We start from the raw sequence: 144,179 nt of genomic DNA, 5'->3' as shown, positions 1-144,179 counted from the left end.
ACTCAGATGGCCATACAAGACAAGGCCATCATGACACATAATGACCCCATTATACTAAATCTTCAAGAAGAATTGGCACAAGCTTAGCTCGTGTTAGAACGTCTTGAACAAGAAACAATTTCCTGTTGGAAATAATACTGAGAGGGGGGATGAATCAGTATTATAAAATTCGTTTAATAAATCTTCTTTATTTGTTCTTTGAATTATTTTTGCATGTCAGTACCATAAAATAATGAACATGAACAAAAGAAACAGATAGTCACACCAAAGAACACAAGATGTAAGGTGGAAACCCAATGTGGGAGAAAACCACCTGCTGCAATATGTCTCTATCTTCTTTCAAATTAGAAACTCCTTTTACAATGGTTTTGTACTGGTGCAATCCTTTACTAGTACGCAGGCTGCAACCTGCAGAGAGCTACAACTCTCTCTCGTTTTCCAGTCTCTCCTGGAAGGGAGCTACAACCCCCTACTTCTTTTCATACAAGGACCACTTTTCATAAATTTTCAAACTGGATCCATAAGCACCAATTGATCATCAAGTGTAAGAGAATTACCCAATCAACTGTAGTAACCAGATCAACAATAATAGGACCAAGCCCAGAACACAACAGTGATAAACAAAGATTTTAAGAGAAGGAAGCACCCTGCTCAACTGCTAGCCTGAGTCTGGACTCACCCTGCTCAACTGCTAGCCTGAGTCCCGGACTCACCCTGCTCAACTGCTGGCCTGAGTCCCTGGACGCACTCTGCTCAACTGCTAGCCTGCGTCCCGGACGCACCCTGCTCAACTGCTAACCTGCGTCCCTCACACTGAGTCTATTGAACTGCCTGCGTCCCGGCGCACCTGAACCCTTCTGCGCCTGCGTCCCGACACACCTGAAACCCTTCGCTCCTGCGTCCCAGACGCACCTGAACCCTTACTGCACCTGCGTCCCTCTGGGCATAGATGATTTCAAGACTTCAGAAGTAACCCAGACAATCAGATCGACAGATCTGAACATGCGCCAAGAGATCTCGGTCCATTAATAGATTCGCCTTGATTAGATCTAGACCAGATCTCACCCCATAAGATATTCAACCAAAGACATGCTCATACCAAATGACCTCCTTTGCTTTATATAGGCAAGCTCCTCCTCAAATCAAGGAACAATACCACGAGCTGACACCTTAAAAACACAATACCGTCGGCTAGATACCAGGAGTAAATCACAAGAAACCCCCACGTGTGCTTTTCTCTGCCTTAAAAAGTGTGCACTGGGTGGACACACCTTTTGAACGGCTGGACTGCGTCCCTGGACGCGGTCTATGCATGGATTACCTGCGGGTACGCACTTTCTGAAAGGTGTACCTGCGTCCTTCTTAAAATTTTCAATAAAATAAGAGTTGATCATCAATCTTTGCTGCTGACATGAAGAACAACGATCTACCACCTGAATGGGTTGACATCAAGGACAACGCTTGAACCATAATGCCAACAATCTCCCCCTTTGGACTTGATGGCAACCTCATAATCTTCAGCTTCATTCTCCCCCTTTGACATCAAGGGCAAAGGGTATGCTCCCCCTAAGATCATGCTCCTCCTGAATATGAACCAGATCTGCAGCGACGAACCATAATCTACCATGAAAGAGATAGAGACATATTGCAGCAATTTCCAAGATCTCCTTCTGACCATCCTCCATAATGCCAACAATGCATTATGTGCTCCCCCTGAGCTTGTATCACCAATAAGAAGAGGTTCAACAATAAGATGATGCATCAACAACCCCCAGCTTTTGCCTGAGGTATTCAAAGGTGTTCCTGGGCAATGGTTTGGTGAAAATATCAGCAACTTGTTCCTTAGAAGGAACATACTCCAATTTGACCTTCTGTTCAAGTACTTGTTCCCGGAGAAAATGGTACTTGATTGGTATGTGCTTGGTTTTTGAATGCATAACAGGATTCTTTGAGATGCTGATTGCACTTGTGTTGTCACATAAGATAGGGATTGGTGGTGTACAAGTGATTTGAAAATCTTGCGATGTCTGCATCATCCAAAGGAGTTGGGTGCAACAAGATGCAACAGCAACATATTCCGCTTCAGCTGTAGACAAGGCAATTGAACTCTGTTTCTTGCTGAACCAAGATACCAGTCTGGAACCCATAAAGAACGCACCACCACTTGTGCTTTTCCTGTCATCCACGCTTCCGGCCCAATCTGCATCTGTATAAGCATGAAGTGTAAGATCTGTATCTCTAGGATACCATAAGCCATAATTTTGAGTCCCTTGAAGATATTTGAAAATTCTCTTCACTGCCTGAAGATGAGTCTCTTTCGGATTTGCTTGAAATCTTCCAACTATTCCAACTGCATGCATGATATCTGGTCGGGTACCTGTCAAATAAAGTAAACTTCCAATCATAGATCTGTAGGTTGGTTGATGTACTGCTGCAGATTCATCATTTGCACTGAGGCTACGTCCTGTGACCATGGGTGTACATACCGGTTTTGCATCTTCCATGCCATATTTCTTCAAAATCTGTTTGAGATACTTGGTTTGAGATAAAAAGATTCCTTCTTCCTTTTGTTGGATTTGCAAACCAAGGAAATATGTCAGTTCTCCTAGTAAGGACATTTCAAATTCTTTCTGCATGACCGAGGCAAAGCTTTGACTCATAGCTTCTTCATTGCTGCCAAAAATAATGTCATCTACATACACAACAAGAATTAGCAATTTTTCATTTTCAACTTTTATATAAAGATTGCTATCTGCTGAACCTTTTGAGAACCCTTGTTGATGAAGATATTTGTCCAAGCGGTAGTACCAAGCCCTTGGAGCTTGTTTGAGACCATAGAGGGCCTTTCTCAATCTGCATACGAGGCTTGGATCATTTCCAAGAACAAACCCATCTGGCTGTTCAATGTAAACTTCTTCTTCCAAGTCTCCATTCAGAAAGGCTGATTTCACGTCCATTTGAAATACTTTGAAGTTTTGAAAACTTGAGAGAGCAAGGAACATTCGGATGGCCTCAAGTCTTGCAACAGGAGCAAAAGTTTCTTCAAAGTCTATTCCTTCTTGCTGTGCGTACCCTTTACAAACAAGTCTAGCTTTGTTTCTAATTACTTCTCCATTTTCATTCAATTTGTTTTTGAAGACCCATTTTGTCCCGATAACATTCTTATCTTTTGGTCTCGGAACCAGCTCCCAAGTGTTGTTCTTTTTGATCTGCTCAAGTTCTTCATCCATTGCTTTCACCCAACATTCATCTTTGCGTGCTTCCTTCACATTTTGTGGTTCAGTCGAGGAGAGTAATGCCAAATAGCTTGAGGCTTCTGCAACTGTTCTTCTAGTTTGTACACCTGCTTCTTTCTGTCCCATAATCTGAGATTCTGGATGGTTTTTCTGAACATATCTGGATGGGGTCTTTTCTTCTATTCTTGTTTGCTCCTTTGGTTCTTCTTGAGGTTCTTCTTGAGGTTCTTCTTGAGGTTCTTCTTCTTCATCATTCTGTCTTTGAGGGTAGCCTTCATCTTCTTCGATATCTTCCCGATGTACTTGCCTAGGAATGTATCCCTTCTCATCAACCACCACATCAATGCTGCCAACAATTCTGCCAAGTCTTTTATTTTAGCACTTGTATGCTTTGCTATGTGGAGAGTAACCAAGAAAAATGCCTTCATCTGCTCTAGGTTCAAGTTTGCCAAGCTGCTCATCAGTATTCTTGATATAGAATTTGCTCCCAAAGATTTTGAAGTGCTTTACCGAAGGAGTTTTACCACTCCAGAGCTCATGAGGAGTTTGAGTGCTGTTTACCCGGACATTTGTTTTGTTGAGAATAATAACCGCAGCATGTGCAGCTTCACCCCAGAAAGTTGCGGGAGTTCCTGATTCATCAAGCATAGCACGAGCCATTTGTTGGATTGTTCTGTTCATTCTTTCCACAACTCCATTTTGCTAGGGAGTTCTTGCTGTAGAGAATTCTCTTCTTATCCCATGTTCTTCACAGAAATCGAAAAATTCATTTGAAGTAAATTCCCCACCTCTGTCGGATCTGAGGCACTTAATTTTGTGACCTGATTCATTTTCAACCAAAGCTTTGAAGGATTTGAATTTTTCGAATGCTTCATCTTTGTGCTTCATAAGTCCTAACCAAACAAACCTGGAGAAATCGTCAATGAATAATATCAAGTATTCTTCTCCTCGAGGTGTCCTTTTTCTGAAAGGACCGCATGTATCTGTATGTACTAGCTCAAGAGGCATGCTAGCTAATCCCTCTTTCTCTGGAAAGTTAGTTCTGGTTTGTTTTCCAAACTGACATGATTTGCATATGGTGTTGTCAGGAATTTTGATATCTAGAAGATTGCGAACTGCCTGATATTTGCATGCTTTCCTTATTTGTGAGAAGCTTAGATGTCCCAACCTTCGATGCCATAACCAGTGCTCTTCATCATTGCTCAGATAGCATTGTTGTTGTCCTTCTTCAAATATGTACAGATTATTTGGAGTTCTTTTACCTTTGAGCACTGTTTTACCTGAATCAAGATCACTAACAAGACATCCATTTGATCTGAATATAACCTCGGTTCTTTGATCAGACATCTGGCTGACACTTAGTAGATTATGCTTCAATCCATCAACATACAAAACATTTCCAGCCTTGACATTTTCTTTTAAAGGAGCAATACCTTTTCCTTTTATAGTTGCAGGAGTATCATTTCCAAAAGAGACTTTCTTTCCCTTTTCTAAAGTAGAATAAGACTCAAGTTTTTCTTTATCACCTGTCATATGCTTCGAAACATCCACTGTCAATATACCATAGATTTTCCTGTCCCTCTGCATAGAATGCTATCCCACATCTTTCTGTTTGAGGTTCCTTTATTCTCCATGTTTTGGTGCTTGAGGCTTGTTCCTTTTTCCGCTCTTGTTCCTTTCTCTCCTGAAACCTGCTCCTGCATTCAGAGTCTTCATGACCAAAATTATTGCAAATGGAACATTCTACTTCATTTTCAAGAGCCGAAAAGTTGTTATAGGTCCTTTTTGTAATCCCTGTCATGCTTCTTTGTTTTTGAGCTTCCCTAGTCATGATTGTTTTATATGCAACACATTGAGCTGCTTTGTGACCAAAATTATGGCAAGAAAAGCATTGTCCATTGAACAAGCTTCTGCGGTTATTGAATCTACCTGCCAACTAATTGTAATTTCTATTTTCATATATTCTTGAACCAAACTGAGAAGAATTTACCTGTGGCTGGTTGTAGCTTTTGTTCACCCTTAAGATGGATTGCCCTTGATAGTTTCTGTTTGTATTTCATCCCTGCTTCACCTGATTATCTTCATTGTTCTTCTGCTCATTTCTTCTTGCCGCATCAAGATAACTTTTTGAGGTGGATGCTTGAGAGGTTTCTCCATTATAACCCAAACCTGTCTTGTTTAGAGGAGACCGCTGCACATTGATAATCTCATCCAAAGTTTCAGATCCTTTGACAAACTTAAGATTAATAGCTTTTGTTTTCTCAATTTCTTTTCTGAGACCAATAATTTCACCTTCTAGTTTTTCAAGATGTTTTTCCTTTTCATCAATTTGAAATTGTAGAGTATCAATGATCACATTCTTTTCTTCTATACATTTCTTGAGTCTAGTAATTTCATCATAGAGGTTATTCACATCTACAACATCCTCATAATCATCATCTTCAAATGCCATTAACAACTTATATTTATTACCTTGTTCATCTTCATCACTGTTTGATAAACCATCACTGTCTTCATGGGTGTAGTAGCTTTTCTTATTTGTACTTTGTTTCTTGTTCCATCTAGCAGGTTCCTTACCTTTATCCTTATAGGGACATTTTGCAGCATAATGACCTACTCTTCCACAAGCAAAGCATTTGAAAGGTAGCTTACCTCTGAACCTTCCAGAACCCCTTTGAAGATTTCTGACAAAATTTGACTCTTCTTCCTCTTCTTCTGGAACATGGCTTGCTTCATAGTAATCTTCTTTTCTTGATGCCTTGAAAGCAGCTTCCCTTCTGTCTGATGGACCTCCCTTTCTCATTTCATAAGCAGTTAGAATTCCATGTAGCTGAGACATAGTGAGAATTCTGAGATTTTCCTTTTCTTCTATTGTAGATACTTTAGATTCAAACTTGGGGGATAATGATCTTAGAATCTTTTCAACTACTATAGCCTCTTTTATTTCTTCACCCAAATTTTTCATACAATTAACAATCTCATCTACCCGAAGAAAATAATTAGCCACACTTTCATCATTATACATCTTGAGAGTCTCATACTGAATCCTGAGAGTTTGAAGTTTAGCTCGCTTTACCTGTTCATCTCCTTCATAGCTCGTGACCATTTTGTCCCATATCTCTTTTGCTGATTTGAAGTGCATTACCTTCATGAATTCCGTTTGAGATATACTTCCTAATAGAGTACTGACTGCTTTTTCATTTGTTTCATATTTCTTCTTCTCAGCTGGATCTGTAGGAGTAGCTGAAGGAAAAGCGTAGCCTGTTTCTACAATGTCCCAAACCTCTGTACCAAGAGATTGAAGATATGCAGTAACTCTTACCTTCCAATAGTTGAAGTTTGTCCCATCAAAAACCGGTGGCCTGATTGATGCTTCTCTCTCGTAGTTGCTCATGATGAATGATCTACCTTCAAGCGATCAAGCTTCTCTGAATGACCTGCTCTGATACCAATTGTTGGAAATAATACTGAGAGGGGGGGTGAATCAGTATTATAAAATTCGTTTAATAAATCTTCTTTATTTGTTCTTTGAATTATTTTTGCATGTCAGTACCATAAAATAATGAACATGAACAAAAGAAACAGATAGTCACACCAAAGAACACAAGATGTAAGGTGGAAACCCAATGTGGGAGAAAACCCCCTGCTGCAATATGTCTCTATCTTCTTTCAAATTAGAAACTCCTTTTACAATGGTTTTGTACTGGTGCAGTCCTTTACCAGTACGCAGGCTGCAACCTGCAGAGAGCTTCAACTCTCTCTCGTTTTCCAGTCTCTCCTGGAAGGGAGCTACAACCCCCTACTTCTTTTCATACAAGGACCATTTTTCATAAATTTTCAAACTGGATCCATAAGCATCAATTGATCATCAAGTGTAAGAGAATTACCCAATCAACTGTAGTAACCAGATCAACAATAATAGGACCAAACCCAGAACACAACAGTGATAAACAAAGATTTTAAGAGAAGGAAGCACCCTGCTCAACTGCTAGCCTGAGTCCGGACTCACCCTGCTCAACTGCTAGCCTGAGTCCCGGACTCACCCTGCTCAACTGCTGGCCTGAGTCCCCGGACGCACCCTGCTCAACTGCTAGCCTGCGTCCCGGACGCACCCTGCTCAACTGCTAACCTGCGTCCCTCGCACTGAGTCTATTGAACTGCCTGCGTCCCAGCGCACCTGAACCCTTCTGCGCTTGCGTCCCGGCGCACCTGAAACCCTTCGCTCCTGCGTCCCGGACGCACCTGGACCCTTACTGCACCTGCTTCCCTCTGGGCATAGATGATTTCAAGACTTCAGAAGTAACCCAGACAATCAGATCCACAGATCTGAACATGCGCCAAGAGATCTCGGTCCATTAATAGATTCGCCTTGATTAGATCTAGACCAGATCTCACCCCATAAGATATTCAACCAAAGACATGCTCATACCAAATGACCTCCTTTGCTTTATATAGGCAAGCTCCTCCTCAAATCAAGGAACAATACCACGAGCCGACACCTTAAAAACACAATACCGTCGGCTAGATACCAGGAGTAAATCACAAGAAACCCCCACGTGTTCTTTTCTCTGCCTTAAAAAGTGTGCACTGGGTGGACGCACCTTTTGAACGGCTGGACTGCGTCCCTGGACGCGGTCTATGCATGGATTACCTACGGGTATGCACTTTCTAAAAGGTGTACCTGCTTCCTTCTTAAAATTTTCAATAAAATAAGAGCTGATCATCAATCTTTGCTGCTGACATGAAGAACAACGATCTACCACCTGAATGGGTTGACATCAAGGACAACACTTGAACCATAATGCCAATATTTCCCAGCAAGAGCTACAGAGACAGCTTCAGGAAATCAATGCAACTGAGAGTAACACTTTCAACATATGCAAAAAGGCAGAAGAGAAAATAGAGAAAATCAAGCTCAAAGTAGATAGGGTCATAGGTCAGATAGAAACCATCTACTCACTATATACCGATGTCTTGGCATGCAGGTCTTCCACCACCAATTATGTATTATTTTTGTTAGAACGATAACTGTTGCTGAAAATTAAAGCCATTAGAGCTGGAAAACCAATTGAATTAAGAACAATCGAAGATTTTATAAACTGCTGCAAACAACATGGTGTAGAGGTTCAAAGGCTTCTTTGTGAGTTTTACCTGCACCATTTTGTATTAGAGAATGAGGTGGAAAGAAACCCTAACCCTTTTGTGGGAGATGTTCAATTGTAGGCCTTTATCTTGTTTGCAATTAAAGCTCATAACGAATTCCAAAGAAAAGAACATGGATTGGATCTTTGGGTAAGAAGTGAACCCATGCACCCTTTACAAATGCTTGCCAACCATAAGAGTCTGATGACAAAGGATGTGGTGATTAAAATTTTGGGGCCTATTCATAAGGATATTGTACATAACAGAGTATCAAATTTCCTCTCCATTTAAGAAATCTCTGTGGCTGGATGCAAGTTTAGGTGGACAGTCTCAACTAGCTGTGTGCAGGATAGGGAGCCATTTAATTACAGAAATTTTAAAGAAGCTGCGGCCCATTTTGTCACCTATAGCAGTCTTATTTTGAGAGAAGGACCTTATTGGTTAGGATGTCGGTTTCATAGCCCCATCAAATGGTATCTTCCTAAAGGCTATCAGGTTATCTATGAATTTCCTGAAGGAAGGGAAGGGCCCGTATTTGCACTCCTGGCTCAACATCATGGTTTTAGACCAATTTTTGATGCTCCCTCTCCACCATACTCTTTAACTGCACTACATAAGAACTACTTACATTTCATGAGGACATGAAATAGGGTAAGCAAGGGAGTATGTTGAGTTACGAAATGGCTATGTGTTTACTCCTAATTTCATCATATTTTTCCTCTTTTCTAATCTTTTTCATATATTAATACACTAACATATTGGTGGATTATGATAAGAAACAAATGAACTATTCACAGTTAAGATTTAGCTATCATAACTAACTTTTACTCCTCTTTATGCAGAAAAATGACGAAAGGAACAATTGTTGTTAACTAACAATGGAACAACATAAACAAACAAACGAAGGATGGAACGCATTGGTTGCCGATAGGGCGGAGGACAATATAGAGGATCAGCACGAAATAGGAATGGTGTCTGAAGATAGCAATCATTTGCGAATCCCTCAGGATCGAGAGATCCTCGGGGATCACATTTATCTTTTGCCTCTTTCTAACTATAAAAGAAAATGGTTGTAGGAAGAAAGGGGATCAATCTCTATTATTTCAAATTGTAATTTTAAGTTACAGACTTGTGCTGCTGTAGAATGCGACCATATTATAATGCTACTTAAGTTCGATGACTAATATATAATTGTAGTTTTTGTTCATTAGTATTCTCTGATGTAGCTCAACAGTGTTCGTTGGCGGTTAAGACCTCGACCTCTAGTTGATTAAATTGCTTCCTTGTGTTATATATTTCTCATTCTCACAAGTTTGATTGGTTTGATATTTTTACTGTTTTCTGTGAGTTCATCTTATTCGCTAATTACCACATTCCTATATTTAAGTAGTACATTTCCTTCACATGTTTCACAGCACTGTCATTTGATTCGATTTATGCTTATTATAGATTCAATTATTTAGATAGTGAATCGTATTAATTTAATCAACTATAAGAGTTTGGTTATCGCTATTGAACTCTCCGATTCAAATCATTTCTGTTTGGATTACTTTATAGAGATTGAGTATGATTTAGATTGAATCAGCTAAGAAGAGATGAGTTATTGCTACTATGCTCTCGGCTGATGCTATTGTTAATTGAATTGCAGGTGTGAGATTTAATTACAATTCCAGTAGAGGATTGAGTCTCGAATATTAGATGTCATATTTCCTTTAATGATTTCAATTTGAGTTTATTAGATGCATCTATTTACTCTTGTATAAAAGGACTATACTTCCTTTTAAGAAACATTACTCTCTGGATTTATAGCATCAAATATTGTGTACACTCATGGAATAAAAGGACTTTCCTGGGTTGATGATTAATGTGGAGTAATTACGAGTTTTAAAAGACACAAATTATCAGCCAACATTGGTGCAGACTCGTACCAATACATAGGCTTCTACCTGTAGAAGGTTACAACCTTCTATCGTTCTCCAGCTTCTACTCGAAGGGAGCTACAATCGCCTAGCTCTTGTACTAGCCAATATGTTTACTAGTACATAGGCTCCAGCCTATGGAAAACTCCACTCTTCCACCAAGGACAATGTTTCATGAATTTTTAGACTAGATACTCCTGGATCACAACACCATAATCGAAAGGCCATGTTTCATCAAAATTTCACACAGGACCCATCAAAAAGTTTAGACTTAAACTGAATCAACCAATATTCAGTTAATCTAAACAATCAGATCGCTGACAACAAAACACTGTGCTGAACCTAGAACCTTGCATCATCATTCATAACTAGCTATAACCTCAAAAAATCATGCATTATAGTGTATACGCTACTTGGTTGAACACAAACTGTGTGTATACGCTACTTCCATTAATTAAACCTATGTATACCTTCAAAATTACTACAAACATAAACTTTTGAATCATGTCTGTACCAACTATCAATATACTGAATACCTATTGTCAACTTACAGAGCTTTACATAGGCAGGGACAAAGATCACTTCTTCTCACTTATACAATCAATCAATCAATTTCCAGCCTCCCTATGCATTTAGTTTTACATTCATATCTAAGAACACTTCAGTGACAGACAACAGTAAGACAACAGAATTTGATCTGATAGATCAATCAAATCTAAAAAAGAAGCTTTCCTTGTTTATATGCTACTTGAAAGAAACGAACCTACGTGTATACGGTCTTTGGCCAGGATGAACCTACGTATAGATCTATAAATATTGATTCAGAACATTGCTGCAATTCCATACTTTAGACAAACCCAGATCATCATAGATAACGAACAGAACAAGTGCAAAACATCAGATCTAGTCTCAACCAATATCATATCATTCAAGAATAAGTCATTTCAAGTCTCATGATTCCTTATCCAATATTGAACTCAAGGTGCACATGAATATTTCAGTTCTAGTCCCAAACATAACCTTGTAACATAAAATAAACATCGGATAGAAGTATTCCTTAGAATGTTATTGCTTGCATTCTTGCCCCAATGATCTTCTCTTCCTTATATACTCTTAGGAATTTCCCAATACCTTGGACCAAACCACTTAGGACCAATACCTTGGACCAAATACCTAGGGTCAGTACCTTGGGCCAAATACCTTTGATGAATACCTTGGGTCAAAGTACCTTGGACCAAATACCTCTGACCAAAAACTTGGTTTTCCAACATGTAGCCGCTTTTCCTCCTGTGAAAGTGTGTGTATACGTTATGCGTTGTTTTTGTTTTGTTAACCCACATCTATGCTTGTTGGATAAAGTGAACCGGTGTATACCTCTCTTTCATTAATCTTTGGAGTCTAATATGTAATCCTTTGATGTTAACCTGTTGTACTGTCGATATTATAACATGCGAGCTTTGATCTAGTGTCCATATAATAACATGCAAGCTTTGATCTTATGGGAAGTTATCCTTTTTAGGAGAAGGAGAGTAGATTGTAAGTTGAATAGGATGACCATCTCATGCTTGAGATATAATTTTTATGTATTTTCATTTTTTCTATAATGCAATATTGATTGCACTTCTCTTAGGCTATTTGCATTCATAGCACATGTTGTTCATGTTTTTTTGATATCGGTTTATCAATGGTATTCATGTTAACATGGTATTGAAAGAAGGATTTTGGACGTTTATATGTTGGTTTCATATGTTTAGGAGATTTGTGAAAAAATTAGTTGTGCATCCAATATATTTCTCAAAGTGTTTAGTCCAAGATATTTCTAGAAGTCATTAGTCCAATAAGTCTCTACAATTGTTAGACCTAGATAATTCTAAAAAAATGTTGATGTATTGTAAAATCTATTTAATTGTGGGAAGGAAACCTATGCCCCATGAGTTCTAAAATGTTTTTATTCATGTATATAATTTTTATCTTTAACATGGTATTAAATTAGGTGTAATATTATTCATAGAGTGTAGAGAAGATAAGGAGTTTGAGATATTTTAATATTATAACTAGGCTTTTCTGATTTTTTTAGCGAGGCCCCTACTACTAAGTATTAAGAAAACCACTAATATTCTCGTGATTAGTTTTTATCTATTTGTAAAGCTACCAAATCCATCATAAAGGAAAGTTATAACTAACTTTATTGGTTTGTTGTCCCATACTAAAGGAAGTAAACAATGGTATAGAGAATTTATGTTTTCTCCCTAAAGCAAGTTGATCACATTGATCTATGTTGGAGTAGGTTAAGGTTGTTGATTTGGTAAATGGTATATGAAGAGTTGTAAAATAATTTGGGGTGTGTAGTTGAAATAATATTAGGGAGATAGAAAAATAAAAATTCTCTTGATGCTATGAGATTTTTTAATGGCTTCCACAAGTAATCTAGGCCCTAGACACATGGATCAATTTGTATTGGCAAGACATATGATATTTTTTCTATGACAGAAAATACATTCCAATGGGTATTAGAACACTTATAAGGAATGGAATATGGCTCCAAAGAGCCATATCAGATAACTGTGTAGGACATTTTTAATGCCCACATAAATCAACTTCCAAGGATGAAACAAAATGAAAGAAATGCCATGTTTCCGATTGAAAGTTAAATAGATGACTCAATGTTTTTTAAGATAATGGGAGTAGCTAGTGAGAAATAAGCATATAATATTATGGAGTTAGCATATCATAGTAATAATAAAGTCAAGAGTTTGAAGCTTCAAACCCTGATGAGAGAGTTTGAAACATTGAAGATGAAGGAGGAAAATAATATTGGTTGTTTCATTACCATAGTGATGGGAGTTGTGAAATTGATCATTACTAATGGATAGATGAAAAAATAAAAACGAATTATGGAAAAAAATTTATGGAATATTCGTAAGAAGTTTCATATGGTTGTAATTGTTATAGAGGATTCCAAACATATTTTGAAAATGAAAGCATAAGAATTGATGGGATCTATTTGTTCCATGAATTAAGAATTAGCATGGAAGAGGAGTCCTTAGATCATGCCTTCAAGACTAAACATCCATTGGTTGAGGAAAAGGAAAATTAAGTAGAGGAAGAGGTGAAATACTTAGGTGTAATAATCAAGAAAATGGAAGAACAATACTAGAATAGTTAGGCTCGTTGAATGCTCAAAAACGTAATAGAAAAGATTTAGATAACTTGTGTGATACTTTCAACATTGATGGTAGAAAAGAATAATTAAGCATAGGAAGATGTGAAATAGTTAGGTTTAATCATCAAGAAAAACGAAGAACTACACCAGAATAGTGAGGTCCACTGAACACTCCAAAAAGTAATAAGTAATATTTAGATAACTCGTGTGATACTTTCAGGTAAATATATCGTACACATAAATATAATTATTAATGACCTTGGGATTTCATCTACCAAGACACCTCTTGTACTTCCCATATCTCTTGACATTAACTTGAATCTTTTTTCCTTTTTTCTCATGTGAATAAGTCGAGTCTACATAGCCTAAAAGGATTATGCTTCCAATATTCCTACGCTTTATCTGAAGGGGTGTATACAAGTCCATGAAGATAGATAAAATAAAAAAGTTCATGGAAACCAATGGTTATATATGCTCTCTTAAATGATGGTTTAAGGAAGACGAAAAACAAAATGAGGTATAAGATCTTGAATTTTTCTATTGATGGCGATTTAAGGATGACCACCAACTATACAACTAGGCTTGAAGTATTTCTTGGAAAGTTTTAATGTGGCTAGAACTTGAATAACATTGAAAAGTTTAAGTGCTCCCTAATGATGGTTTACAAATGAACACAAACTAATTATATTGATCTTAGAATTTTAATTATTCTACAAGTGATAGTTTAAGGCAAACCACCAACCAAATCACTCTCATGAACGAATATCAATCTACCTACAACTATGAATCTGGCATTGGTTTATTCTAGTTGTAGGCTCTAGCAACTAGCTTTGGTTCAAGCTATGGATTAAGCTTTCCTGATATGTCTTTGAGGCTAGTAGCTAATCATGAACCGCTTCCTCCATGCCTATTATATATTAGGTGAGAAGATGAATATATCTACATTTCAAGATCCTCCAATACTCAAGAAGGTATTTTGAGGCATGAACTTTATATCTTATTGGATATTGAGGACCATTGCCAAGAAGTGACCCATCGAATGTTACTATTTTGTCTTCTAGGAATCTTATGCTTGGAACCTCTCTTAGAATTATGAGTATGCTTTCCAGAATTATCTCAAGGGTGAAAATCAATACACTAATATTTCAGATGGAAAGCATGATCACAATGTTGGTATTTGACAATTTGACTTAGTGGTTATGGCAGAGAAGAAATATGTGGAGCAAGTAGAGATGAAGTGTCCTAAATGAATCTAGCACTGTGAAAATAGATTGGTTTGGAATATTCTAGAATGTAAAAGGACATATCCTTTTCATACTCAAGGCTATTTTTATGCCTATTATTAATACCTTCTTCCCAAGCTTTGATGACAGGCTTGTGAAGTGCAAGTTCAAGTCATATTTCTCCTAAAGTGGCCTCAATGATTTGACCAATTGTTAACTTCTAGTAAGAGTATTTCTCAAACTCAAAAAAAAAGAATTGTTTTAAATAATATCCAATATAATGATATCTTTTGTGGTAGCTCATTTCAATGAAGATGTGATTCAGGTTGAAGAAATTTGATCTTGTCATATGCATCTCTTAAACAAATTCAAAATCAGTGATGATGGCTTTGTTTATCTTGATTGTACAATCAACAATAGAGACTATTAGAGTGTTAGTAACTATAATAATCCATTAATTTTGGACATTTTATTAGCAATTAAGGATTGGAAAATGAAAGATGAATGGTATCAACTTCAACCGAAAATGCATCTGTAAACATTTAAACGTAGCTCCTAATGCTAGATAGCTCCAATAAAATACGTCATAGTGGTTTCTTGATCAGAGGCCTAATAAAAATTCCTTTGGTTATTTTAACATTAGAGGAGGTATTAGATTATCAAAGATAAAGTTGCATTGTATTGTATTTTTTATACTTAAGGATTAATAACATTTAGTGACTTGCACCTTTAAGTCTATTACATAGTTTTATGTAAAAACAATTTAGAGATAAAAATGAAATTTTTTTATACTTATTAAAGGAAAACCATTTTTTAATATGAGTGAACACAACGATGCAGAAAATATTTGTAACTGTTAGAATTAGGATTATTTGAGAATAACTTAAGAAAATATGACACACATACACACACAATCACTATGGATTATGTTCTCTTATTCTTCACATGATGAATAAACTATCGTCTTCTATTGCTTAATAGTAGCAAATCTTCTTGACTCATGAATCTATGTGGAACTTCATATATTTTAGCTTGGAGATTAATGAAAGAGTTTTAAATATTATTGAGAGAACAAAAAAGAAATGTGAATGATTCCTAAAATACGATTCAAGGTATTTCTAAGTTCCAAAACCCCTTCTCTAAGCACATGGAAGTGGAGATAACACAATGAAAATATGTCTTGAGACTACAAAGTTCATTTGAATTTTAAGTCAAGAGGTATGCCCTTAGTAGCAGTAGACCGTGTACATCACTCTTGAAGGGGTTGGTATAGACAAGCTAACTTATCATTAGAGGAAATTTTAGCGTAAATGTTCCACTGAAATTTTCATATAATTTCTATGTCATAATATGTAAACTAATAAAATTATTTTAAATTTAAAAAGAGGTGCACGCAAACATTTTGGAGGGAAAATAAGAAAAATATTTTCTTTTAATTGTATTTTTGGCTTAGTTCCATATAGGTTTACTCATATTCAATTGTATATACTTACTGGATTAGGAATTAAATTCCACATCAAATGACTTACTGGATTAGGAATTAAATTACACATCAAATGAGTACTCGTTATGCATACTTTTGAGAAGACCCACATTGATGAAAAATGAAGATACATTAAAGGAGCGTGTTGAAACAATTTTTTTAATGTCTCTTTGGTTTTTATTAATGTGAGTATTCTAAGAAGTATGGATAATGGGTATTCATTGGATGTGGAATTTAATTCCACATCCAACGAGTGTATACACTTGAAAGTTGAGTAAACCTATAAGGCGATAGGCTAAAAATACAATTGAAAAAAATAGTTTTCTTCTTTTCACTCCAAAATTCATAACTCTTTTTTTTTTTTTTTAATATTAAGTTATTGTTTTTCCTTATGAGGCCACTCTTAGGCTAACATTTTCTCTAATGTAACATGCCCTAGTCAATTTTTCCTTCCTAGACCTAGACTATTCTTATGTGCTTCATATTAATATATGGAGATTCAGTTTCATCTTGGATCAACCATCTAAGGAGTTACATGATGAAGTGCTTCACATTAGTAGGTATAGGTCAAGTTTCATGTTGGATAAACAATCCATAGGAATACATGATACATCAACACTCATCAAAATCCAAAAAGATATGAAATATGTCATACTGCTGGAAAAACGTAAGGCAACCATCGATGATCATAACTACCTTGGAGTGAAATTACCATACTATATGGAGATAACAATAATGCCTATAATTACTTAAATTTTCATTACGACCCTTTTCGTAACGCCTATCTGCCTCAAAACGTGGTGAAATCATGGTGGTTTCTCTTTATATCCTATTGATGATGTTGTCCTTTGAAGAAAAATATGTTCTACTTGTAGAGGAGCACCCAAGTCAAGGATTTTTTGAATAAAAAATAGAGACATGCCTGGAGGTTTCTAGGATTAGACATGGATAAATTCGTTGAACTTCAACAACCCTAGAACTAAATTCCATGTTGGCAAACATTAAGGCACAAGAAACAAAATATTTTGGCTCAAATAAAAAGATACCATAAATAGTATTTTGGTTGTCCCTAGGAAAATTTTCAAAATCTTCCCAATATATCAAAAGTTAGGCTTTTCAATTCCAATATCATATTCATCATCTAAAGCCTTACATCCTTGACCTTTTAACACCATCCTCCAACGAAGGGGCATACATGCCTTGAAATGGACATAGTCCCTTGTTGAAATCCTCATTTATTTTTCTATTCACCCTATTCCACTCTCATTCACTTCTTTATTATTGAGCCGATATTATTAAGTAAAATGCGTTTATTCTCTCCCATCATCTCTCATATTTTCTTTGTTTTATCTAGTAGTAGTGATGGAAGCATCATCTAGTGGGATGGCCCGAAATTAATCTAAAATTGGCAGAGAGATGAATAAAATTTAACAGATATAAAGGATCAATTGGGTGATGGCATGAAAATAACTACATACAGAACTAGGAATTTAAATGGCTTAGTCATGAGCATCTAATTGAAAAACACAATAATTTTTTATTGATATTGCAATAGGATTTGTGTCGAACGATATTTGACCCCGAGATATATGGTTCAACAAATGCTTATGTTAGTCCATATACATAGACAATAAAATACTTTACATAGTAGGTGCGTAGTATAGTAATAGATATAGTGGTGTCACTCCTAGTGTTGAAGGGTTAAAGAATAAATGCTCAAGAGAATAAAAAGAAGGAGACATAGATTTGACATATTGTAGAGACACCACAAACAATATGAGTGGAGGATATGAATGCCAAAAATCCAATTAATATGAAGGAATTTCCAAACTACCAATTAGTAAGTAAAGATAGAAACTTTCCTCACTTTTTAGGACCCTCTACCTTATTTTTTTGTTGTGGTTAGAAGCATAGGTTAATAAATGCATTTCCATGAAATTCCATTCAATTATTATAATAATTGATAACTTTGGACACAACAGAGCAAGCTATTAAATGTGCAGTGAGTAGGGGCATTAAGTAACCAAGCATTACGAGAAAAAGGAGGTAAATGAAATGATGTATCCAATATGACAAACAGAGATATAGGCTCATAACCATAGAGCACCCTGGTGAAATGATGAGATGCTCTGATACCACTATTGAAAACACACAAAATAATAGACTAAATTCAATAATCTATGTGATACTTTTAATTAAACATATGATACATATAAATACAATTATTAATGACCCTAGGTTTTCATCTACTAAGAGGTCTCGTAGACTTCCCATAATATTGGCGTTCTCTTAAGTCTTTTCACCTTCGTCTTACGTGAATAATCCAAGCTAACATAACCCAAGATGATTATGCTTATAACAATGATAGTTAAGTGAAGCTAGACACTATTTGAATCAAAGAGGGAGAGGTAGAATATGGATGGACAAGTCTAAGGTACATTTTCACTATTGCAAAAAATATGGACAGTATGAAAGTGATTGCAGAAAGGGGTAGTGATATCTAAATAAATGTAGAGATAGTTTTTCCAAAACTAAAGAAGGGACATATAAATCAATGTTCATGTCATTTCATATAACCAAAGAAGATCAAAAATAGAATATTTTTTTAGGATAGTGGATACAACAATCACATGACTAGTAATAAGAAGCTGTTTCGTAGTCTTGATAGCTCTATTCAACCTAAAATTAATTTAGTAGATGATCATCATTTGTAGGTTATATCAAAAGCTATTATTTCTATCCTGAATAAGAATTATTATAAGAAATATATTATTGATGTATATTATGTATCAAATCTTAATCATCATATATTAAGTATTAGATAGATGAGTCAACATGGTTCTGATATTAGATTCAAAGACTCGACATATACAATATCAGATTACCTAGTATAGGATTTAATGTAAACACGAAAATCACCAAGAATTAAATGTTAACATTGAATATGGAAAGTATAAATATGTCACTTTATATGCACAAAATGTTTCAAGCATAGATTAGACTAGCTTGTAGAATTTTAGGTATATATGCTTCCACGAGTCTTAATATCCTGAAAAAATAGTTGATCGTTGAAGGATTTCCCATATTGAATGAGAAAAACATCACTTGCGAAAATTGCATTCTTATTAAGAATAAAATGTATCATTTTCTAAAAGCCTCCTATAGAACTAAGGAGCATCTACAACGTGTCCACACAGATCTTTGTGGATCCTTGCGAACTCAATCCATTGGTGGAATATTTTACTTTCTAGCATTTATTTAAGATTTTAGAAGAAACATTTCGGTATATTTTCTCAATAATAAATAAAAAACATTCATAAATTTCAAAAAATATAAATATGCAGTATAAATACAAAGTGAAAAATATGGGAAAGTGCTAAGGTCAGATGGGGGATGAGAGTACGACTCAAATAAGTTTGTAAAATTTTGTAGACAGAAAGGAATTAAAATGAAGTAAATCACTAGATATACTGCACAATGGAATGAGGTGTCTAAAAATAAGAATAATACCATTATGAAAATGAAATGGAATATTCTAAAAGATAGAAATATTTCAAATGATTTTTGGGTTGAGGATGTTGCTTGTTCAGTCCATGTATTGTATATAAATACAACAGATAGTGTCAAAGTTAAAGTATCTCAAGAAAAATGGAGTGACACAAAGTGTAGTGTCCCTGAGTATACATTTTTTTTGTATTTCATATGTAGACATCCCAGAAGAGCTACGAAGGAAAGTTGAATAGAAGAGTGAAAAATCAATTTTCATTACAAATAATGAATAATCCAAAGACTACGGATTGTATATTCCAATCATAGTAACTTTGTGATGAGAAAATATGTGAAATTCTTGGAGGACAAATCTTATAGTTACTAAGAGAACATTGCAATAGATAGTAGAAATCAATCTCTACCAATAGTAGAAGGCAAATTTAGGACAACATATCACTCCACTCAGACATAAAAGGTTACAAGTGAAACAATAAGAAGATAGATCTCGTGACAGGGAAGAGTTAGTATATTAAATGAGAAATTTGAGAAAAAATTCTTATAGCAATGAGTAAGAATATTCAATGATAAATGATAGAACAAGGAGTTTAAGGGAAATATATGAGTTGTGTGATGACATGCATTAGCTAGGACATTTGATTTTAGAGCTTGGTCTGTTGAAGTACTTTTTAGGAATTGAAATCAATCAATATTCTTAAGGCATCTACATTTCAACAAAATCATGCTACAAATCTCTTTAAGAGGTTTAGGATTGGAAAACATAAACCAACAAAGATGCCTATTGGAAGAGAAAAAAATTGAGCAAGCAAGATGATGGATTGTTAGTCTATTCAAAATTGTATAAAACCCTTATAGGTAACCCCACGTACCTTAATGTACATAGGCCTAATGTTATTTATGTAGTTAGTTTTATTTTCGAATTTATGGAGTCTCCAAAGGAACTCCACTTGAAACTTGGAAAACAAATCTTGAGGTATGTTTTAGGTACAACTGAATTTGATTGTAGTACATAATTTTTGAAGAAAACAAAAAAGATACAAAAATAATGTTTTTTCTAGTAGTATTGATGGGAAGAAAAGCACATCAAGATTTATTACATATTTGGTGAAAAATTTGTTCTCATGGGTTTCTAAAAAACATATAATTTTCTCAATATGTTGTGCACAAGTAGAATATGTAGCAACTACCACAAGATCATGGTACAATATGGAAAATAAGGCCTTTGAATGAACTTGTACATGTGTAAGGGGTGACAAACTCTATTTTCTCCCCCTAATGATGAGCCTCATTTGAAGGTTGGAAACATTGGGACTCAAAGCAATTATGAAATTGCATTGTTAGAGAACTAAGTGTTTCATAGGAAAAGAAACCACATTGACACTCACTATCATTTCATTCACAATTGTTAGCAATGGAGAAATATCTCTTCAACTTCATGGATCTAGAGATCAGATAGCATTTATCATCACAAAATCATTGAGAATGATTCCTTTTGATTTTTAGTTAAAACACATATGCATTGTGTAATAATTGATGGGGAATATTAAACTCTATTTTTCCATATTCGAGTAAGTTGAACCGACTTTCCTTCTCCAAGGTCATTTCTCTACAATTTTGACTCACTCCTTAACACAATATATTATTTTCTGACGCCTTCCTCCATGGGGATTGGAAAGTTAACACATTCGCGAATCAAAACTAGTCACAAAAAGGGGTTTGACAACATCCCCACAACAAGGTACTCCGGTTTTCATAACAATTCTTTATTCATTATAAATACTACAACTTAACACTCTGAACCATATATAATATTCTTCACTGCTTTGGAAATAAAATATCAAAGTGTCATTAAAAACCACACAATCATTGGGCCTCCATGTGTAAACTTCCATTGTAAATTAACTCACCAGTGCTAGCAGAAACTATAAGGTATAGTATGGTTTGATTAACAATCAATTTCACCACACAACATACACACACTACAAAAACTAGTACAAACCACCCACACATAGCACAACTTACGGTCTTCACAGAGTTGATAGTTTTAAACGGATTTGACACATACATAAACAACTATAGCACAGGGTCTAATTTTGGATTGATATATGACAACTCATAAATTCTCACAACTCACATACCACATTACCATATATCAGCTCTGATTACATACATCCTTAGAATCAAAATCAAACATTATAAAAACTTCAAAAACCACTATGAAAACCATGTGAAGCTACAATTTCATAGGCATAGGGGTGAATATCTTCAACTCTAGAATATATTTGAACAAAGAATAAATCTCGTTCATAAGTTGTACAATCGCCACAATCTTTGACACCTCAACATTTGACATAAAATCATAAAACCATGACATTTATTAATCCATTTGACACATACATAAACAACTATGGCATAGGGTCTAATTTTGGACATATATATGACAAATCAGAAATTCTCACAACTCACATACCACATTACCATATACCATTTGTGATTACACACATCCTTAGAATCAAAATCAAACATTATAAAAAGTTCAACAACCACTAGGAAAACCATTTGAAGCTACAAATTTGTAGGCATAGGGGTGAATATGTTAAACTCATATTTTAACAAAGAAAAAATATCGTTCCTAAGCCATAAAATGGACACAATTGTTGACACATACATATTTGACATAAAAGCATGCAGCCATGACATTTATTAACACATCAATATTCTCACTATAAATTGACTCAATAAGTGTAGCCCTAAGCAAATAAAATTATCATTTTAGACAGAGAAATAAAAAAGTACAAAGGAATTTAAACAAGCTTCTCATTAATCAGATTCAACATACACTAAAATGACTAGATATACCATACGGGCATGTGCAACCCACACCCCTCAACATCTTCCTCCTCTCCTAGTGTCGGAGCTTATCATCTCTTCTCCTCTATCTCTTCTACCTCTCATGCACACTACCCCTTTTCTCAAATACTCTTCGTCTTCAAAGAGAAAGGTACATGGGATAACTGTTTGAAATGATACTAAGAGGGGGGGTGAATCAGTATTATTAAATCAATTATTTTTCATTTCACAATCAAATTTGTATATGCTACTTTAGCTATGGGAAACTGTGTATATACGCTACCATGTCTAAAGAAACCAGCGTATATCAGAAAACTTAAGATTCATTAATTTTTGATCTTTAATCAGTGCATCAGGACTTCATTAATCATAAGAATAGTAAACAGGAGCAGTAAAATAGGACAGATCATCACACACATGGACACAAGATATAAGGTGGAAAGCCAATGTGGGTGAAAACCACCCGTTGTAATTCGTCTTTATCTTCTTTTAATTAGAAACTTGTTTTTACAATGATTCTATATTGGAGCAGTCTTATACCAGTACGTAGGCTACTACTTGCAGAAGGATACAACCTTCTCTCGTTCTACAACTTCTTTTGGAAGGGACCTACATCCCCCTTAGCTCTTGTACTAGTTGAGGTACTAGTACGTATGCGCTGACCTACAGAAGGCTACAACCTTATCTTTTCTTTCAGGGACCACATTTCATAATTTTTCAGACTGGATCCATGAATAACATCAATTAAACATCAAGTATATCTACATCAACCAATCTCCTTTGCACCAAACAAAACTGATTCTAAATAGTAATAGTAACCAGACAATAATTCTAAACCCAGAATACTACAACAATAAACAAATTTCAAGAGACGTACGCTACTTTAATGTGTACATTCTGTGTGGATACGGTTCTGAATTAAGGCCAACTAGCGTATACGCTATTCTGCACTACAGAACTAGCGCGTATACGTGTCTTTTCTTCATTGAACCTGTGTACAGAACTAGAAAAGATAATTTGTCCTTTTCACTTATTCAGACATAAGTTATACCCAGATTATCAGATTTATAGATCAAGTCATGCACCAAAATAACAAATCAAAATCACACAAAGATACTATTATTCAAGCCTTAAGATCTTGATCCATCAATAGTACTTGTCCTTCTTCTTGCACTGAGGTTCCTTCTTGATTCAGATCCAGCTATGCACCCTAACCCAATGTCCAATATTCCAGATCTAGTTCTTCATGAGATATTCAATGCTTAAGTCAATGCCATTGTCTAATGATCTCCTTACCCTTTTATAGTCTTAGGCCTTCCACAATACCATGGTCCAAAACCATAAAGAATCAATACCTTAGACCAAATACCTAGGTTCAACACTTTAGATGAGATACCATGGTCCAAAACCATAGGTCCAAACACCAAGGACTAAATACCATGGACCAAAAATAATTTTTCCCACACGTACGCGCTTTTTCATCCATGAAAGTGCGCGCATACGCATACGCGAATTTTGGTCAACAATCCCCCGTGTATACACGACTTCGTCAAAGGGAACCTGCGTATAACTGTTTTTCTTTCATTCTGAGAGCCTGAACAGGGATCTGTCATCTGAGTGAGTTTCCATCAAGGACAACACCTATGTCATAGTGCCAAACTTATGTCATAATGCCAATAATCTCCCCCTTTCGACTTGATTGCAACCCCAAATCACTCAAATTCTCTCTCCTCCTTTGACATCAAGGGCAAAGGGTTATGCTCCCCCTGAGTTCATGGTGAAAGCTCTGCTCTACTTTGTTGTCCATGCTCCTCCTGACTGTAGGCGAGGTCTACTAGAAGATACATAACTTTATACATCATAAATGACCTTTCTACCACGAAAGACTCATACATACATCCATCTCCCAACCAAGTGGGGATACACCAAAAGTTTACACAAGATAAATAAGAACATTATAATATCCATCCGAGGCATAGTGGGGAAATCAAAGTAGGTTGTTACATGACCTTGATAAGAAAAGAAATACATTGACATAGAGATGAGATATCTACAACTAGACTATGATAGTTATCAAAAACTATCATCAACAACATCTATCAATCATCATTTAGACCAACAACCATGTTCTCCTTCTCCACCTGTTCCCCCTAAAATCAAAACACTACAAACATGAAAAAAAAATCTTCTAGGATAATGCCAAAAATGCATTGTTACAAGAATATGTATGCTCCCCCTTAACCTGTGCTAGATGGTCTTTGTCAGACCCATATTAGCCTCCTTTCATCTTGAGCCTAGCCCACTGTTTGTCTTCAAAACAACATATACATGATTGTATCCACATAAACCGGCATATGTACATAGATTCTCCTCATTAAACTCACGTACAACCAATTTTCTCTGAAACGGACAAGTTTCAAGAGCACGATGATGCATCAACTACTCCCACCTTCTATTTGAGGTATTCAAATGTCTCCCTATTCCTTGGAGGGAACATACTCCAATTTGACCTTTTTTTCAAGCACTTGTTCACGGAGAATATGATATTTGATAGGTATGTGCTTGGTCTTTGAATGCATGACTAGGTTTTTTGAAATACTAATTGCACTTGTATTATCACATAAAATGAAGGTAGGTGGAGTACAAGTGATTTGAAAATCTTGCAAAATTTGCATCATCAAAAGGAGTTGTGTGCAACAAGATACAACAACCACATATTCCGCTTCAGCTCTAGATAAAGCAATTGAACTTTGTTTCTTGCTGAACCAAGATACTACTCTCGAACCCATAAAGAATGCACCACCACTAGTGCTTTTTCAGTCATCCATGCTTCCTGCCCAATCTGCATCTGTATATGCATGAAGTGTGAGATTTGTATCTCTAGGATACCATAAGCCATAGTTTTGTGTCCCTTAAAGATATTTGAAAATTCTTTTAACTACCTGAAGGTGCACACTTCTTTTAGATTTTCTTGGAATCTTCCAACTATTCCCACTGCAAGCATGATGTCCGGTCGGGCACGAGTCAGGTAGAGTAGACTACCAATCATGGATCTATAGGTTGGTTGATGAACTGCTACTGAATCATTTGCGCTGAGGTTGCATCATGTTACCCTAGGGGTACATACTGGTTTTGAATCTTCCATGCCATATTCCTTCAAGATCTACTTGAGGTACTTTGTTTGTGATAGAAATATACCATCTTTATTCTGTTGGACTCATAAACCAAGAAAATATGTTAGCTCACCAAGCAAGCACATTTCAAATTCTTTCTACATCACCAAAGCAAAGTTTTGACTCATGGCTTCTTCATTGCTACCAAAGATGATATCATCAACATACACGACAAGTATTAGCAATTTATCATTATCAATTTTTACATATAGATTGCTATCTGCTGATCCTTTTGAAAAACCTTGTTGATGGAGGTATTTGTCCAGACAATAATACCAAGCCCTTGGAGCCTGTTTAAGGCCATAGAGTGCCTTCTTAAGTGTGCATACAAGTTTTGGATCATTTCCAAGGATGAATCCATCTGGTTGCTCAATATACATTTCTTCTTCCAAGTCTCCATTTAAAAAGGAAGATTTCACGTCCATTCGAAAAACTTTGAGCTTCTGAAATCTAGAAAGAGAAAGGAACATTCTTATGGCTTCAATTCTAGCAGCCGGTGCAAAAGATTCTTCAAAGTCTATACCTTCTTGTTGAGCATACCCTTTGCAAACAAGTCTAGCCTTGCTTCTAATAACATCTCCATTTTCATTCAGCTGTTTTTTGAATATCCATTTTGTCCCTATGACATTCTTATCATTTGGTCTAGGAACCAACTCCCAAGTGTTATTCTTTTCAATCTGCTCAAGTTCTTCATTCATGGCCTTGACCCATCATTCATCTTTGCGTGCTTCTCTTACATTTTGTGCTTCAGTAGAGCACAGAAATGCAAGATAGCTTGAAGCTTCTGAAATAGTTCTTCTTGTTTGTACATCCGCCTCTTTCTACCCCAAAATTTGAGTTTTTGGATGATTCTTCTGAACGTACGTAGATGGAGTCTTTCCTTCTATCCTTATCTATTCTCTGGTGCCTCATGGGTTTCTTCTTCATCATAAGTCTGATTTGATGTTGAAGGATAATCCTCATCATCTTCGAAATCTTTGGATTTTACCTCCCTAGGAATGTTTCCTTCTTCATCAATCACCATCAATACTTTCAACAATTTTTCCAAGTCTTTTATTGTAACACTTATATCCTTTGTTGCGGGGAGAATAACCAAGGAGAATGCCTTCATCTAATATAGGTTCAAACTTGCCAAAGTTTTCATCAGTCCTTTTGATGTAACATTTGCTTCCAAAAATTTTGAAGTATTTAACCATGGGAGTCTTACCATACCAAAGTTAATGAGGAGTTTGAGTGTTGTTCACCCAGAGGTTTGTCTTGTTGAGAATAGTAACTGCAGCAAATGCAGCTTCACCCCAGAAGGTTGCGGGAGTTCTAGACTCATCAAGCATAGCATGAGCCATATTTTGAACCATTTTGTTCATCCTTTCAACTACTCCATTTTACTGAGGAGTCCTTGCAGTAGAGAATTCCCTTCTTATTCCATTTTCTTCACTAAAATTAAAAAATTCATCTGAGGTAAATTCCCCTCCTCAATCGGACCTAAGGCATTTGATTCTACGATCTGATTTGTTTTCAACCAAGGTTTTGAATGCTTTGAATTTTTCAAAAGCTTCATCTTTACGCTTCAGAAGTCCTGTCCAACACATCCTGAAAAGCCGTCAATGAACAATATGAAGTATTCTTCTCCTCGAGGTGACCTTTTCCTAGTTGGACCACATACATTAGTATGGACAACTTCAAGTGGCCTACTAGCTAATCCTTTCTTCTCAGGGAAATTAGTTCTGGTTTGCTTACCAAAGTGACATGATTTGCATATTATATTTTCTGGAATTCTGATGTCACGGAGATCACGAACCGCCTAATATTTGTATGCTTTCCTTATCTGAGAGAAGCTTAGATGCCCCAATCTTCTGTGCCATAGCTAGTGTTCATCATTCTTGCTTAGATAGCATTGTTGTTTTCCTCCCTTGTGTATGTATAAATTATTTGGAGTTCTTATGCCTTTGATCATTGTTTCTCTTGTACCAAGCTCACAAACAATACATTCATTTGATCAAAATATTACCTCATTTCCTTGATCACACATTTGACTGAAACTCAATAGATTATGCTTTAGGCCATCAACATACATAACATTTCTAGGTTTTACTTTTTCTTTCAAAAGAATAGAACCTTTACCTTTTATGAATGTAGGGGTTTCATTTCCGAATGAGACCTTCTTTTCCTTTTCTAAGGCATTATATGACTGAAGCTTTTGTTTATCACCTGTCATATGTTTCAAGCATCCATTGTCGATGTACCACTAAATTTCTTGTCCTTCTACATATGAGGATATACCACATCTTTCTGGTTGCGGTTCTTTCTTTCTCCATATTTTGGGACTCAATGTAGCTTTCTCCTTCTGAGTTGTTTACCAAAACCTACTCCTGCATTCAAAATCTTCATGACCGAAGTTGTTACAAATAGAACACTCTATTTCATTTTCAAGAGCAGAAAAGTTATTATAGGTCCTTTTCATGATTCTGGTCACACTCCCTTGATTTTGTGCTTCTCTAGTCATGATGGTCTTGAAGGCAACACATTGAGCTACTTTGTGTCCAAAGTTATGACAAGAGAAATGTTGTCCATTGAAGAAATTCCTACGATTATCAAACCTTCCATGCAGGTGATTGTAGTTTCCATAGCCATTCATTCTTAAGGAAAATTGAGAATGATTTACGTGTGGCTGTTTGTAGCTTCTGTTCATCCTTGAAGTAGATTTCCCTCGATTTACTTGGTGATCATTGTTCATATTTGAAGTAAATTGTCCTTGATTTTCCTCGCGATCTGCATTGTTCCTTTGTTGTCGATTGTCAACCTATTCACTTCTCCTTTCTGCTTCAATATAACTTTTGGAGGTAGATTGCTTCTATGCTTGAGATGCTTCTTCAGTATAACCAAGACCTGTATTCATTAGAGGAGAATGCTGCACTTTCATAATCTCATCTAAAGTTTTAGATCCTTTAGCAAATCTAAGATTAAAAGCTTTTGTTTTCTAAATATCTTTTCTAAGTCCCACAATTTCACATTCTAACTTTTCATTGTGTTTTTCCCTTTCAGCAAGTTGGAATATGAGAGTATCTAAAATCATATTCTTTTCTTCTAAACAAATTTTAAGTTTAGAACTTCTTCATAAATACCAACTTCATCTATACCATCCAAGAAATCATCAGCTTAAAAAGCCATCAAAAGTCTATAATCATTACCTTGTTCATCTTCATCACTATTTGAAAATCCATCATTGTCTTCATGTGTATAATAGTGCTTATTACATACATTATATTTTCTATTCCATTTAACTGGTTCCTTACCTTTGTCAAGATTATCCATATGAGGACATTTGGCTACATAGTGACCGCCTCTTCCACAAGAAAAGCATTTAAAAGGTAGCTTACCTCTAAATCTTCTAGAACCCTGTTGAAGGTTCTTGACAAAGTTTGATTCTTCCTCTCCTTCTGACATATGTCCTGACTCATTGTATTCTCATTTTCCCGAGGCTTTGAATGCAGATTCTCTCATGTTTGATGGTCCCCGTTTTCTCTTTTCGAAAGCAGTTAGGATTCCATGCAGCTGTGACATGGTAATGCTTTGAAGATTTTGCTTTTCTTCTATGGCTGAAACTTTTGATTCAAACATAGAAGACAAAGATCTTAGAACCTTTTCAACCAAAGTAGCTTCTTTTATCTCTTCACCCAAGATTTTAATACAATTAACAATATCATTTGTATGTAAGAAATAATTAGCCACACTTTCATCATTGTGCATTATGAGATTTTCATATTGGATTCTGAGAGTTTGTAGTTTTGCACGTTTTACCTGATCATCTCCTTCATAGCTCAGAACAATATTGTCCCATATTTCTTCTGAGGTTTTGAGCTACATAACCTTGATGATTTCTAATTGAGATAAAATCCCTAATAAATTGTTGATAGCCTTTGCATTTGTTTCATACTACTTCTTACCAACCATATCTTTAGGAGTTGTTGATGGAAATGTGTATCCTATTTCCATGATATCCCAAACTTCTATACCAAGAGATTGAAGATAGGTTGTGATTCTTACCTTCCAATAGATGAATTTGTTTCCATCAAAGATTGGTGGCTTGATAGATGCCTCCTTTTCGTAGTTCCTCATGATGATAGATCTTCCTTCAAGCGATCAAGACTCTTCTGAAGGACCTGCTCTGATACCAATTGTTGGAAATAATACTGAGAGGGGGGGTGAATCAATATTATTAAATCAATTATTTTTCACTTCACAATAAGATTTTTATACGCTACTTCAGTTATGGGATACTGCGTATATACGGTACCATGTCTAAAGGAACCAACTTATATTAGAAAACTTAAGATTCATTAATTTTTTATCTTTAATCAGTGCATTGAGACTTCATTAATCATAAGAATAGTAAACAGGAGGAGTAAAACAGAACAGCACATCACACACATGGACACAAGATATAAGGTGGAAACCCAATGTGGGTGAAAACCACCTGCTACAATTCTTCTCTATCTTATTTTATTTAGAAACTTCTTTTTACAATGATTTTGTACTGGTGCAGTCTTAGACTAGTACGCAGGATGCTACCTGTAGAAGGCTACAACCTTCTCTCATTCTCCAGCTTCTTCTGGAAGGGAGCTAGATACCCCTTAGCTCTTGTAGTAGCTGAGGTACTAGTACGTAGGTGCTGACCTACAGAAGGCTACAACCTTCTCCTTTCTTTCAGGGAAAACATTTCATAAATTTTCAGACTGGATCCATGAATAACATCAATCAAACATCAAGTATATCTACATCAACCAATCTCCTTTGCACCAAACAAAACTGATTCAAATAGTCACTTCTCTGAATGTTGTACCCAGAAACAGTAACATTAACCAGACACCAATTCCGAACCCAGAATATTGCAGCAATAAACAGAAGTAGCTAAAACATATTTCAAGACACATACGCTACTTCAATGTGTGCATCCTATGTGCATACGCTTCTGAATTAAGTCCAACCAGTGTATACGCTATTCTGCATTATAGAACCACCGTGTATACATGCCTTTTCTTCGTTGAACCTGTGTACAAATCTATAAAACATAATTTATCCTTTTCACTTATTCAAACATCATTTATACCCAGATTATCAGATTTATAGATTAAGTCATGCCCCAAAATAACAGATCAAAATCACACAAAGATACTACTATTCAAGCCTTAAGATCTTGATCCATCAACATTACTTATCCTTCTTCTTGCGCTCAGGTTCCTCCCTTATTCAGATCCAGCTATGAACCCTAGCCCAATGACCAGTATTCCAGATCTAGTTCTTCATGAGATATTCAATGCTTAAGTCAATGCCTTTGTCTAATGATCTCCTTCCCCTTTTATAGTCTTAGGCCTTACACAATACCATGGTCGAAACCCATAAAGAATCAATACCTTGGACCAAATACTTGGGTTCAACACTTCAAACAAGATACCATGGTCCAAAATAAGAGGTCCAAATACCAAGGACTAAATACCATGGACCAAAAATAAGTTTTCACACACGTACCCACTTTTTCGTCCATGAAAGTGCGTGCATAGGTATATGTGAATTTTGGTCGGCAATCTCCCGTGTATACGAGACTTCGTCAAAGGGAACCTGTATACCTCCTTTTCTTTCATTCGGAGAGCCTGAATAGGGATCTGTCATCTGAGTGAATTGCTATCAAGGAAAACACCTTTGTCATAGTGCCAAACCTGTGTCATAATGCCAACAACCAAGAGTCACAAGTGATGATTCATTTCCTCTTCTAACAAAATAAGGGAAACTAGAATTACATTTACATTAGGAAATATTTCCCCCAACCTATTCTATAGTGAACTCAAATCCTAATGTAAATATTTACAAAACATTTAAAAATCCTCCTAGCATCATCATCTGACAATCTAATCACATTGACAAGGTTTAGCCAAACCTTCATCGGAATTTGTGCTCCATCTATGCACCTAAATCAAAATGAATGTGAAACAAAACTATAATCAAGAACAAAATATAATACGAGATACTTATAATTTGTCTCTTTGCTTTCATTATTATTTAATGATTTTTATTCATTTTCACAATTCAAAATATTTTATATGGTTAATGTAGAGACAAATAAAGATAAGATGTACAACGATGAGGTGCAAAGTTATAATTATGAAGATAATGTCATGGTAGGTACTTAGAACTTGTCTTCTTTCTTTTTTTATTATTATTGAAATTTTAATTCTTGTTACTACCATAAAATTGTATATGTTTATCATAGGAAAAAATAAAAATAACAAACTTGACAATCAAAATATATATTTTTTAAAATGAGACGGTTATAGGACTACCTAGTCAAAAAAAATTTATATAGTTTTTATCATAATTTTGACCAAGTAGAGAACGTCTCTGCAGATTTGATCCCGCTACTTCTAGAAACACAATATACACCTCTACTTCTTGTTCTCAACTCCTTCGAGGAAGATCAAACTAATGTTAAAAGTGTTTGTGTATGTATTTCTTTTTAAAGGTTACATTACTAATGTTTTTTTTCATTACCAATTTTGTATTGGATATATATTATATTACATAATATTATCATACGTATTATTGCTATTTAAATGAAGGTTTAATATGTTTTGCTCCAGGATTTACAAATATGATAAAAGAGACTATTTTTTAGTCTATAAATATTGGAAATAACATTGAAGGTAAGTGTATTGTTTTAGTAATTTTTGTACCATGAATAAGTTGATTTGACTAGATTATTTATTATTATATTGCAGCTCAAATAACTAAAAGGAAGTTACTTATTTTTGAATTCAAGGACATTTTTTTATCATGGCATCGATGATGAAGCAACAAATAAAGGACATGTTGTGAAAATAGGAACTGATGAATATTACACAATAGAGAAAAAGTTATTTTGGATTCACCCACATGAAAAGAAAACGTTGAAATTTGTTTGAAAAATAAATCTCTTCTAATTTGGAAGAAAACTTTGAAACAAAATAAAACAAGAGTTCTAAAAACGCTTGTTTTAGAAATATTACAAGATCAACTTGTGTTTATGTGGGTTTCTTCACAATGTAAACCACAAAAGGGGCATAAGGCCATTGGAAATCCAACAATAGGTACCGAAACTAAATCATTGGAAAAAGTGTAGGAAACACATACCCAATATGATGCAACCAATACTATTATAGTGGATTGTTCACTTGAGATAGTGAAAGAAAATTGCAAAAAAAAATGCTATTTTTTCTCCTCCCCTCCATCCATTGGAAGAAATCAAGAGGATAATTAGTTGATTGATGACATATGGAGAATATTGAAAAAGCTCAACAACACAACAGATGTATGAGCTACTTTGAAGGATGTTCAATCACATGTAATAGATGTATGAGCTACTTTGAAGGATGTTCAATCACATGTAATAGTATTGTAATATTACTAGTGCCTATTTAATGTTATTATATGTATGACATCATGGATTATCACATTATTTTTTAGCCCTTTTAAATTTAATTTGACTTGTATTTCACAATAATAATAAAATAATTCTTGATTGGTTTTGTCATTAATGGAATAAAATAACTTTATTCTCTTTACTTTTGGTGAGATATTGTGTTGATAACAATTTATTATTCACTTCTGGTTTAAGCTATCATCATACCTCTCAGAAAATTGTAACACGAAGACTGGTTTAGTAAATTATTATAAAAATTTTATATTCCATATATGTTGAAAAAATATATTAGGATGTATGTAGCACCAATAATGGGAATATAATATGTACTATAAGAACCAAAAGAAAATAAAGTAGAGACTCTAGAAATTAACATATAATTTTTTAGCTTTGAACCTTAAAATTTTTATTATATTGCAGGTGGATATTGATATATAATTAGTTTGTTTACTTGCAACGATTGTAATTATATTTTTGATTACCATAAATTAATTGTAAAATTCCCTTTTTATATAAATGGAAATAATTCATAATAAATACTTACATCATTTTTGAATTGTTAGGTTTTTATGTCCTTAACCAATGGAGTGTTGAGGTCAAGATATGTTAATATCATACATATGCTTGCAATGGAGATGTAGATAGAAATTACTATAAGTCAAAAGATGATGTTAATATTTTAAATGGAAGGGGTTTCCTTCCAATAATAAACTAAAGATGAAAAAAATATACATATTTAAAGAGAAACAATTTTTTAGTTTTATGATATGTCTTACTATTTAATGCCTTTTTAGTGAGTGTCAAAATGTTTCTTAAAAATTTATGATGTTGCAATATTTCTAATCAATCTCACTAGAAACTACATCCTACAAGTACTTCAAAAATCAAATATTGATGTACACGACGTTAAAATTCACATTGGATATGTTTCATTGCCATTTGCAAACAATATTAGAGGCAAGGATAATAGTACAATTTTATGAGAAAAGGTTGACTGATGCGTGGTTCCAATATGGAGATAATTATAAAAAATCAAATGTATGGTTAATACATATAAAAAAGTATACTTATCAATTAATTGGATATCAATCAAACTACATCTTGGTAAAATCCTATACAACATAATAGAAATATACTTGGCCTATGCAGGGTTTATTCACCTTTCTTAAGGTCCTTCATCGTATGAGAGAGAAGCGTAAATACATTTAAATTTTCAATAAAACATGTACTTCACAATAATGGATGGAAATAATTTCCTTTATAAATTTGTTCACAACTACATTCCAATTTTTCAATACAACTTGGGAATGGTCTTTGTTGAATCAATTTGTATGATTTTATATTTTTTGAAATATATGGGAATTTTCAATTATATATATATTTACTATTATTTATAACTCCTTTTGCAATGGCTTTGTTGTATTCATTTTTTTCTAATCTATGTGTATGTTTGTGTTCTTAAATTAATTATTTTCCATTGAAATCATGTTACATGAACCATTGAGGCGTGTTTTATTTTTATTGACTTCTATTTACTTATGTGCATGAATACTCATATATAAATTTTAAACATAAGTTTTGAAATAGAGCTCATTGAAAACAAAGGTGCAATTCTTCATAAATAAATTATAATAATTTATTTGATAAATGTTATGTCCACTCTTCACTATTAAGGATACTGGGAAATATGTCAAAGGTGAATGATTTGAAATTTTTGTGGTATAGGATATGTGATTTCTCAATCCATAATTTTCATAAATTTATATACTTAAATCAATTAATGGTTGTAATTGTAATCATACCATATTAGAAATCAGGCACAAAGTCACTTGTTAAGTTTTTACCTATAAAATTCATTCATATGTGTGCATTAATGTGATATGCAATTTTTGAGATAAAAAAATAGTGTGAATAATTTTGCATTTCTTAAAAAACCATAAATAATTGTATTTATTTCTAATTGGATTATCAAGGATTCATTAGACACTATCATAGATAAATTAGATCTCTCAACTTTTTGAACTATAAGACATATGATTTCAGTATTTAATGATACTTTTTTATAAATTTGTATTTTAAATAAACATAAATGATATCAAATGAGACAAAATTATATTATTTACTGTTGCTTAGTTATTTCCATTAATATGAGTGTATAAATGTGATATATAATAGACATATAATATGAGGGATTTCTTCCAAAAATAAATCTAATAATTTCTTGGTAATAAGTATTAAGTTTACTATTTAAGCTAAGGGCTCATGGGTCGTAGGTGGATACTTCAAACTCTTTAAATTTTAAGGCACTCAATTTTTAGTCCATAACTATTTTTATATATTGTTAAGTCAATTGTTTGTGTATGTAACCATCTCATCTCATCTCATATAAATTAATAAGGAATCCATTTATTGAACTTTATTTTCTTATCACGTAGTTTAATATGAGTGTATAAATTTCATGTTGTATTTTTTTGAAATAAAATTCTCCTTAAAATGAAGATATCTTTTTAATAAACCATGGAAGAGTTAATTAACAATATGTTAAGTGGACCATATACATTCATTAAAGAGATGTGTCATAAATGGTTGCATTTAAAGTTTTTACATCACAAGACATTTATTTTCCCATCAATCTAACACTTTGTCATTTTCAATTATTAAATAATTTACTTGTAATTTAAAAGATATCATAGAATCCAATGGGACTTGAAGCTATTTATTGTATTTTATTTGTTTATATGCATTGATACAAGTTTATAAATGTGATGACCTACTAGGCATATGCTCCACAATTGGTAGCCTTAAGATGCTAAGTGTACAATACAAGTATTAACAAAGAGACTTTAACCCTTCCTCTGTCTCCTTGATTCATTAAAATTCCATCATATCAGTATAAATAAAAAAGGAAGGGTTGGTTTTCAAAGTTTGGCACTATAGGGAATACCTAAGCATAATTAAGGAAACACATGAGTATGTCGACCCTATATTTCTTGAAACCCATGTGTTCATTTACCTTCAATGCAACTTGATGTGGGGGAACGTTGAAGGTGAGAACATGAACTCCTAAATGTTGGCTATACGACCAAAGTCCCACATTCACTAGAAGTGGGGAGGATCATGGGTAAATAAGGATGGACAAATATCTCCATTGGTATGAGGCCTTTTCGGGGTAAGTCCAAAAGCAAATCCATGAGGGCTTAGGCCCAAAGTGGACAATATCATACCATTGTGGAGATATGTGGTGTCCAGAGTCCTTACAATTGGTATCAAACCCATGCCCCGAAGTTAGCCAAGTGGATGAATCCTCGGAATGCCGAACGAAGGTGGTGGGCCACGGTAATATCACGATGGGATCCGTGGAAGATCTCGGTTAGACAAGCGGTGTGCTTCAGATTCTTCAAGGATGTGTCCTGGTCCCAACATGGTGAAGAGGAGTTGACCTGGGATAGAGCAAGCTCTCGAGGCAGGTGGTGCTTCCATGTAAGGCGTTTGCTTCCAACGCATTGGAGCGAAGAATCCTGGTTGGTAGAGAGTGGACAGATGGATAATCATTTGAGGGGAGTCTCGATGGTCCTTTGTTTGAGGGGAGGATTGTTGGGTATACGACCAAATTCCCACATTGACTAGAAGTGGGGAGGATCATGGGTATATAAGGATGGACAAATATATCCATTGGTATGAGGCCTTTTGGGGGTAAGTCCAAAAGCAAATCCATGAGGGCTTAGGCCCAAAGTGGACAATATCATAGCATTGTGGAGATATGTGCTGTCCAGAGTCCTTACACTAAAAGTCGATACAAGATAATTGTGAATTGGTGCTACACTTTTGCAATGTTAGTGCGACCCTTCTACCTCATGCGTGACCCATGGCGTGACCTTTCTATCTCAATAGCGACCCTTCTGTCTCAGTGTAACCCTTCTGTCTTAGGCATGACCCATCTATTTTGTGTCACAACCTTTCAATTTTTCGGTGCTATCATATTCTCGAGCTAATTGCAATGATAAGAATCTCACTCAACATCCCCTCAATGTTCATTTACAAGACTGAAACTATGGATGGTCTCCTCTCCCACGGATCCTTGATCACTATGCTTAGATTTCCATTGTGACGTTCTCTAAAGAATAAACAAATTAACTTCCATGCAATCCAATCATTTGAACCCTGAATCAATTAGTGAATCTCTCAGTGAATCAACCAATGATATTTAGCCTCTATAGATCTCCAAGACTCTAATTCTCTCCCTCGTTCAAAATTTGGTTGCAATTCCAATATTACTCAAGAGAACATATGTCAAGGTTCCAAAACCCTTGCAAGCCACCTTCAACCAGAGGTTGTTTTTTTTATTTCATTTATAGTCGACTTCATCCCACTTTGACAGTGATCTCCTAAGGAAAAGACTTCAATGTTAACATGATATTCAATGTTCACTTATATGTATATGAGATTTCATCAATATTATTCAACACAAAAATCCTCTCATAAACAAATCCACAGTTCAACGCATTCAGTAAGATTCAATATCATTTCACATACATTTGATGTATTAAGTGGGTTTGCCAACATTGTACTGGAATCACATGTTTATGTAGTCATGAACCACCAGAGATATACAACCATAATAATTCAGACATTTAAAAATTCATAATCTAGAGGAGAACATATATTTACTTCACATTGACAGAGATATTCAAATTTCCTACGCACATAAAAATGCATTTCATTAACTAGTTTTAAATATATACAAATACTTCGTCTGATTTCCAATATGGGCATGCAACCTTGGCGTTTATCTCCACATTCCGTACTCACCTCTTCTCTACATACCCCCTTAGGGTTACAATTATAGGAACAATTACATAGTTATGGATCATCCTTGTTCCTAGTTTTTCTCCATAGATCTCTCAACTAGTTCCTAAAATCTCTTAATGATCCCCTGATGACTTCAACAATAGTTCTATCTCTAAATTCTTCCTTTATGAGCAGATTATACCAAATCTCTCAATCCGCTTTTACCTCAACTAATTTCCTATTCTTGGATCTCCTAATCTGTAAGATCTTTATGAGATCTTCACAAGTCTAACAGCTCTCATATTCTCACATAATTGAGAATATTTACATTTAAAACCTCACACACATATTTTTCACTCAAATTATTAAAAACATACAAAATTTCCTACTAAGCAATCAAATTCATTATCAAACGTCAGATCCCCTAAGTCTACAAAATATACAATGTTTTTCTTGAGTAGGATGCTCCTACATCAGACTCTGATAGTGGAAACAAATTCATAGACTCTTGCCTATGAGGTCTATCATTTTCTTGTAGTAATGTGACAATGATAAGTCTTAATGAATTTATACCTCCAAGATCCCAAGCATTAATTTGTAATTGTCCAAATGCTTTGCATTATTGTTGTTGCTATATGTCTGCTATCTTTTGGTTCATTTTCATTTCTTCAATCAATTTCAAATTCTGATTGATCACCCCTTATGCTATCAGTTGTCTCCATCTGGACTGTCTCATCATCAATTTCCATACTTCTTCAATCACAGAATAATTTTTTTCTTTCTCATCGAATCCTTTTGTCTCAACAACTTGCCTGAAATCTTTTCTCTCCTGTAACATTGCAGATTAATTTTTAATCTCTTGGCTACCCTTTTTAGCTTTTTCTTCCATCCATATATCCTTAATTACTTTGAGAAAATATTCCTCTACAGTTTCCATTTGCTACTTCTTATCTTCAAGGTTACTTCCAAGAAGTAAAATTCTTATCATCTTTCTGACTGCATACTCATTCCCCTGTTCTTCTCTGTTAGCTAGTACACTAGAAAGTTGGAAACTAACACATATCTCTATCCCAATAAAATCTTGAGACACTCATTCATTTTTTACCACAGTCCCACTCTCATACTCTTGTTCTTTCAGTAAATACTCCAACAACTCAATTTCTCTTTGACACCTGACAATTACTTCATCATGATGTTGTTTATAGTCTTCAATAGGTTCTTCTTCCTCCTTAATGTCTTTTAGTCATCATTCCTTGTCATTATGTCTTATGAATGTCTTCTTTTTATCCCGAGACAAATCTTCCTCACCTCATTCTTCAACACAATTTGCGTTACTTTGTTTCTATAAGCCCTCTTCAAGAGCTATCCTTGCCCCGTCTTCTACCTTAGCATTCTCTTGCATTTTTTCCTCATTAATAACATTAGTTAAATTCCTTGGCTTACCTCTATGAGACAATGCTCTTTCATTCTTCATCATAATAATATTCTGATCTTCCATCTAGATGAAAACTTGAAATGATTTTCTTCTCCCATTAAGTAACTCATCAATGAAATCCTTCTGTTACAACCATTCAAAGCCTTCCTCATCTAAGAGTTTTTGTTCATCATATTTTACTTCAATATCTTCATCCATCATGAAGACATCTTGAAAAGTTTTCTTATCTCCTACAATACTTGCAATCAAACACAAATTATCAGTTTTAAAAACATAAGACATTTCAGTCTCACTTGATGCTTCAGCCACCAAGTCTTCTTACTACTCTAAATCCTTCATACGATTCAGATGATCCTTTTTATATTTCTTCTTTGTATCTCCATTACTTTCAAAAAGAAATGGGTTATGTTCTAGTTCACATACCAAAAATTCCTCCTCGTACTCGTTTACTATGAGTAACTCTTCCTTTAGTTGAGCATTCAAAGTATGCTCCCACATCACTTGGAAACTATGCCATTTGAATTTTATTTTCATAATCCAACGTTACCTTTGGTATTCCTTATTCTTCTATAACATATCCATGAATAACTCAGTATAGAATTTTATCTCAACTTTCTCTCTAGCAATGTCTTCTTGGCTCTTCCTCATGCCATTTTCCTTGGCATATTTCCTTCTGTTGTGGCTTATCCCCGAACATCTGCAATGAATACCAATAGTCACCCTCTCCTCCTCTATGAACTCCATCTATTCACACGTGGACCACATTCAATCCCCTTTTCAGGAAGCCTTCATTCTTGCCATCCAACAATGCAAGCTTTCTCTCTGTGCTTGACCTCTTGATATTTTTTCGTTCTCTATCTTGGAACCATGTGCTGAGCAAATCTCTCACTCCTCTTTTCTTTTGCAACTTAAATCCACTTTTCTTGATAACACTCTTCTCCTCTCTATCCAACCTTCAGCTAGAACGTTTAGTTTCTTCACCAATTTCCTTCAGAGTATCCACTTACTATGTCTTCAAGAAAAAAATTAATTCTTCCTTTTACAGCTCCTCTCAGTTGTCCTTGTCGCTAACGCCCTTTTTTCCTGCAACCTGAAATCTACAAACACAATCCTCAAAACCAAAGTTAAAAATAAAAATATACCATATCACCTTCAAGATCTTTGCATTATCTTGTTCCACCATTCATATACACTTTGAATGGACTATTTCTTGTTCATTTTCCTTTGTAAATTCTCCTTAAGAGTATCAATTACTTACCAATATTCTACCACACTTTATCTCTGTGTGCCTGCTTCTTGTCAGATTTAAAATATGATCCTTTCTTCCTGTGTAATATCTTTAACAAATACACATAAATCACACTAACTTTGTTTTCTTATTTTTTTTTGTCATTCTTTACTAATATCCTCTTTATATAAGCATAATTCTATCTACATATACAACTTCAAGAGCATAACTCTATTCTATTTTTCCCCAAAGAGCTTTAACATTCTCTAATACTAAAATGATGACCTACCAAACTTATGCTCCACGATTAGTTGTCTTAAGATGCTAAGGCTACACAACAAGTATTAACAAAGAGACTTTAACCCTTCCTATCTCTCCTTGATTCATTAAACTTCCCTCTAATCAGTATACATAAACAAGGAAGGGTTGGTTTTCAAAATTTTCTTCTAAATGGAATACCTAAGTGTGATTAAGGAAACACATGAGTATGTCAACCCTCTATTACTAGAAACCCATGTTCTCATTTACATTCAGTGCAACTTGATGTGGGGGAATGTTGAAGGTGAGAACATGAACTCCTAAAAATTGATCAAAGACAATTCTGAAATGGTGCTACACTTCTACAATGCTAGTGCGACCATTCTACCTCATGCACAACGAATGGTGTGACCTTTCTATCTCAGGCATAACCCTTCTGTCTCAGGTGCGACCCATCTATTTTCTGGCACAACTTTACAGTTTTTCGGTGCTATCATATTCCCCGGCTAATTTTAATTACAAGTATCTTGTTAAAAATCCCCTCGAGGTTCGTTTACATGACTGAAATTGTGGATGGTCTCCTCTCCCATGGATCCTTGATCACGCTACTCACATTTCCACTATGGTGTTTTCTAAAGAACATAACATATTAACTTCCATGCAACTGATCATTTCAACCCTGAATCAACTAGTGACTCTATGAATGAATGGATCAACGATCTTTGACCTCCGTAGATCTCCAAGACTCTAATTCTCTCAATCATTCAAAATTTGGCTGCAATTCTAGTATTACTCGAAAGAATATGTTAAGGTTCCAAAACTCCTATAACCCACCTTCAACCTAAGGTCATTTTTCTATTTCATTTAGAGTCTACTTCATCCAATTTTGACATCGATTTCCTAAGGAAGAGACATCAAGGTCAACACAATCTTGAATGTTCACTTGTATGTAGATGTGGTTTCATCAATATTTCTCAACACAATAATCCTCTCAGAAATAAATCCATAGTTCAACGAATTCAATAGGATTCAATATATTTTCACATACATGTGATGTATTAAGTGGGTTTCCAAATATTCTACCAAAATCACATGTTTCTATAGTCGCGAACCACTAGAGATATATAACCATAACAATTCAATCATTTAAAACATTCATAATCTAGGGAACAAAGATATTTACTTCACATTGACAAAGATGTTCAAAGTTCCAATGCCAACAAAAATGAATTTCATTAACGAGTTTCAAATATATACAATACTTGGCCTGATTTCAAATATGGGAACACAACCCTGGCCTTTCTCTCCACATTCCATACTCACCTCTTCTCTACATGCCTCGTTAGGCTTACAATTATAGGAACAATAACATTGTTATGGATCATTCAAGTTTATAGTTCTTCTCCATAGATCTCTCAACTAGTTCCTAAAATATCTTAATGATCCCTTGAGGATCTGAACAACAATTCTACATCTAAATTCTGCCTTTATGAGTAGATTATACCAAATCTCTCAATCCACTTTTAACTCAAATAATTTCCTATTCTCGAATCACCTAATCCCCAGGATCTTTATGAGGTCTTCACAATTCTAAGATATTTCATATTCTCACATAGTTGACAATATTTACATTTAAAACCTCACACACATATTTATCACTCAAATTATTAAAAATATACAAAATTTCCTATTAATAAATCAAATTCATTATCAAGCATCAGATCCCGTAAGTCAACCAAATATATAATGCTTCTATTGAGCAGGATGCTCCTCCATAAAAATTTCATGTATTTTTAAAATGTAGCTCTTAGTGTAAGTAAATATATATTTTTACAAAACAAATTATAAGTAATTAGTAATGATTTCAAGTGGTCTATATAAATCCATTTATCAACTTATGTTCTCCTATCATGATGTTTAATATAAGTGTATAAATGTGACAATATTTCTTTTGAAATAAAACTCCATGTAAAATGAAATGATTTTCCTAAAAAAAAAGCAATAATTAATCGATAGTTAATGTTAAGTATATTGTTCAAGTTCATTCAAGATATCTGTCATCAATAAATGTATTTGAACTTTTTGTAACATTCGACATTTTATTTTTCCATCCTTATTAACGTTTTTTAAATTTCAATTAGTAAATAATTAGTTATAATTGGAATAATCTAATAGATGCCAACAAGGCATATAGCACATAATAAATTTTATTTACTTATATGCATTGATACATGTTTATAAATGTAATATATTTTTGAAATAAAGCTCTTAATGTAAGTAAAGATACATTTTTTACGATTCGGTTTTGCCAAGAGATGGCCATCGCTGAGTTTTTCTCCTGCACTGGAACCGAAACAATTGACACCGTCGTCGCTGGAGAAGGGGTTGCAGGGCGGGCAGCCACTGTCCCCCACCGGATCGGCTTCAAGAGCGTGGATCTGAAGCATTCTGACCTCTTCCAAGATGCCGGTACGAGCTTCGTTATGCGGCCCAACGCTTGGAAAACCCTTCACGCTCTCGGTAGAGCAGATACATTACGTCCAAATTATCTATTGCTTGACGGGCCAAATGAATCAAAGGCGGAGCTGAAGGAGAAGAACGTGAAGACGTACGAGGACAGAGATCCGCACATTTTTGGGTTCAGAACTCAACTCGGAGGTGGAAAACAGTCAGGGACTGGTTGGATCGCTCATCCAAACACGGTTCCTATATTCTCGTCTTCTGCATGCAAAGATGGGGGACTGCATGCGCCAGATCTGCTCCATCAAACAATTGCATGGCCCAAAATCTGCAGATCTGGGACGGATCTACTCGATCTGAGCAAGAATCAAGAAAACCCAGAACCCAGGCAGCAGACCGGTGGGAAAGTGCTTCGATTAAGCAGCGGGTTCGCAGACGGCAACATGGAAATGGAAGAACGACCCAATAAGGGGTCAGATCTGAAATATTGCGTTCAACCAGAGCATATGGCAATCAGCAGTGCCATTGGTTCAGGCAGATTAGGACCTCAGCCAAAATGCAGACATCAGGTAACAAAACTTCGATTTCAGATTTTTATTAAAACCCATCAGAGGAAATCCCTTCTAGTTTGGGTACATGTAGAAAGCACTACTTTGCAGCTAAAACAACAAATTTGGGCTTTGACCGGATATCCTGGTCAGATCCAACACTTAGTCAGCGGAAGACGGTCCCTCCAGGATGACAGAACATTGGGAAGTTATGAGGTTAGTTCAGGAGAAACCATTGCTCTGAACCTCAGGCTGAGAGGAGGGGCCATACCTCAGGGACAGCCAAGTAGCTCAGGAGGAGACAAGGTGAAAAAGGCAGCACCTCAGCATCAACCCAAGGGAGGATCCTCCTACAAAAACATTCTTCAAGGCAACAGAGAAGCAGGGCCCTCCCCTGATCAAGGTGGATATACACCCAAGCCATACATAGTAGATCAGTTAGGGCAAACCCCAACCCGTAATTTTGGATTCCACAGGGCTTGACGATTATGTTAAGTCATATGAAACGTAGGCCTTAATATGCCGTTTCAACAGTTTCTGGCCAAAACCAATGGATCTATTTCATTGGATTTTCACCATTTGGACCATGGAATGTGATATACTTTTATGCTCCAAAGGGTTTTTCATAATCAGATTTTCATCCAGGGAAGTCAGAGACAAAATCATCAGTGATGGGCCTTGGTTCTGGGGAACTTCGGTGCTGTTCAAGACTCCATGGTTTCCAGATTTTGATCCAAACAAAATGACTGTATCCAAAGTACCAGTTTGGGTTCGCCTATATAACCTTCCCCTTCACTTTTGGAGTGAACGAGTATTGGAAGGAATTGGGAACAACATAGGGAAGTACATCAAAATAGATCTCGAGAGAATTGATGAAAGGGTTTTCACTTTCACGCGCATATGTGTGCAAGTTGATCTAAGCAAAGGGTTGCCAGGCAACATAAGGCTGATCTACAAACAAAAAAATTGGATGCAAGCACTAGACTATGAAAATACAGCCTTCAGATATAGGCTCTGCAGACAAACAAGACATCTGCAAAGCACATGTCCAGAAGCCAAGAAAGTAAACAGTAGAAGAAAGAAGAAAGGGAAGCAGAGGAAAGGATGGCAATTCCCCCCTCCTAACTTAGAGGATGAAGAATCAGAAGCAGAAGAGGAAGATACTACCACAGAGAACACAAAGGTATCTCAAGAAATGGAGACACAGAAGGAATCCACCCCAGACAACAAGGCTTCACAGTTTCACCCAAATCTGCTAGAGAGGACAAACGAGGATCAGAACATGGGAGGGTTCAAATGGCATCACGAATCAGATACTTCAGATTCAGACAAGGAAATAGGTTCAAAGAAAGCAGAAACACAGTTAGTCCTAGCCTCGATCGAGCCCACTCAAGGAGAGTGGCGCAAGATCGAAAAGAAAAAGGGTAGGAAAACTTGAAGCGTGAATTTTACTCACAACTGAAAGCAGTCTTTTCTTCCCTCCTCCTTTCTTCTCTCTCTCCCTTTCTTCTTCTCTTTGCACGTTAATTTTGTAACGTTGTGTGGGGCGCGAAAGCACCCGAGCCCAATGGGAAGCTTATGGAATGCTTCATTGCATCTGCAATTGTTACTTTTCCTTTTTTAAATAAAAGGTTACAGATTTTTATCCGGAAAAAAAGATACATGTTTTACAAAAAATTAAATTAGAAAACTCAATTGGTGATGAGTTCTAAGTGGTTTATTCTATTTTAAATTGCTAACTTTTTCTAAGTATGCATTTTTTAATCAATTACCTATATATACAATCATGTCATATAAGAAAAGAAGAATCAAGAAGCCACTGATTGATTTTTCACAAGTACAAAATGGCTAATTAGCTACTAAGAAAAGTACTAAATTTTGGATATAAACGACCTTTTTTTAGTTGGTGACCAATAGTAGGTAATTTATAGTATCTTATAATGTGACTGACTTTTAGTGATTTTTGGCTTAGTCATTAATTGGTTGTCTCAATTTTATCATCTACTAATATATTTATTCATACATTTGGCCATTAATTTAGTAGTTAATTTAGTCATTGATTTAGTTATTAATTGCCAGAATTAATGACCAAATATACAACAAATATATTACTATATGATCATCCTAGAAAACTAATTAATGACCAAATAAATATGACCAAAATGTTGGTCGTATTATAAGATACTATAAAATATCTACTAATATTCATATATGTGAAAAATTTAGTCATCGCTTGAAACCAATTAATGACTAAAGCAATATGACTACATTTTGGTTGTGTTATAAGATACTATAAATTAGCGACTAATAGTCTTATATATGCAAAACTTAGTTGGCATTTGTAATCACAAGTTTATCATTTTCACTAGTCATTTATCTTTTCTTGGTAGTTTCATATTCATTATATAAAAAACTAATTTAGTAGTTTATATTCATTTTATTTACTTCCATTAATAGTCATTATAAACTATTAATTTAGTAATTTTGGATTGATTTTATGTGTTCATTGTTAATAAAAATAAATTAATTAATATGAATTTGCAACTAAATTCCAAAAATGTCATACAAATTTATATACGTTAATTACAATACTAAAGAATATCATGCACAACTGTAAATAATTTTAACCACAAAATTTATCTTATATGAAATTTCAAGTATTACAATATTAGTTTCCAACATAATATTGGTTGGCCTACAATTTACACATGACATATTGTTTCATCACTTCAAAACATTATCATTGTCTTGCCAAGGCATTGCAAGTGAATTCACAAACTTCGAAGACTCAACCATCAAGCTCTATGTGCGTGTCTTATACAGGATATTGGCTCTAAGAGTAACTTTAGACAGGTTCTCTTCTCTCTCTCCTCTTCATTTGTCACTCCAGTGTTATTTTTCTTCTCTTTCTTCAATTCCCGCTTCTTACCATCAATTCTTAGTTCATTTTCTAAAAACAAAATAAAATACAATGTAGAGTATAGGACATTAAAGACGATGAATATTATAACATAAACTGAAGTAGTCTATAAAGGATTTATATGACATACACCTTAACATCAGCAATGTCAAAGACATTTTTCCCCGTAGAAGCAAGAAACTCGAAGAAGTTTTCTTCAGTTGGGCGATAATGGTCACTATGTGGCTAGATGACCTAGATAAACATAGAAAATAAAATTCCATCATAAAAAAAAAACGCCTTAGTATATTAGTATTCAACCTTCGAGGAAATCTTAGGGACAATCTTTTCAACTAAGTTACATGCTAAAAAGATCAAGTTGTACGTAGCTTATGAAAACAAATAATCTGAGGTGTGATGTCTAATCCTTGTCATTCTATTAGCAATAACATTGTATTCTCTAACACATGAACTTGGACAAGTATATAAACAACATGTACTCATTAAATAACAATATGAAATTAAAATTTTCTAATAGTCATCAAAATATTTTAACACAAAACAACTAAAATGATTTAAATCAGTTAAGTTTAATGCTAATTTCATCTTCAAGCTCTGGTTGTTTTTTAAATAGATGTGATACCAAGTATTTTCAATTTCATAGTTAAAAGACAAAGCAAATTCAAAAGAAACATTCAAAATACGATCAAACAATAAAGAGAGGATATGGAATGTACATTGCATTTATAAACAAAATTGTTTACTTGTCCACTGGTGTCTTCTCTGGAATTCCTAAAAAAAATTCTTGCCCAAAATAAAAATGAGGTGGAATAATCACAAGATTAGAAACCATAGGAATCCCTACCAGAAACTAGAACAAGTTTTCTTTAGTTGGGAACTAGTGGCCACCATGTGTCTGGATGACCTGTAAAAAGAAGGAAAATAAAACGTCACCATAGAAAAAAACACCTTAGGAACATAGTCTTCAACCTTCAAGAAAAACTTTGAAATAATAACGCAAACTAAGTTACCTATTCTAAAGGCCAACTGGTTTATTAGCATACCATATTTCCAGCTCTCCATTTTTTATTTCATAAAACCAACCAATAGTTAATCCAAAATTCAAATAATTTTCATTATAGAAGATTAAGGAAGTTTCTACAAGAAACGCCTTAAGAAGCACCTTCCCCATTCTCCAATCAAGAGGAAAATTCAATGCCTAGTAAAGATGAAGATCACGTTTCTATCTACTCTCACGAATTATGTATATTTACATATACAAAAAATAGTGTGAGAGAAAAGTGTGTAGAAAAAATATCTATAAAGCTGAAAACATATGACAGCGATGACATAATGACAAAAAGGAACGAAAATTAAGAAACTTGATTTATTTTCTTAAGGCAAAATTCACATAGAAATCAAAAACAAATCTCAATATTTACACAAGAAATTTCCACCCTTATTACCATTTTGTTAATACTAGTGATCCTAAACATCGTCAACTTGTTGTTACTAAAAGGTTTTGCCATTTTAAATTGTACCCTAAAGAGGATGATAAAGGGAGAAATGCACATCATTTCATACTAACGAATTTGAAACAAGAAAACAAATAATGTTGATCTTTCTATGTTCATGAAACATTGTTTCAATATTAACAACCATCTTTACAAAGCAAAGATGCATTAACTAAAATCCCAAGGAATGCATTTGTTCTTTAACTGCATCACAATTTTCTACTATAAAAGTTTACCAATTAATCCTAATGTCACTCAAAATTTTCAAATAACCATTTACGAAACAAATTGTCTCATTTATACTTTACAAGATGAAGTTTGAAAAGTAAAAATTTATTTTGATTTAGAGTTGGTGAGACTCAGAGATTGACCATAATTTTGTATTTATTATGCACCCATGCTCTCATCATGGATTATGAGTTTCATGCCAACCACTTTGATAGATCTATATTGCAATCACCATGACCTGGGACTTTTCCATGTTCACAATGGGGAGGGTGAATGGTAAAACCCCATTGGTTAACCTATACATACCCTAAGGAGAATATACATCCTACCCATTTAGGTATTGGCTCAATGAGCGTGTAAACATCAATAACATGGAAGAGAAAATGTGGACAAAGGTTGTAAGAAATCCATGTATTAATAAGAATCTTATACTTAAAGTGGGATCATAATTGAATAGAAGTTACCTAGATTTCAAGAAGTCAACTTTTAGTTCTAATTAAACGAGAACCCCAATGAAACATCCTTCACTTCCAAAAAAAATGTTTACCAAATCACATTAATAATATATATATTTCCTCACATAACTATAATAGTGAAAAACCTAAGGATAAGAAAGATGAAACTCTTCATGTAAAGTAATTCCTAAATGTTGTTAGGTGGCTCTTAATTAATGTTCTTTTCCACACCAATGTCTCCTGACATCCTCATAGCATTCTTTGTCTCAAAGAAAAGGTATATAACATATCCCTATACATCAACACCATATGAATAAATTTTATGTTGAACAAGCTAACTACCATCTTAAGTAATTTGATTGAAAATATTCAATCCTATGTCAACTATGTAGAAACCATATAACAATCTGTAGTTTTAGTATTATACTGCAATTGGCCAAACAAACAAATAGAAAATCATCGAAAAATGGAAAACCATTATGACCCAATCCATTAAACTTCAACAAATATAAAGAATAAATAACATGAACATTTTGATAAAGCATCGAATTTTGATCCTACATATTCTATTGAGATGTTCTTCCATTTACTGATGTCTTATGCTAAAATGGAAAACTCAGAAAATAAGATGGCAATTATAATAGCACCCAAGATACAATTTTCATCTCCCTTATAACTCTGGAAAAATTAATGCATGGGAACAAAGGGAAAACTGTTAGAAAACCTAAATGGAAAATAATGAAAAAATGGTCCACCACTATCCCAATCCATCAAACTCCAAGATATATAAAGAATAAATAATTTGTTCATTTTCACAAAGCCTCAAAGTTTGATCATACATATTGTATTTAAGTGTGCTTCCATTTATTGAAGGTCTTAAGTGAAAATGGAAAACTAAAAAAATAAAATTCCAGTTTTAATAGAACCTGAGATACAATTCCATATCCCTTTTATTATACTTTATAGGTTTGAAACAATCAATGTGTTGGGTACCTATAATACTAGTTATTACCCCATTACTATTGTAGTTTCATCCCTTATTAATGTTGGTGTGCCCATATTGTGCCCATATTTTTATTACTGTGCCCCATAGAATCCCTCTATTGTTCTTTTTGTGGCTTTATATTATTATTGTTAGGTCGGCTCGGTTATATTGTGACTCCTTAGACTCCTATATATAGAAATGAGGTTTTGTCATTTGAATCATCAAAGAATTGTTCATTTATGTAATGTAAAGGAGGTTTCCCTCTAGAAAAGGCTGAATTCTAAGGTGTTGATCTATTTTTTCTATCTTTTCTTGATTTGGTTTCATAACATTTGGTATCAGAGCTTTGGATTCTAGGGTTTTGCTGCTCCAAACAGGTCATCGTGGAATTTTCGCTATAACTTTTTTTTCTGCGACATTTCAGAAGCTAAAAACAAAACCCATTTGAGAAGACATGGCGCTGAAGCTCGAGTCCGAATTTCAGACATTTTTGCACTATATGTGCGGAGATATGATCTGAGGAATTTGGTCTTTTTGCAGACTCCTAAATTACATTCCAAACAGGTGACCTGGGGAAAATCATTGTAAATTTCTCTCTAAGGATCGGATTGAAATTTTGTCAGAATTTATAGAAAGAGGGAGAACTATAGTTTCTTGTGTACATTTTTCAAAGAAAAAGGTTGAAACAGTGACTCGTGGCACATCGTACAAGTTTGCTCTACTGAACTAGTCTATAATCAGGTCATTGTTGGATATTTCACCTAACTCTTCCTTGAAGAATCCAATTTCGATCAGACTGGTGGCATTGAAAGGAGGACACAGAGGGCTACTGCAAGTCACAATTTCATAACTGAATGATTTGAATGTAAAAAAATACATCAGAGGCAATATCGAGCTCCTACAAAGTGAAAAAAGGTGTGTAGCTTGTTTTAAATTTTTTCTTAAGATTGGTTTGAAATTTATTTTGAAGGACTTCAAAGGGCATAGCAGAGCATTATTATTGGTAGCTAATTCCCCGAGGAAAGAAAATGAAAACACGTAGTAAGGAACCTGAAATCTCTAGCATGACTCATGAAGAAGAGGAAGAAATGCAACACGATATATCAAAATTACAAGACCGAGTGAAACAACTGTCACTTGCACAAAAAGGAACAAAATCTAAGATGGATGGTTAAAGAAATATGTAGAAGCGAAGATGGATGGTTTAAAGAAAGGCATAGAAGCTAAGATGGACTTCCAAAGAAAGGCGTAGAAGCTAAGATGATTGACATGGAAGCTTTAATGCATGATTTGAAGATAGATTTGAAGACAAACATGGAAGATTTGAAGATAGGCATGGAAGGTTTGAAGACAGCAAAGTTTCTACAAGAAATGATTACTAATGGTGAAAGGGTAGTAAATGAAACTCATGATGAGAACAAAATAAATGTTGATCATGATTTCATAGACTCTAATGTTGGATCGAAGAACCACCATATTCCAAAAATTGATATGAGGAAGTTTGATGGCAAGGATCCCGCAACATGGATATTACAGATGGAGCAATTTTTCGATCTCAATAATGTGCAAAACACACAAAAGATATGTATTGCAACTTTATATTTGGAACCAAATCAGTTTGTATGGTATCAATGGCTTTGCTCTTGTAAAGAATTTATCACTTGGGCGATTTTTACGGAATAATTCATAGCACATTATGAGGATACAAAAAGCAACACTTTTTTTAGCCAATTAATAAGTCTCAAACAAAAGGGTTCAATAATGGGGCACATTGAGGAGTTCCAAAAATTGAACATAAGGGTAAAAAATATTCCAGAGGAGCATAGGATTGATGTGTTCATAGGGTCTTTAAAGGATAATATCCAAAATGATGTTTGCATTTGGGAACCTAATTCATTAGAGAAGGCATTCAGGTTAGCAAGAAAAATGGAAAGCAAAATTATGGCAACCAGGAAGCATACCACTCACAACTATAAAGATAAAAGTGTTGTTTCTCCTAGTCTTCCACAACCTATAAGGTTGACACCACAAAAATTGGAAGAAAAAAGGGCAAAATGGCTTTGTTACAGTTGTGATAGCAAATACACTAAAGGTCATAAGTGTGCTAAGAAGAAATTATTCTACATAGATTGTGAAGAGGAAGAAGAAAAGGAGAAAGAAGGGTCAAAAGAAGAGGATATACTCCAAGAACAAAGCCTAGATAAAGAAGAAATGAATTCAAGCATATCTTGTAATGCATTGGTGGGAATTAACACTCCTCAAACCATCAAGATAGAAGGACAAATCAAGAAGAAAAAGGTAATAGTGTTGATTGGTTCAGGAAATACCCACAATTTTATTCATTGTAAGGTAGAAAAAGAACTCAATTGCTTGTTATATCCAGCACCAGAGTGTCAAGTGATGGTTGCAAATGGAAAAACAATAAATTTCTCTGGAAGGTGCCATAATATCAAGCTATCCATGGGAGAATATGTATTGAATAGCCCAATGCTTTCCATTTCAATGGCAGGTGCTGACATTGTACTAGGAGCCAATGGCTACAATCCTTGGGTACAATAGCTTTTAATTTTTAAGAACTTTTCATGAAATTTTTTGTGGAAGGAAAGGAATTTGTATTAAGGTGTATTGTAGGGAAACCATGAAAGATAATCAGCTCTAACGATATGACAAAGCTTCTAAAAAAGGAACAAAGAGGTGTAATTGCATAATTATGTTCACTATAAGTTTCCACATTGGAATCATCTATATCTACAAATCTCCAAAAAGTATTGGACAATCATTCCAAGGTATTTGAGACTCCCAAAGGTCTCCCACCTATGCGTGATAATGAGCATGCTATTCATCTGATTCCAGGAAGTGTTCCTCCAAACATCAGGCCATACAGATATCCCTATGCCCAAAATAGTGAAATTGAACGTATGGTTGCAGAAATGCTAGAGGCTGGTATAATTCAACTGAGTCAAAGATTTTTCTCTGCTCCAGTAGTATTGGTGCACAAGAAGGATGGATCATGGCGCATGTGCTGAGATTATAGGGATCTCAACAAGCTCACTATTAAAGATAAGTTTCCCATTCCTGGCATTGATGAATTACTGGATGAATTGCATGGATCAATTTACTTCACCAAGTTGGATCTTCGTTATCATCAAATCATAATGAAGACTGACGACATCTAGAAAACAACATTTAGAACTTTTGAGGGTCACTATGAATTTTTGGTCATGCATTTTGGCCTTACCGATGCACCTTCAACATTTCAAGGATTGATGAATTCCATTTTCAAACCATTCCTTAGAAAATTTGTGTTAGTATTTTTTGATGATATACTAATGTACAACAAGTCTTGGAAGGATCATGTTGAACATGTTGACAGGGTGCTACAACTGTTAGAGGAGAAACAATTATATGCAAAGAGATTCAAATGTTTCTTTTGTGTACAAGAGGTGGAATATCTGGGTCATATTGTATCTCATGAAGGAGTTAAGGTAGACCCTAGAAAAATTAAAGCCATTAAGGAATGGAAAATCCCTACATCCATAAAGCATCTACGACGATTTCTCAGGTTGACAGGGTATTATCGCAAGTTTGTTAAGAATTATGGGAGAATAGCAGCACCTATAACAACATTATTGAAAAAGATGCATTTTCATGGACTCCAGAAGCAACAAAGGTCTTCAATCTTCTTAAAGAGGCAATGCACCAAGCACCGGTCTTAGCTACACCGAACATAACAAAAACCTTTACTGTGGAATGTAATGTTTCAGGAAATGGAATTGGTGTTGTTCTAATGCAAGATGAAAGATGCATTGCTTTTGAAAGTCGACTAATCAAAGGAAAGTTTTTACACAAAGCTATTTATGAGAAGGAAATGTTGACAATACTCCATGCACTTAATAAATGGTGGCCCTACCTAATGGGAAGACACTTCAAGGTAAAAACAGATCATGATAGCCTTAAATACTTTTTAGAACAAAGATTATGCTCTGAAGAGCAACAAAAGTGGGTCACAAAGATGTTGGGTTATGACTTTGAAATCATCTACAAAAAAGGGAAGGAAAATGTGGTGGCAGATGCACTCTCAAGGAAGGATGAGGATGTGGAAGAATTGTTTTGTGCCATTTCTATTATCCAAATAGATTGGATAAATGAAGCAAGGGAGGAGTGGAAGAATGATGACGAAGTTTGGGCACTTATTCGAAAGTTACAACATGATTCCAGTACGTTTGATACATTTAGCTGGAAAAATGATTCGTTATGGTACAAAGATCGCTTATACCTCTGTAAGAATTCCCAGGTAAAACAAAAGATTCTTATGGAATTTCACACTTCTGCTTTAGGAGGGCACTCAGGACTTTTAAAAGCTTACCACAAGGTTAAGGAGGATTTTTTTTTGGATTGACTTAAATCATATATTCAAAAGTTTGTGGCGGAATGTTTGGTTTGCCAGTCAAATAAAATTGAAACAATTAAGACACCGGGTCTATTACAGCCTTTATCCATTCCAAGCTAATGTTGGGAGGAGGTTCCAATGGATTTTATCACAGGTTTACCTAGGTCTGAGGGAAAGATTGCCATCATTGTGGTAGTTGATAGACTTACCAAGTATGCAACTTTTGTGCATTATCACATCCATTTAAAGCTAGTACAATTTCTATTGCATTTATGGAAACAGTTCAAAAGCTACATGGAAACCCAAAGATTATTGTAAGTGACAGAGATCCCATTTTCATTGGAAATTTTTTGAATGAATTATTTTCTTGTCGTGGTACAAAGTTAGCTCATAGCTCATCTTATCATCCTCAATCTGATGGGCAAATTGAGATAGTAAACAAATGTTTGGAAGGATATCTTCGCTGCTTTGTATCTGATAAACACACACAATGGGTCAAATGGTTGCCTCTAGCGGAATGGTGGTATAACACTTCCTTCCATACAGCAACAAAAATGACCCCATTTATGGCACTTTATGGATATCAGCCATGATCCATCACATCATATTTAAGACAAAATTCTAATGTTCAAGCAGTAGAACATCACATCAAAAATCAACAACAAGTCCTCCAAATCTTAAAGGATAACCTAGTGTTGGCACATAATAGAATGAAACAATAGGCAGATCAACATCGTAGTGAAATAAGTTTTGATGTACGTGATTGGGTATTCCTACTGCTACAACCATATAATCAAATGTCTCTCAAGCAATCTAAGAAGGATAATAAATTATCACCAAAGTATTACGGTCTGTACAAGGTGTTACAAAAGATTGGTACTATGACATACAAATTGGAGCTACCTACAGCTTCTCGATTGCACCTAATTTTACATGTTTCATGTTTAAAGAAGGTTATAGGTGACAATCTCCAAGTTCAAGCAATATTTCCAAAACTTGACGAGGAAGGAAAAATTATATTGGAACCAGAAGCAGTCACAGAAACAAGAACTCAACAGCTACGAAATCGATCAATTTTAGAGTATCTTTTCAAGTGGAAGAACTTATCCGTTGAAGATTCCACATGGGAGGATGAAAATTTTATACAAAGGCATCCAGAACTACTCAAGCGTTGAGGAAAACACTTTTTTGAAGGAGAGGGGCATGTTGGGTCCCTATAATACTAGTGATTACCCCATTACTATTGTAGTTGTATCCCTTATTAATATTGTTGTGCCCCTATTGTACCCATATTGTTATTACTGTGCCCCATAGAATCCCTCTATTGTTATTTTTGTGGCTTTATATTATTATTGTTAGGTCGGCTGGGCTATATAGTGACTCCTTAGACTCCTATATATAGAAAGGGGGTTTTTTCATTTGAATCATCGAAGAATTTTTCATTTATGTAATGTAAAGGAGGTTGCCCCCTCGAAGAGGCTGAATTCTAAGGCATTGATCTATCTTTTCTTGAGTTGGCTTCATAACATAATTAATGGAAAATAAAGTGGTAAGGAAGATGTGAGGTAAATTAGTAACTAAAGAAATTTTCTATGGTGAACCCAAGGATAAAATCAAGGGAGGAAAGTAAAATGATGTCAACTTTCAAATTCTAATTGGGAGAAAGGGGGAAATCTCTAATTTCTAAAGAGAATAATACACTGCATACAAAATCCTACGACTTGTGGACAACTTGGCTATTTTGCATGGTGTTTCAGGGATAGGGGCGAGGGAAAGGGTTTCATGGGTAGAAACTAATCCAAAATTTCAATGGGCCAACCAAAAATACTTAAAAATAAAATAAAATTTTAAAGTAATATAAAATTTAAAAACAAAGGTTCGAGAACATAATGCTATAATATAAGTCAAAAAAGGTAACTACCATGGATAATAGATCTAATGTAACTCAATAAAAGTAACAAGTCTTAGATAATATATGTTCAATATCATGTCTACATAGATATTATAACTCTCCCAAAAGAAAGAGTTGATATAGGATACAAAATCCCACCGAACATGGGAGTCAAAAATTGTGAAGAAAATTAGCCCTCATTACAAAAATGTACTACATAGTATTTAGGCATGCAATGCATAGATAACCTTTGTCCAAGTTTCAACGTAGAAAAACTTGGTGAACATTTGTATTTTAGTATTGGAACCAAATGGGCACTAGTTTCGATAATGGCTATTCAGATGTCCTCAAATCATCCCAATATATCTCCCAAAACTCCTTGTTTTTGGAAAGAGCCATCTAGACGATCTGGGATATGTCCCCAAAGCCATCATAAGACGTCTCGTAAACATCCCATTTTCCGACAAGAAACATTTGGACAGTGTGGGAGAGGATCACACATCCTTAGAGATGTGTCATTCAAAATAGGGACTTTCCCCTTGGAATCCTGAATTGGGGGAGAATCCAGAGGATGCATCCCAAAAGTAGGGACAAATCCCCCTATGCAATGTTGACCTCAGTGCATAATCAAAATGATACACTATAAAGGGATCTAAGAGAGTGACACACTAACATATGAACTCATAAGTGTAGAAATTGACCTGTATATCCACAAGTAGAATGTACGTAAGGAAATTATGAAATCATTCCATGCATGCATGGAAGATAACATTTATCATATCTAATTAAATTTTAATACTAGCATCTCTACAATTGGAGGGTATAAATGAAGGAAACAATGGAAAATAAAAATTATAATTGGATATATCTATTCTACTTCCTAAAAAATGCAAGAAGATTGTGGATTACAAATTTACCACCATGATTACATAAGAAATCCTCACAGGTTTCAGGGGACCCATACCCATAGGCTTTAGAGCAATAATGAAATGTTTCAAAATTCCCATTAATGTCTTTGAGAGCATAAAAAACATTCTAGTTTTTGTATTCTTAGATTCACACCACTCTTTTGGGTACTTCTTGCACACTACCAAGCTTAGGGATAGTTTGGACACTACTTAAGTGCATATCCCTACATGTGACAACACTTTTCGGCATTTAAATGCTACCTACAATTATTGTCACTAAACCCTGTAAGTAAATTTATTAATTTCCTAATGATAATCACAAAAATAGGTCAATGGGAATGAAGAATATTGTAGTCAATATGACTACAATGTAGGAGTGCAAGTGAATATCCTATAAAAAAAGCTAAAAGTAACATATAGATAAAGAAATTAGTGGTAATGTTATTGCAACACATAGATAAGAGATCGTGGTATAATACAAAATACTGAATGGACTACTAAAAAGGAACAAGTGAGAAAGATGGTAAGGTCTTGCAATGGAGCTATATATTTCAGGGGTTCATGAGTCTAATTACTGATGGCAAGGAAGGTGAATTAGGTATAGGTGCACTGTCAAAGTCCCCTAGGGCAATCAGTGGAACCAATCATATGATCCTAGGGAGTTGTATGAGCAAGGGGTACTCCTAGAATCTATGGTCAAAAGGAAGAACCATTGAATAGGTCTTTGGCCAGTCCTATGGGATTGCGATATAGCTAGATAGGTCGAGAGCACCTTGCTCTAGAACTATATGGAGTTTGTCCCTCTGCTACTCTAGGAACCTGTGAAAATGATGTATTGTTCAACATCATTAAACTAGTCCCAATGGTATTTGTCGATCTCCCCAATAGGAAGGTTGAGAAGAGACGCAATATCTCACACTTTTAATGTCAAGATAATTTTGAATGTCTACTTGTTCTATGTACCTCGAACATTATAATGTTTTTTCACGTCACACCTCCACCTCTGCTACCCATAGAGGTGCCTTCTGAAGCCACAAATGTGCATTATTTTTTAACATTTTTGGATGTCTCAAATCATAGTTTTTTTTTTGAAATTATTCCTTTTAAATTAATTTTTTTTTTAGCATGTTTCCTTGTATTATAGTCCTTTTTTCGTAATGCTTCAGGTCTAGGCAACGCTCCACTATCTGTTTTCCCATTTCCTAATCTCATTTTAGAAATATGTTGCTTGTCGTTTACACTCATGTATGCGTGGAAAAAATACTTTCCGTTGAGAAAGTAATCCAATGCCTCATTCATGGAACATTGTGTTAGGAATATTTCTCACTAAAAAATCATATTGATTATTTGTAGACTCATTTGCAAGGTGCTACAAATATTTTTCTTATGAATGGAATTAGGTCCTCCATGCTGCATTAGACCTATTCACTGCTTAGAAGTATTATGGATTCATGAAGTCACATAGTATCACCTGATGCCATGATATAAATGAGTGAAATAATCACTTTTTAGGTAATCATGCCACTCTTCTTTATGGAATATTAATAATTTAATGGTATTGCTATCTGCATTTTGTATTGCTTGATACCACATGTCGTCTTCCTTTGTTGGTGAAAAATCTAGCCTCCAAAGATGCTATTGTTGTTGAAGATGCCATATGGAGGATAATACTTTTTCCTTCTTAAACCTAGTGAAATCTAATTCCAGTTTCAATCTTAGAAACCTTTACAACTTACCTTCATTTTTCTTCAACTTCGATTGTTAACATCAAATAACTTGTAACTACCACTAGCCTTGGACTTACCTTTACTTTGTTCTTTTAACCCTTCATCATTACTAACTTGTCCAAAGATATTAATACTCTAATACTCTATGTATCTCTCAGGGGTAGTGCATGGTAAATCTCCTAGGGGTAGTGAATGGTGAACCTCCCTTTGATTGTCCCAATTAATTCCCATTCACTTGTCTTTATCAATTCCATAGCAATGTGTCAATTCTATAACAACGTGTGAATTATCTGGAAATGCATGGATCCACAAAATTTTTATTGCAGTGGAAACTTATTCATTACTCTTACTAATATTATTAACTAAACAACAAGAAATGCAGATCAGAAAATAATATTTTGATACTAATTACATGTGCCCAAGGATGTTAACATTCTATGGGATCAACACCTCCAACAAGGATTCTCACATTCTCTTGTTCATCTTCTGACTCATCCTGTTGGAATTGGGCTTCAATTACCATTCATTTTCATTGTGATTCATCAACGTCATTCTAGGTCCAACATTCCTCATGCTTCTCCTTTCCCAATTCAAATGGATTCCCCTCTAGGATGTTTTTGGGGTTGCTCTAATATAATAGCTGATGTAGTTTTTTTGACTATACACTACACAAATATAGAACTGGCTCCAAATGGGTGCAGATCCTCTGGCTGCTACAGGGACACATCTGCAAAACTGATGAAGACACCTTCAATCTACACATGTGTACATTTACACACCCTATTCTAGCCAACAGGTAAGTCCAATAATACTTTTGAAAATCTAAAAAAGTGTTACTAGCAAAATAAGAAAAAAATTCTGGCACATAACATTATAATTGGAGGAATGAAGAGAGATTGAACACCTAATTCTAGCATATAAGAAATTAAGATGAACACACAAACTATTAAATCATAAACACAATCTTTTTATTTATTAGCTCCTCCTCTAATCTTTAGTGCAACACAATTTAAAACCATGGTTTCCAGCTAATAATTAATGCCACATGCATGCTAAGGCTCCTCTCGGAACATTCTCTCTCTATCTCGGTTATATAGAGGAAAGCTTGTCCCCTTATACACATATTACAATCATTATATCCTAAATTTATTGAAATAAATACATCTAAACCCCCAAAGACCAACGATGCGAGTACTTTTGGGTGTTAGAAACCCACTACACAGTGTATACTAAGAAATGAAAATAAAATTTTACTCTTTTAGGACATTTCCATGTATAACAAATCACATATAAAACAATCAGAAAGAATATAGAAACAAGGATGAAGCCAATCCTAAGCAGTTTGATATTTGAGTATTAGGGAGGTTTTGTTGTAGGGAGACAATCACGGATAGTCTGTTTCTAGTACAAGAATCCAACCATTATATCAAAGTGAAGAAGGAAAGTGACATGTTATTGAAAATCTATGTGGCTAGGGCATATGACATAGAAGTGGGATTTTCTAAGGGCGAATTTGCTAAAATTTGATTTATGTTCAAAGTGGGTGAACTGGGTGCTCGAGTAATTATCAACTACATGTTTTATTGTTCTCATAGATGTTGGGAATAATGATTCCTATTAGACCAAAACCCAAAGGTGTTAGTCAACGATCGCATCGCCACAGATAAGGATCCATGAGAGGTGGTTATTCCATGTCATGAAACACACGAGGAGAGTTGGTTGATCCAATTTCAAACAATATACCCCCCAGCATGAGTGGAGTGTGTTTCAAACTCGTGACCTACTCTCTGATACCACTTGTTGGGAATCACGATTATCATTAAACGAAAACCCATAGGTGTTAGTCAATGATCACATCGGCAGAGATAAGGATCCACTAGAGCTAGTTATTCCATGTCACGAAACACATGGGGAGTGTTGGTTTATCCAATGTCCAACAATAAATGGTGAACCTTCAAAATATTTGAAACAATCAAGAAGTCTAAACCATGATTTTCCATTATCCTTCTTTATTTATAATCTTGATACAAGCCCTGGGAAAGGTCTTATCACAAAAGTAAGGGAACTAGGGAGAGCTAAGTCTTTAAGGTTTCCTAAAAAGTAAAGCCCATGTCTCAGATAAATTTATGGATATACACTGCTACCAAGAGAAGATAAATTTTTGGGGTGCAAGAAACGTATTAAGAATTTTGTGGATTTTCAAAGATGCATCTGGTCAAAAGCTAAAGCCTTAGAAAGTAAAAGGTTTTTAGGATCATAGCCAGACAAAGAATTCAAATAAATATTGGAAAAATTATAGATTTAAAGAAAAATGATTTACCAACAATATATCTTGGTTTTCCCCTCTTTCACAAATTGTAGAACAAGGTAATGTGCAGAAATTTTGGATAAACTTAGGCACATTTTCGATCCATAGGCAAACAAAAGTCTATCTATGGAAAATATATTGATTCTTATCCAATCGGTACTTCCAATGATTTTAGTGTTTTAAAGATCAGTTTTAAATTAACACTTCCAAACTCTAAGGGAGGTCCCAAAGTTTCCTGCAAAAATTCAACATGTTTTCTAACTCTTGTAAAAAATATTTATTTGGTGCCCTTACTATTAAAATTCTAACATGGAATGTCTATCACATAGGCACTGAATTGAATATATCCATAGAGGCAAGGTTCATTTAGAAAAGCTCGATATTGTAGTTATTCATGAAATAAAACTACTAGAACTTAGAATGGATATTGTGAAAATTTATGTGTGCAGATAGGAAACATGAATACACAAAAATTGGGTAGCAAATCGAGAAGAATATCAATATGGATGAGTCCTAGTTGTAACATAGAGGTTCTTTCCAAGGAAGTGTTGGGATCACACCCCGTAGGTTTCTATAGAGCATGGGATCTTAGATTCTATGTGACAAATGTGTTGGAAATAATACTGAGAGGGGGGGTGAATCAGTATTATCTAGCAATTTACCAAATCTTCCTTATTTGATCTTTTGAAATATTCTTGCATATCAGTACCATAAAACAATGAGCATGAATAAAGAAAATAGACAGTCACACCAAAGAACACAAGATGTAAGGTGGAAACCCAATGCGGGAGAAAAACCACCTGCTGCAATATGTCTCTATCTTCTTTCAAGAAATTCTTTTTACAATGATTTTGTACTGGTGCAGTCCTTTACCAGCACGCAGGCTGCAACCTGCAAAGAGCTACAACTCTTTCTCGTTTTCCAGTTTCTCCTGGAAGGGAGCTACAACCCCCTACTTCCTTTCATGAAGAATCAAATGATCAACAAGTATACAACAGATACAGTCTACTACAGATATCAGATCAGTAATTACATAAACAACCCAGAACACCTTATGAACAGAAATATACAGTCAACAGATCATCTTAAGACAGGGACGCATATTTTCTTTCTGTGGCCTGCAACTGGACGCAGTATACCTTATGCTGTTCTGCGTGCAGACGCGCTGTTCCTTTTTGCTTTTCTGCGACCGACGCTCCCAAAAACACTATCGCGCTGCGTCTTTCGCTTCAGAGACGCACCCAATGCCACAGTCGCGCCGCGTCCTTTGCCTCAGAGATGCACCTGAGTCTTTACTGTACTGCGTCCCGGCGCACTTTCCCTTCACTGAATCTGCGTCCCTTCAGATATAGAAGATAAGAGGACTTTAGAACCAACCCAAACACTCAGATCCACAGATCTGATCATGCGCCATATAGATCGTAGTCCATTAGAAGATTTGCCCTTATAGATTTGGACTAGATCACACCAAGAGATGTTCCACCAAGATGATGCTCAATCCAAATGAACTCCTTTGCTTTATATAGGCAAGCTTCTCCCCAAAGCGTGGAACAATACCACGAGCCGACACCATAGAAACACAAAACCGTCGGCTAGATACCACACAAGAAACCCCCACGTGCTTTTCTCTGCCTTGAAATGTGTGCACTAAGCGGACGCACCTCCTGAACGGCTGGCCTGCGTCCCTGGACGCGGGTTCTGTATGGTATACCTGCGGGGACGCACTTGCTGAACATATTTCCTGCGTCCTTCTTGATTTACCACCTGAATGAGTTTGCCATCAAGGACAACACCTGAATCATAATGCCAACAAACTCCCCCTTTGGACTTGATGGCAACCACATAATCTTCAGCTTCATCATTCTCCCCCTTTGACATCAAGGGCAAAGGGTATGCTCCCCCTATGCTCATGCTTCTCCAGATCTGTAACCAGAAATCCATCATGAAGGAGACAGAGACATATTGCAGCTATTTCCAAGATCTCCTTCTCCATAATGCCAACAATGCATTATGTGCTCCCCCTGAGCCTATACCATCAATAGGAAGATGATCAACAGTGAGATGATGCATCAACAACCCCCAGCTTTTGCCTGAGGTATTCAAAAGTGTCCCTGGGCAATGGTTTGGTGAAAATAGCAGCAACTTGTTCCTTAGAAGGAACATACTCCAACTTGACCTTCTGTTCAAGTACTTGTTCCCGGAGAAAATGGTACTTGATTGGTATGTGCTTGGTTTTTGAATGCATAACCGGATTCTTTGAGATGCTGATTGCACTTGTGTTGTCACATAAGATAGGAATAGGAGGTGTACAAATGATTTGATAATCCTGCAAAGTCTGCATCATCCAAAGAAGTTGGGCGCAACAAGATGCAGCAGCAACATATTCCGCTTCAGCTGTAGACAAGGCAATTGAACTCTGTTTCTTGCTGAACCAAGATACCAGTCTGGGACCCATAAAGAATGCACCACCACTTGTGCTTTTCCTGTCATCCACGCTTCCGGCCCAATCTGCATCTGTATAAGCATGAAGAGTGAGATCTGTATCTCTAGGATACCATAGGCCATAATTTTGAGTCCCTTGAAGATATTTGAAGATTCTCTTCACTGCTTGAAGATGAGTCTCCTTTGGATTTGCCTGAAACCTTCCAACTATTCCAACTGCATGCATGATGTCTGGTCGGGTACCTGTCAAATATAGTAGACTTCCAATCATAGATCTGTAGGTTGGTTGATGTACTGCTGCAGATTCGTCATTTGCACTGAGACTACATCCTGTGACCATGGGTGTACATACTGGTTTTGCATCTTCCATGCCATATTTCTTCAAAATCTGCTTGAGATACTTGGTTTGAGATAAAAGGATTCCTCCTTTCTTTTGTTGGATTTGCAAACCAAGGAAGTATGTCAGTTCTCCTAGCAAGGACATCTCAAATTCTTTCTGCATGACCGAGGCAAAGCTTTGACTCATAGCTTCTTCATTACTGCCAAAAATAATGTCATCTACATACACAACAAGTATTAGTAATTTGTCATTTTCAACTTTTATATAAAGATTGCTATCTGCTGAACCTTTTGAAAAACCTTGTTGATGAAGATATTTGTCCAACCGGTAGTACCAAGCCCTTGGAGCTTGTTTGAGACCATAGAGAGCCTTTTTTAATCGGCATACAAGATTTGGATCGTTTCCAAGAATGAAACCATCTGGCTGTTCAATGTACACTTCTTCATCCAAGTCTCCATTCAGAAAGGCTGATTTCACATCCATTTGAAATACTTTGAAGTTCTGACAACTTGAGAGAGCAAGAAACATTCGGATGGCCTCAAGTCTTGCAACAGGAGCAAAAGTTTCTTCAAAGTCTATTCCTTCTTGTTGTGCATACCCTTTACAAACAAGTCTGGCTTTGTTTCTAATTACTTCTCCATTTTCATTCAATTTATTTTTGAAAACCCATTTTGTTCCGATAACATTCTTATCCTTTGGTCTAGGAACCAGCTCCCAAGTGTTGTTCTTTTCGATTTGCTCAAGTTCTTCATCCATTGCTTTCACCCAACATTCATCTTTGCATGCCTCTTTCACATTTTGTGGTTCAGTAGAGGAGAGTAATGCTAAATAACTTGAAGCTTCTGCAACTGTTCTTCTAGTTTGTATACCTGCTTCTTTTTGTCCCATGATCTGAGATTCTGGATGGTTCTTTTGAACATATCTGGATGGAGCCTTTTCTTCTATTCTTGTTCTTTCTTCTGCTTCTTCGTGAGGTCCTTCTTGAGATTGTTCTTGCGGTTCTTCTTCTTCATCATTCTGTCTTTGAGGGTAGCTTTCATCTTCTTCAATGTCTTCACGATGTATTTGCCTAGGAATGTATCCCTTCTCATCAACCACTACATCAATGATGTCAACAATTCTGCCAAGTCTTTTATTGTAGCATTTGTATGCTTTGCTATGTGGAGAGTAGCCAAGAAGAATTCCTTCATCTGCTCTAGGATCAAGTTTGCCAAGCTGCTCCTCAGTATTCTTGATATAGCATTTGCTCCCAAAGATTTTGAAGTGCTTTACCAAAGGAGTTTTACCACTCCAGAGCTCATGAGGAGTTTGAGTGCTGTTCACTCGGACATTTGTCTTGTTGAGAATAATAACTGCCGCATGTGCAGCTTCACCCCAGAAGGTTGCAGGAGTTCCTGATTCATCAAGCATAGCACGAGCCATTTGCTGGATTGTTCTGTTCATTCTTTCCACTACTCCATTTTGCTGAGGAGTTCTAGCTGTAGAAAATTCTCTCCTTATCCCATGTTCATCACAGAAATCGAAAAATTCATTTGAAGTAAATTCTCCACCTCTGTCGGATCTGAGGCACTTAATCTTGTGACCTGATTCATTTTCAACCAAAGCTTTGAAGGATTTGAATTTTTCGAAAGCTTCATCTTTGTGCTTCATAAGTCCTAACCAAACAAACCTGGAGAAATCGTCAATAAATAATGTCAAGTATTCCTCTCCTCTAGGTGTTCTTTTTCTGAATGGTCCACATACATCTGTGTGTACTAGCTCAAGAGGCATGCTGGCTGATCCTTCTTTCTCTGGAAAGTTAGTTCTGGTCTGTTTTCCAAACTGACATGATCTACATATGGTGTTGTCAGGAATTTTGATATCTGGAAGATCGCGAACTGCCTGATATTTGCAAGCTTTCCTTATTTGTGAGAAGCTTAGATGTCCCAACCTTCGATGCCATAACCAGTGCTCTTCATCCTTGCTTAGATAGCATTGTTGTTGTCCTTCATCAAATATGTATAGATTATTTGGAGTTCTTTTACCTTTGAGAACTGTTTTACCTGTATCAAGATCACGAACAAGACACCCATTTGATCTGAATATAACCTCGGTTCTTTGATCACACATCTGGCTTACACTTAGAAGATTATGCTTTAGTCCATCAACAAACAAAACATTTCCAGCCTTAACATCTTCTTTTAAAGGAGCAATACCTTTTCCTTTTATAGTTGCAGGAGTATCATTTCCAAAAGAGACTTTCTTTCCCTTTTCTAAATTAGAATAAGATTCAAGTTTTTCTTTATCACCTGTCATATGCTTTGAACATCCACTGTCAATGTACCATAGATTTTCTTGTTCTTCTGCATAGAATGCTATCCCACATCTTTCTGTTTGAGGTTCCTTTATTTTCCATGTTTTGGTGCCTGAGGTTTGTTCCCTTTTTTGTTCTTGTACCTTTCTTTCCGGAAACCTGCTTCTGCATTCAAAATCTTCATGTCCAAAATTATTGCAAATAGAGCATTCAACTTCATTTTCAAGGGCTGAAAAATTGTTATAGGTCCTTTTTGTAATCCCTGTCATACTTCTTTGCTTTTGAGCTTCCCTAGTCATGATTGTTTTATACGCAACACATTGAGCTGCTTTGTGACCAAAGTTATGGCAAGAAAAGCATTGTCCATTGAAGAAGTTTCTGTGATTATTGAATCTACCAGCCAACTGATTGTAATTTCTAGTTTCATCTATTCTTGAACCAAATTGGGAAGATTTTACCTGTGGCTGGTTGTGGCTTTTGTTCACCCTTAAGCTGGATTGCCCCTGATAGTTTCTGTTTGACGTTTGTCCCTGCTTTACCTGATGATCTTCCTTGTGCTCTTGTTCATTTCTTCTTGCTGCATCAAGATAACTTTTTGAAGTGGATGCTTGAGAAGTTTCTCCATTATAGCCCAGACCTGTCTTATTTAGTGGAGACCGCTGCACACTGATAATCTCATTCAACGTTTCAGATCCTTTGACAAACTTGAGATTAATAGTTTTTGTTTTCTCAATTTCTTTTCTAAGACCAACAATTTCACCTTCTAATTTTTCAAGATGTTTTTCCTTTTCATCAATCTGAAATTGTAGAGTATCAATAATCATGTTCTTTTCTTCTATACATCTCTTGAGTCTAGTAATTTCATCATAAAGGTTATCCACATCTACAGCATCCTCATAATCATCATCTTCAAATGCCATTAACAATCTATATTTGTTACCTTGTTCATCTTCATCACTGTTTGATAAGCCATCACTATCTTCATGGGTGTAGTAGCTTTTCTTATTTGCACTTTGTTTCTTGTTCCATCTAACTGGTTCCTTTCCTTTATCCTTATAAGAGCATTTTGCAGCATAATGACCTACTCTTCCACAAGCAAAACATTTGAAAGGTAGCTTACCTCTGAACCTTCCAGAACCTCTTTGAAGATTTCTGACAAAATTTGATTCTTCTTCCTCTTCTTCTGGAACATGACTTGCTTCATAGTGATCTTCTTTGCCTGATGCTTTAAAAGCAGCTTCCCTTCTGTCTGATGGACCTCCCTTTCTCATTTCATAAGCAGTTAGAATTCCATGCAGCTGAGACATAGTGAGAACACGGAGATTTTCCTTTTCTTCTACTGCAGATACTTTAGATTCAAACTTGGGGGATAAAGATCTTAGAATCTTTTGAACTACTATAGTCTCTTTTATTTCTTCACCCAAATTTTTCATACAATTAACAATCTCATCTACCCGAAGAAAATAATTAGCCACACTTTCATCATTATACATCTTGAGAGTCTCATATTGAATCCTGAGAGTTTGAAGTTTAGCTTCTTTTACCTGTTCATCTCCTTCATAGCTAGTGATCATTTTGTCCCATATCTCTTTTGCTGATTTGAAGTGCATGACCTTCATGAACTCTGTTTGAGATATACTTCCTAATAGAGTACTGACTGCTTTTGCATTTGTTTCATACTGCTTTTTCTCAGCTGGATCTGTAGGAGTAGCTGAAGGAAAGGAATAGCCTGATTCTACAATGTTCCAAACTTCTGTACCAAGAGATTGAAGATATGCAGTAACTCTTACCTTCCAATAATTGAAGTTTGTCCCATCGAAGACGGGTGGCCTGATTGATGCTTCTCTCTCGTAGTTGCTCATGATGAACGATCTACCTTCAAGCGATCAAGCTTTTCTGAAGGACCTGCTCTGATACCAATTGTTGGAAATAATACTGAGAGGGGGGGTGAATCAGTATTATCTAGCAATTTACCAAATCTTCCTTATTTGATCTTTTGAAATATTCTTGCATATCAGTACCATAAAACAATGAGCATGAATAAAGAAAATAGACAGTCACACCAAAGAACACAAGATGTAAGGTGGAAACCCAATGCGGGAGAAAAACCACCTGCTGCAATATGTCTCTATCTTCTTTCAAGAAATTCTTTTTACAATGATTTTGTACTGGTGCAGTCCTTTACCAGCACGCAGGCTGCAACTTGCAAAGAGCTACAACTCTTTCTCGTTTTCCAGTTTCTCCTGGAAGGGAGCTACAACCCCCTACTTCTTTTCATGAAGAATCAAATGATCAACAAGTATACAACAGATACAGTCTACTACAGATATCAGATCAGTAATTACATAAACAACCCAGAACACCTTATGAACAGAAATATACAGTCAACAGATCATCTTAAGACAGGGACGCATATTTTCTTTCTGTGGCCTGCGACTGGACGCAGTATACCTTATGATGTTCTGCGTGCAGACGCACTGTTCCTTTTTGCTTTTCTGCGACCGACGCTCCCAAAAACACTATCGCGCTGCGTCTTTCGCTTCAGAGACGCACCCAATGCCACAGTCGCGCCGCGTCCTTTGCCTCAGAGACGCACCTGAGTCTTTACTGTACTGCGTCCCGGCGCACTTTCCCTTCACTGAATCTGCGTCCCTTCAGATATAGAAGATAAGAGGACTTTAGAACCAACCCAAACACTCAGATCCACAGATCTGATCATGCGCCATATAGATCATAGTCCATTAGAAGATTTGCCCTTATAGATTTGGACTAGATCACACCAAGAGATGTTCCACCAAGATGATGCTCAATCCAAATGAACTCCTTTGCTTTATATAGGCAAGCTTCTCCCCAAAGCGTGGAACAATACCACGAGCCGACACCATAGAAACACAAAACCGTCGGCTAGATACCACACAAGAAACCCCCACGTGCTTTTCTCTGCCTTGAAATGTGTGCACTAAGCGGACGCACCTCCTGAACGGCTGGCCTGCGTCCCTGGACGCGGGTTCTGTATGGTATACCTGCGGGGACGCACTTGCTGAACATATTTCCTGCGTCCTTCTTGATTTACCACCTGAATGAGTTTGCCATCAAGGACAACACCTGAATCATAATGCCAACAAAATGTGTACGAACCTAATTTGGTGCTTCTAGGAGCAAAGTGATAGAATCTTCTTGTAATGGAAAGGGAAATCTCCCAAACCTGCCATGGACCTTCACATGAACTTTATTAGGGGTTCTCATCAAAAAACGAGGGTTGACAAGAAAAAATAACTCACTACTAGTAGATTCCATTAAATACTAATTCCTTGGTAGATGTGGAACCAAAGAATGTTAATTATACTGAGAATAAAAGAAGAAAAGGGTAAGGTTTTGTGTTGGAAAAATTGAATATATTACAGATAAGTTAAGATTGGCATGATTAGAGATTTGAAGTTAAATATTTTAATCTAAAGAAAACATTATCAACTCAAGGTAGACCAAAAAATATCGCTTTCAAGTTTGTGAGTATGTAGTTCACCCAACCTGATTTGGAAAATAAAAATGTGGGAATGGTGGGATGAGGAAATAATAATAGTGTTCGTGGGATCAAAAATGTTTTTCTACATAAAATCCATCAAAATATGAAAAGAAGGGAATAAGCAGACTTTCAGAAATATCTACAACAAAAAATATAACTTGAGGTTGAGAAGAATAAAATCCATGACAAAATAGAAGAAAATGAGGTTTGGTAGATTAAAAAAATGTTCTAAAGTAAAATTAGAAAATTTATGTCAAAAGAAGGAAGATTTCTAGAGGCAAAAATCAAGAATTTTTTTGTCTCAATGACCGAGAGAGAAAGACAAAGTTCTTCACAATGCCACCCAATGTAGAAGAACCCATAATAAAATCTCCCAAATTATCAAGGAAAATAATAGTGTGATTAAAGGACAAATATGTAAGGACACATGTTTTTTAAGAATTTTTTAATGGAACCTAGTGACATAGCCCCCAAAAGAAATGAGCTATGTGAAAACATATCCCAAATCTTATAAGCATAGAGGTCAACAAAAATCTTAGCGAACTCATCACCGAAGAAGAGTATAAGAAGTGATGTTTTCATTACAAAAAAACAACAAAGCAAGCCTTAATGGATTTTGAGCTAACTCTTATAAAAAATTTAGCACATTATAAAATCAAATTTGTTTAGGTGCAAAGGAAGAATTAACAAAATTTGGGTGACTTCTCAAAGCTTTAAGCTCTACTTTTGTTACACTTTGTTATGAAACTAGCACACAAAAATATAGAAAAGATAGATCAACGACTTCAAAATCTACCTCTTCGAGGCATAAACCTCCTTCACATTTCACCAATCAAAAAGTCTTGGATGATACAAATGACAATGCCTCCTTTATATATATATATATATATATATATATATATATATATATATATATATATATATAGATATGAATATGAGTCTAAGGGGTCCCAATACAATCAAATCCTACATAACAATAATAATGTAGGGGCACAACCACTAACAATAGTGGGATTCTATGGGGCATAATAATAATAACATGGGCACTATATGGGCACAATAATACAGTAAGGGGAGTTGAACTAATAACAATAAGGGGTTACACTAGCAGTATAATGACCTAACATTCCCCTCTCCTTCAAAAAGTGTTTTCCTCAATGCTTGAGTAGTTTTGGATGATTTTGTAAAACCTTCTGATCCTCTGATGTGGAATCTTTAGCAGGTAAGTTCTTCCACTTGATGAGATACTTTGAAGTTGATCGATTTCATAGTTGTTGGGTTCTTTTTTCTGTGACTACTTTAGGTTCGAATATGATTCTTCCTTCCTTGTCCAATTCTAAAAATATTGTTTGAACTAGGAGCTTGTCACTCATAACCTTCCTTAAGCATGAAACATGGAAAATTGGGGGCACTCGGGAAGATGTAGGAAGCTCCAATTTGTATCCCATAGTACCAATATTTTTTAGCACCTTACAAGTACCATAGTAATTTGGGGATAATTTATTATCCTTCTTAGATTTCTTGAGGGACATTTGTTTGTATGGTTGTAGTCATTGAAATACCCAGTCACCTATGACAAAACTTCTTTCCCTATGATGTTGATTTTCCTGTTGTTTCATTCTATTATGTGCCAAAGTGAGGTTATCCTTTAATATTTTGAGAACATGTTGTTGATGTTCAATGTGATCTTCCACTCCTTGAACCTTAGAATTTTATTTTAAATATGATGTGATCGATGGTGGATGATATCCATAAAGTGCAATAAATGGGGTCATTTTTGTGGCAGTATGGAAGGAAGTGTTATACCACCATTTAGCCAGAGGCAACCACTTCACCCATTGTGTATGTTTATAAGATACAAATAAATGAAGGTATCCTTCAAAACATTTTCTCACTATCTCAGTTTTCCCATTAGATTGAGGATGATAAGATGAGCTATGAGGTAACTGAGTACCCAAATATTCCACCTCTTGTACTCCAAGGAAAAATTTGGAGCTTTTTGCATATAATTGTTTCTTGTCCAATAGGTTGAGCACCATGTCAACATTTTGAACATGATCCTTCCAAGAATTGTTGTATATTAGTATATCATCAAAAAATACTAAGACAAATTTTCTAAGGAAGGGTTTGAAAGTATAATTCATCAAACCTTGAAATGTAGAAGATACATTAGTAAGGTCAAGAGGCAAGACCAAAAATTCATAATCACCCTCATGAGTTCTAAATGTTGTTTTTGGAATGTCTTCCGTGTTCATTCTGATTTGATGATATCCTGAATGAAGATCCAACTTCGTGAAGTAAATTGCTCCATGTAATCCATCCAATAATGATCAATGACAAGAATGGGGAATTTATCTTTAATAGTAAGCTTGTTGAGATCCCAATAATCTGGAAACATGCACCGTCATCCATCCTTCTTGTGTACCAATACCACTGGAGTAGAGAAAGAACTTTGACTAGGTTGAATTATATCAACCTCTAGCATTTTTGCAACCACATGTTCAATTTAACTCTTTTAGGCTTATAGATATATGTAAGGCCTGATGTTTGGGGAAAAACTTCCTTGAATTAAACGAATAGCCTGATCCTGATCATGAATATGTTGGAGGTCTTTGGTAGTCTCAAATACCTTCGAAAAATTGTCCAAAACATTTTGGAGATCTGGAGAAATAAATGATTTCGATGTGGGAACCTCTAGTGAAGATAATTGTGCAGTTATGCCCCATTTTTATTTCTTTATAATTTTTTTCATGTTGTTAGAGATAATTATCTTTCTTGGTTCCCCTTTGATACCACTTAATTAAACTTCCTTTCCTTGCCAAAAAAAATTCAAGAAAAGATTATGAAAATTAAAAGCTATCGCACCCAAAGATGGTAGCCATTGGACTCCTAGTACAACATCTACACCACCCATTTTAATGGAAAGAATTAGACTATTCAAGGCATATTCTCCCATGGATAGCTTGGTATTATAGCACTTTCTAGAGTATTTTATGGTTACTCTACTTGCAACCATTACTTGACACTCTGGTGTTGGATATATGAAGAAATTCAATTCCTTGGCTATGTTATAATGAATAAAATTATGGGTACGACCTGAATCAATGAACACTATTACATTTTTCTTCTTGATATGCCCTTCTATATTGAGAGTTTGAGGAGTGGTAATTCTGGTAAATGCATTACAAGGTATTGTCAGGTTCATTTCTTCTTTCTTTGGGATTGGTTTCTCATGTATATCCTCTTATTTTGACATTTCTTCTTCCTTTTCTTGCTCATCTTCCCCATCTATGTAAATAATTTCTTCTCAGCACACTTATGACCTTTATTTTATTTCTTTCACAGTTGTAACAAATCCCTTTTTGTCTCTTTTCTTCCAATTGTCAGGGTGTCAACCTTGTAGGTGGTGAAAGACTAGGAAAAAAACACCTCTATCTTTATATTTGTGAGTGGTAGGCTCCCTTTTTGCCGTAGTTTATCTTTCCATTTTTCTTTCCAACCCGAATGCCTTGTCCAATGAATTAGGTTCCCAAAGGAAAACCTCATGTTGGATTTTATCCTTTAAGCTTCCTACGAACTCATCAATCCTATGCTCCTCTGGAATATCTTTTACCCTTATATTCAATTTTTGGAAGTCCTCAACGTGCTCCATCATTGAATCATTTTGTTTAATATTTATCAATTAGCTAAAAAAGGTGTTTCTCTTTATATCCTCATAATGTGCTATCATTTCTTCCGTGAAAATTGACCAAGTGACAAGTGTTTTATGAGAACAAAGCCCTTTATACCATAAAAATAGATTCAGTTCTAAATATAAAGATGAAAGATGTACCTTTTTTAACAGTTGCACATCATGTAGATCAAAATATTTCTCCATCCATAGTATCCATGTTATGGGATCCTTGCCTTCAAACTTCATCATATCAATCTTTGGAATCTGGTGGGTCTTCAATCCAATGTTAGATTCTATGAAATCGTGATTAACATTTATTTTTTTTCTCATCATGAGTTTCTTCTACTACCTATTCATCATTAGGAGGCCTTTCTTGTAGCATCTTTGTCCCACATTCCTTCAAACCTTCCATGTATTTATTCAAATCTTCCCTGCATTTCTTCAAATATCCTTCCATACCATCGATACTAGCTTCCATGGCACATATAAAACTATTTATATTAGCTTCAATCACATTTTTTAAATCATCAATTCAAGTCATTATTTTTCTTGCTTTTAGGAGCTTGATATTTAAACGACTGTAACTCTATAATTTTAGATTTGCAAATTCTAATTTTTTTCATTATGGTAGCACTCTGTGTCCTCTTTCTAACCCCACCACTCTAATCAATATTTGATTCCTCACTAAAGAGTTATACCAAATCTCCTGCGATGACATGATTATAGACTAGTTCAGTAGAGCAAATTTGTACGACCTGCCATGTGTCATTGTTTTGACCTTCATACCTATTTGGAATATAATTTAAGAGTTTGGAACAACCCTAAATATCTTAGATCGTATCTCTAAAAATATAGTGAGACAAAATCTTAAATTCGTGCCCAAGCATCATCAAGAGTTGGGCTCAAATGTGTTTTAATTTCATAGTCTAAACCTTTGTAGAAAAAAACTATAGCGAAAATACCATGATGACCTATTTGAGAGGGAATTTTAGAGCTTTCAAAAACTCTAACTTCCTCAAACCATATCTATGAAAATATAACGAAAAAATATATGAAATTCGGACACAATGTTCAAAATAATTTTGGTTCAATTTTATTTTTTTAGCTTCGGAAACTTTGTAGAGAAAAGGTATATTGAACATGCCACAATGAGCTGTTTGGAGTAGCAATACCCTAGAATCCAAAGCTTTGATACCAAATGTTATGAAACTAGCTCACAAAAAGATAGAAAAATAGACGAACGACTTCAAAATCATCCTCTTCGATGGGGCAACCTCCTTGACATTACACAAATGAACAATTCTTAGATGATACAAATGACAAGACCTCCTTTCTATATATATGAGTCTAAGGGGTTCGAATACAATCAGAGCCTACATAACAATAATATTGTAGGGGCACAACCACTAACAATAGTGGGCTTCTATGGTGCATAATAATAACAACATGGGGACTATATGGGCACAATAATATAATAAGGGGGTTTCACTAATAACAATAAGGGGTTACGCTAGTAGTATAGGGACCTAACATATTTATACATGGCAAAGAATTCATATGAATCTTTCTTCATGGTCTTGTTGTAATTTCTCATCTTATTCTCTACTTTCTTTGCATTGAGCAAAAATCTTTATAGAACTTGACAGACAAAAAAAAAAAATTACATTTAAATTTATCCAGAATCAAGAATACTTCCAAGGGTAAATGTTCAACATATGGGATTAGGATTCTAGAGTGCACGTGTCTCGCTATGGTTGGGTAGCTATAAAAATTGATAGAAAAGTTAAAAAGTGCCATTTCTGTTTCCCTTTCTATTAAGAATCTCAGTATCTCTAGGGAAGGAAAATGATCTTTGGAGTTCCATAAAGTCTATTGGGTTGGATTTCAAATATGTTGTTGAATTTGACTTACATTTGGAGGATTATAGAAGAATACACCTCAAGTACTTCTAGGAACTTGTGTACATGGTAAGTTTCTTTTTGTTTTTTTAGTAAAAAGGATTTGTATTTCTCAGTTAGGATTCTTAAATCTAGATTATATGCTGACTTGAAAAAACATGGAAAAGAATTCCATAGGCCCCTCTAAGTTTTAACATATATCAGGTTAGTATATGGAAGTAATATTTAGTGTTCCATCTCTAGAAGCTGAAACATATAAGGTTTCCATTATGAGGTTTTCCTATTCAATTCAAATCAATAAGGAACCCCAAAGATGTCCTATGTATTATATATGGTTGCTAGCTTAAATTTGAAAATATATACTACAAATATGACATAAAAATGGATTCAAAAAAATACACAACCTGTAATTCTTGGTCTATGCACAATATTCTCCTATGATAATCGTCTACCCTGTAGTGACCTACTACAAGGAGATAAGTATCTCCCTTTTCTGCAAAGAACCAACTCTTTGTCCCAGGTGCAAGAAGTGCAATAGTTTTAGAACTTGACAGAAAAATAAAATACATTTAAAATTATCCAAAATCAAGAATACTTTCAAAGCTAAATTGTCAACATAGGATATGAGGATTCTAGTGTGATTGTGTCTCCTTATGATTGGGTAGCTATGATTTTTATGCACCTAACTGAAAAAATAGAAGAAGAGATAGATCAATGCCTTCAAAATTATTGTCTTCGAGGGGAAACCTCGTTTAAATTACACAAACGAAAAATTCTTGGATGATACAAATGAAAAAGCCTCCTTTCTATATATAGGATTCTAATGACACACAATATAATAAAAGCCAATACAACAATAATAATTTCAAGGCACAACAATCATAATAATGGGCTTCTATGGGGCACAATAATAACAATACGGGGACAATAGGGGCACAACAATAACAATAAGGGATACAATGACAATAGTGATGGGGGGATCATGAGTATTATAGGGAGCTAACATACACCTTTCCTTTATAAAAGTATTTTCCTCAATGCTTGAGTAGTTCTGGATGCTTCTCTATAATATTCTCACCCTCCGATGTGCAATCTTCAGTGTGTAAGTTCTTCCACTTGATGAGATACTCCAAAATTGATCGATTTTGTAGCTGTAAAGTTCTTCTTTATGTGACTGCTTCAGGTTCCAATATGCCTTTTCCTTCCTCGTCGAGTTTTGGAAATATTGTTTGAACTAGAATGCTAGGTGCACTAGTGAAGCTACAAGAAGCTCCAATTTGTATGCCATAGTACTAAGGTTTTGCAACACCTTGTATGAATTGTAATACTTTGATGATGATTTATTCACCTTCTTATCTTTCTTGAGGGACATTTGTCTATATGGTTGTAGCCATAGCAATACCCAGTCACCTAAATCAGAAATTCTTTCACTATGATGTTGATATGCCTATTATTTCATTCTATTCTCTGCCAAAGTGAGGTTATCCTTTAAGAGTTGGAGAACTTGTTGTTGATGCTTGATGTGGTCTTCCACTGCTTGAACCTTAGAATTTACTCTTAAATATGATGTGATGGGCGATGGATGATATCCTTAAAGTTCCATAAATGGGGTTGTTTTTGTTGTAGTATGGAAGTAAGTACTATACCACCATCCAGCTAGAGGTAACCATTTGTCCCATAGTGTCTGTTTATTTGATACAAAGCAATGAATATATCCTTCCAAACATTTGTTTATTATCTCAATTTTCCCATTAGATTGAGGATGATAAGATGAGTTACGAGCTAACTGAGTACCAAGACAAGAAAATATTTTTTACGAGAAATTTCCAGTGAGAATGGGATATTTGTCGCTTACAATAATCTTTGGGTTTCCATGTAGCTTTTGAATTGTTTCCATAAATGCAGTAGAAACTATACTTTCTTTAAATGGATGTGATAATTCACAAAAGATTGCATACTTGGTAAGACTGTCAACTACCACCATGATTAAACTCTTTCCTTCGGACATGGGTAAACCTGTGATAAAATCCATTGAAACCTCCTCCCAATGTTGGGTTCGAATGGATAAAGGTTGTAATAAACATGAAGTCTTAATTGTTTCAACTTTATTTTGTTGGCAAACCAAAGATTCTGCAACAAACTTTTGAATATCTGATTTAAAACCATCCCAAAAAATTCCTTCCTAACGCTGTGGTAAGTTTTTAAAAATCTCGAGTTCCCTTATAAGAGAGAGGTGTGTAGTTCCATCAGAAATTTTATTTAACTTGGGAATTATTACAAAGGTATAAGAGATATTTGACCATAACGAATCATTTTTCGACCTAAATTTATCAGATGTATTGGGTTCTTGTTGTATCTTTTGAATAAGTGCCCACACTTCTTCGTCATTCTTCCATTCATCCATTCCTTTGTTTATCTAATCTAGATGGATAATAGAAATGGCACAAAGAAATGCTTCCACGTCCTCATCCTTTCTTGTGAGTGCATCTACCACAACATTTTTCTTTTCTTTTCTGTAGATGATTTCAAATTCATAACCGAACATGTTTGTGACCCATTCTTGCTACCCTTCTGAGGATAATATTTTTTCTATAAGTTACTTAAGACTGTCATTATCCGATTCTACATTGAAGTGCCTTCCCATTAGGTAGCCTCCCCATTTCTAAAGTACATGTAGTATTGCTAACATTTCCTTCTCATAAATAGATTTTTGTAAATACTTTCATTTGATTGGAAAACTTTCGAAAGAAATGTGTCTTTCTTCTTTCATTAAAACAACAATAGTTCAATTTCTTGAGGCATCACATTACACAATAAAGGTTTTTGTGAAGTCTGGTGTAGCTAAGACCAGTGCTTGTAAAATTGCCACTTTATTATGTTCAAAGGATTTTGTTTCTTCTGCAGTCCATGAAAATATATCTTTCTTCAATAATGTTGATACATGTGCAACTATTCTCCCATTATTCTTAACAAACTTGTGATAATACCCTATCAGACCTAAGAAATCATCATAGATGCTTTATGGATGTGAGGATTTTCCTTTCCTTAATGGCTTTAACTTTTCTAGGGTCAACTTTAACAACTTCATGAGATACAATATGACCCATATATTCCACCTCTTGTACTCCAAAGAAACATTTCGAGCTTTTTACATCTAATTGTTTGTCCTCCAATAGTTTGAGAACCATGTCAACATGTTGAACATGATCATTCCAAGACTTGTTTTAGATTTTTATATCCTCAAAAAATAATAACACAAATTCTCTCAGGGTTTGTAAATGGAATTCATCAAACCATGGAATGTAGAAGGTGGATTGGTAAGGCCAAAAGGAATGACAAAAAATTCATAATGACCCTCATGAGTTCTAAATGATGTTCTTACAATGTCTTCCATCTTCATTGTTATTTGATGATATCTAGAATGAAGATCCAACTTGGTCAAGTAAATTGATGCATGCAATTCATCAATTAACTCATCAATAACAAGAATGGGAAATCTATCTTTAATATCTTATTAAGATCCCTATAATTTGCACACATGAGCCATGACCCATCCTTCTTGTGCACCAATACTACTGGAGCAGAGAAAGAACTTTGACTAGGTTGAATTATACCATCCTCTAGCATTTTTGCAACCATACGTTCAATTTCACTATTTTGGTGATAGGGATATCTATAAGGCCTGATGTTTGGAGGAACACTTCTTGGAATCAAATGAATAGTATGATCATGATCATGAATAGGTAGGAGGCCTTTGGGAGTCTCAAATGCCTTGGAATGATTGTGCAAGATGTTTTGGGGATCTAGAGAAATAGATGATTTGGATGCGAGAACCTCTATAGAACATAACGTGCAATTGTGCCTCATTGTTATTTGTTTAGAAACTTTGTCAGTCTCCTTGACCTGATTATCTTTCCTAGTTTCCCTGCAATACTCCCTAATTCAGCTTCCTTTCCTTCAAAATAAAATTTCATGAAAACTTCTTGAAAATTAAAAACTATTGTACCCAAGGATTGTAGGCATTCGACTCCTAGTATAGCATCAACACCACCCTTTGGAATGGAAAGAATTGGGTTATTCAATACATATTACCCGATGAATAGCTTGATATTATGGCACTTTCCAAAGAAATTTATGGTTCCTCCACTAGCAGCCATCACTTGACACTCTAGCGCTAGATATAGGAAGCAATTCAATTCCTTGGCTATCTTACAATGAACAAAATTATGCATATTGCTTGAATCAATCAACACCATTACCCTTTTCTTCTTGATATGTCCTTCTTTCTTGATAGCTTGATGAGTCGTAATTCCAGCCAATACATTAGAAGATATGGTCAGATTCATTTCTTCTTTCTCTAGGGTTTTCTCCTGGCGTATATGCTCTTCTTTTGATGTTTCCTATTCCTTTTCTTCCTCCTCTTCACAATCTATGTAAAATAATTTCTTCTCAGAACACTTATGACCTTTAGTGTATTTTCTATCACAACTGTAACAAATCCCTTTTGCCCTTTTTTCTCCCAATTGTTGTGGTGTCAACCTTGTAAGCTGTGGAAGGCTAGGAGTAACAACACATCCATGTTTATAGTTGTGAGTGGTAGGCTTCCTTGTTGCCATAATTTTTCGTTAAATTTATCTTTCCAACCTGAATGCCTTCTCCAAGGAATCAAGTTCCCAAAGGCAACTTTCATGTTCGATGTCATCCTTTAAAGTCCCTATGAACACATCAATCCTATGGTCCTCTGGAATATCGTTAACTATTATATTCAACTTTTGGAAGTCCTCAATGTGCTCCATCATTGAATCCTTTCATTTGAGATTTATCAGTTGGCTAAAAAAGGTGTTTCCTTTTGTATCCTCATAAAGTGCTATCATTTCTTTCGTAAAAATTGACCAACGAAAACTTTGTTTATGCGAGGAAAGTCATCTATACCGTACAAACTAACTTGGCTCCAAGTATAAAGTTGTAATGCGTACCTTTCGTGTGTTCTTCACATTGTGGAGATAAAAATATTGTTCCATTTGTAGTATCCATGTTATGGGATCCTTGCCATCAAACTTCCTCATATAAATAGTTGGAACATGATCGGTCTTTGTTCGAACGTTAGAGTCTATGAAATCATGATTAACATTTCTTTGTTCTCATTATGAGTTTTCACTACTACCTTTCAACCATTAAGAAGCCTTTCTTGTAGCAACTTTGTCAAACTTTCCTTCAAACCTTCCTTCAAACCTTCCATGTCATTCTTCGAATCATGATAAAGATTTATTTTTTTCTCATTACGTGTTTCCTCTACTACCATTTCACCATTAGGAAACATTTCTTGTAGCAATTTTGCCAAACCTTCTTTCCAATATTCCATGTCTTTCTTCCAATATTCAACTTTGTCTTTCATATCACCTATCTTAGCTTCCACTCCACTCTTTAAACCATCCATCCTATTTTTCTTACTTTTTGTGAGAGTGAAATTTGTCGCACTTGGTCACATAATTTCGATATATCATGTTGTATTTCTTCCTCTTCTTCATGAGTCATGCTAGTGCTCTCAGGTTGCTTACTAGGTGTTTCCATTTTCTTTCCTTGCAGCATCAACTAATGATAATAATGCTTCACTATGCCCTGTGAGTTCCTTCAAACAATTTTTTCAAACCAAACTTATGAAAATTTTTAAAAGAACTACACATCGTTTTTCACTTTGTAGGAGCTCGATATTGAATAAGTTGTATCTCTGTAATTTTGGATCTCCAAGGTCTGAAATTCCATCTTGTGATAGCTCTTTCAGTCCTCTCTCTAACCCCACAATACTGATCAATATTAGATTCTCCAAGGAATAGCTATGCCAAACCTCCCACGATGACCTGATTATAGATGGGTACAGTAGAGCAAACATGTCAGAAGTGCCACGTGTCATTGTTTTGACCTAACGACCTGAAACTGATACACATAAAGCAAAAGGTTGTCATCTTTCTGTAACTTCTTACTAAAAGTCAATCTAATTGATACCGAGAAATCTAGTGTCTATTCAAAAAATCCAGTCCCACTAAGATGGGTAGCTATCTTAGAATCACATAGATTAAAGTCACTTGTTTTTCCTTTACGAGAGAGAGATGAGAAAGAAGCAGAGAGTACCAGCCTCAGTCTTCCGCTTGGCCCCTTGCTTGTTTCCTCTCTCCTTTGATAGAATCTTTCCACTGCTTCCTTACTTGTCCCGCTTCAAAGAGCACCTGCAGATTGACAGCAACATAATACCATCAAAGCATAGAGATCCATCATTGTAAACAATATAGGATCAGATATATATTGACCATACAAATGCATATATCAACACAATATTCAAAGATACAGAAGAATATGGAGGAAAACTCAAATGGCTTTATTAGTAAACATAGTAGAAGAGAGGATTACAATCACTTGGTCTGACCCAGTGCCATCCTCCCAGCTTGAAAGCCCTCCTCACCTCATATAAAGCAAGATCACCCAACAATGTCTTCAAAGAGAAACCAATATCACTTCTTTGCAAATTACCAAATTCCAACCTTTGGATCTCTGGGATGAGGGATCCATTTATAGATATTTTCAGGGGGGTGAGTCAGCTTCTGGGATTTTTATTAGTGTCGTCTCTTTGATAGTTCTTGGTTCCACTTGAAGATTTCATGATCTCTTACTCATCCCTAGGCGAATTCAAGGAGGCAAGTGTCAAATGAGCAATTCCTAGAAGATTCTCAGGGTCTCCACCTAGCAAACTGCTTGTGCCATTCTTCCACTCTCGCTGTTGTAGGGAAAAGTATCCGACTCGGATGACCCTATCCCACTCTAAGGGTGATAGTACCTCAGCAACAACTGTAAAGCAAACTACTTAAGGTTTACTTCTTTATGAAAGCAAAAGAGAGTGGAGAAATTCACTAACCGTTGCCTTGCGCTTAATGTCAAATCCAAACTCTTTTCTTTGGCCGCTTGCTCCTAGCTCCTTGCTCTTTTGCTGGCCCAGCTACAATGAGATCCTGCAAAATAACAAAGAAGGAAACTACAAGAGGCATGCAATCATAACTGGTTCAAGGATTAGTGTAAACCAAATATACAATTATCACAATATATCATTGAAACAAGAGCATATAGAAGAACCTCAATAGCTTTTATTAATGAAGAAGTAAAGGTTCTGAGAGCGTTACAACCATTGAAGGCCCCAATCCAGCAACACCTCCCAGTAGAAAGAATTTCTCCTCTTCACCTCTCTCAAGCAATCACCCAATAGCTCTATAGTGAAACCAACAGCATATCATTACTTTGCACAAAATTCCAGCCTCATGAGCTCATAGGAGAGAGCTCAATATATAGATGAATTGAGAAAGGATGAGTCAGCTTGCAACTGATGTGTAGCTGCCTTGTGTCCTCTCTCTCTTTAGTTAATCTTTAGTTGATCTTCAGTTCTTGAGTCCACTTGGAGAACCTTGCTTCCACTTGGAGAAACAGAACCTCTGACTCATCACAAGGCGAAATCCCTGATCCAAGTGTCATTTTTGGAAGATTCCAGAGCAATGACTCAGTGTGCCACATGTCCAAAATCACTCAACGCAGGTGGCCTTTGTTCTACCTGCTTTGCAACGCAGGTACACCATGGAGGAGTTGTGTTTCAGCGCAGAAGCCTAGTGGAGCACCTGCTTTGATTTCAGGATTGCTTGTTTTTGAGTGTTTTCAGGTGGAGAACTGATCTGAGAGCTGTTGGTTTGCTGACCTTGTTCCTCTAGGGGTAAGAACATCATGTTTAGGGAACTTTGGATCCCTTGGATTATTGACAATTCATGCCTGTTGCTGTAAGGCACAAAATTGTCTATAACAGATGCCCCCTAAAGTATGAGGTCGTTTATCGGGTGAAATGCTTTATTGAGAGGATCCGAAGTTCATTCAATCTGCTGAGAAGTGTCCTGTAATAAGATACAATACAATACATTATTTTTCATACATTTTCATGATCTAGCTGAGGCGGGCATTCCCATGCTTAGCTTTATAAACACATTTTGGTACATAGAACAGACGATCGTCTGATTGTAGACTGATAATTCTCTGCTGAAATTATCATCCTTTGAGAAGGATGATCATCTGCTGCAATGATGTACATATCAAATGTCTTAATATCCTGAATATATATCGCAGCCCGGATGGATGAAACTAGATCCGGGGTCTTCAATCTCTTCCGATCTTCACTCGATGTACAAGTCGATCCATGTGAGAATTTTTTGAAGTCGAACATGGAAAGACATCGCTTGATTACCGGTCAATGATGTAAACCGTTAACAAGCGCGAGAGGAATCACCGACAAGGATGATGACCCTCAAGGTACGGCAGTACAATTCACATGGTGGGAATAAAGGACTTGGCGTCAACCACCATGCAAAATCTTCTGGTCGAAGGTCATTGATGTATACCTGTCGCCAGAAGTGAGAAACTTGCCATTGAGGCATGCAAGCTTCAAAGTACTGAAGGGGGTGTTCCTATATCAACTCCTTGGATAATGAGCTGATGTTGACAAGGAGCGATCCGTCAAAGGAGGGCCTTAATGAATCCCACATCAGTGACACGGAACGGAGCTAGTGATTGTGATGAGGTGAAAACAAACTGTGATGTATGATTCAGGGTGGCGGCCATGAAGTGGATGAAGGATAATGTATGGCAGTGGATGGGACATGGTTGACTCTTTGCAGAACCACATCTCTTGAACATATAACGACACTGATGTGATGGATTGGTAGCATTACCCCAATTGTGGATGGTGTGGCGAGGACCATGGTTACGAGACCGGTGAATGAAACAACCCAACCCGATGTGATACAGAGGACAAAGTGTCATGTTCAAGAGCGACTTGCTACCATTAATGCTGTGAGGTTCTCCCAATTTTTCCCCAGTCATTGCTGACCAGTACCTCTTTATTTTTGTCAAGCTTGAGGAGGATAACATATGCTTGTTCTATAACCTGCCCTTCGGGCAAGCCCATCGCTATGTTTTAACGAGCCTAGCAATAGGGAAACTCGTTCTCGTCTAAAGACAAGTTTGTCGCTATTTAATCATTTTAACGAGTCTAACGACAAGGAAAACTCGGTCCTTTTCATTTTTAGAGACTCTGAAAAGGTACGGAAAGTTAACTCCAAAATTCCTTTTTCGTCATCTAATCCCTTAAGTCCGAAAAAGTATAAAACAATACAAAAGGGATGAATTTTCGATTTCTTTAACGAGCCGAACAAAACAAGCGCTCGATCTTTTTGTGCAATAATCCCTCAGGTCCAAAAAGATTAAAATCTAGAGGAGGGATAGCTCTTCCGGTCCTTTTAACGAGCTGGAAGGCCAAAACTCGGCAAACTTTTCATATTTTACGAGTCAGTGAAAAGAGCTCAAAGAAGACTCGTCTTTTGAGGAACGAGTGATAAACAGGGATAGCAGCAGATTCTAGGTACAGGTTGGAATTTTCCAATCACGGCAGTGTCACAAGGATGGCTAAGTGAAATCACTCTTCGCAGCTATTCCTCAAAATGGGTAAACAAACATATGGAGATGAACGATTGGCCAAATGAACGGATGGAGGTGATGGCATATAAACATGACCAAGGGCTTTTAATATGGCTATCAAAGGTTACATTTACCAAGGTTATTTACCGGTTCATTTTTTCTGGGTGAGCTTGAACTATAGGGAAAGATTGCTCACGATTTATGTTTATTTTTTAACGAGCATGAACTCTTATAAAAAAACTGCTCGATTCTTGCGTTTATTTTTTAACGAGCATGAACATTGCTAAAACTGCTCGATTATATGGTTTACTTTTGATTTTTACCATAATTAGCTTCTCTTTTTCATTGATAGCACTGCATTTTCAATTTGCTGCAACAAACTAGTTAGAAATGGGTAATATTTACTTGAAAATGAGATTAACACATTAATATTTACTTTGAATTACGTAAGAAAGAAAATAAAAAGGGTTTTACCTCTCATTTTACCATTTCATTTGCATTTTGCTTGTTGGAGCTTTGGAGGAGCCTCTTTCCCCTCGATTTTCATCAGCTGATTCCAGGAGATTCTGCGGACGATTTTCGGTGCCGTTTGGACCAGGTAGGAGCTAAACCTTAACTCTTCATTTTCATGGTTTCATTTTCCTGTTTTATGCCTGTTTTGCTGTTCTATTGAGCCTCTGGGGTTTTGCCAGGGCGCCCTCTGATCAACGCAGGTTCCCCATTCGAAAACTGCGTTGGGATCCAAGCTGCTTGAAGGCAGCTTGTCCCCCAACGCAGGTAGTACACTGGGCACCTGCTTTGGGGCATAAAAGCAACAATTTTTTACAGATTTTGATGAAATTTTCGCCAGTTTTTCATCAATTTCAGGAGCTGACTCATTCTCTTGTTTGTTTTGCAGGGATTCTTGAACAAGATGGCCCTAACATGGCGAGAACGAGAACATGAAGAAGAAGATATGATTGCCCTTCATGATCCTGTTACGGTGGGCGCATTACGAGACTGTGGTTTACTGAAGTTTTTCCGTATCTCTAGCATGAGAGCACAGATTTCACTACTGCAGTACTTGCTTGATGCTTGGGATCCTGTTAACCAAGTATTCCAGATCAGGAACAAACCTATTCCATTGACTGTGACAGATATTTACTTCTTGACTGGACTGTCAAGGCGGGGTGCCCCTATTTCTTTATCAGGTACAGTTCGAGGGAATGATTCCGTGAGAGATTATGTCCGCCAGTATTGCAGGGAGGGGTCCCAGCCGAGCAGAGACGGCAAGGTGGTTATCCGTGACGTTACTAGCAGGCCTCTCAGGTCCATTCTGTATACTCTTGGTAGGATGGCAGGTAGCGCATCTTTACATGTTGCCAACAGGTCTCATATGCAGCACGCCTTGGAATGTCTCCAACCAAAGATCTTCAACTGGAGTGATGCAGTGCTTAGTCAGATAAAAAATCAGTTGAACAAGGTGAAGGACGGGAAGCTGAAGAACTTTGGTTTTGGTTCGATTCTGACTGCCTTCGCCTTGGAGAAGATCCCTCTGATGCAACCTCAGTACATTGATCTCGGAGTGCCTTCTCCTACCGAGCCACGTATGCAGCGATGGGTCGATCACATGTCCAGACATGCAGGTCAATCCCAGATTTCTTTCAATGCTGCTTTCTTCAGGTGGTTCGATCGCCAGGAGATGTCTTTTTCCGAGTACCCATATGTTGGTATGGATTTCCGGGGTGATCCGGATATGGTACTGCCAGACGGTGCTCAGTGGGATGCTACTGGTAAGAACTTCAACCATATTACCGTTCATTGTTTTCATTTATAATGTTCTTGTGCTTTATTCTATCAAGACTTTAATTGAACTCATGTGTGCTTGCAGATGTCGGTCCTGTTCGTCCGGCATTTCGTCTGAGACCACCTATTATCGCTCCGGTAGAGGAACCTGCTCAGAGAGTTATTATCCGTGATCTTAGCGACACAGAGACCCTTACAGCTGTGCAGGGGCAGGTTGAGAACCTTACCCGTGGTCTTCCGGATGTACAGATTGACGAGTTACCTTTACCGATGCAGCAGCATACTATCGGTGTACCTAGACGATGGACCCGTCTTCTGCGCATGATAGCACAGACTGTGGCTTACTATCAGGAGCATCACTAGGCTAGGGTGCCCCCTAGCATTTTGAGTTTTTAGGTCATATGACCAATTTTGTCTCGGTTACAGAACATTATGTATGAACTTTATGAACAGCTTATATATATATTTTTATTTTCGAGTCTTATTCTGGTTGATTTGGATGATTCATATGTACACTTTTTATGATGTGTCCTTTTTATAAATGTTGCAGATGTCTATCTAACACATAGTTTGCCAATGAGTCAGTTAATGTGTTTAGATTTCTTGAAATATGTTGATATTGAATTGAATCAAATCGTCTTTCCAAGATCTTTACTCTTAGGAACATGCGATAAATAGCTGGATTACGAACAAAATATATACCATTGAGTTGTAGTACTACGAGCTGTGAGTCTAGCCTGACAATTAGTCGGCGTATGCCTCGTGTGATGGCATCAGAGAGTAGTTCTATCAACGCGCTATATTCAGCGATGTTATTCGTTGATTGCCCAATACATACACCTCTGAAACTTACTAACTCGCCACTTGGATCAAAAATGGCCCATGCTGCGGAGGATAGGTTCCGCGAACTACGACTCGCTCCGTCGGCATATCCAACACATGTCTCCATAAGGTTTGACATCTGCAACGAATGAAAAGGGGGAATCACTCAACCAGAACAAGAACTTTGGCGAAAACAAAATACAACAAAAGCATGCAGGTTACTATTTAAGCATAGTAACACTTGAGGTACAGCCTGTTCCGGGGCTGCGCCAGTGGAATTTTGTCGTAATCTATTAACTCGTAGGCTCCTTTTGCTAACACTCTTTTAACAATATAGGGGCCCATCCATAAGGCATTGAATTTACCTGCTCCTAATTTATCGGATTCTTGGTCATAAAGCAAGACCAAATCACCTTCTCAGAAGACACGGGGTTTGACATTTTTGTCGAACTGAGCCTTGACTCGTTTCTTATGGGCTTCGTTAGCCAAAGCGGCATCACGACGGGTTTCATCCAATTGGATTAATTCCAAGAAACGAGCCTCTTCTTCTGAAGTTCCGGGGAGGAGATCAATTGCGAGTTTAAGCGACGAAATTTCACACTGGATCGGTAAGACTGCTTCTAGACCGTACACCAATTGGAAAGGTGTGAATACGGTCGCGTTTCTTACCGAGGTTCGGTAGGCCCACAAGGCTGCATACAGGATTAGGTGCCATCTTCTTTTATGAACTCTGATTATCCTTTGCAACATACACTTCAGGACCTTGTTGATTGCTTCAACTTGTCCGTTGGCTTGTGGATAATACGGAGTAGAGCTGTCGTGAGATAGCCCTAGTTTGGCAGCTAATTCGACCATCATGTGATTGCGGAAATGCGATCCATGATCTGTAACTATAGCCTGGGGTACGCCAAACCTGGCGACTACATGATTAAAAAAGAAAACGGCGGCTGTTTCACCAGTATTGTCTAATGTAGGCATCGCCTCGGCCCACTTGGTAAAATAGTCTACTGCGACTATAATATACCCATGCCCCCCGGTCGAGGTGGGGTTACATTGCATGAAATCGATGCCCCATTTGGCGAAAGGCCCAACTGCAACTATTGGTTGCAGGGGTGCGGGCGGTCTTTTGGTTTTGCTATCAAAGATTTTGCAGGAATGGCAACTTCGGACTGCGATTATGCAATCTTTGAACATTGTTGGCCAAAAATATCCTGCTCTTAATATCTTTTGGGCTGTAGCGAAACTTGATTGATGCCCCCCACACGCGCCTGAATGACACTCATTCAGGGCTTTTTCGGCTTCTTCATGGGTGAGACACCTCCTCAGAACGGTATCGATACCACGACGGTAAAGAGTATCACCGACGATCAAGTAGTCTTTTGCTTGGTATCGTATACGTTTATGTTCAGAGTGCGAGGTGTCTGGCCGGAACTTTTGGGTTTGGAGATAGATAATTATATCTCCATACCATTCATCGCTTGCAGATATCAGAAAAAAATTCTCGTCCATGATTGATTCCTTGGAGGTTTCATCGTTGGACGACGAAGGGAGGTCGCACAATAATTCTGCGAATACCAGAGCTTTCTTTGACTTGGATTTCACAAATTCCAGATCAAACTCTTGAAGAATTGCTATCCATTTGGAATACTTGCCCCCCAGCAACTGTCGCGACAGTATATAAGTCATGGGGTTGCAATCTGACAGAATGGTAGTTTTCCTAAAGAGGATATAATGTCGAAATCTCTGTACTGCTTGAACAGCAGCAAGTGCTAGCTTTTCAACGTAAGAATATTTACTTTCTGTAGCATTTAAGTTTTTACTTAAATAATATACAGGATGTTCAACTCCATCGACTTCTTGAACTAAAACCATCGCAATGGTTGTATCTGCTGCAGCTAGATACAGGTTAAAATCCCTAAGATAGTCTGGGGCGTACATTAATGATGCTTTTATTAGAGATTCTTTCAAAGCGTCAAAGGAATCTTGCACAACCTGGTCCCAATTGAAGGGTACATCTTTTTTCAAAAGACGTGTATAACCTTTAGCAAGTTCTGCGTAATTTGGAATGAACCTCCTTAGAAAGTTTGCTTTCCCTTGGAGTTTCTGAATCTGAAGCAAATTCGAAGGTGGAGGCAAATTGATTATTGCCTGAACCTTACAAGGATCGAGACGAATCCCATCTTTGGAGACTACAAAGCCAAGTAAACGACCAGAACCGATGCAAAATACACATTTGTGTGGATTGAGTCTTATCTTGTAGTGTTGGCAACGTAGAAATATCGCTCTTAGATGCTGCGGATGATCAGTCCGCTTTCGCGAATGAGCCGGAAGATCGTCGAGATATGGTTGAACAATGCTCTTGATGTCATGGAAGGCATAATTCATAGCCCTCTGAAATGTCGCCCCTGCGTTCTTTAAACCAAAGGGTAATTTTCGATATGCGAATGTGCCCCACGGACATATAAATGCAGTCTTTGACTGGTCCTGCGGGCGTATATTAATTTGATTATACCCGGAGAATCCGTCCATAAAGGAAAAGATTTCACATCCGGCGCATTCATCAATTATCTGGTCGATGAAGGGTGTAGGGTAGTTGTCCTTCGGACAAGCTTGATTTACATCTCTATAATCGACGCACACTCGTATTGTTCCTTGTTTTTTCATAACAGGAACAATATTCGATACCCAATCGGTTAGAGGAACCGGGTAGATGAATCCAGCATGGAGAAGTTTCTCAACTTCTGCCTTAATGGCAGCGGCTTTCTTAGGGTGAACCTGTCGAAGCCGTTGCCTTACTGGTTTGACATCAGGATACATTTTAATTTCATGTTCAACGATACTCGAGTCGATGCCTGGCATTTCATCATATTTCCAAGCAAAGACATCTCTAAATTCACGAAAAAGAGCATTATATATTTCCAGTTCTGAAGGGGAACAACTTTTGCCAACATGAATATTTTCTACAACACCTGTTTTGGTCGAGATATTTATGGCTATAGTCTCTTCAATATTGGATAAGTTTCGCTCGGAATCCACCGTGTTTACAGTATTTGTTAGGAATTCAAAGACTGAAGGGTGGTAAAGATCCTTTCGAGTATCTTCTTCGTATTATGGAAGAAGGGAACGATGTGGTGGTCATTCCATGGTGCCCCCTCAATCATCATTGATTGTAAGATTCCTTCGTCAGTCCCATGTACTTTTGACCAAGGATCTAATGGGGTACCATTTTCTCTAGATCTATCTACCCAAACGCTCGATGAGCGCTGATTGGGGTTCGCCTCCCAGGCCTGAAACATTGATTGCTACAATATTTCAATGGGGCTTGGTGGCAAAACCATCGAATGATCCATAGCGACTCTGCCTTCGGTGACTTTCAAGGTGGATACCATATTGCATGTTGCTACAAATCGTACATTTCCTATGCAAATAGGGGGTGGTAGCGCGAAAGTTCCCATCATAGTGGGATCTTTCAACAGACCTACTCCAATATCTTGAATTGACCGGTCGCTGCCATGGATCATGGGAACGCTTCCTGTAACTTGTGAACCATTAGGGAGGAAGTTTTGTTGATCGACGACCATAATCCCTCCTTCAAAGGGGAATGCGATCTTCCTAAAATAAGTCGACACAACAGCTTGCATGGCATAAATCCATGGTCTTCCCAGTAAGATGTTATAGTCGAGATTGCCATCAATGACTTCAACATCTATTTCTACCGTTTTGCCCCCTAGTTCAACTTTCAGGTTACTAAGGATACCGTAAGGGGTATATATCCTTCCGTCGAATGTTTTTAATGTTGTCGATGATCGCGACAAGGTTGGAGATCCTAAAGTCTTCCAGCAACTCATCGACATAATACATGTCGATGCCCCCTCATCAATAATCGTTCTATGAACTGTTTTGTTGAGGGTTTTCACTTGGACGAGGAAAGCTAGTTGAGCTGGTAACTGAGGATCATACCCTTTGTGATCAAAGGACACTAGATTGGAATCTTTAGGATCCACCCCACCAATTGCTGATAACAATGCCTGCCTTTGGGATGGGCAATGTTGTAGTACCTCAAGAGTCGACATAGCAGATGGCGATTGCGCCAAATCTTCCACTATGTTATAATGTTGTGCCGCTCTGGCACGAGGATTAAAGGTCGACTTGTGCACTACTCCCTTTGGCGGTTTTATTGTTAATTCATGCGTGATGGGGGGTACTACTTCTGCCGAAGTTGTTGTCGAACTGCTAGGTTGATCTTTACCTTTATCGTTCGACACCTGTGGATTCCCGTAATCTTTGTTCCTTGTCGAAATCAAAACATCATTTTGCTGTTTTGAAACCGACAACATAAGCACTTGAGATGGGGAAGCGTTTCCACTATCAACCAGATTTTGACCTGGGTTAGGAAATTGATCACTTGACACAGTTGAGGTATGAGGACTTTTAAAGAACCTCTTTAGCTCAGTTTTGAATGGGCAATCCTTAGTGTTGTGATCTTTGTCATCGCATATTTGACATGGATACCGTTTCCTATTCCCAGGAGGGTTTGAAGAATTTTTCTTAGGAGATGACTCACCTTGTTTATTCTTCTTCCCTTTGTTTTGATTCTTCTTGCTTCCTGGTTGATTGGTTTCTTTGCCCTTATCTGTCGATACGGCATTTACTTCCGAAGCAAGAACTTCTTCATGCGCATTTTGATTCGAATCCTTACGGGCCTTCTTTTGATTGGTCCTTTTCGGATTCGTGTTTGCCGTGCCAATCACGCCATCGCCGGCATGAGAGTCACTATTTGATTTAGGAGGAGGAGGGATTGAAAATTCTGGTCTAGGGGTGTCTGGTATTTTGTCATAGAGCGTGCCGGACTGAGTATATACTAAGTCCAAATATTGTGCACGAGCGATAACCTGCTCTTCTGTTACGACACCCCCCTTTGCCACATCTTCCGTTATGGCCGGAAGTAACGACTTTATAAACCACTCAGCTAAAAGCTGATTGGGAACGTATGTTTTAACCATTCTTCGTCGACGTCGCCACTCATGTATATGATCTGATATATGAGTTGCGGTTGTCTGTTTGAAGTTAGTCAATATCTCTGTTCCCGTTTCATACCTTATTGGTAATTGAAAGTGGGTTAAGAATGTCGTGGCAAGGGAGCTAAAATTGTCGAACGAAGCTCTAGGCAATTCTATATACCATTTTGCCGCTGGACCTGTCAATGTCCTCTGAAAGAGGCGAAGCCTTATCGAATCGTCATTTAAAGTGTTCGACGAACACCATAGATGAAATGTCATCACATGATTCGACGGGTCTTCACCTGGATTTCCATTGAATTTAGGAATGTCGGATGGAAGTTTGTGCGGAATCACTGGCCACCATGGGGCGTAAGCAATTGGATCATTGGTTAACCAATGTAAATCAGGTAACTCTAAAGTCGCCACGAATGGTAACTGTTGATTCAAGTTAGGTGAAGCGTAACCAGGATACGATGGAATCGCCTGAATACTTGGTCTTTGCATACCAGCATAATGGAGTTGATGTTGGTATGATTGATACGGTTGATGGACTTGACCACTATAAAGTGGTTGATTTTGACCATTTTGGATATATGGTTGTCCCGTATTCGCAAAGATTTGTTGTTCAGAACCCTGGTACACTTGTTGGAATTGCGGCTGTTGGTATTGCACTATCCACGGTTGCGACACCATGGGTTGTTGCGCTATACTAACCATTGGACCAAGATGTGGGGTAGTTGTACCCGACTGTACTTGTGTTGCCCCACCAGTAGGCGATTGTGGTTGGGTCGCAGGGTCAAGGGGCTGTTGCATGAAAACCTGAAAAATCTGAGGTTGACATACAATAGGCATTGTTTGAACTTGCGACACGGTCACAATAGCCGGTGTAGTTGAGATGTTTGTCACAGGTACACACTGTTGCATAGAATATACAACTCTTGGTGGCTGGGATAGCATAGGTACCCAACTACTCGTTGCAATTCCACCATAACTTGAATAAGGTTGAGAACTCCCGTATGGGTACCCTCCCGGAGGGGGTAATGAAAGGGCATACTGCCCCCCATATGGTAGCAATCCAGAACTCAGGGCAATTGATTGTACTGGAGGACTGGATGGCCTAATTAGATTCCCAAAAGGGTCAATTTGATGAGTCTCACCATGAGAGTTACCAGACATTACTCCGGAACAAACAGGAATAGACCATACTGTCGAGATAGTCTCTTGGTGGACTCCTTCTAGCGACTGAGAGCTAGTTGGGACAGATGGTATGCCAGCGAACATTGTTGGATTTGCAGCAGGTAATTCTGTCGTTGCCGTGTCATTTGACACAGTCCTAGATGTCGACGGTTGTTCAGACATTTTTAGTCTATCCAATTGATTGCCTAGTGATTCTACAGGAACTTCCACTGGTGATGGACAAACTTCTGTTGTAGCAGGAAATAGAGTGACCCCTACTCCAAAATGAGTTGGAGTGGATACTTGCGGTTCCTCTATAATTTCCTCTATCGCAATCAGACCAGGTGGAAGGGGAAGACCGTCAGGTCCGTAAAAGATTTCCGGTGCCGAAGAAGGGGTTGTAACGACAGCGACAGATGTTTGAGGAACAAAACTCTCTGGACCGGTTACAGATGGAACTGGTTCGGTCATACAAGTATTTGCCCCCAGACTAGGATCAGTATTACTATCCCTCTATGGCGGTTGAACTTCTTCTATGGAGGCAGGGTTTCCGGAAATGTTTGGAGTAACCAGAATCTCAGATGTTGTTGGAACACTTGTTCTAACTTTTAAAGGAGATTTTGAACTGGTTCGACGAGTTCGCTTTGCTCGGATTGTTTTCGATTCCAGAGACAAAGACGGTTGACTCGCAAGCCTCCGAGAATGATGGATATTCAATTGACTTTCTTCCACGATTGCGGATTACTCGATCAACTAAAATATAAAGGGGAAAATTTTTGTTTCCGATTTGAATGAATTTTATTAGACGCTTTTAAACATAACTTTGCTTTTTCATGTTTTAAGAGTCGAGAAAAAGCTAAAGATGACTCTAGTCTGTATTAACGAGCCCGAAGTGACAAATGATCGATTGGACCTTTTCAGTTATAGAGTTTGAAAAAGGCCAAAAGAAACTGCTCTGGAGATCTAGGCAGAGGGTGTGCCAAACCTTTCGCGAAACCACAGAATACGTTTTACGGTACGGGTGGTCGATCTTCGTGAATGTTGTGTTCACTGCATCGCGATCAGTAGGGCGGCCGAAACGGCTTCCTATGGATAAAGGATAATTGCCTATAGGGGTCTCCCAATATATACGCGACGGTACGTGGGAGTACAAGTCCGTATTAGTGCCACCGACTCTCAGGAGGAATCACCAACCTTCGTAGAGATCGACAGTCACTATGTTTAACGACGCCGGAACACGTCTCTATCTAGACCTCTAGATGTTTGCGTTATGTTACAATGCGTTGTTAGGTTCATTCAGTATATTTTAAGTTGATCTTTTTAAAGTTTGCCTTTCAAGGTTCACCACGAGATGTATATGACAAATTCCTAAATGCAGCCTAAGATGAGAAGCAAGCTTTTTCAAATCTTTTTGACTGATGAAAATCTTAACTACTGAGGGAGAAGAAAGGCAAATTCTTTTCACACAGCTCATACAGCACAAACTAATGCACTTTCTCCTAAATCATCATGCAAACTTTTTCAAATGCAAAATGCACAATGCATGTATTTTCTTTTCCCTTTCTTAATGTTGATGTTTTACAAAAAGAAAGTTGTTATATAACTTTGATTTCGATTTAAAGTGAAAACAAACAAGCTTGTCCAAAATCAAAAGACACCTTAAGATTCACTTGTTTAATCACTGGAAATACATGAAATCAAACCATAATGACAAAAGTAAAATGACTAATCAGCTATGGACAGCAAACAAGCTAACTCTTTAGACCAACAAAATGCCTAACACAGGTTCAGATCTAAGAGGCCAAAAGCAAGACTAGTTTACTCTTCGTTATGGGAAATTGTAAATGATTAAGAAATACAAAAGAACAAGTACAATTTTGTTATATAACAGAGGCAGAATGATGGCAAGTAATGTTGGTTTCAGAACAGGTGCAAGACTGGTAACTGGCAGCCAAATCTATAGTGAAAACAGGCAAGAGAAAAGGAGGAAACCCCAACAGCACTAGGCATAATTGGGCCAACGCAGGTGCTGCACAGCCAATCTGGCTCTCAGCGCAAGTAGCCCCTTCGGGACCTGCGTTGCAAAGCAGGTAGCCTGTGTACTACCTGCTTTGGAAAACGAAAGTTGCGTTTTCACAGTTTCCGGGTCATAATTTTCTCAAAAAAGCACAGTTTTTGCTCAAATCAAAAGCAATCAGTCAAGCACACTCAAAGGGATGATAAGGAAGGTGAAAAGCTATCACTAAGAGCTTACAAGGATCCTTGTAGATCAGCTCTTCAAATCATGAACAGGCTAAGAAATGAGCTAGAGTAGCTGCCCTCTACTTCGCTTTTGATATAGTCAAAAGCTTTTCGATTTGGTACTCTTTTGTTCAGGAAATGAATAGCAAAATACTACAAACACAATCAAACAGATACGATCCCCAGTGGAGTCGCCAGTTTGTTGTAGGGAAAAGTATCCGACTCGGATGACCCTATCCCACTCTAAGGGTGATAGTACCTCAGCAACAACTGTAAAGCAAACTACTTAAGGTTTACTTCTTTATGAAAGCAAAAGAGAGTGGAGAAATGCACTAACCGTTGCCTTGCGCTTAATGTCGAATCCAAACTCTTTTCTTTGGCCGCTTGCTCCTAGCTCCTTGCTCTTTTGCTGGCCCAGCTACAATGAGATCCTGCAAAATAACAAAGAAGGAAACTACAAGAGGCATGCAATCATAACTGGTTCAAGGATTAGTGTAAACCAAATATACAATTATCACAATATATCATTGAAACAAGAGCATGTAGAAGAACCTCAATAGCTTTTATTAATGAAGAAGTAAAGGTTCTGAGAGCGTTACAACCATTGAAGGCCCCAATCCAGCAACACCTCCCAGCAGAAATAATTTCTCCTCTTCACCTCTCTCAAGCAATCACCCAATAGCTCTATAGTGAAACCAACAGCATATCATTACTTTGCACAAAATTCTAGCCTCATGAGCTCATAGGAGAGAGCTCAATATATAGATGAATTGAGAAAGGATGAGTCAGCTTGCAACTGATGTGTAGCTGCCTTGTGTCCTCTCTCTCTTCAGTTAATCTTTAGTTGATCTTCAGTTCTTGAGTCCACTTGGAGAACCTTGCTTCCACTTGGAGAAACAGAGCCTCTGACTCATCACAAGGCGAAATCCCTGATCCAAGTGTCATTTTTGGAAGATTCCAGAGCAATGACTCAGTGTGCCACATGTCCAAACTCGCTCAACGCAGGTGGCCTTTGTTCTACCTGCTTTGCAACGCAGGTACACCATGGAGGAGTTGTGTTTCAGCGCAGAAGCCTAGTGGAGCACCTGCTTTGATTTCAGGATTGCTTGTTTTTGAGTGTTTTCAGGTGGAGAACTGATCTGAGAGCTGTTGGTTTGCTGACCTTGTTCCTCTAGGGGTAAGAACATCATGTTTAGGGAACTTTGGATCCCTTGGATTATTAACAATTCATGCCTGTTGTTGTAAGGCACAAAATTGTCTATAACACTCGCTCATCGCACCCTACAGAAGGGCTTTCTAGTATGCATCGCACTTTCTGCATGTGGCAAGTGAGATGCATCGCACCCTTTGCATTGGGCAGTATGTATGGTCCTGCTCTGACCAGTTCTGAGCGGTTTTTCATGGAAAACTTCTAGGAGACGATGTAATCAGTTGACCTTGCTCCTTTAGGGTATGAAACAACACTTTTAGGGACTTAGTAGCCCTTGTTTTATGGACATATGTGATTGGAGATGCAGTACCGAAATATGTCTATAACAGTTGCCCCCTAAAGCATGAGGTCATAAATCTTTTGATGTCGGGTGAAATGCTTTATAATGAGGATCCGAAGTTTTTCGCACTGGAAGGTGACCTGTAATAAGATACAATACAATACATTATCTTCATAATATTTTCATGATCTAGCTGTGGCGGGAATTCCCATACTCAACTTGATAAATTCATTTTCATGTACATATGACAGGCAACAGTCTGTGTGCAGACTGATGATTCTTGTAGAGCCATCATCTATTAGTTTGGATGATTATCTATGCAACAATGATGTACATTTGATGTCTTTATTTTCCTGAATATATCGCAGCTTAGATGGACGAAACTAGATCCGGGGTCTTCAAAACTCGTTCAATATTCGCCTGAAATTACAAGTCGATCCATGTGAAAAGATGTTCTAATGTCGAACATGGAAGGACATTGCCTGATTACCAGCCAATGATGTAATCTGTTAACAGACGTGACAGGAATCACCGATGATGATGATGACCCTCAAGGTACTGCACTACAGTTCACGTGGTGTGAATACATGACTTGATGTCGAACACCACGGAAAATATTTCAGTCGAAGGCCATTAATGTAAACCTGTCACTGGATGTGAGAAACTTGCCATTGAGGCATGAAAGCTTCAAAGTATTGAAAGGGTTGTTCCTAGGTCAGCTTCTTGGATAATGAGATGATGTTGACAAGAAGTGACCCATTGTAGGAGGGCATTAATGGATCCCACATCTACGACATAGAACGGAGAAAATTATTTTGTAGAGGTGAAAACGATCTGATGATACAATTTTCAGGGTGGTGGTCATGAAAGAATGAAGTGTGAAGGTATTGTAGGGGATGAGACACAAGCTGGGTAGGTGAATCCTCCAAGAAACTTCTCTTGAACATATTGGCAACACTGAAATGGATTGGTAGCATTAACCCAAAAAGTGGATGGTACGGTGGATGAATGGAGATATGACTGGTGAACGGAATAACCCAACCCGACTCAATCATGGTGATGGAGTGAAAGTGTCATGTTCAGGAGCGACTTGCTACCAATAAAGTTTCTTCAAGTTTTCTTCCCAATTTTTCCTAGTCATTCCCAACCAGTACCTCTTTATTTTTGTCAAGATTGAGGAGGATAACATATGCTTGTTCTATAATTTTCCCTTTGGGAAAAACTATCGCTATGTTTTAACGAGTCTAGTGAAAATGAAAATTGCTCTTGTCTAAATGGACAAGCTTGTCGCTATTGTTTTAATGAGTTTAACGACAAGTATAACTCAGTCCTTTTCAATTTTAGAGAGTCTAAAAAGATATGGAAAGGAAAATCCAATATTCCTTTTTCGTAATATAATCCCTTAAGTCCGAAAAAGTATAAAACAATGTGAAAGGGATGACCTTTCAATAGATTTAGAGAGGTGAACAAGACAAACGCTCGATCATTTTGTGTAATGATCTCTCAGGTCCAAAAAGATTAAAATCTAGAGGAGGGATAGCACTTCCGATCACTTTAATGAGCTGGAGAGGCCAATTTCTCGGAAATATTTTCATATTTTACAAGTCAGATTAAAAGAGCTTAAAGGAGACTCGGTTTTTGAGGAATGAGTGATTTTTTTAGATAGCAGCTAGTTCCAGGTAAGTTTTGGAACTTTCCAATCATGGCAGTGTAAAGAAGGTGGCTAATAGGATCACTCATCACAGTTGTTCCTCAAAAGGGGTAAACAATCAAATGGAGGTGAATGATCGGCTAAAATAGAGTGGAGGTGATGGTAAGAACACGACTGGGGCTCAAAAGCTAATGATAATCATTCACAATAGATATTGACAGGATGTGGGCTCAATTTTTAATGAGCTTGAACTCTGGTAGAACATATGCTCATTGCTAGGTTTAATTTTTAATGAGCTTGAACTTCGCGTAAAAATTCTCATGCTAGTCGTATAATAAGGACTTCTCATCGATAGGTTCATTTTTTAAGGAGCTTGCACCATTGGAAATTATGCTCTAACTCCTTTCATTATGTAAGCTAGGAACGACTGATCCTACAAGTTTAAAGCGTTAATAATCTAAAAACTAGGAAAATAAATGGTCGCTTTTCACTTTCATGCAAAAATGTTTGCATGCCCCCAGGTATAGTGAAGTAGAGTTTCCGAGGCTACTCCTCAATTTGCAAACATAACATTTTTTCTATCGGGAAAGGCCTACCTTTTCCAGGTTACCCTTCAATTTTTAGACAAAACATTTGTTCTATCGGGAAAGGCCTACCTTCTAACAAAGGAATCTTATTCCGGTCTAATCCCATTTTCCTAAACAGACGGGTGTGTCAGACCAGTCATATATCCTCTATAGAAACCTACCCTATACCTGAACGTTTCCTGCCAAAGTAGACCGGGGTGCATGCCCCCTAGGTTTCAGTCACAGCCACTGAATCACTTGTGTTCATCAGGTGGAAAAACTGGAGATTGATGAGACATTCCTTGTGCAAAAAGACCTGTTAGGGATGGCATTTGACTATTAGATACATGTGAACCAGGGAATGAAAGTTGGTCTACAAGCTGGACCACTCTTCCTTCATGTGAAAAACACATCACTCGAAAGAGTAAGGAAACAATAGCTCCCATGCTATAAATGTAGTCACACCCAAGGACTAGATTGTCACCTAAAGGTCCTTGGACTACCATTACATTCAGATAAATGGTTTTCCTTCTCAAGTTATAGGCAAAGTTAGAAGGATCCCTAATGGTCGACTGGTTCTTTTGTCGAAGCCTGTCCGATATCACATCTCGGGAAAAAGCGATGAAGAACCAAGCACTTTCCAAGCAGCTGAGGAAAGCATACTCACAAAATCCCCTTCATCTACGATGGTACCAACCATGACCATTTTGTAAGTTTTCACTATGATTCAGAATGGTACATTAGAAGGTAAATGGGGTCTGCCTAGTAGATTGCAATTGAAGGAAACAACTAGGTTGCTTGGAGGTGGGATCGAATAAACGGTCGGATACAACTCTGACGAATTTCCTTCCTATGGTAAAGGAATGGGTAGATTTCCCCCATGTTCATCAGAGTTTGTGTTTACGAAAAGAATTTGAACGGTGTCGTTCTCATTCTCTTTGGTGACTATATCATCTGAAGATAAATCCTTTGAAGCAAATATGGGGTCAAATGCCATCTCGACTTGTTGACTTTGGTCTGATATGGACTTAGAGGGCTTATCTTCAACCATAGGTGCTTTGACCGACAACAAAGGTGGGTCAGTCGGATTTTCAACTAGTAATGGAATCGGCAAGAGTTTCTTGTATCCATGAGGGAGTCGCTGCAGTGATGCAGGAGGATTATCCAAGACTCTTTTAGCTTCATCCAGGAAGCGACAATGGTTGAGGGAATGATCACCTTCACATAGTTTGCAGGGAAATTTATATTTTCGTTTCTGCCCGGTGACTTCATTTTCACTATTTGACGGTGTACTTTCAACATGATTGTCAAAGGTTGATGACACTGGATTGTGCAAGTAGGGAGACTAGTCCCTTAAGATCTGCGGGATGCAAGGACAATCTCAATGATAGTGGTCTCCTTTGTAGATGACATGTGGAGATTTAGGTTTAGACGGTGTAATGTGTGGATTTTCGCTAGACGATGCATGGTTGCCCCTTTTTGTCGTTGGCTACTTCTTCTTCTTCTCCTTCCTTTTCTTCTTCTTCTCAGTTACTTGGTTTTTAGTTTTCCTATCTTCACCAACAGAAGAGGAAGAAGGGGAGGGAGAGACAAATGAAGTAGAACGTTGGGGGGTAACTCTAGTATCATCTAGTTGCTCATTTGATTGTTCGGGAATCATGGTGCTATGAATGATAGAGGTCAAGTAAAGCCATATCGATAGACCAATTGTCAGTTCTGGAAGGGACAATGTGGCCATATGAGGTGCACCCACATCTCCCCAAGAGGAGAAAGGACTAGGATTTCCCCCGAGGGGAAATACTTGTTTGGTGGATTCCATTTTCTCAACCTAAGACCAATGAGGGAACAATGACATTATTCCGATTAAAATAAATTTTAGACGCTTTGACACAACTTGCTCTTTCAACTTTTAAGAGTCGAGAAAAAGATAAACATGACTCTAGTCGCCTCGATTTTTAATGGGGCTGAAGTGACAAGTGCTCAGATGGACCTTATCCTTTGAGTCTGAAAAGGAACAAAAGTGACTACTCTAGAAATCTAGATAGAGGGATTACCAAACCAATCGCAAAAATGTAGAATACTTTTTACGGTATGGCAGTCAATCTTTCCGAATGATGTGTTTAGTGCATTGCGATCGATCAGGAGGCAGACATGGCTTCCTAAGGATAAATGATATAGCCTATTGTGGTCTCCCAATATATACTTGATGGTGCATGGGAGCACAAGTCCATACTGGCACTTGTAATCTCAAAGAGGAGGAACCACCCAACCTACGATGAAAGCGACAGTTACCAGGCTTTACGACGTCAGAATAAATTTCTAGCCAATACTTCTAGATGTTGTGCATTAGGTTCCAAGGCATTTTTATGTTCATTTAATTTATTTTATAGTTGATCTTTCTTAAGAAGTTTGTTGTTAAGGTTCACCGTGTGATGTAGATATACAATTCCTAAAATGCAATCTAAGATGATAAGCAGTCGTTTAACCTTCTTTTTGCAATGAAAATCCTAGCTACTAAGGAAAGAGAAATGAAATCATTTCAACATAGAGTAGAGAGCACACACTAGATGCATTGTCCTAAATCAAAATCAACAAGCAATCTAAATTCAAATGCACATGCATGTATTTGTTTTCTGATTTATTAATGTGTGAATGAAAAAAAAAATGCTAAGTACAAATCTGAATTATTCCTTCTTTCAAAGCAACTGTACTAACGATTTTCTTCTCAAAAATGAAAAGGAGACAAGACGACACTTTACAATTTTGAATTGAAAACTATTTTCGACACTTGAAATACTATTAATTCAAATCAAATACAAGAGTAACAGTGTTATCGACTATCAAAAAGAGAAGGATTCTTTTCCTTGACTGAAAATGACACTTGCGACACTTTCAAATCCAAAGATGACAATTCGAATAAGCTACTATTTTGTAAATGAGCACTGTGAATGGCGAAAAATACACAAAAAATTCACAAATATTTGTACGATGGAGGTTGGATGATGCAAATGAAGGAGGTTTCAACAGTGGTCTACTGATCACAGACAACAAAACTCCCGAATAAAGCTGAAGAGAGTGAAGGAAAAACCAAAATCTTGATGCAGAACTAGTCTTATCTGATCATCACACCTGTAACATAGGGAAACAGGGATGCATCTCACCTACTATACATGAGAGGTGTGATGCATCCAGATTACCAAGAAGACAAGGTGCGATGGTCTAGGGACGAGACTTTAACTTGGTTTTTGGTCACAATTTGCAGTTTTTTTCATGGATTTAGGCTGATCAAAGGATAATCAGTAACTACAAAGTACAGGGGCTGATATAATGAGGGTACTAAAGCTACCTCTAGGGCACTTACGATGTTTGGAAGTAAATTTTTCAGTTCATAAACAAACCCGGAGATTGACTGAAGCAGCATTGATCTACTTTGCACTTGCATAGAAAATGCAGTTCAAAGGCTAGCTGGCTTAACTGCAGGCTCTGTCTGTGGTTTATGAATCAAACAAATAGAGACAAGAAATCAAACAAATTGTTCCCCAGTGGAGTCACCATTTTGTTACCAGGAAATCTAGTGTCTATTCAGAACTGCTAGTCCCACTAAGACGGGTAGCTATCTTAGAAACAAACAGATTAAAGTCACTTCTTTTTTCTTTAAGAGAGAGAGATGAGAAAGAAGCAATAAGTATCAACCTCAATCTTCCACTTGGCTCCTTTCTTGTTTCCTTTCTCCTTTGATAGAATCTTTCCACTGCTTCCTCACTTGTCCCACTTCAAAGAGCACCTGTAGATTCACAACAACGTAATACCATCAAAGCATAGAGATATTTCGCCATAAACAATATAGGATCAGATATATATTGACCATACAAATTCATATATCAACACAATATTTAGAGATACACAAGAATATGGAGGAAAACTCAAATGTCTTTATTACTAAAAGTAGTATAAGAGAGGATTACAATCACTTGGTCTAACCCAGCGCCATCCTCCCAGCTTGAAAGCCCTCTTCACCTTGTACAAAGCAATATCACCCAACAATGTCTTCAAAGAGAAACCAACAACACTTCTTTGCAAATTACCAAATTCCAACCTTTGGATCTCTTGGATGAGGGATCCATTCATAGATATTTATAGGGGGTGAGTCAGCTTCTGAGATTTTTATTAGTGTCATATTTCTGATAGTTCTTGGTTCCACTTGGAGATTTCATGATCTCTTACTCATCCCTGGGTGAATTCAGGGAGGCAACTGTCAAATGAGCAGCTTCTAGAAGATTCCCAGGGTCTCCACCTAACAAAATGCTTGTGCCGTTTATCTGCTCTCGCTCATTGCACACTAAAGAGGCGCTTTCGAGTATGCATCACACTTTTTGGATGCGGCAGGTGAGATGCATCACACCCTTTGCACTGGGTAGTCGGTATGGTCCTGCTTTGACCAGTTCTAAGTGGTTTTTCATGGAAAACTTCTGGGAGATGATGTAATCAACTGAGCTTGCTCCTTTAGGGTATGAAATAACACTTTTACGAACTTAGAATCCCTTTGTTTATGGACATATGTGATTGGGGTTTCAATGCCCAAATATGTCTATGACACTGATGCTCGACAAAAAAATTATTGGAATTTTCCCCAGGTCTTTTGTTTGACGTATAATTCAGGATCCTATAAAAACCCTAACTTCCTTGGATCATATCTCTGAAAATATAGTGACAACGAATCTTAAATTTGGACCTGATATGCAAAGATATTTCACATCAAATGGGATTTTTTTTAGCTTCTAAAATGTCACATAAAAAATTATAGCGAAAATTCCACAATGACCTGTTTAGAGTAGCAGAACCCTAGAATCCAAAGCTTTGATACCAAACGGTATGCAACTAGCTCACAAAATAGAAGACAAGATAGATAAACACCTTAAAAATATGCCTCTTCCAAGGGGAAACCTTCTTTACATTACAAAAATGAACAATTCTTGGACGATGTAAATGAAAAAACATCCTTTCTATATATAGGAGTCTAACAGGTCACAATATAATCAAAGCTGACATAACAATAATAATATAAGGGTACAACAATAACAATAGTGAGCTTCTACGGGGCATCATATTAATAATATGGGGACAATACGAGCATGCCAATAGCAACAAGGGCTAGAATGATAATAGTGATGAGGTAATCACTAGTATTATAAGGACCTAACAATATCAATTGACATAAAAGTACAAAAATTCCATATTCGTTTCCCTTTCAATTCAAAATCCCAGTACCTTCAAGGAATAAAAATGATCTTTGGAGTTACATCAATTTTGTTGGGTTGGATTTTCTTCTATTTATATACTTTGTCCTTAGTTAGTACATCATATTATAAATATAGGTACCCATTTCCAATATTTTGTTGGATTGTGGTGATTTCTTGGATAGCTTCGCCTCTTTGCTCAATTTGTGCAACTAATGATTCCATAAGTTAGATCCAATTTCAAAAATACATACTGCAATTTCTTCCTACTATTGAGTGGATATTTCGATATGGTGAAATGTGAGAAAGATAAGATTGTCACAAGACCAGACACTAAGGTCCTTCAATATTTATTAGCTAAATGACATGGAATGTGATGGATGCTTCTAGAGAAGTAAGGAAATATTTGATATGGGCTACCACCGATTCTATTTTGTTGGAAATTCTTCTATTATGCAGGAGTTCAAGAAAATTGCATTAGACCTCTCCCTATATCAAAAGTTAAGATGGATGTACAATTCCTAATGAAAAAACACATATTGAAGGTCAAATTGTAGGCTTATCCCTAGATGAAAGTTTACGGCGGATGTAAACTCCTTAATGTTGCAACACACATTCAAGGTCAAATTGGGGATATCCTCTTGTTTAAAGAGATAAATTCTTAATATGCCCTTTATTGGCTCTGCACTTAGGCAAAAACTTACACAGGATTTAAATGAAATATCAGTGCAGTGCCCTGACACGTTTTCTCTAGCAACAAATATTGTTATGGGTAAGATAAAATTTCTCGCAATTGGTCAAGAAGGGTTTCCAGATTAACTTCATATGATGTGTCGCTAGTTGATTAGTGGATATGGATGCTATGCAGATTTCAAAGTAAAATCCAAAAAATTTCCAGTAGATATCTTCCACTAACTAGAACCTTAAAATAGTTCATAGAAGCATGACAATAGACTATGTAATTATATTCTTCTTGCCTTTACCCCATACATGGTCGACTAAAGAAAACTAGATTATTTTTGGGGAGTTTCCATTTGGAAAACCTAGTAGGAATTAAGGGGATTCATGATTATAAACTTGTAATTGATATTTGAGTTATTCTTAGTCCATGTAGTTGAAAAATATAAGATCCATTAGGGGGGATGGCCTTTGGAAGATTCTTATTTCATGCCATATTAGAATGTTGATCAATATTTCAATATCAAAGGCCATTTTAAGACCAACGATGAAGTAGGAGGAGCAAGAGATTTCAACCTCATAGGTTTAGTTATTCTCAAAATAATTTGGCACGCACAAGTAAATTATCCAAGTCATGTTGGGAATTAAATAGGTCAATAAATGACTCAGATTTGGTAGGGATATTCATCTATACATTTCCCTTTACACCAAATTCTATTAGTATTTTTGGGACAAGATAGCCTTTGGTTGGAGCAGAGGGTAGTAAATAAATTGTAACAATTTTTGTAGCAAAGAACAAGCATTTTTTCAATTATGCAAGATTCTACCTCAATATATTCTATTCAAAATTTATCTGAACACTCAAGGATTAATTTGGAAGGATTGGAAATGGTTTTAGAATAAACCATTTATGAAACTGTCAAGTTTGTCACGTGAGACTTGCTGAGGGACACCATATTTGTCAGAATGGTCACTATTGTTTCAATCAGCCCTTTTCACTAGAAGTTCAATTACCTACTAAGCTAATAATCTTTACCGAATATAGAAGTTGTTCAGAGAACGGGCAGAAGGTTTGCATGCCACCACACTTGTAAAATATGAGAAGGGGATCTCTGTGTAGCCACTGCTTAGATTATTTATTTATACTCTTGTTTTTTCCTTTATGTATCTCTATATGTAGTAAGTCAATATATGATGCATGCCTTCATAAGGAAAAATTAAATAAAAAATGGGAACTGTAGACTTTCATAGAGATTTAGAGAATCAAAAGGTTTTGACTAGATCTAGACCAAAAACATAAAAATGATTCTAGAAAGTTGACTTCAAGAAAAATATATTGATGCAAAACATTATTAAGTGAAATGTGTAGCAAAAATTTCCAACTTTGCATCCTAGAGAACTTTAAGCTGATAACAATCGCCTGCCTTTTTGCTATCCCTCTTTTGAACATTTGTAGGAAATTGTGAATGTACCAACGCCCATGACAACCTCATTATGTTTTGAGTGTTACCTACACCTTTTGAGATAGTGTCTCCTCCAATAGCTTCATTCTCATAGTTTTGAAAATTCACAAAATGCGTTAGGAGAAAAACAACATACTAGAAAAACCAATGGCTAAAAACTTAGAAAACACATTAGGAACAAAAGAACCTACTAGGAAAAATAACGACAACAATTATTTTCCATTTTTTGTTATTAAATCATACCTGAACAAAAATCCCATATAGACATATTGTTTAAGTAAATAAAATCCAAATGAGAACATAAAACATTGACATGTGTTGGCTCATAGATGGACCCACTCTTAATTAAGAGCAATTAGAACGCTGACTACAACTATTACAAAAATCATATGGAGAAAGTGGGAAAATTTTGTAGGTTTCTCCCTAGATCAAGAGTTAATATGGATGTACACTCCCTAATGAAACAACACACATTCAAGGTCAAATTAGGGCAATCCTCCTGAATAAAGAGCTAAATTATTAATATTAACTATGCACTTAGGCCAAAACTCACAGAGGGTTTAGTTGCAAGAACAATGTAATGCCTTGAAAGTTTTTCTTCAGCAACAAGTATTGTTATGGGTAAGATAGAAGTTCTCACAATTGGTTAAGATGGATTTCCATATTGACCTCATATGATGTATCTCTAGTTGATTAGTGGAGATTGATGCTATGTAGATGTCAAAGTGAAATCCAAAAAATGTCACGTAGAGATATTCCACTCGCTGGAACCTTAGCACATTTAATAGAATTATGAGAATAGAAAATTTTAATTCTATTTTTCTTTCCTTTACCCCATCCATGGTTGGCTAAAGAGAACAAGATGACTATGGAGGAATTTCCATTAGGAAAACCTAGCAGGAATGAAAGGGGTTCTTGATTATAAGCTTGTAATTGATATTTGAGTTATGCAATAGTCCATATAGTCGAACAAATATAAGGGCCACTGGAGGCGATGGGCCTTGGAAGATTCTTATTTCATGCGTTATTAGAAATGTTGATCATGTGTGTAGTATTAAAGGTCGTTTTAAGACCAACCATGAAGTAGGAGGAGCTAGATATTTCAAGCTCATAGGTTTATTTATTCTCAAAAGCATTTGGAAGCCATGAGTCAATTATCCAAGTAACATTTGGAATTCAATAGGCCAATAAATGAATCAAATTTGGTATGGATATTCATCTAGACACTTCCCTTTACAAACAAAGATATTAGTATTTGTGGGACAAGATGGCCTTTGGTTGGTGCAAAGAGTGGTGAATAAATCGTAACAATTGTTGTTGAACAGGAACAAGAAATTTATGTGTTATGCAAGATTATACTTCGATCTATCATCTTCAAGGTTTATTTGAATGATCAAGGAAGAATTTGGAAGGATTGGAAATGGTTTTACAATAAATCATGTCTGAAACTGTCAGGTCTGCCTTCTGAGACTTGCTAATAAACCCCATACTTTTGGGAATGGCTATTATCATTTTGGTCAGGCTTTTACACTGCAAGTTCAATTCTCTACCAAAATAAGAATCATTATCAAAAATAGAAGTTCTCTAGAGATCGAGCAGAAGGTTGGTTACTTGGCATTCCACCACTCTTGGGATATATGAGGAGGGGATGCATGTCTAGCCACTACTTGGAGTATTTATTTCTACTCTTGTGTATCGTGTGATGTACCTTTCTATGTAGTAAGGTAATATATGTTGCATTCCTTCATAAGGAAAAGGAAAAGAGGGAACTATATACATTCATAGAGATTTAGAGAATTGAAATGTTTTTTCTAGATCTAAACGACAAACATAAAAATTCTTCAAGCAAGTTGACTTCAGGAAAATTAGATTGATGTAAAACATTATTAAGTGAAATGTGCCACAACAATTTGCAACATTGCATCCTAGATAACTTTATCTAAGAACAAAAACCTACCTTCGAATATTGATATCCCTCTTTTGAAAATTTGCAAGACATCGTGAATATACCATCACCCATGATAACCTCATTATGTAGCAAGTGATTATGCTTCCTTAATGTTCACCTTTAGGACACATGATAAAGTGTATCCACTATATTTTAAGGAGCAATGGTTCAAATTTTATTGGAGAGGAATGCTTCAAATATATAGATTGTTTTTATGGATGAAACAAGTATTTCCTGTACATTTCATAGGGATACGTGAGAGGCAAAAATTAGAATGTGAGTTATATTTAGACAATTATGTCCTGCGTAAGCTCACAACATGTACTCCTCATCCTTTTATGGAGGATGGTATTTTAAGAAATTTTTCTGTACTATGAAGGATGAAATTAAAAGGTTTGAATAATTGTGGGCCTATAATGATTACAAATCCAAGGTTGAGTCACTTGTCTGAGAAGATATCATGCCCCATCAGAGGATATCTATGAGAATTACTAAAATGCTTCACATTCTCAGATCCAATGGGTAATGGAATAGCAGTGATTATTAGAGCATTTCAAAGCCTTTGTTGATACTTGAAGTGAAAATGCAATGAATTCCCAAATTAGAAGGAATGAACTTAGATATGAATTGAAGAGAAGGTAACTGAACTCAATTCCAAATCTTAAACCAGCTATATTTGGGTCTCACCTTTACACTAAATTTGTAATGCATCTTGAAATACATTCAATAGGACTTGGATTCAAATTTCCATTGCTATGCTATACAATTTTGAACTGTAAGAGGATTGGTCCAATAAAAAAAGAAATAACATGAACAAATGAAGTAAATTGAATCAATCATGGGATGTCATAAAAGAAAAATGCACAAACCCATTTGAAATATATGATTTCAAGGAAATTGGATAAGAATGACATGGACGACTCTATTGCACAAGGGTGTAAAATTCCTTTAGTTTGGGGGTAATTGTCAACCTCATAAATGTCTTGGTTTTCTCATCTTCCATTGGCATTTTCATCACTGTAAAAAACCTAACACACCCAATTTTATAGTGTTCTTAACCACCTTATTATAGGAATTTGGCTTATAATAATTAATTCGTTGCAAATCAACGTGTTTGACACTCTTTATGAATATTTTGAATGAAATTTCTTAGTTCTCACCAATTATGATATGTTGAAGGTTACCAATGTTCGTCAACATTTTGTGTAGAATTAACACCTACCACAGAATTCCTTACATAGAATGAATAAAGATGGTCACGAAATCTCTAGAATCACTTCCTTATGGAAGCTGCATAATTATTCTTAATTCTAAAGCACGCCAATTCTAGGGTGGAATTCCAAAACAATAGCCAGGTTGACATATGGCACCCAGATTAGAGAGCAAAATTGTCCCCACAATATCAACTCACTAGCTAAAAGTATAATCTGTTAATTCTAGCATTTGTTAGTTTTCATTTCCAAGAAATTTGTATGTTAGTCTTAAGAATTTTGTTTTAGGAAGTTGCTAGGTTATACCTATGAATTCCATTCAGGAAGTTATTAGGTTATACTTGGGAATTCAGTTTAGGAAGTTTTCAGTGTTTTTTGGGATTCTGTTGGAATTTCAAAGAACCCAACAACCTTACCTCATAAGTATTTCATGTTTTAACACATTTAGGGTTCAAGTTAGAGATATGGGAGATATAGGCAATTAAAGTGTATTCAATGACTCTTAGATGATGCATTCAAAGCCTAGATACTTTATTCTATTATAGTTCCATGAGTAGCATTTCTATGTGATGGATTCAACACCTTGACCTTAAAATGAAGGCCCACTCAAGGTGTGGAAATGGGAGTAGTATTTCCCCTTGTATGGTTTGAGTTATGTATATTATCGTTTCATTTATTTCAGTAGTTGTAAATGGTGTATGTCTTTTCATTTTCTGTAGCAGTAATCTTTCGATTAATATTATGATTGTTTCTTGAATGACTTATTTGAATTTTTACATTTAGAGTGCAACTCCCAGTTGTTCTAAATTTTCAATTTATCAGTTGATAGTTAGTTGAGTTATTTTCTGTTCAACTTAAATAAGATTTTCTTAAACCAATGTCAAGAATTTATAGAATAATATTTAAAGCCAAAGTTAAGTTTTTTTTATTATTTTAATGGATTGGATAATTGTGTGTAAACATGTTTCATTATAGTTACAGGAATGCCAACCTAAAATTAGAAATGCATAGCAAGATTTCAAATTTCGAGAGCTTTTTTCTCTTACATTCTCCACCATCGAGTGGGATTTACCTGTACCATATTGTTATCCTCCCTTGTAGTAGTTGTGTAAGTTGGGTATTTCTATGTGAAATCAGGAAATAGTTGTTGAATTATTCTTGCTTGTTCAAATTCCACACATCTTTAATATGTCATCAATTAACTCTTGGTTCACCCCAGGATAATCTAGTGATGCATCTCTGCCTGGTCTCACTACATATCACTTGGGATAAAATGACAACAAATCCATCTAGTTCAAGCCATTATATACAAATGTTGCATGGTTGAATTTCCATCATCCACTTCGAGGAGGTGTCAAGATCCTCTAATATTATTTGAGTCAAGTGTGGTGTTAAGCAACATGTTGCACCTCAATGAAGGGTTATAGTTTATATTACCGAAATACTAAAGCATTCAATTGTTGAATTTCCAACTTTCCTTTCTTTTTCACTTATAAGTACTTAAGAATTATAAGTTTGCTCACACCCAAAAGCACTCACAAATAATCAATGAAAAGAGTGGGAAGAATGTCGGGGAATACGGGGTTAGGTGTGGATCTATAATTAGAGTTATGTTAGTGTTGAAAAATGGTTTAGATCTGATAAGGCATGTGATTCAAGAGATATTTGATTTTCCAAACAACTGAAAAACAGATGAGGCACTGGAGAGATGACAAAAAAACCTGATCAATAGGATGTCAGAGGAAAGGAGGACGTGTTGTAGGGAGGATTGTACACTTGGGAGTAGGCGGCAACAATTAGAAATCACATGCACCATACATGTAACCATAGAAGGATTCCTTAGAAATGATGAAGACATGGAATGGTGTTATAGGGTAGGATTTTTTTGAGGGAGAGGTTTACTGTTGATGGTATTTCCCTTGTTTCCCTCCCTTAGCTGCATGCACCTGACAAAGGAGTTTAACAACTATTTTTTACAATGAAGGTTTACCCCACAGATAGGGATGAGAAGAATGGTCAACCAATAGGATTATGTTGACTTCAACCCTAAGCCAAAGGATACCCTTTCATTTTGGGGATTGGATATCACTCAGTAGAATTTAGAGAAGGTCATTCCTCTAGGTAGGCTTCTAGTAGGGAAAGGGAGAGGCTCAATAGTTGACTGGAGCCAAGATGATGGATTAGGGTTTCTAGAGGATGGTATGATCTACGATTGAAAGGAGGAGGTCTTAGGTCATGAGAAGGAACTTCATGAGAGGTAGGGTCCAACAGTTTTCTTGGCAGGATGTGTAGTGGACACGATAATGGGAAGCTAAGTAAGTTTTAAAAACCCTAGTTATTTTCATGCATCGAGTCTATTTTCTGGAGGGAAAGAATATATTGTCATCAGTAGCATCATTAGGGTCAATGAGGCATTAAAATCGTGTTTTATAGTGGACATGGGACATTCAGAAGATTTAATGGGGAAAAGACTTGATTATGCCCTTGCATGAAAGAACTAGGTGAATCAAAAATGTAAAGAGTCTCTAATCTATCATGGAAATTCTATTTCAGAGGAGTTGAGAACATAATCCCAGCTTCAAGCATGTAGGGCACATTTCAAATATTTAGCCAAATTATCGGTGGATCTCAGTGGTCAAAATAGGAGAGTTAGTCTTGTGCCTATCCTGATGGTGATTGAAGAGGAAGGAACCAAATTTTTACCACCCTAGGAAGTGAGGGACCATACATTTTTTCTTCGAGAGGTGGGGCAACCCTCGGTAGTTAGGAAAACATCAATCACAGCCATATAATGGAGAGGCCATTAGGACCACTCTCTAAAGAAGGAATCAATGAGAGGGAGGAATAGTCAGAGGTAGGGGAAGCAGGGAGGAACAAAAATACAAGGGTGAAGAGGAAGAAAGGGAAGTTAATCAAGAAAAAGGAGGTATGTCCAAATTTGGTTCTTGGAGTCAACATTCGTATTGATAGGGTCATGAAATTTTCCTAAGTAAGTCTAGTTGGGAGATCAAAAGGGAAAAAATACTCTGAAAAATACGTCTCGGAGTGAATATCTAAAGCATGGAAGGAGACTTCAGACCAACAAGTCGAAGTGACCACCTTGACCAGGGGTTTCTTTATGATTCACTTCACTAATGGAGAAAAACTAGAATGGATAAAAAGGTGAAATTGGTGCTTTAGTAGAGAACAAATTCTATTCAAAAGTTGGAATCCTCTATTTCACACTCAGAGAGAAAAGGTGACAAAGATCCCCATATGGGTTCGCCTCCCTGGACTCCCTCTGCATTTTTAGATGAAGGAGGTGTTCATAGATATTGGAAATACCATGGGTCTTTTCCTGGAGGCAGACATGTCATTTATTGAAATAAGGGACAAGGGTCTTGCTCGTGTCCCGGTAAGGTTGGATCAAAGGGAGGGACTCACAAAGGAAATACATCCAAAATACAAAGAAATCTCTTATACCTAGATCAAAGAGTACAAACACCTCCCTTTCCACTGTCACAAATTCCATAAATATGGTCATCGTTCATGGGACTACCCTTTGGGGTTCAAAATGAGAAGAAGACATAGAGGAAAGGCAGGAAATGCATAACGCTCACGAGGAGAAGTGGAGGAATTGGCACAAGTAGAGGAAATGCGGATCAGGCAAGAAGGAGAACAAGAGCTTACAGAAATTTTGGAATTCCAGAAAGTGTAGATGGAGGAAGTAGTCATGCAGGAGTAGGAACAACCTTAGGATATTATTTTGGAACAGTTGGAGAAGAGAGGTGCCACTGTTCCTATGTTGTAGTTGGAGGGTAATGTTTCTTCTTCCTTTCTTGATATTGAAAACTCATTTATATATATTCTCAATTTGATCTAGAGGCCTAGTCCTTGCAGGCCTTTTCCTTTGGAAAATATCCATGTTCAACCTATATATGATTCCCTGGATAGTATCATCACTTCTATTCTAGCTATTCATTTTAACCATCCTTTTCTTTAATCCATATATCCTTATCCCCTTATTAGAGAGTTGTTGAGAAGTCCCATTCTAACCTTCACCCTCGAGAAATGAAGGAAATCTCCCAAAAAGTTGTGGGTGGTTTGGGAGTCCCATAAACTATGGTTAGACCTTGAAAGAATAGAGGAAGGAAGTGTAACCTCTCAAAGGCTCACCAAGGAGAAAAAAAATAACATTGTAGCAAGGAAATAATTATCATTACAAAGGGGTGCTTAGAGTAGTACAAGACCCATCCAAATTGGCTAAATGGTTGTGTTGTCTTTTAATTGTCGAGGTTCTTCTAGTTCCTCTAAAAAACTAGCAATGAAGAGTTTGTTCCATTTTTACTATCCACATGTTATAATGTGCCAAGAAACTCTTGGACGAGGAGAGGAGGTTAAACTGGCTCTTAACAAAATTCTTCCGGTATGTACATTCATGACTATATACGCCAAAGGAAGATATGGGGTTTTGGCTCTGCAAGTCAAATATTGCAATGTGAAGTTATTCAATTATTGGGGCTGAGGTATATTCCTAGGAGCTCTATTCAGAATTATTACTTTTCAATATTTATCGGCCACATCATAATAGTGTGTTATTATTGAATAATCCTTTCTCTAAAACCTTTATGAATAATATGAATTTGGTGGTGGGGGGGATATCAACTTCTCCCTGGGTTTGTCAAAAACTTGGAGCCTTGTAGTACAAGATAATCCCCTAACTAATTTCGTTTTGAACAAGATTCACTCCAGCAAGCTTATTGATATAAATAAGATGAAATCTAGAGCCACTTGGAGGAAGAGGAGAGTAGGGGAGGACAATGTAGCTAAGAGATCAGATCATTTTTTCCTAAAATAGGATATGCAACCTATGATTCCTTGTTTTAGACACTAGGTGGGAGAAGAAGGAGACTTGGACCACCTCCCTATCCTATTGGAAATAAAAGGACCTAATAAAAAATCAGGGTCTCCATTATAATTAAACCCAACTTGGCTCAATCAAATCTCATACAACAATTTAGTTAAAGCTACTTGGAGGCCTTTGACTGGAGAACAATGGTTCTCCTTAGCTCAATCATTTATGCATAACTTAAAGTGAATGAGGAAGGAAAGAATAGAATGGGAAAAAGCTAAGAACATTAGGTATGAATCTGAATTAAGCAAGAATATTGGGGAGGTACTAGATGTATTGGAGAGTCTAGAAATGAATGGATATGAGACGGTCGAGAAGAGGGAAAGGATTAAACAATTGGAGACAGAAAGAAGGAAAATTATAAATGATAGGGAAGAGCAGTGGAGGCTAAAAATAAGATAAATATAGCTTGCAATAAGGGATGAAAACACAATTGTTTTTTAGAATTATGCTAAAGGGAGGAAAAATAGAAATACAATCTCGGGCTAAAAATGTATGAAGGAGAAAATGAAAACTATTTTTTCGATCTAGCATTGGTGGTAACAAATCATTTTAAAAATATATTTAAAGCCCCAAATGCGGTATTAATAGAACAGGTGATCCAGGTTACCCAAATCTTTGCTTGATATGTTAAGGAGGAAAATGATCTACTTATGACTCCTATGTCAAAAGGGGAGGTAGAAGTGGTCTTAAAATCTATGCAGAGAGACAAGAGCCCATGTCCAGATGGTTGGACAGTGGAATTCTTCAAGCACTTTTTTGAGATTATAGGGGATGAACTTACTTGTGGAGGAATCCCGGGATAAATGATCATTTTATGAACCCTTCAACTCTAGATTCATGGCCTTAATCCAAAAATCAAAGGATGCATCATATTTTGAGGAATTTAGACCTATAGCTCTTTGCAACTGTATCTATAAAATTATAGAAAATGTTATTGTAGACCGTCTGAAGCATATTCTCATAAGCAGCATATAAAAGGAGAAATTGGGATTCCTAGATGATAGAAAAATCCGTGAAGCAACATGGGTAGCTCAGGAGGCACTGCATAGTATCAAGCAAAGTAGGAAAAGAGGTTTGATTATAAAATTGATCTTTCTAAAGCCTATGGTGGAATCAACTGGCTATATATTTGTATGCTAATAACCCATCTCACGTTTACCATTGGTTTTATAAACTGGGTAATGTGATGTATTTTAATCATAAACTTTATTGTCTTGGTTAATGGGGCGTCCTCCTTCTTCCACAGTCAAAGAGGTGGCCGACAGGGCTGCCCACTGTCCACCCTACTTTTCCTACTAGTGGAAAATGGACTTGGTTAGTTGATACTGGAGGCAAAGAGAAGAGGAGATCTAAAAGGCATTGAAGTCACTATAAACATGCATACCACTCATTTCTTGTTTGTTGAATTTTATTCAGTGATGGAAGTAGAAGTGATATTCAACAAATAGAAAATAGCCCTGCATATTTTCCTAGTAGAAATAGGTGTCTTTATTAATTCTCAAAAATCATCTTTTATTGTTGAAGGTTTCTTAGGGAGTAAAATGATGAGGATTACATTGACTCTATCATTTGAAGCTAATTCGATGGAGGACATATTTAACTACATGGGCTTTCACCTTAAACTAAACTCTTAGAAGAAATAAGATTGGTACTGGCTTTTGCCTAAAATGGAAAACCGGATAAAACATTGGAGTTATAAATGGTTTCCAAGAGTGGGAAGGCTAGTTTTGATTAAATCGGTTCTTATTTCCATCCCTATTTACTATATGCCATTGACATTGGTACCAAAAGTAATACATTCATGAATTAGGAAACTGCATAGTCAGTTCTTGTGGGATGGAACAAAGGAAGATTTGGTGTTACCATGGGTGGCGTAGGAAAAAGTAGTTAAAGCAAAGGAATGGGGTGGATGGGTCATAAATTATTTAACATTATTTGCTTCTTCACTAGCCACAAAATCAGGGTGGAGGCTAATATCAATGGAGAATCTATGGATGAGAGTCATCAAAAAGAGATACATAGACCCGAATCCCTTGGATGAATGGTTGAGGAACCCTGCTAAGAAGTCTCCTCATGCTTCAATAGTATGGAAGGCAACTTTTGAATATTTAGGATCATAAAAGAATGATTGGCTTGACACATTGGCAATGAAGAGAAGCTCATAATAGGTATAGACCCATGGGTAGAATTCAATGAGGGGTGTGCCATCTCAAGAGAAGTAATGACATGTTTACATACATAGGCCTTATCCTTCTTAAATCATATTCCAAGGGAATATCAGTCGACGTTATGGTAATAGGGATGGAAATCAGTAGAGAAATTGCAAATGGAAAAATAATTGAAAATCGAATGTCATAATTATATTAGAGAACTGCATAGAACAAATGTTTGTTTAAGGGATCACTCTAATGTTCTCAGATGGGTCCATGCTCCTATAGGAAAATACTCTAAAAATTTTAGTTATAACTTCCTTCTAGTAAGAAGGGAATAGGGAGCATTGGAATGGTGGTTTAAACCTCTCTGGAAATTAAAAAGTCGTGCAAAATCAAGACTTTTTTTTGTTTATCTTAAGAAACAAAATCCCTACATGCGATTACCTTTATAAAATAAACAAGATGGATCCAGGGTGGTGCACCCTCTGCAAAAGAAAGGAGGAATCAGTCCAATAATTTTTTTTAGACTTTCCTTAAGTATTAAGACTTGGGAAGAAACCTTGAGACTCTTGGGGAAGACTCAATCCTAGGGTGGGGAAAATATTTTTGATGCCTAGAAAATATGGTGGAATGAGGCTCAAGAAGAAAATATGAAAAGCATCCCTTTAATAATCTCATGGGGCATTTGGCTCGCTCAGAACAGGAGCATATTTAAGGATTTGGTCTCTACTCAAGTTCCTATTTTTGTAGAAACTGCCTCAGTTTATACTCTTATCCCCTTACCAAATCTCGTTAAAGTTTCTAGGAAAACAAGAGAAGAATAGATCACTGGTGATATCCCATCAACCTATTTTCATGGTGCGTCCAATCCATAGGACATCTATGTTGTCGGTCTTATCATTCATATCGACAACCAAAAAGGTGTAAAAGCTTCTTTGGGCCTTCGCCCAGGATCAAATAATTTTTTTGAGCTTAAAAACATGAAACTCTTACTTTGCTAGCTTACTCACATGAGGATGGGATTGGATTAGATTTTTTGAGAGTCACAAAATGTTGTTAAATGGTTTAATGGAGAACAAAGATGTCAAAATTATATTTTGATTCCATCACTAGGAGAAATCTTACGTCGAAAACAACATTTTGACTTTATAACTATTTGTCAAATTTACAGGGAGTAGAATTCAAAAGAGTACCTCCTTTCTAAGGAGGGTATACAATAGGCTATGGGTAAGTGGCACATAATAAAAGCTGATAGCGATAGCATCTGTGTGTAATATCAACAACCTTTCTCCTCGTCATCAAAAGGGTAATGCCATTACAAAATGTTTTTTCTTTGCACAAGATATGGTTTACTTTATACTTTCTTGATACTATTTTTTTTAAAGGTTACATAAAAAATATGGATACAAGTAACATCATTTTTGTAATTTTGAACAATTTTTATATTCCTCGTTGGGTCATTTTCCTCACTAACAAGGAGGGCTAGGAACTGGATCTGGCTCTTTTTGGTTTTTTTGGGCTTGAGTAGTACATTGTTCTACGAACAACCCAAAGATGGATTACTCTATGTTTAACGTATGGACATATAGTATTTTGAAACATTAAATGCAGCTACGAACGTAACGTTTTATTTCCTTAATAGAACGTTCAATTCTTTCCTTGGAAAAAAAAAGGGTCTAGATCCTTCATTTGCGGTGATTTTTTTACGATCATTGAAATGCATGGGTGGGGTCATATAGTGGATTAGGTTGTAATTGAACTAGTCCAAAACTAATTTGGAGGGCTAATCTCGACAAAAAATGTTTCAATTTGGTTCAAACTGGTTCATTTCCAGATGGACTAGCTTTCGATAACTACGGTTATATTAAGAAATATGTATTGTTTTAAGGAGAGTTTTAAACACATTGACAAGTTTTAAAGATGGGGAATATGGGTAAGATGAAGACGTGATTTTTACTATCCTTGATATTTTTAGAGTATCCCTCACAATCAATGGTCATAGACTCATACTACATAAACTTAGCACTTGACTATAACCAAATTTTTGTCATGACATGTAGATTTATCATCTCACATTATAACAGTACTTGCATGACTTATTTTCTCTCCAATGGTAGAAGTTTAGCTTTGGGTTTAGCAAATACAAAACCACCCTCCTAGAGTATTGAAATTGTATCATGGAATACAAAATTAACATTGTTTTTTGCATGTTTTTGACATGCTTCAGCTTCATCTTTCTCAGTTCGGCATGCCATAGAAGCGTTGTTCTATACAACAAAATACAATAACAATAATACATTTTTTATAAACACCCTATTTTTAATTCTATAAAGCTAAAGAAAGTACTCACTCCAACCTAGTCGAAACATTGAATTCACAATGAATAAGTCCTATTAAATTAAATGATCGAAAACTTTTCGAAAAAGGAAAGGAATTTGGCTTCAATCACAACAACATATTCAATCATTCCAAACGACATTGTAATGAACATAAGCTTCAATTGTTAAACTTGTTTTTCATGAATAATTCCATTCTATTAACATAATAAAACAAAGCTTCGCATCAATAGTGGAAGTAAACTTGAATCACTTCTCTTGGTTGGCTAGTTTGAAAGTGCTTCCAATGTCCAACATTTTTATCTATCTCGCTAGATTGGATGAAATTGACAAAGAAATAAATATCCTCTCTAGTGGGGACATTATTTTTCTAATATTAAATGTCAAAGTATCAATAATTTGAGACATAGAAATGTGAAAGTATAGCTAATTTGAGACATATACTTGGCTTCTAAATTTCCATATTTAGTCCCAACCTTCTCCACTTTATCAACCCCTCTCATTGGAAATAGAAAACTATTTTACATATTCAACAAGATCATTTTTTTCAACAGAAGGCCCATCAACCTTTGGAATGAGGAAACAACCATTAAAATGGGTATCATATTTATCCATTTCAAGATATTTATTATTAGGTTCTAATGAGATCTCAACCTCTATACTGACCTCCTTTCCCTCAACCTTGCAATTGTCCTTTTCAATCTCTTCGGTCTCTTTCACAAGAACTTCCATAGTCGCATTAAGAACCCCTTGCCCAACTTTTGTACTTCCCAAATAACATTCTCTTCAGGAATATCTTATTGTGAAACTTCCACCATTTTTTTGTTAGTGTTATGACCTATACAAAAAAGGAAAGGGTTATATTCAGATATACTTCATCATTGGATATCCTCGGGCATAATTTATCAATACAACATGAAGTGACTATAAAAGCATATTTCCACTACATTCAAAATAATGACACTGGAATTGAAATTTAATAAATGGTGTCATCATTTGAGATGATAAGAATTACCTTAGGTCCATGTAAGACAAATTATTAATGGATACTTGTTCTCGAATGCAATAGCAACAATCAAAACATATGTTGAAATTGACATATGTTGAAGTACCTAATTCTATAATTGGAAAGTAAGGCTTGTTGGAGTGACAACTTAATCCAATAAATTCCCCATTCATTCTTCATCTCATAGCTATATAAAACCCCACCTCCTCCTTCTTTTCACATCACATAGTTATATAGAAACCCACCCCTATGTTCGGTCTGCGAGGAGCTTGAAGAATGCTCATGTAGTCTCCTGTTTACAGATCGAGTAATTATCATCGATGGAGAAGTTAATACCCTAAGAGGAGGAGGGGAGCGGAACTAGAAGGTTCATCTACTGGTCAAGAACCTATGAGCCTACAACTTAGTACTAGACACTGACACACCTCCCGTTTCATGCTTTTGCTTTGTGCAGGCTTCTTTGACCTCTATGATTTGTACATCTAAATCATGTCTTGGGCTCCCATTTCATGCATGTTCTTTATGCAAGTTTCTTTGACCTCTGTGATTGGTACATTTGAAATAGGTGTCGGGTGTGGATTTTCCTAGAAAATGAAATATCATATGACTAATGACAATGACGAAAGATAACTAATGCCTTCCATGATTGGGACTCCATGAATGAGTATTCCAAATCCATGTAGGGTCGATTAAGACCAGGGTACATGGGAAGGAAAACCTATCTAGATTCCCAACATTATGTTCTCGACCTCAAATTTGGCTTTTGGGCCCAATCAATGGCCACACTATTATTACAAGAGCGAGTAAGTGTTTCTTGGCTAAATGTAAGTCTGCTTGGATTGTAGCTCCTTAAGTAACTGGTTAATTCCTTATTCCAGCTCCAGTTAGATAATATTATGTAGATAAATTTGTCATACAAAGTTGGCATTAAGGAAGGGAGAAAATGAAATGAATCATTGCATCAAAATTCCTCTAGATCATCTATTATGCATCAGGCTCTAGAATTGAGTAGGCCAGATTTTAATACTTTAAATAGAGTTTGCACGACTTGCCTCCTTGGCTAGCAGATCAAGGTTAGGCATGGATCTAGCCTAGAAAAGTCCTCAAGTTTCTTGGGACTTGTTTTCTTCTAAAGATTCTCCCAAAGAGATCTGCAATGTTGTCATATAGAAAGTCAATAGAAAATATTTATAAAATTCACTGACAAATCCTATGGATTTGGATGCCAAGTTTGAGATTTGCTTCGAGGTACTTGCAAGAACCCATTTATTTTTGTCTTCCTACTCGATGTCTTTTTCTAGTGTATTCTAAAGGCTTGTAAAACCCTTGCCAGATTTTCCCTGGGCTAATTCTAAAGGAGGCAAAAGGCTTCTATCGAGTTAACTGGTATTTGGGTTGCAGCCTAGGGATTGCAGTGATATGGGTATCATCAAAACCTTATTGAAGGCTTAGTTATCATATCTCCAAGTAGTTTGGATGTGTAGAGGGAAATTTAGAATTAAAAATAAATGTAAATGTGTGGGTGAAATTAAATATTAAAAATAAATGTAAATGTGTAGAGTGAAACTTAGAATAAGAAAATATATTTAAATGTGAAAAGTAAAATTTGAAATGAAAAATAAAACAAACTTCTTATCACTAAAAAATAAAAATATGAAGAGAAGGAAATAAAGAGGGTTTTGTTATAGCAAATAAAACAAATATGTGATACAAAAAGAGGGTTTTTTATAGTAAATTAAACAAACTTGTGATCATTGAAAAAAATGGAGGGGAGGGAAGGAAACAAAGGGTCTTTGTTATAGGTTGATCACCATCATATGTTAATAGCAAAAAAACGCCATATGTTGATAGTAAAAAAGGACCAATTTCCTATGTTCGAGTGTTTATTCCACATTAATACACACATTTTCTCATTCTATGTATGTTCATATATTGAATTGTTAAAAATTAAATTAAAGTGAAAATATGGTAGTCATGATAATCATTGAGAAGAACCTCATATATATATATATATATATTCTATTTATGACAAGGATATTGAGTATGTTAATAGGTTTTGTGGTTAATCATTCTAATAGCATCTTCTATGTTCGTTTACTAGTGATTGTATAAAAGTGTTATAATTTTAGCATTATATATGGATTCATGGACCCCTTTAAGGTGCTCGTCGAATTGATCTACCTAAATTTTAACATTGCAGATGAGTGTCTCTAATTTTAACATTGCATATGGACTCGGAGACTCCTTTGTCTCTAAATTTAACACTGCAAATGGATTCAAAGAAGGGGGTCTTTCAACCCATATACAGAGCTAAACATTAGAAGCAAAAGGGTATTCAACATTTTAACACTGTATATGGACTCATAGACCTGTTTGTCTCTAAATTTTAGCACTGCATATGGATCTAGAGGCCCCTTTAGTGAAATGTAACACTTCGGTATCAAAATTGCAATTTTACATTTCTAGAGTAACATAATTAAAAATTACTCACATAAATCACTAATTCATATACTTGTTGTACTTGTTATTTGGTCATATTTTGATTCTTGGACTATAATGGTCATTTACATTAATCATTATTAATTATCTCACTTATTATCTAGTCATGTATTTTAATCCTAAACTAAATTAGTAATTTAATTTAATCACTTTTAGCTCAATCACTTATTATTTAGTTGTATATTTTATCCCTAGACTAAATTAATCGTTTAAGTTAGTCATTTTTAGTTCAGTCACATAAAATTACTCAAATCTAGTTGTAATTCACTTGAAATAATTATGGTGAGTAACATTTTTAGTCACCTAGTCACTAATTTCATCATTTTATACTAGTTTTTATTTACCTATCATGTCGTTTACTATGAGTATATAAATGTGACATATTTATTTCTAAAAGAGAACTCTATGTGGAAAAAATACTATTTCTATCAAAACATTGATTAATGAATTCATAATGATCATTAAGTACACTATTGAGGGCCATTCAAGAGATGGGACATAAACGGATGTCTTTAAGCTTTTCGCACTATATGACATGATTTCCCTATCAAGATTAACATTTTGTAAATTTCAATTCTTAAACAAACTATTTGTAATTAAAATAATACCATAGAAGCTAACAAGAGTTGAAGCTATTTATTAAATTCCATTTAGTTATATGTATTGGTACAAGTTTATAAATGTAATATATTATTGAAACATAGTTCTTAATGCAAGTAAAGATATATATTTTACTAAAGCAACTAGAATTAATTGATGGGTTTTAAGTGGTTTATTTAGACCACATGGAAAATCACATGTCATAGACGAATGACTTTTAATACATATTCAATATTCAAAATCAATATATCAAAAATAATATATTAGTAGTTACATTAATTATTTTATAATTAAGGAGAAAGGGTACTTACATAAATTTCAACTAAAATCCATTAGTTTTGTGTCATATTTATTTTCCCCACTAAAAGTTCTTATCATTCTTTCCTTTTGGTGAAACTAATGGTCAACACTCATTTTTCATACAATTGGTTGGCACTATTACATTAGGACAATTATTCATTTTTGACAATGTTGACAAAGAAAGATCAATATCAACACTGCTATCAAGTGTACTAGTTTTTGAAAACCCTTGCCTCCACTAGTTACTTTTCTAGGTTTATTGATTTTTAGAGACCACTAATTCTTGTTTACTTCAAGCTGTGATAGTGTCCATCATAATGGAGTGACTTTAAAACCAATTTAATAACTCTCCTTTAGTTTACTTGGATTTGAGTGGAGATAGATCAATGGTACCCAACTTTATGGAAATATCTAGATCAATGGTTCCTAGCTTTTGTAGTGGATGCATGCATGCTATGAAGATGAATGATCACCTCCTCATTAGTGTTGCATGAAGGCATGAAGGGGTAGAAAATTTAGCAAAAAACATTTTACTAAGCTTTTGGTATACTAGTTTCAATGTAATACAAGGGAGATGCATCCTTGCCAGTTACACTAAGATTTTTTATATCACCATTATTCAATCAACAACTTGCTCAAAAGTTGTGGGAAAGTAGGTTAGAGTCATCAGGCACAAAATTTAGACATCACTGGCTCTATTCTATTATCCATAATTATAATATATTTCATGGATGTTAGACATACTAGTACAATTTAGCTTAAATCAATTACTTCTAAGAGTTTGCTTTCACATTCTTATTGTGCATTAATACTATTGTCCCTAACAACCCCATGTTTGACCTATTCACGGTGTCTAATCGGTTTGGCATTAATAACACTATTTTTATCATAAATTAAGTTAATATGGTGATTTGCAAAAGAATCAATTTTGTTCAAGGCCTTTTAATAGAAATTTTCAACATTTAACGAAATATGTGTTGTGGGAGTTAAACTCTAAAGAATGATGTCAAAAATCCTAGTTGAAAGAATAAACCTAAGAGTTTTATGGTTAGATAAAAATTCAATGAAGAATTTTTTCCGGGACCAAAATTTATCAATGACCGATCCAAGGAAGAACTTGAAGATGTAGGTTGGTGCTCAGCTAGGGGGGATTGATCTCTCTTAGATGTTGGTGCCTACATTTCTTAAGGTGATTCTTAGCTAATAAAATAGAATCTCTTCTAGGTTGGTTATGATGAAAGTTTTAAGTTGGTGCTTACTTTTTACAAGGAATTTTACAAAATATTTAAAAAGATAAAGTGTGTGTGTTTCTGATGTAAATTTTTGTGTTTAATAAATTTATGTGCATTAAATATTTTAAAAGATGAAAAGAGTTAAAAATCATGAAATACTGGTTTACCAAACCTCTCTATATTTCCAAGAAAAACTGTCCGTTCTACACATATACATCCTAACTCCACCTCATACCCCACACACACATATATAAGAAAACATACAACAATGCAAGATAGTTCTAGAGTCATGGGAGTATATAGGATATGTAGAAAGTAAATAAGATATACTGTTATGGCAAGGAATTAATAGCAAAATACACCTATACTATCAATATAGATAACTATAAATTCACACATTAAATACTTAAGTAAAAGAATTTATGTATCCCTTATCTAATTGAAGTGAAATTTCTTTGACAATCATGCTCCAAATTGCACACATTGATATTTGATGAGATCCCATGAGTTCATCTTGAATCAAACAAAATGGCATATGAGAGATAATCTAAGGGTTGTTTCTCCTCTATGCAACCCCCTGCACACATGTTATCACTTGGGTAAGGATGAATCTATATTAGATTAGTATGTTCAACGAATATAGCCATTTTCTCTATATATAACATATTTCCATTGTTGGCATTATGGATAATCTATTGTTCTTGACGCAAATAGTCTCCTTATGTAAACTTGGATATAATATGATCGTCGAAGGACTAATGTAGATGAGAAGGATGTTGGTATAGGTATTTCATAAATGAGGCCGCATGTTGGTGGCCTCAGTATTGGTTTCACTTGGGAATATTTGGGAATTTTGAAGTTTCAAAAGTGTACACAACCTTTGTGAACTACAGTCCCCTTATTACGCAAGTCCTATGAATAAAATCTGCATACATTATCATAACTATAGGAAAGTAGATACCAATGGTCATTACCATGGTAATTTCCCATAGTAATTGTGGTAGAAACGTCTATTTCATCCCATCAATGAATACTAACAACATTACCAAAGGATTTTCATGCAGTATTGGAAAAGGAAAAAGTTATATAGGGAGATGGACATAAATAAGATATATGTGTAACATAATGAATCGTTAATGTGTGATATAATTTCGAGCATTTGCGCACTAGGAGTGAGGAAGAGCTTCATTTCTAAAAGATTTGATCTTGTAGAATATATGATTGATTGAATTTGTTGTTTGAATGACTAACAGTGCAATATTTGTGATTATGGTAGAATTATGATCATGACTCTATCTATTGAGATATGCAACCTTTGACAATACGTGTGTAGATATGTGTGTTTCACAAATGATTTGCAGTGAAGTTTTGTTTCATTAATTTCAATAGTTGTACAAATTTTTCTTCCTATATGGGCATGTACATATGTGAGTATGCCTCGCAATAGTCACATATATATTATGAAATAACTTGTTTAGATTGTTGTCTGATTTAGGTTTTGGTATTCACTATCTTGAAAGATATATGTGGGTTTTATGCATGATAAGCACTTATATACACAAACCTGGTTAAATACTGTCGCATATACATTCTAAGTTGAATTTGATTATGGTTTCAATTCTTATTGACAACTAATGATGTCTATTCTATTTGCTATTATCTCTCAATGATGTCTTGATAATGATAATATGCGTTTGGCAGTGATGATTGTCTTGATTTTCTTGTTGCTTGGTATATTGATCAGTAATCATATTGTATTCAGTGACTGATTAGTTGTTTTTATGGCTCAATATTTGAACGATTCAAAGATTGATACACTGATTTAGTTTGGCAGTGTTGCAAGATTCAAAGAATTGGTAGTTGTATGCAAGTGTTATGCATGGTAAGTGTGTGTATACACATGTAAACTTAAATAGTCACATATACGTTCTGAAGTTAATATTGATCAGTTTTTGCAATGATTGTACATTTTTTATGTGATGATTTTCTGGTATCTAAAAGCTTGATTAATTAGTGAATGGTTGAATATTTGATGTGTGATTGTATTATTTGGTATTGCATTGATTTGATATTCATTTTAGTGATTGGTTTTATTATGTATTTTGTGGCTTAATGTTTCAGTGATTTTGTTGGTTTACAACACTTCAGTGATTCATATTTTGTGATTCAGTATTTTGGTTTGGGCTTATTGGTGTTGTGGATCCAATGGGAAAGATGAAAGGTGTCCTACATGTTTTCATGATTGATTGATAGGTGGATCTAGTGTGAAATATTATGAAATGTGGTCCAGGAAGCACTGAGGGTTGCAACCTTTAGTGAGGGGGTAAGACCTTCCTTCTAGAAAGACTTGGTAAATGAGATCAGGGGGTTGTAGCTCCCTTTCATTGGGTGTTGGAGAATGAGTGGGGGTTGTATCCTCTTGTAGATATATGCTTTATGTGTTGGAAAGAGTCTATGTTAGTAGAAGATAATGATTTAATTATTTTTCATTATAATAAGAGAATAAGATAGAGACGACAACAATAGTGGTTTTACCCCACATAGAGTTTCCACCTAAAACATAGTGTTCATATGGGTTGATGTGTCTTATGTGTTAGCATTTATTTGTTATTTATTGCATACTAGATGGCTAATGAAATAATAATTTAATGATTAAGTTAAACATTTAATGGAAATTCTACAAAATTAAGTAATCTAAACATACACAATTTGCATTCAATAAAGTCAAGTACACATGTGGGTTACACGAATAGAAGTAGCATACATAATTATGAATGTGAAATAGCAAGTTAAAGTGAATTAAAAATATTGATCATCCCCCACAATTATTTTTCCTAACATTTGGTATCAAAGTAGATCCCTTAGAAGAAGTTTGATTACTTAAAGGGAGATCTATTAAGATGAGTAGTCCAAAGGGAGTATCTTCTACCAAGACAACTTTTTTTAATCGAACTAACTTGATGGTTTGGAAAGTGAAAATGAAATCATATTTACAAGCACTAGGAGCTAATATATGGGAAATTGTTGAAGGTGGATATCAATATCCATCCTCCATTCCCACAGATGATGCGGGAAAGAAAAAAATTGGGAAAAATGAAAAGGTTATAAATTATATCTTGGGATAATTGGCTGAATCTATGTTTTTGAAAATCATTAAGTTGGGCACCACAAAGGAAATACAAGTTAAGCTTGTTCAAATCCATGAATGTGACTCTAAGGTAAACATAGCTAGACTTCATTCTTATAGAATTCATTATTTGTCTCTTAGAATGGATGGTGATGAAAGAATTAGAATTTTTTTCATTAGAGTAGATGATATCGTTAACACATTTCAAAGGCCTTGGTGAAGAAATAAAAGATATTGTTGTTGTTGAAAACATTTTGAGATCAAAAACCCTAAAGTTTGATTCTAAAGACTCTTCCATTGAATAAATGCAACATTTGAAGAATATCACCATTAAACAACTCCAAGGTATCTTGACATCATATGAGATGAGAAAATGGGATACATAAAGTGTTAGAGAAGCAACATTCAAAGCCACGAAAAAGGAAAATAAAATGAAGTGATTAAAGATACAGTTTACATTTTAGATGAAGAAGAAGTGAATTTCTTGAAGAAGCTCCAGGTAGGAACTATTAGGTTCATAGGTAAGCTTCCTTTCAATTATTTTCCATGTGGAAGACTATGCCACTATTCTTCTAAATGTCCTTATAAATAAAATCATGAAAACGGAAAGAATGTTTCAAAGAATAATGTTAAAAGAGGTTTTACTAGCAAAAAAAAAATTATATAGATGAAGATAGTGAATATTCTTCCAATAATGAGGATGATGAATCAAATCAAGACTATCAATTACTTATGGAAATAAAACAACAATGTGCATATGTGTCTGATCATAATTATGAATTTATGGATGCTCTAGAAGTAGTTGATAGTACGGTCGTTAACAAGAATGAAGAAAAGGAAATCCATATGTATAAAGAAAATATTCTTGTTGAAGAAATAAACCAACTAAACATCTATTTCGAAGAGGCTAAATTAGTAGAAAATGTTTTAAGAAATAGCTCCAAGAAAGACAAAAACACTATGAAAATTTAGAGCTTGAAATTATGGGTTAAAGAAATGACCTAGAGAAAACGAAGGCTCTAAATCTTACATTTGATAAAGGATCTAAATATTTAGAGGAAATCATTAAGGTTTAGCGCTCTCCAGTAATCAAGATATGTCCTGGATATAATACAAATGGTTAAACATCAGAACCTATCAAATCCTTTAAAACATTTATAAAAATGTACGTCAATTCTATAAGAGGAAGCAACCATCAGAATAGTAGGACTCAATGATAGAATGAACGGTTAAACTATATTCAGGAAAGAAAACATTTACATGAACATAGGGAAATCTACTCATAAACGTATTATACTCCCGTGTGTTCTTAATTCAATGGTCAATGCTTCACTTTTAACAAATTTGCTCTTAAATAAGTTCATTCTATTACTTATAAATTGGTTATGGATAGAGAAGAAATAAAACAACATAACGAAAATAGGTCAAAGAAGTATTGTTATAGTTCCTTCTCCCCTGTTGAGAATGAAGTTGAATTCTCTATTTACAATAAATTTGGTCATGAAGAAACTGAATGTAGAAGTAAGATGAATTCATCTTATCAACATGTGCAGAAGTTAGAACGTCCTAAAGTATGCAAAAATAAAATTACTTCCTATGAAAATTGTTGTCTAGCATTGTATGTAGGAGATCAAGGGAATTTATGGTGCATTGATAGTGATTGTTTAAATCATATGGTAGGTGATAGAGATAATTTATTTTTATTTTAATGAAATTTTCATGTCCCTATACTACTAGTGTAACTCATTATTTTTAGTAGTGAAACCCCATTATTCTATTAATGTGCCCATCTAGTCCCCATGTTATTATTATTGTGCCCCATAGAAGCCCACTATAGTTATTGTTGTGCCCCTATAATATTATTGCTTTGTAGCCTCTGATTGTTTTGGCACCCCTTAGACTCCTATATATAGAAAGGAGCTCGTGTGATTTTTATCATCCAATCATTTTTCATTTGTGTAATGTAAAGGACATTTCCCCCTCAAAGAGGTTAATTTTGAAATTGTTGATCTATCTTTTCTTATATTTTGTGAGTTGGTTGCATAACATCTGCTATCAAAGCTTTGGATTCTAGGGTTTCACTGCTTCAAATAGGTCATCATGAACTTTTCACTATAACTTCGTTTCTAAGAAGTTTCAGAAGTTTCAATTAAAACCCATTTCAGATCTTGTGTTACTATAGTTTCTATGATATGATTCAAGGAATTTAGGGTTTTGAAAGGCCATGAATTATATCTCAAACAGGAGACCTAGGGAAAATCATCATAACTTTGTCTCTGGGCATCATATTGAAATTTCATAGAAATTTACATAAAGGGAATGAATGGTAGATTTTTGTATATTTCTTCCAGGTCCGAAGGTTGAAAAAGGGTCACGTGGAACTTCATACAAGTTCGATCTACTAAACATGTCTATAATTAGGACATCCTAAGATATTTGGAATAACGCTTTCCTAGAGAATCCAATATTGATTAGACTTATGGTTCTTGAAAGAGGCCTCAGAGGGCTACCACAAGACAAAATTTCAGACCTTGGAGATCTACAATTATAGAGGTACAATAGATTCAATATCAAGCTCCTACAAAGTGAAAAAAAAGTGTGTAGTCTTTTTAAAACTTTACAAAAGTTTGAAGTAATTCAAATGGCCTAGTGAAGAATAATTATCCTTAATTGATGCCCTGAAGAAGGAAAAGGGAAACACCTGGTAAGCAACCTAAAATATCTACCGTGACTCATGAAGAAGAGGAAGAAATGCAACATGATATATCAAAATTATGAGACCAAGTGCAACAAATTTCACTCTCACAAAAAGTAGGAGAAGCTAAGATGGATAATTTAAATAAAGGAATGGGAGCTAAGATTAATGGTGTGGAAGCTAATATTGATGGAATGGGATATAAGATGGATGGTTTAGAAGTAAACATTGAATATTTGAATAAATACATGAAAGTTTTGAAAGGAGGCTTGGCATAGTATCTTCAAGAAATGCTTCCTAATGTCGAAAAGGTCATAGAGGAAGCTCATGATGAGAAAAAAAGAAAAGTTAATAATGATTCCAAAAAATCTAATGTTGTATTGAAGACCCACCATGTTCTAAAGATCGATATGAGGAATTTTGATGGCAAGGATCCTGTAACATGGATACTATATATGGAGTAATATTTCGATCTCCATAATGTGCAAAACACACAAAAGGTACACATTGCAACTTTATATTTAGAACCAAATAAGTTTGTATGGTATCAGTGGCTTTTCTCTCGTAAAAATATTGTCACTTCGCAAACATTTATGGAGGAAATGATAGCACATTATGAGGATACCGAAAGAAAGACCTTCTTTAGTCAATTGATAAATAAAAAACAAAAGGGTTCAATTGTAGAGCACATTGATCAATTCCAAAAATTGAATATAAGGGTAAAAGATATTCTAGAGGAGGATAGAATTGATGTGTTAATAGGGAATATAAAGGATAGCATCCAACATGCGGTTCTCATTTCGGAACCTGATTCATTGGAGAAGGCACTCAGGTTGGCAAGAAAAATTATGGCAACAAGGAAGCCTTCCACTCACAACTATAAATATGTAAGTGTTGCTTCCCCTAACCTTCCACAACCTACAAGGTTGACACCATAACAATAGGAAGAAGAAATAGCAAAAGGGCTTTATTACAGTTGTGATACAAAATACACTAAAGGTCATAAGTGTGATGAGAAGAAATTATTTTATATAGATTGTGAAGAGGAGGAAGAAAATGACAAAGAAACGTCAAAATAAGAGGATATACATGAGGAACCAACCCAAGAGAAAGAAGAAATGAATCTGACCATAACTTGTAATGCATTGGTAGGCATTACCGCTCCTCAAACTCTAAAGATAGAAGGACATATCAAGAAGAAAAAGGTAATAGTGTTGATATATTATGGTAGTATCCATAATTTTATTCATTATAAGATAGCCAAGGAATTGAATTTATTCGTATATCGAGCACCAACGTGTCAAGGGATGGTTGCAAATGGAGGAACCATAAATTTATCTAGAAAGTGCCATAACATCTATCTATCCATGGGAGAATATGTGATGAAGAGTTAAATGCTTTCCATTGCAATGGGTGGTGGTGATGTTGTACTAGGAGTCAAATGGCTACAATCTTTGGGTACGATAGCCTTTAATTTTCAAGAGCTTTTCTTGAGTTTTTTTTGGGAAGGAAAGGAAGTTGAGTTAAGGGGTATCGTAGGTAAACTGAGAAAGGTAGCTTGAAAAATATTCTAAACAGAGAAAAATGGGGAGTAATTGCAGAAGAATGTTCACTAGAGGTTCCCACATCGAAATCATTTATTTCTTCATATCTCCAAAACATTTTGGACAATAATTCCAAGGCATTTGAGAACCCCAAAGGTCTCCCAACTATTCGTGATCATGATCATGCTATTAATTTGATTCCAGACAGTGTTCCCCAAAACATCAGGCCTTACAGGCATCCATCTGCCCAAAAGACTGAAATTGAACATATGGTTGGAGAAATGCTAGAGGTTGGTATAATTCAACCTAGTCAAAGTTATTTCACTCTCCAATGGTATTGGTACACAAGAAGTATGGATCATGGCTCATGTGTTCAAATTATAGGGAGCTCAACATGATTATTATTAAAGATAAATTTCCCATTGCTGTCATTAATGAATTATTGGATGAATTACGTGGAGCAATTTACATCACCAAGTTGGATCTTCATTCAGGACATCATCAAATCAAAATGAAGACTTAAGACATTCGAAAAATAACATTTAGAACTCATGAGTGTTATTATGAATTTTTGGTCATGCCTTTTGGCCTTACCAATGCGCCTTCTACATTTCAAGGTTTGATGAATTTCATTTTTAAGCCCTTTCTTAGAAAATTTGTGTTAGTACTTTTTGATGATATACTAATCTACAACAAGTCTTGGAAGGGTCATGTTCAACATGTTGACATGGTGCTCAAACTATCTCAGGAGAGACAATTATATGAAAAAATCTCCAAACATTTCTTTGGATTACAAGAGGTGGATTATTTGGGTCATACTGTATCTCAAGAAGTTGTTATGTTAGACCGTAGAAAAATTAAATCCATTAAGAAATGGAAAATTACCACATCCATAAAGCATCTGTGAGGATTTCTTTGGTTGACAAGGTATTATCGCAAGTTTGTTAAGAATTATGGGAGAATAGCAACACCTCTAACAACACTACTAAAGAAAGATGCATTTACTTGGACTCTAGAAATATCGAAGGCCTTTGAACATCTTAGAGAGACAATGTGCGAAGCACCGGTCTTAGCTACGAAAATCTTCACAAAATCCTTTATTGTGGAATGAGATGCCTCAGGAAGTGAAATTGGTGTTGTTTTAATGCAAGAAGAAAGACCCATTTCTTTCAAAAGTAGTCCAATCAAAAGAAAGTATTTACACAAATCTATTTATAAGAAGGAAACGTTGGCAATACTACATGCACATAAGGAATGACAACCTTACCTAATGGGAAGAGATTTCAAGGTAAAAACAGATCATGATATTCTTAAATATTTTGTAGAACAAAGGTTAAATTCAAAAGAACAAAAAAAATGGGTCACAAATATCTTGGGTTATGACTTTGGAATAATATACAAAAAAGTGAAGCAAAATGTTGTTGTAGATGCAATCTCAAGAAATAATGAGGATGTGGAAGCATTGTTTGTGCCATTTTTATTATCCAACCAGATTAGATAAATCAAGCAAGGGATGAATGGTAGAATAAAGAACAAGTGTGAGCACTCATTCAAATCTTGTATCAAGATCCTAGTACATTTGATACATTTAGCTGGAAAAATGATTCTCTATGGTGTGTAGATCACTTATACCACTGTAAGAATTACCAACTCAAATAAAATATTCTTTTGGAATTTCACACGTCTCACTTAGGAGGGCACTCAAGATTTTTACAAACATCCCACATGGTTGAGAAATATTCTTTTGTGATGGCCATAAATATGATATTCAAATTTTGTGGCTGAATGTTTGTTTTTCCAAGAAAATAAAGTTTAGACAATTACAACCCTAGGTTTGTTAAAACCTTTATAAATTCCAAGTCAATGTTGGGAGGAGGTTTCAATGGATCTTATCATAGGTTTACTTAAGTCTGAAGGAAGGAGCTTCATCATGGTGGTAGTTGATAGACTTACCAAGCATGCACACTTTTGTGCATTATCTCATCCATTTCAAGTTATTACATTTGCTACTGCATTTATGCAAAAAATTCAAAAGCTACATGGAAAACCAAAGATTATTGTAAGTGCTAAAGATCCCATTTTCAATAGAAGTTTTTGGACATAATTAGTTTCTTGTCTAGGCACTGAGTTAACTCATAGTTCATCTTATCATCCTCAATCTTCTAGGAATATTGAGATAATGATCAAATGTTTGGAAGGAAATCTTCGTTACTTTGCATCTAATAAACTAGCACAACAGGTCAAGTGGATTCCTTTGGATAACTGGTGGTATAACACTTCCTTCCATACTGCAGAAAAAATTACCCCATTTATGGCACTTTATGGATATCATCCACCGTCGATCACATCATATCTAAAATAAAATTCTAAGGTTCAAGCAATGGAAGATGACATCGAGCATCAACAAAAAGTTCTCAAACTCTTAAAGGATAACCTCACTTTGGCAGGGAATAGAATGAAACAACATGCATATCAACATCGCAGTGAAAGAATTTCTGATGTAGGTGATTGGGTATTTCTACGACTACAACCATACAAACAAATGTCCCTCAAGCAAGATAACAAGGATAATAAATTATCACCAAAGTATTATGGTTTGTACAAGGTGTCACAAAATATTTGTAATATGTAATACAAATTGGAGATTCCTCCGTCTTCCCTATTGCAACCATTTTTCCATGTTTCATGCTTAAAGAAGGTTATAGGTGAGAAGATCACAGTTCAAACAATATTTACAGAACTTGATGAGGAAGGAAAAATAATATTATAATTTGAAGTAGTCATAGAAACAAGAAATTGACAACTATGAAATCGATCAATTTCAAAGTATTTCATCAAGTGGAAGAACTTACCCACTAAAGAGACCACATGGGAGGATGAGTATTTTATATAGAAACATCCATAACTACTCAAGCATTGAGGACAACACTTTTTTAAGGAGAGGGGCATGTTAGGGCCCTATACTACTAGTGTAACCCCTTATTGTTATTATTGAAACCCCCTTATTGTATTATTGTTCCCAAATAGTCCCCATGTTGTTATTATTCTGCCCCATAGAATCCCACTATTGTTACTGGTTGTTCCCCTACAATATTATTATTATGCAGGCTCTCATTGTATTGCGACCCCTTAGACTCCTATATATAGAAAGGAGGTCTTGTCATTTGTATCATCAGAGAATTGTTCATTTGTGTAATGTAAAGGAGGTTTCCCCCTCAAAGAGGTTGATTTTGAATATGTTGATCTATCTTTTCTTCTATTTTGTGAGTTGGTTGCATCATAGAAATTAACAAACAAAAGAATGTGACATTTCATAATAATTCACCTACTACTATTAAAGGAAAAGGATCTGCAGTATTAAAAGCAAAGGTCAAAGTTGTGAATGTATTTTTTTTATGGGATAAGATATAACTTGTTAAGTGTTACTCAAATGTGCGATCAAGGGCATGAACTTAATTTCAGGTCAAAGAATTGTGTGGTAAGAAATTTTTATACATGTAAGACAATAATCAAGGGAACTAGAACTGGAGGCAATGTATATATCCTAGAAGGAGGCAAAGAGCACTAGCTTTTTAGAAAATATGAAGAAAGTTGGCTTTGACACAAAATACTGGGACACCTCAGCTTTTATTAACTATACAAATAAGGAAAGAAGGGAGTAGTTCAAGACTTTCCAGACATATCTTCACCTAAAAATAGTATTTGAAAATCATGCCAATTTGGTAAGAAATCCATATTTGAAATTAAAGCTAAAGAATTCACCTCAAGTAAACCCCTTGAACTTTTTCATATTGATTTATGTGGACATATGAGAAAGAATTCTACTCATGGTGAACAATACTTCATGCTATTAATTGATTAATTTACAAGAATGTGTTGGTTTGGTTTGCAAAAGTATAAATACAAGGAATTTGAAAATTTTTCAATATTCAAGGCTATGGTGGAAAATTAATTGGACTCAAAAAATAATTTTCTTAGATCTAATAGAGGAGGATTGTTTATATCAGATGAATTTTTCAATTTTTATGAGAAGCATGGTATCAAAACATGATTTTCCACAACTAAAGCTCCCCAAAAAAATGGAGTAGCAAAAATAATGAAAAAAATAATTCAACAAATGGGACATTTCATACCTAATGTGACAAGAATGCCTCACACCTTCGTCCGAGGAGTAGTACATATAGGTGTCAGTATACTTAACAAGGACCATGTTCGAGTAAATTCTGATAAAACTCCATATGAACTCTGATATGGAAAACCTACAAATTTCAAACACTTTAGAATTTTTGGAAGAAAATATTTTTTAAGGAAAAATGATGATAAGCTTGAAAAGATTGAATATAGATCGCAAAGATTTTTGAAATTATAGATGCTGTGATTTATGAAGCATCCACACATATCAAAATATAAGTACAATTACAGGATGAGCAACTCTCTACTAAGTTCCAAGAATTTGTAGGAGAAGAAAAAAGAGAAGAATTAGAAGAAGGGAATGGAAAATGAGGTGTGTCAGAAAAGACTCCATCAAGGTATATTCAGAAAATTCCTCCTAAATCTTAAATTCTAGGCAATAAAGAAGTAGAAATACAAACTAGAAGAACATTTTTTGGAACATCTAGTCACCTAGCCTTATTATGCGTAATTGAACCTCAAAATTTGAATGAGGAAAGAAAATGTAAATATTGGGTTAGCGTAATCAATTAAAAACTTGATCAAATAGAAAAGAAATACACATGGGAACTAGTACCAAGGTATCATAACAAAACAGTAATTGGGACAAAGTGGGCATTTAAAAACGAATTGAATGAAAATGGAGAAGTAATTCGAAACACAACAAGGCTTGTATGCAAAGGATACACTCAATCGGAAGGGTTATACCTTCGAGGGACATTTACACATTTAGCTATATTTGAAGCCATAAGAATGTTTCTAGCATTTTCTAGCTATTGTAATCTCAAGGTATATCAAATGGATGCTAAATTTTTATTTTTAAATGGGGACCTAAGAAGAAATTTATATTGAAAAACCTGAAGGATTCATACTTATAAATAATAAAAATATTACTTGCAAACTCAATAATGTATCATATGGGTTAGAACATGCTCCTCATGCATGGTATAATCCTCTTGACATGTCCCTTCAGCAACAAGGATTCAAGGAAGCATCTGCATATAGCAATCTATATATCAAATATTAAAAAGAAACCTTTCTGGTAGTAGTGGTTTACATTTATGGCATCATATTTGGAGGTAATGTTGGATATATGAGTCAAAGATTTGCTTCAGCCATCGAACATGAATTTTAAATGTCTTTACTTGTTGAAATAACATACTTTCTTGATCAAGGTGGGTCGCTGGCAATCAGGAACTTTAGGGTTTACAGATCTCAAAATTTGCAGACCCTGGGTTTGACCTGGAGAGGAACATGATCAGAGTAGCAGAGGTTCTCAGGAGGGGTCAGAGCCTGACCTGACATATGGTCAACGAGGGTTCCATAGGGACCCCTACTTTCAGAAAAATAATCATGCAAAAAAAAATCGCACAGGAAGGTGTGCGAATCACAGGGTATGAGAGGTAACAGAAAGAGGAGGGAACCAGCAAGGGAAGAAGACATTATGCGAACAAGGTGGAAGACAACACTCAGAAACTGAAAGAAAAGGAGAGCTAAGGTACAATGAACAACAGGAGCAAGGAGAAGACAACATAGGCGCATATCATTTAGGAGAACAAACAAGAAGAGGAGCAAAATGATGGAGAGGAAGAAACCCTAGAAAGAGAGAGAGAGGAGAAAGGGGACAAACCAAACAATCTCAATGACAAAAGAAGCCAAGGACCATGCAAGCCTAAAACAATAGAATCCCTAAGGGTGGTGATCACAGACCCAGAAATTCAAGCCTACAGAGGACACATGACTAAACATGCAGTGATCTGCAAGTTCATGGGACCATGGCCAACGGAAAGAGCACTGTGTCAATGGATCAAGAAAAATGGAAACCCAAAGGTGATGTTAGACTACACTTAGGGGCCAAGGGTTTCTTCACTATTGTTTTTTCAAATCTAGAGGATAAGGATAGAATATTTGATGGGGGACCTTACTTCTTCGCTTCAGTAGGTCTATATATGAGACCCTGGAAGTCTAACTTCGTGCCAGAGAAAGAAACCTTTAAGCAGGTGCGAGTCTGGATTCGCCTATTCTCCCTTCCAATAGACTATTGGGGCTATTTAGCTCTAAAACAGATAGGTGACATGCTAGGAACTTTTATCAAAGCTTCAGAAGCCACTCTGCAAAGAATAGTTCAATAGCTTGGAAATGACCAAGAGTAAGACATCGAGCACACAGGAAACGACAATTCAGAACAGGTGCAACACAAGGTAATACCAGTAATGCATTTGAGGTTTTGGAGATTGAAACTGAATCAGAGGACCATAATAAGGAACAAAATAGCTCTGAAGTAAATAAAAATACAATAGAATATGAAACCAAAGTAATGGAGGAAAACATTCAAAACATCACAAAACAAACTCAGGAAGTAACAGAAGGAACATATGAAGATGCAGAAATGCTAATAAGTGACATCGAAAGTGAGGAAATGGATCTCAATGAGGTTTTAGAGCAGGAAGGAGTTAACCTAACAAACATGGTGGAAAACTGGAAGAAGCAAGGGATGGAAAACATTTCAGAAGAGGAGGTGAGAAGAATTAATGAGCTATTTGTTGCAAGACAAAAGGTAGTGTTCGATAGGCAAAACAAGAATCTGGGCGTAGCAAAAGGAATGGGACCCCATAGAAAAAGCCTACTTCACACTTCAACTAGCTCTAAACAAGGGAAGAAGAGAGGGTGCAAAAACAACAATTAGACACAGCAGGAACTGGGACTACTGCTTTTGAACTCTGGTAAGATGAAAGCTCTAGAAGCTTTTTCTCTTAATCACTAATTTTCTCTTTAGTTTTAAATGAAAGTAATCTCTTGGAATTCCAGAGGGCTCAATAGCCAAACTAAACAAAGGCTCTTAAAAAGGAAGGTCCAAAAGGAAAAACCTGATATTGTAATTGTGCAAGAAACCAAATGCGCTAGTAACATTATTGATAATGTAAGCAAAAAGCTAGGTAGACAAATGAAAGACATGGAGACTGCTAGTCATGGATGGGAAGGAGGTTTAGTTACCCTGTGGGATCCGCATGTAATTAATATCCTCCTAGCTGAAGCTAACAGATCCTTTATAGCTCTAGAAGTTCAAGCGATAGGCAACTCAAAGACTTATCTGTGCACCAACGTCTATGGACTTCAGAAATTAGAAGAGAAATACATTTTTCTTAGAACTCTTTTCAATCTGAAGCTTAGATATCCCAGCGCGAAGGCAATCATAGGAGGAGATTTCAATATTATCACTACACTTTTGGAGAAGAAAGGAGGGATCAAGAGACTCAACAAAGACTCTGAAGCTTTCTTAGATTTCATCGTTTCAACTAAATTAGTGCATATTCAACTTGGGGCCTTCACTTGGAATAATAGAAGGGGAGGTGAGAGACAAATCGCCTCTCGTATTGATAGATTTCTTATATCCGAAGGCATTATGTTGGAGGGAGTGGTAGTAGAATCAGACAATCTACCTAGTGGAGGGTCAGACCATTGGCCCATTTCGCTAATTGTTGTGATCCAGGGTACTCCTAGAAACAAGCCATTTCGATTTGAGAATTTTTGGCTTAATCACCCGAACTTTATTCAACTTGTTGAGAAGTGGTGGCATGGACCGATGGACACAAGAGGCACCAAAATATACAAATTACAAGGTAAATTGAGATACATCAGAAATAAAATCAAAGCATGGAATGTAACCATTTTTGGGAATATATTTGAAGAGAAAGCCAAAATAAAGGAGCAGCTAGGGTGGATTCGCAAAGGATGGATAACTGAAGATAGCAACTCAGACTTTGTAGACCAAGAAAAAATTTTGATGCAACAATGGCAGCTCCACTGCCAAGAAGAAGAAACCCTATGGAAGCAAAAGTCTCGTATTCAGTGGCTAAAGGAAGGGGAATAGAACAACAATTTCTTTCATAGATCAACACTAGACTACAAAGGTGCCAATAAAACCCTCAGTCTTAGAAACGATCAGGGAGACATTCTTTAGAATCATCAAGGAATTTCAACCCTACTCGCTAAGCATTTTAATAGCATAGCTCAGGAACCTGAGGTGGACAAAATAGATGCAATTTCCAAACTCATTAAATCCATTCCTAGAACAATCACCAATGAGCAAAATCTTGCGTTAACTAGGGAAATCCCTTTGGAAGAGGTGGAAGAAGCTGTGAAGAGTATGCTGAATGATAAAGCGCCTAGGCCTGATGGCTTTACCATCAACTTTTATAAAGCCTGCCGGGGAATTGTCAAACATGAGGTCTGGGAAGTGGTGGAGGACTCTCGGCTCTCTGCCTCAATTCTAAAATCTCTCAATTCAACTTTCCTAGCCCTGATTCATAAAGAAGAAGAAGCCAACACCCCAACAAAATTTAGACCCATTGCTTTATGCAATGTCATTTATAAGATTATCTCTAAAGTTATTTCCAATACATTGAAACCTATTCTTCCGAATCTCATCTCAGAAGAACAATCAGGGTATGTTGAAGGAAGACAAATTCTGGACAATATTTTTTTGGCTCAGGAAATGATTCATACTCTTCAATCCAGGAAAATCGCAGTCATGATGATGCAACTGGACTTATCAAAGACTTATGATAAAGTCAACTGGAACTACCTTAAAGCAATCTTAAAAGCTTTCGGGTTTGCCAATCAATGGATTAAATGGATTTTAGCTCTGATTAAATCTACCAAATTTTCTATTTTGGTTAATGGCTCCCCTGCCAACCAATTCTCCCCCTCAAGACGAGTCGGACAAGGCGACCCTTTATCACCTTTCCTTTTTGCTATCCTGATGGAAGGTTTGAGCAGACTCATTCGCAACGCTAAAGAGGAAGGAAAGATCAGAGGGTTGCAGCCCCTGCCCCATATTCCAGCGACCACTCACCAAAAATTTGTTGATGATACAATGTTCCATGGTTCTCCTACAATCAAAGAAGCCTTGGGCTGCAAGAGGATCGTCAATCTTTTCAGTGAAACCTCAGGTATGGAAATTAGTCTATCTAAATCTACCATCTTTTTTTTCAATACGCATCTAGCTGTGCAAAAAAATCTGTCTAGCATTCTAGGCTTCCGCAGAGGAAGTCTGTCCTCGAGGTATCTAGCCACTCCCCTAATAGACAAAACTTGGAAAAAAGTGCATTAGGAGAAGGTCCTTGCCAATTTGGAGAAGAGATGTCATCACTAGACCCATAGAGCTCTCAATTTTGTAGGGCGGCTAGTGTTAACTAAAGCAGTTCTGCAAGCTATTCCTCAGTACTTGCTCTCCATAATCCCTGCTCCCAAAGGAGTCTCGCAAAAGATTATGGCGATCCAAAGATCCTTTTTATGGACAGGAAACACTGAGAATAAAAGGTGGGCACTAGTGGCTTGGAATAAATTGTGCAAACCCAAAAAATTGGGAGTGTTAAACTTGCTAGATCCCTTTACCACCAATAGAGCATGTGGGGCTAAGCTTTGGTGGAAATGGATGAAGGAACCCAATCTTCCTTGGGCTCGACATTGGAAGAAAAATATGCTCCATTACATATCACTCAGAACTTAATCAGAATGCAAGAGAATCCAGAATCATCTCCGATCTGGAACCTGGCAAGGAGAAATCAAGGTATTGTATAGGAGAGTAGTTTTTGGGAAATTCATAATGGGGAAACGGCCTTGTTTGGGAGGATGATTGGCAACAACTCCCGAAATTAGAGAGGCCAGAGTTTGCAGACCCGCAAAGAAATTATCAAGGGTTGGGGAGAACCAAGGTGAATCACTATTGGAATCCTAATAGCAGGGACCTAGAATGGAGAGAATGGATGATCAATGGTACAAAAAACACAGCTGACGCTAACAATCACGTCAGGAACCTGCATAATCTATTAAACAAAAGAAGAATAAGGAAGGTTGATGAAAAATACCAACTAAGATGGGACAAGCAAGGAGGGGTCGATTTCATGCTCAAAGAAGATAGAGAGTGTATCGAAAACTCATATCCAGTCGAAGAGGTTCATTGGAGCAACAAGGTCTCGGATTCTCAATTCTAGCCAAAAATTAAAATCTTCCTCTCGCTCCTAATGCGCAAGAAAACTCTCAAATGGGAGAATCTCTGGAAGAAAGGGTTTTTCAACCCTTTTAGGTGCCCCATGTGCAATAAGGAAGAAGAAACTATGAATCATCTCTTCAACACTTGTGAGTGGGCTAAACACCTGTGGAATTGGGTGGAAAACGCTTTGCAACAAACAGACAGAACTAGAAATTCTATCCAAGAGACAATTGAGAATTGGCGGGGCAACTTTTCTAGTAATCAGAGGATCAACACCATTTGGAAAATAATACCGGGGTTCATTACCTGGACAATTTGGAAAGAAGGGAACATGAGAGTATTCTTAAACGAAACCAGAGATATATTTCATGTTATAGAAATTATTACCCAAAATGTAAGACAATTGGTTCTTGTCAAAAGCAAAGAAGACCAAGATAAGAAAGTAACAAATCGGGACATACAAATTTTTAAAGCCTTTAACCTGGACAATAGAATGAGTTTGGCTAAATCAAACCACCAAAGGAGATAAGCACCACGTTGAGTACCTGGAAACGACCACCTGCAAGCTTCCTCAAGCTAAATTTTGATTGAGCTTTGAGATGCAATCCAGGAATGGCCGGCATCGGGGGCATTATAAGGAATAGCGAAGGGGAAATTCAGCACATCTACAACAGAGCCTTAGGAGAAGGAACGAACAATGAGATGGAGTTCACAGCTATGGAACAGGGTCTCATAATTCTCAGAAATTTATAGGTAGGCGCAGTAGTGGTTGAGGGCGACTCTCATCTCGTGATAACAGCAGCCAGAAATATGTATGCGGGAGCCAAAGCCAGTAAGGTTACTCAACACTGGCAACTGGATAAAGTTACAGAAAACATGGCTGAACATTTGGGGTGGCTGAAAGGTTTGATTTTTCAAGCTGTTAGATGTAAAGCCAACATAGTCACAGACCATCTGGTCAATTGTGGTATAGATAACCCCACTAGCATATTGGAAAGCTATTGGCAGGACATCATATGCATGGAATTAAGAGATAGGTGTACTCTGCTCTCGAGGTAGGATTTGATGAATGAAAAGTAAGCCCGAAGGGTCGGTGCTTTAGGTAAGGTTTACGACATGAGTAGTATAATGCATACAATAGGTAGATTTAAAGGCTGGCAGAGGAACGAAGGACAAGCAGTTCAAGAGCATTTAATGCTCGAGCAGGAGGAAGGTACTCGCATCCGATAAATGATCAAAAATAATGGGCCCCGCCGCCATCCTTTTAGTGGACAGTACACTTGGCATGCTTTGGAGGATGGCAAGGAAAGTGACCGTAAGGGAAAGAAATCGAGCCATAATCGAAATAATACACCACCTCGCAGGAATAATTATGACAAGACCTGTGGGAAATAGGGAATGGATCGACATATAGACAATGAATCCCCCAATTTCATCTATTTATTAGTAGCTCCACGCAGAGGTAGAGGCACTGTTTCTTCGATCTGGAGGCTGAAACTCTCTTCCTTCGGCTGTAGAACGTTTT

This window comes from Pinus tabuliformis, chromosome X (assembly GCF_031772625.1).
Source record: "Pinus tabuliformis cultivar Carrire ecotype Pingquan chromosome X, CPIR1, whole genome shotgun sequence".
Classification (NCBI taxonomy): Eukaryota; Viridiplantae; Streptophyta; class Pinopsida; order Pinales; family Pinaceae; genus Pinus; species Pinus tabuliformis.
Note: the sequence above shows the minus strand (reverse complement) of the source record.